At 32.1% G+C, this 114,413-nt stretch overlaps 4 protein-coding genes across 5 annotated transcripts; 2 read left to right on the plus strand and 2 right to left on the minus strand.

Annotated features, from left to right (window-relative positions):
• The first annotated feature begins 7,954 nt into the window (after nucleotides 1–7,954).
• fs(1)M3 (female sterile (1) M3) lies at nucleotides 7,955–47,644 on the plus strand. Its single transcript, XM_072546721.1, has 31 exons — nucleotides 7,955–8,088; nucleotides 8,145–8,265; nucleotides 10,808–11,016; nucleotides 11,923–12,128; nucleotides 12,188–12,320; nucleotides 14,278–14,437; nucleotides 14,881–14,984; nucleotides 16,481–16,670; nucleotides 16,785–16,921; nucleotides 17,032–17,130; nucleotides 18,451–18,661; nucleotides 18,717–18,919; nucleotides 19,120–19,288; nucleotides 22,143–22,367; nucleotides 24,375–24,637; nucleotides 27,068–27,300; nucleotides 27,380–27,504; nucleotides 27,563–27,724; nucleotides 30,796–30,977; nucleotides 31,048–31,231; nucleotides 33,857–34,170; nucleotides 34,226–34,342; nucleotides 34,395–34,589; nucleotides 34,678–34,903; nucleotides 37,873–38,078; nucleotides 40,565–40,745; nucleotides 42,836–43,145; nucleotides 43,640–43,874; nucleotides 44,538–44,705; nucleotides 46,752–46,956; nucleotides 47,018–47,644. Exons 1-31 carry the CDS (start codon nucleotides 8,059–8,061, stop codon nucleotides 47,236–47,238), a joined length of 5,724 nt encoding a protein of 1,907 aa, XP_072402822.1. The 5' UTR covers nucleotides 7,955–8,058; the 3' UTR covers nucleotides 47,239–47,644.
• A 1,830-nt stretch (nucleotides 47,645–49,474) lies between these two features.
• LOC140452263 (SRSF protein kinase 3-like) lies at nucleotides 49,475–74,218 on the minus strand. Of its 2 annotated transcripts, none has more exons than XM_072546415.1 (7): nucleotides 73,608–74,218; nucleotides 63,921–64,139; nucleotides 61,489–61,771; nucleotides 59,938–60,100; nucleotides 59,497–59,723; nucleotides 55,853–56,120; nucleotides 49,475–49,799 (listed from the first exon to the last, which is right to left on the minus strand). In XM_072546415.1, exons 1-7 carry the CDS (start codon nucleotides 73,778–73,780, stop codon nucleotides 49,603–49,605), a joined length of 1,530 nt encoding a protein of 509 aa, XP_072402516.1. In that variant the 5' UTR covers nucleotides 73,781–74,218; the 3' UTR covers nucleotides 49,475–49,602. The 2 variants fall into 2 exon arrangements, with proteins under 2 accessions (XP_072402516.1, XP_072402515.1); XM_072546414.1 differs by lacking the exon at nucleotides 73,608–74,218 and adding an exon at nucleotides 68,413–69,109.
• Nucleotides 74,219–82,965: 8,747 nt separating this feature from the next.
• LOC140452280 (DNA polymerase epsilon subunit 3-like) lies at nucleotides 82,966–84,198 on the plus strand. Its single transcript, XM_072546445.1, has 2 exons — nucleotides 82,966–83,368; nucleotides 84,065–84,198. The coding sequence occupies exons 1-2, from the start codon at nucleotides 83,098–83,100 to the stop codon at nucleotides 84,175–84,177; spliced, it is 384 nt and encodes a 127-aa protein (XP_072402546.1). The 5' UTR covers nucleotides 82,966–83,097; the 3' UTR covers nucleotides 84,178–84,198.
• Nucleotides 84,199–88,518: 4,320 nt separating this feature from the next.
• On the minus strand, nucleotides 88,519–113,740 carry LOC140451907 (uncharacterized). Its single transcript, XM_072545860.1, has 16 exons — nucleotides 113,430–113,740; nucleotides 107,082–107,244; nucleotides 104,128–104,203; nucleotides 98,404–98,614; nucleotides 97,455–97,605; nucleotides 97,296–97,405; nucleotides 96,173–96,343; nucleotides 95,965–96,111; nucleotides 95,492–95,881; nucleotides 94,582–95,436; nucleotides 92,066–92,200; nucleotides 91,847–92,001; nucleotides 91,571–91,782; nucleotides 90,459–90,598; nucleotides 89,646–89,769; nucleotides 88,519–89,590 (listed from the first exon to the last, which is right to left on the minus strand). Exons 1-16 carry the CDS (start codon nucleotides 113,488–113,490, stop codon nucleotides 89,185–89,187), a joined length of 3,507 nt encoding a protein of 1,168 aa, XP_072401961.1. The 5' UTR covers nucleotides 113,491–113,740; the 3' UTR covers nucleotides 88,519–89,184.
• Nucleotides 113,741–114,413: the final 673 nt, after the last annotated feature.

Genomic DNA, 114,413 nt, shown 5'->3' on the forward strand with positions numbered 1-114,413 from the left:
TGGTTTCCGAAAACGTTTTGTCTTCATGACATAGCCCGTTTGGGTTTTTAATTTATATATACCTTTTATAAAGGATTGTTACTTAAAATTTTTTATCTAACAAGAATATACCACTTTCACCAATATTGCACACTTTTCAATGTTTTATCTCCTATTTAGGGGTAATCAGTAATCAATATAAGTAGAACTAGTGTCAAATTTGCAATAACATTTATAAACAATAGCTTACTGACTATACTCTACATGTTGAGCCCAAATAAATAAACCTTGTCCTCCCAAAAAGCGGTTTGAATTACAAAGTCAGTTGCGTGCAGGAGATCGTATTCTGTGCAAGCTTTTTCTAGCCTATGACAACTAAGAAGGTGTGATAAATCTTGTACCACCTCACATTCTCACAGCTTATCGGTGCGGACAAGAATCCTCCAGGCAGAATAAGGAAGATAACTACCAGAAGGAAGTTCCTCTTAAGGATTCAGATGTGGCGAGGAGCAGCTTCTTTTTTTTTTGGCATGAAGTTTTTCTGGTATATCTTACAAATATGTGGATTTGGTCAGTTTTTCCACGATTTGAGTCGTCATCTAATGGGCTGGTATTTGTAGAGTGGATCTTACGAATCTAGACTTTGTTTCTTTCGTTCTCTGGCTACTTATCTTCGAATATTTGGCTTTGTCTCTAGACTTTAAATTTCTGCATGATTGGAATATAGCTGTCTATCATCCGGAGAAGCCATTGTTAGTGACACTTGGAGTTTCTCTTTGTTTCTTTGTCGGCATAGATAGCACTTCCATATTTGCCATGTTGTTTTTAGCGATCAACTTAATTCCAAAAACCCTAGGTTTGGCGTAATTCACTCCTCTATGTGTTTCCTGCATTAGAAATACGTCACATTTGTATTTAGAGAATATGTCTAATAAGATTAACTAAAGTAATGTTTCTTTATCTCTAGATATGCCCGCAATATTTATAGACATAATTAGAATACTTGGTCCTAAAAAGGACCGATTTAACAAAATCATATAATAGAACGGGTGATTGAAAAATTAGGCGATTAATTAATTATTCATTACCTAGGTTATGATTTACGGTGGTCTTATTAGCACTTCAATCTTCGTGAAGGCTACATACTGACTATTAGTTTTCGACATTTCGAATCATATGTGTATAGTAATAACTGTAGAGACTCGTTAATACTCTTTGTGAAAAGTAAATAAGTTTAGTAATAAGGATAATAAGCTAATCAATAGTTACATTAAGTGTACCAAATTTTAATTACATAAATCGGCACAGGAGATAGGTTTTAATGTTTAAATTGGAGTTTCATTTTCAAAAACTATAAAATTGTGAGAACAAATTGCTGTATAAAAGTACGAGGTAATATTCTGCTGTGAGCTTATGCTGCTCTGCTTCTTCTATAGATGTCTCCCTTATTTCTGGTCACAATTCTTTAATTTTTTTATTTTTTAATGCTTAATCCATTTTTAATATATTGTCAATATTTTTGAGGTGCGTTTTCCTTGGATGACTATGTTTAAGGATATTTAATTACATGAAATTGACTCTAATTTGATAGTTTTCATTTGATTAGTAACTGATGTTATATGACTAGATGTTGGTACTATATATCAAGTTCAACATCTGGGAGTGAGAGCACACTCCTGGTAGTAATTTCAGGGTAAATTATAACGATACCAGAAATAACACATGATATTCTCCCCTTGATCTTAAGTATTTCACAGTGATTTTTATTAATGTTCATACATATTTGAAAAATAGAGGAGAAAATTCAATCCAGGGTGTTAACCATTTGAGGCTGATCTGTCAATGTAAAAATAAAAGCAATTACCCATACACAAAAGTGATGATAAAATGTATTGTACAAACTATGGAGTTTATATTTTATATTATTTATTAACATAGGATATAAAGTATTTTTTCTAATATAATTGGAGCGATTGAGTGAATAGGCGAACTATTAAATAGGAGACTATTAGTGTAGAATTAGAAAAACTTGATAAATCCTTGATCAATTATTCACTATTGGACAGTTAATGAGAAATATTGGGAATAAAAAAAAATTAAACTAGTTATTTATAGATTTTAAACAAACACATGATATAATCATAAGAATAAAACTATGAAATACCATGGCAGAACTAGGCTTACCTAAGAAACTAATTAATTTAACGAGGAGTAATCTACAAGTAAAGTAAGACTACAGGGAAAACTGTCTACTTATTTTCAAATGCACATTGATCTCAAACAGGAAGATTCCATTCCAAACTTTATTTAAAAAGTAAAATCAATAAACAAATAATATATTCATAAAGATTATATAAATCCAAAATAAAATTAAAAATTAAAATATGCGTGATAAAGATACTAAAAACCCAAAGTGCTTTAAAAAAGGTGAACGAATTAGCGTAACAGCAGATTTGAAAACTTTATATTATGAGAATTGGGGATATTATATCACACAAACTAAACTGCTAAAAAAAAAATCAGGAAAATATGATCCGGCAGGAAAGACTAATGACCTTACAGCTAATTGCCTCATAAATATCAATGTATAGCAAATAGGATGATTTTGTATATAAGACAAATAATATTATATTATAAATTATACCTATATAGATACAAATAGTAAAATAAAACTACAACTATTATACAATATAGTAAATACTTATTTAGATAAACATAAAATGTTCCACTGAACGTTAATGATAAATTTTACAGATAAAAGTTAAAACATGTTTTTCAATTTGCGGTAAAAGATTTAATAGAGTTCAGCTCACAAGATAAATTCGTAACAAAATTCATATACCAGTAAACGGTACTCGATACAGCAGCAAAGTAATTTTGGCAACAAATATGTAGGTTGTACTTTACCCCAATGGAATCATAGCACCCGCTATGGAAAAAGGTGTCTTCTTTGACATCCAGCAACCACAATAGAATCGGCGATAGCGCAAAGGGAAGCTACCCCTTAACCAAGACACGACTCTCTTGTTTGGCACATGGAACTCGTCTCTTCGATTACTGAGCAGCCTCCACCCCTACTGGATGGAACGACTGTCTTTGATGACTGAACATCCTCCACCATTATTGGATGGAATGAATTTCTATTACTGAGTTAATTATACGGGGAGAATCAAAACTAACAAAAAGTCTATTAATATTTTAACAATGCTTATATTTAGTTGCAAAACTGCAATAGTAACAACAAAAACTTCAATATATTCAATACAAAAGAGCGAAAAAATGTAGTAATAAATATTGTGGCATATTTCTTGCATTCTATCCAAAAACTTTTAAAAAATAAATTGAGATGGATTACCGAATCTATAGAATATAGGTAGTTGGAGCTACCGGATATTGTAATACAATAAAACTTGGTGTGAACATTTTGATTAAAAGAATAAATTTGGTTTTTATACTACATATGTACTTTATGTTTCTATCTCCAAATTTTTTTTTTGGAGTTCTTTTCTAGACACGAACTAAACAAATTTTGTTTATATTGCAATTTTTTCTTTTTGTAGATTTAATAGTGATATGAGGATATCTGTTTGCTACACAGACATAAAATACAAATAGACTGGCTGTTGCAATACAGGTCCGTTCACCCAGTGTGCCAGGTTTATCGAACGGGTGACCTAAATGACCAATGAGACGGTTACGTGGTCGATAAACCCGTTCCATTAGAAAAATATGCAGGGATTGCTTCTCGTCAGTTTTCTCTGTCGCATTGCGGAAACGCGATTGTATGGCATCAGTCAGTCTATTTGTATTATATGTCTATGATTTGCTACATGAATTTTCCCTTTTATCTTTTATATGACAACGTTATCAGCGATATCTAAATTGCTCCAATCCTTCAAAATTATATGGTTCTATTGTTACATTATGCTCTATTCTACATCATACCTTTTGTCTGTTAATGAACTTTTATTTAGTTTTCTCGCTATTGACTATTACACAGTTTTTTGCTGCTAATAGCATTATTCAATATATTCTGATCGACCTGAACAGAATGCTGGCTGCTGACGAACAGAAGTTTTTATTAACTTTTAGTTAATGTAATTATATGTATTTAGATTTTTATCTTGTTCTTCTCACGGTGCTGGAGAACAAATGTAATAGTTTATTGCATTTTTTCCATAAGAGTTCCAGTTTTTAACTGTGTGGTGGCTTCTCTTATTTCAGTTCGTACCATATGCATTAATTCATTTAATTATTATTTCTGAAGTTTCAAGTTTATACTCAGTTTCTTTTGTTCTGCTTATTTATCTGAGATATGTTATTCATTCTTATCTATGAATGTGCTTAATCTATATCAATTATCTGTCAATATTTGGAGTTCTTTCTTATTTGTTTTAGTCATTGTCCATGATTCGCATCCATACATTAAAATAGGTCTAAAGCTTGTATTATGCTCTTAATTTCTTCAGTGGCATTATTACCAACTGCGATTATTGTTCCAAGATATTTAAAGTCTTCCATACTTTCAAAATTGTAGTTGTTGACTTTAGTAATCTATCTAGATTTACTGAATCGGTCTCTTCTGTTTATGCGCTTGTATTTGGTTTTCACTTCATTGATTTTATTTGAAACTTTTTTCGTGCTCTCTGAACTTTATTGAGTATGTCGTTTACATACTTATATATGTAGATCTAATCATCAGCATAGCTAGGAGCTGCTTTGTACCTTGGGACGTTAATGGATTAACATTAATGTTTTTTATTTTTTTACTATTTGAATCTAGAATCTGTATTTTATTCGACTGTTTTTTAACGCAGAGTTTCTTGGCGCCCATTTCCATCTCTGGTTTTTTGTTTCCCGTATCATTATTACAACAATTTTGCTGGATACCTACGTAGAGAACTCGTTGGTATGTATATGATGTTAACATATAACCAACATTAAAAAATTTGTCTCGTTGTAAAGTCAAGATAATTTTATTAGGAAATATCTTATGTGAAAATAAAACAATATGTGAAAATTGAAATGTCAATAAACTTACTTTAACCTTTAGTTGTGGCTTATTCCCATTTAAACAGTAATTATTTAATGATACCATCCGTGATCTTCTTCTCTTTTTTTTAATTAAATAAGCAGAGTTCATTACAACAAAAACTGCGGAAGCAACGAGATTTTCCGGACGACCGCTATCCATATTAACTGTCACACCACTGATTCAGTTGTCAAGGTTTTTAAAAATACTTTCATATACTTGCCAACTTGCGACATTGCGTCTCAGGACAGCCAGTGCGGAGTCAAGACTACAAGCGTTTATAGCCGATGCCAACCGGAGTTTTGAATAGGCGTTCGATTTAAGAGTTGTAACACTTTCAATAAACTGATACTTTTTTTACAAGAAAAGAGTTAATATCGAAAAAGATAAGGATATTTGAACTCTCCAGCAAAATACCTGTCTACCTGTGTACCACACATGGTATCTTCCCTATTTAAAATTTAGGGGTTGGGGTACTGGAAGGGAGGGAGTTGACAATTAACAGATATCGATATGATTAATTTATGACTCCTTTAGAATAAAAATCGATCTGTTTCAGCATTTTCACAAAATCCAATGAATATTGGATGCTACATATGGTGCTATGGCTACAAGTGCTACATATGGTCCATCTTGCTTTATGGCATGGAAACGTGGACTTTGAAAAAAACATCTATCAACAAACTTGAAGCATTTGAAATATGGTCATTAAGAATGATGCGCATACCTTGGGTGGATAGAGTTCGAAACGATGACGTCCTTAAGAGAGCCGGCGTGGAAAGAGAACTCTTTAAATTAATTAAAAAACGCAAGATTGGTTAACTTGGGCACATATTGAGAGGAGCAAAATATGAAATACCACAGTTAATCCTACAAGGGAAGATCGAAGGTAGGAGAGGAGCCGGCCGCAAACAATTATCCTGGTTAAGAAATATTAAAGAATGGACAGGAATACACAATACAGGCGAGCTGTGTCACGCCGCCAAGAACAGAATTCTAGTAATGAGATAGTCGCCTACGCACTTTGGTGTATGGCATGTTAAGAAGAAGAATGAATATTGCCAAATATCAGGATGACCTCTTTTGAGTGGCCAACCCTGTATACAAAGAACCATCAACCACCTTTATCTTAGTATGTCCACCTACAGCGTCTTTAATGGGAAGGCCATATGTTTAAGATGGAAGAAAACAGACTTCCAAAAAAGCTATTGGAAGACCGAGAAAGCGATGGGAGGATGATATGGATGAGCTCTCAAGAAATCTCCTTGGCCTTCGATAGTAGAGGAGAATCGCTACAGACCGTAACTAATGGAGAGGTTTTCTGAGGAAGGCCAGGGCTTGAATTGGGCTGTAGTAGCATAGGATGAATGTAGTGCCATATTGTCTATTTTAAGTAAAATAATTGTTTAGCTTTTCTGTAATAATCGCTTAGTTAGCATTGAAAGTTCAGTCTTTGTGTCGTTACTTATTCTTACGGATGCATAGAGACTAGAATACGTTTTTCCGATTAGTTGTTTATCATTTTATTGTGGTAAGGTTTGATTAGGTACAAAAGATAACATTATTCAGTGGCGGATACACGGGCGGAATAGAGAAATCACCTACCCCCAACAAGGTCCAAAATATAAGAAACAATTGTTGAACCATAAAAATATTGTTACGTTTTTCTGTGGGTTCAATGATTAAGTGAAGTAAAAGTAGTTAAACGAATTTTATCACAAAAAAAAACAACTAACTCGCTATATAATTAACAAATATCTCATATAACATTTTACAAGATAAATATTTCACCCATCGCATGTAAACTGTCTTCTCAAAGTGACGTCGCAGCTATTTTTATACACGAACATATGTTCTAGATATACCCAGCGAAGGCGTGAACGCTGAGCCAGTGCTTTCAACACTAAATTCTGCGAATAAAGCATTGATAGCACACCAGGTAGAAATTTCGAGATATTACAGGACAGTAATTACAGTCATATAACAATATACTTATTAGTTGACATGAAACTTCCACAGACAAACTCAACCCAATAAACCCGTTAGTTAGGAAAATTAAGGGAACTTAATGTCTTCTATGCAATAGAAGTCTGTCGTTGACCACACGTCTAAGAGTATTGAAGTGCTACGTCTGGTCCACTTTGTTCTATGGATGTGAAACCTGGACAACAAAAATAAAAAATCTCAACAAATTAGAAGCGTTTGAGTTATAGTGTAACCGTCGCATGCTCAGAATCCCGTGGACAGCACGCATATCTAACGAACGCGTGCACAAAGAGAGAGAATTGAGGCAAAATCGAAGGAAAACGTTGGGTCGGAAGAAAACAACTGTCCTGGCTGCGTAACATTAGACAATGGACAGGTCGAACGGTCGAGGAACTGTTTCATCTAGCTGCCGACCGAGAATCATTTCATCAGCTTGTCAATATGACGATAGCCAACGCTTGAATACAAGCACGGCACACAAAGAAGAAGAATGTCTTTTATGTAGTTTGAGTTTATCTTTTATGACTTTTGGTTGGTATCTCATTGTAAGTTCGTCAACCCCCCTCCCCCTCAAAACAAATGTCTAGATCCGCCACTGACTCTTTTGCTGCCAAAAAACATCCTAATAATAATTTTTACTAAATATATAATATTTAAAACTAAATAATACTGACATTATTACACCAATAAAACTGACATTTTTACAAATAGAACAGGAGAAAATAAAAGCAAAATACAACAAAAAAGAACTAAACCAAATTATATAAGAGCTTGATTACAAATGTGAATTGACTTTTTATTCTTGAAATTTAAATATCTGTTGTAAAACCGGTCATGTTTAAATAAATCACAAACAAGCAGTTAGGAATATAATTATTCAAATCTACTCAGTTCAGTTTTGAAATAAACTATAGTCGATATATTACTACAGAAAAAGAAAAGATACAAATATTAAGGACTTGTTTCTTATCAAATTTACTTTTTTATTTACTCAAAGACATTTGGACAATAGAAATGTGGTCAAGTTTCGTAGCTATCGTATCAGTTCAGTGAGCAGTAAAATGAAAAAATATATTGTATATTTTCTTATTGTAATTAATAATATTTTTAACATTTATGATTGATAATAACAATTTTAATATTTCAGATAATCTGGAGCTTTATTATAATCAATGGTGTGGTTACTGTGAAATTAAATGATTACCTCAGTAATAAATCCAAAGTATTTCAAGACACATTGTCCCAAGAGGAACGCCTGCAGGAAACAGGTAATGTTTGATCTTTCATAACATATTAAAACCAATTTTTTTTTAATGAAAGGTGTTTATTACTCACATTTTTATTCTAAAATCTATGGTTAGAACAATAATTGCAGAAAAAATATATTTTTATCAAATGTTTTTAGATAGAAATCGGTTGTCACAAACCAAAACAAAAATTAGTTCAAAAATTTTCATCCGATGTACCTATTTACTATGTTATTCTAAATATCTATATTTATAGATAACTTGTAACTTTATTCTGCTCTGTTAAAATTGGTCTAATACAATTTAATTTGTTCTGTTGATTTATGAACAAACCTGCTTTTATTCTTTAGTACTTCTAGCTTCTAGCTTCTAGCTCAAAAATAAGTAAATATTAACCTAATTATTTTTAACCTAATATTGCATAAATTTTAAATATGAATACTAAATTATTTCTTGTTTTGGCATGGCTGTAGTAATAAATTTAAAAATTTCTCTTGATTAATTTTTGAGTTGCCCCCTCCCCCTTTAGAAAAATGGAATGCATACTGTAGGCAACATTATGCAATAAAACTACATTATAATACATTAAAAATACAAATTGTGAAAACTTTATTCTGTATGAAAATTCTTAAAACAATTTATTAGAATGTAGTGAAACAAAGAATTATTTTACTTTCCACAAGGAAAATTGAATTCCTGTCGTTGGCTGTATACCATCAATCACAAAAGTTTTATTTAAAAATCCTTTACAAAAATCTCTTTTCCGAAATTTTCTTTTGGAGACAGTTTATTAAATTTTTGAGGAAACGAAAATACTTCGGTGTGAGTAGTCAAAGAGTTAAGTCCTCCGTAAATTTCTTGAAGTGTTTTCAGCAATTCTATATTAGAAAGTATTTTGATCTAAGCTATATTAGATTAAATCTATCTATATCGATTACTACCTTTAATTGTTGGTAATTTGATTTGCTCCATACTAATACAGTTAAGTATAGTATAGTAAGTTTAAAGTCAGTGCAATTTTAAGTGTGCAACTCTACAAGACAACTGTAAGTAATCAGTTTACCTTTATATTCTCATAAAAAGCGGAGAGATTGCTAAATCTTTGGTGATGCACGAGCTATCTTTTTCGTCTGTCTTCAAAAGTAATTAATGCTGCTTCTAAAATTTAGTAAGAACATTTATTTCATTAAAAACAATGTGAAACTTAATTTTAAAAACAAAGTGCGGTTAGTTTGTTTGCGCAATAAAGATTTTGATTTTTTTTGTAATTCTTTAAATTTTCAATAGTAGTATTTCATTTGCATTAATAAACTTAGAGTTTCCTTTATCTCGAGCTAAGCCCAGACAGTAAAGAGTGTACATTTTTTCTCTTTTATTGAATTTTTAATTAATATCATCTCTTTACTGATCGATTTACTTTCAAATAAATTTTCTCCATATTGTGTATGTTAAAGGTATTTTTTATCGATTTATTTTATACTTTTTGTGTGTAGCTAACCAGGGATTAATTGTTGGTACATTTTTTGTATTTTTGGATGCATTCAACCCTATATGTTGAAGCTAACAGTTTACCGTTTAATTTTTTTATTTTGATTGAACCATTTGTTGAATTTTTGTTCAATATATTGTTTTTTTTTAACTAACGCATTTTATTTCTGTACTACCGACACGTTCCCTGATTTAATATTGGATTTAAACATTTGCTTTGCTATATTTCGACCAGAAGGAAAGATCAGGCTATATTAGTCTTATAGGTAAGCGAGTGGACTATTTCCACCGAATATGTTTTGCATTTATTTATAGAGTGTGTTGACAACGTTTAACCAATAACTAAACTTTCATCTTTTACATATTTGGCCTTCAGAATATAGTTTGTTGTTTCTTATATTTCTTCGACACCTAAAGTTTCTTCACTTTCCCCTTTTATTTACAAACATTTAAGTGGCGCCTTTTTTTCTATCTGTATCTACTTTTCTATGGTAACTTTCCATACATTTCTCTCTATCTATTTCTCTATCGATCTATTTAGCTATTATATCTTATCTTATCTTTGATAATTTCTTCTGTTATATAAACATACCGATTCCAAAAGCTAGTTTTGAACCCACGACTCGCTCTCCACTAACCATCTGGCTGCCGTTCGCAGTATATCCATTGGTGACCTTTCTAGCAACATTCAAAAAAGGTTACGCATGGTATAATATGTTTGTCTCTTGTCTGGACAACTATAATTTGTCCATTGTATGAGACTACCATGTATAGTAATTAGTTTTGATAGAAATTATCTGCATAAACTTAAATATTTCAATCACAATACTTAGATACTTTAATGACGAATTTCAAATTCTTCATCTATAAAAATTAACAAATTAAAAACACAGACATAAATCTGAATGACCAACTTGAATAAAAACAGTTCTCCCCTCCTCAACCTATTTCGTTAAAGACTTTAAATTGTAAACACATCCAAAAATAGATCACTTGAGAAAGGCTCTCTGCCATTTCAATCACAGAATTGAGTTTACTATTTTACTAACTACCTATGTATATACTTCATTTGTAGATCCCAGGAATACTCTAACATCGATTATACAAGAAAAAATTCTTCCAGAAATCCATGAATATGTAAAAGTCTCGATTCAGAACAAAACATATTTACTTATCAAAAAAGACATTTACGAGCTTGGTATTCGAGATTCAAATATACATTTGATACCGCAAAACGCAAGTTTAGAGAAAGCTTCGGAAAGTGAGATAATAACTTTTGTAAAGGTAAGTGATTTAATTTAATATTTTTATTTTCTCTTTCTTCAATTTCTTTCATCTTATCGAATCATAGCATCCGCGGAATTCATATATTGTTCTCTGGTAACCTCCAAGAGATTTTGTTTTATTTTCCCTTGTTTGTTGTAAAATTAAAGTATGTAAAGAAATAAATGTTGTTTTGAAATTTGTCCTATTCTTAACCAATAATTCTAACCTGTTGCTGCTGTTAAAACATTGCATTATTTAGATTGTTAAAAATTATTTTTATGTTGTGGTATATTAACATTCAAATGTGCTTAAATAGTACTTATTATGACATTTTCTTATATCCTCTAACATTGACATTAGTTTATATACTCTTTAGATTTGTTTGTGCTTTAGTATCTAAAATAGTGAGCAGCTTAGAGCGTAACCTTGACTTACACAAATTTATTTGCGCAAAATAAAAGGGCAAGGTTTGTGGAGAGCAGGCGTTTTGGGGAACCTTACGTTGTAAAATTTATTAAAGTAGGATGTCTTATATAAATAGGACATGTAATCAGGCAAGAGGAAGGTGTAACAGTCAGAAAAGTTTTTGGCCGAAGAGGGCCGATGGAACAACGAGCAAGAGGAAGGCAGATATTTAGGTATCAAGACTATTTAAGAGTATGGAGAAGAGTTGCCAGATTCAGGGGCGAATGGAGGATTGTTCTGAAGAAGGCACTGATGATGACGAAAAAGGATAAGTTTCCTATTATTATTGCTTAAAATGCCTTCCTATTATTCTTGTTTGTTTCCTGATTTTAGGAGAAATATTTTCTTTGGTAAAGTATTAATTTGTACTTAAATGTTAGTTTGCTTCCATTTTTATTTGTTAAATATTGTTTTGCCAATTTGACATTACAATTATTGTTCTAATATAAATCTTTTTAGGGAACAGTATTCGAAAATACCACGTTTATAATATTAACATCGAAACTGATGGGTGAAGCATATATTTACGTATCCAGTAACGATAAGTTCACCTTAGTGGAGACTCTTTTTGTCCCAGATTCTACAGATGCTCATTTTTTTATAAACAATAAAAATTTGTACTTGATAGTCGCTAGTAATAAAGAAGATTGCCTAGCAGTTACATCGTAAGACTGCTTTTCCTGAATTTTAAACTACAAAACTGATAATTTTTGTAATATTTTAGGGTATACAAGTGGCTCGGGCTTCATTTTGATGAAATTCAAACAATCTTCACTACAGGAGCGATAAAGGTCAGCTCTTTCGCAACTCCTAATGCTGAAATTATCGTTATTCTACAAAATTCAGCCAACAAAACAGTGAGTAATCTTACTAGGTATCAATATTTACTTTGTAGCTATCATTTTCAAAGTAAACGAAAAACCCTAGGTATATGGTAACTATACAGTCGTAATAAATCTTAATTCTTCCATGTTCCATACAATTGGTTGCCAGATGGGGTAAAACAAAGCAGAAGAATACTATTATTGCGAAAAATGAAGATAACTAATCTAAATGCTTGCATTAAAACTCTATATTTTATATCATTATATTAGTTTTTTTCAATATCCCCGGTAGTTCTTGGACTTGGTTTACTTTCATTTTTGTGGTCTCCTTTGAATGGTCCCATCCGGTTATGGTGTACTATCATCGGTTTTTCGCTAGGAATATTACTTATTCGGTAGATGACATCAATAATCTTCTCCTTAATAAGGTAACAGAACTGCTACAACCTGAGAGAACAACCTTTTCGCTTCTTTAAATTATGGAGCCAGACTTTGTCATTCTTCTTAAAATATCCTTGTTCGGTGTGGGTATCGTACCGTTTCTTCATTTTATTGCCAGCGATCTGAAGATGGGAACGGACGAACTCGTGTATATCATCCATTCTTCTTCGAAATTTGTTCACAGAATCTTAACCAGCTACTTCTTCTCTAGGTCGACATCCAAACTCTAAATCACAAGGTAGTCGCATGTCGTGTCCAAACAGGACTTTTTCTGGTGTTTTGCCCCTTGATTTATTAAGAGTGGATCTGTAGGTCATTATGGAGAACAGAGCGTACTGGTTCCACGCTGGTGATTGGACACCGTTTTTGCCAAATACTTGCCAACTGTCCTATTTATTTGCTCTACCATTTCATCCGATAAGGACCTCTTGTCTTATTCATACCTAGTGTATCGCAGATTACCTGGAATAGATCGCCCTCGAAGTTCCTTCTTTAGTCACTATGGATCTCCCAAGTACCCCAAATCGGCTAATGTACTCTTTGATCAACATATCTGCAATAGTGGCGGAATTCTGGTGCAGATTTGTGTAGATCTCGACCCACTTCGTGAAGTAATGCATCACGACCAACATATACATGCAACCATTTTCACTTTCTAAAAATGGACGGTAATGCCCAAAGCTATTCTTTCAAACGGACTTCCAATATTGCATTGTCTCATAGGAGTTCCCGAATTCTCTAAAGGGTTTTCTTTACATCGAAATGCCCTCCTGATGGACTGTCGTGTAACTGACGTAGTACTTCGGCTATTCTACTCTTTGGAATCACCGACTGCCTTCTTTTCTCTGAACCATCAGTATTTTCCAGTACTGGTTTAAGCAAACTGTCTTCCATAATAAAGGAGTCAGTCCCACTGGGCCCAATACGTTTTAACTACTGAGCATAGGATTATTCTTAGCACTGCTACTTCCTTTGATTCTGTTTTATTGCAGTGGTAACACTCTGCTGGACAAGGCCTTCTAGAGAGAGAATCAGCATTACTGAGAACTCTGACCCGATGGTCAATATTCAAATTGTATTCTTGGAGTCTGAAGTCTGGCTATCTGAACCTCTTAATTCTTAAATTAAATTAACCATTAAGGGCGGCATGGTCGGTTCGGTTTAAAAACTTCATTCCGTGTAGATATTGAAAGAAGTGTTTTAATGATTTCACTACTGCTAGAAGTTCTCTTCTCGTGACGCAATAATTTCGCTCAGCTTTTCGCCCCGGTAGGTCGATCAAACAATATTAGAATTCGAAGGTACCGATGACAGACCAACAGAACAAGAAATAATTGACAAAATTCAAGACATAGATGGGTTTTTTGTTAATTTAAATTTTTTAATAAATTATTTTTATTCTTTTAGACATAATTTCCAACCAATGCAGCAGAGTTGATACTAGATTTGTTTATTACAGCCTTGAATTGGTTTCTCGATTTTTATTAATATATTTTTGTTTCTAGATCAGCCATTTTCCTAAATTTTAAATACTGTAATTATTTTTTAGGTACCATCGCTTGTATATGAATTTAGCAATGAAGAAATCAGAAAAATACAGCACCTACGGACATTTCACCCAGTTGATATGGAATTGCATATAAGCAAAAATCGAAATTACCTCATTATCTACAATGAAGATAAACACAATACAATTTATTATTGGAATGGTATGTTTCTCTACGAAGTCACTTCTTGAATAGTTTAATTATATCTACATCGATTATAATGACTATTCAGACATAAAATTTACTTTCTTAAAGTAGTCTTAAAAACGTTTTAAAAGAGAAGACTTTAAAATGTCATTTTCAGCATCTTTAAAGTGCATTTTGAGACTATGTACTTTATTAAAATATAGTTCATTTGATTATATAATTTTTTTAACCACATAAGCAGAATGGGGGAGACCCGTGTCGTCAAAATAGCATTTGCAGAATTAGTTTGGAAGATAGAAGACTAAAATATAACACGGAGAGTTTGAATGATCTTCCTAGCAATAAAAATGTTTTTTTTTAATTTGTTAAATGTTGAATTATTTTTTTCATATGCATTTTCGTATTTGATAATATTAATTAGTAATATCAAAGAATTTAATTTAAACTTATATTTTTAGGATTTGAAATTGTAGTCAAAAATTCATTTACAACTGACAGTGTAGTTTCAGTAGCAACAATTTTTAATAGAAATGATAAATCACATTTGGCAGTAGCTTATAATGTAAGTAAAAGCATTATTAAATATATATTGAATTAAATATCTCAACAAAATATTCATCTGTATATATTTTCTTTATAGAGTAGATTTCCATATATGTACTTTATGTGGCAGCCTGGTTTACTTCGTTTTGTGTAAATGTCTATAACTAAAAAAATGTTTTTTAACAGTTTTTTAATTTCTTATCATTAATAGAGAAATTCTTTAATAGAGAAATCAAAGGGGTGAGACTTCGTCATTACAAATACCTGCTTTCAACTTCGAGAAAAGCGTCTGTACACGTGGAAATTCCCTCTAGATTGACAATAAGGTAGAATAGTACGGAATGAAATAGATTACACCATAGTAAACCACCGATTTCGAAACAATATTAAAGATGTATAAACTTACCCCGTTGCTGATATAAACACCATAATTCAATCTTCTCCAAAATACAAATTAAATTAAAGAAATTAACAGCTTAGTAAGCTTATTAAGCTTAGTAACATATAAGATATCTGTTGGTACGACATACAAAACTCGATTTTAGAAGAAGTAAGAGAGTCTCTGAAAACACCTACAATATTGGCAAAAAATAGGTAAATGACTCAGAAAATTCTAGACCTGCAAACGTGGAGTACAATAGAGTTGTGTTTTGTCACCCAGTCTTTTTAATCTATACTCTGAAGAAATCTTTAGGGAGGCTTTGGATGAGAGACAAGAGAGAGTGGAGAAGTAATTAACAATATCAGATACGCTGACGATACAGCCATTCTTGCAAACAATTCACAAGATTTCCAGACATTAGTAAACATAGTAAATGAAGCAAGTTATCGAGGAGGTCTTAAAATTAACAATTCAAAGACAAAGTAAATGGCAGTTGAAAATATTAAATATAGATCAATGTCTGTTTTCTCTTAATGGAGAGGAGATAGAACGTGTAAACCATTTTAAACAACTTGGCAGCTGGTCAAATATAAATTGTGACTCTGACGAAGAGATAATAACCAGGATAGAAATATCACGTAAGGATTTTATGGCCTGCAAACCAGTTTTATGTAACAAAAACCTATCGATGCATATTCGCAAGAAAGTCCTGAAATGCTATGTGTGGTCTATCTTATTGTATGTGGGACATTGACACATTAAAAACTCAATGTTAAACAAATTTGAAGCATTCGAATTGTGGTGCTATCGACGTATCCTAAAAATATCGTAAATTTAATGATATATATATATATATATATATATATATATATATATATATATATATATATATATATATATATATATATATATTTATTTTAGTATTGTCTACTGCGGACATATGATAATTTGAAGTATTCCTGTTTCTTATTTTGTTCTTCTTCCCATCAAATTCTCCATATTGTTACACTATATTGTTGTAGTGTCCTTATATTTTTCTATTTTTCTACTTATGTCTTCCTCATTTTTACTTTTATTTTGTTACGTTTGAAAGATTTTAAAATAATGTTTATTTAATCCGTTGTATTTTTCAGGACCATGTTGATATATACAATTTAGATTTGCGAAATATTAGAAGGGAAACTCAAGTAACGTTTAAATCAAATTATTCTAGGATTTTGGATGTTAATATAGGGATAAATGACACAATATACGTGGTAGGAGAATACAATGAAACGATTATAATAAAATTGTTTGCACCAAAAATGTCTCTAATACAAAACGGTAATTGCACTATTGAATATGAACTGTTATTACAGTACCTACCTATTTATACTCAAAATAATAATACATACAGGGACAACGTTCTTTTCTCAATCTCTATCGTTGCTCTTTTAGACTTGTCTTCACTAAGAAGGGATGAAATACGAAACTGTTTTACAAACTTGGAAATAAAATTGACCCAAAAAGAAAACTTATTTAAACAAGAAGCTGAAAAGCCTAATGAAGAAATATTAATGGAAAGTTTACATATAGTAAGGATTTTCTACCTATTTTTAATAATTTTGATTTTCATGGGTAAATATATGAGGGATAATAAAAATAAAGTAAATATAATTTGGGATACAGCTAAATATAATTTTAGGAACCTGAAATTGAAACTCTAATAAAAGAATTTAAGGAAAATATCAACAATGTATCAACATCAGTATTTCATTATTTTGTACCAGCCAGCAATAGTTTGGTAAGTAATAAAAGTCAAGTTCAACAAAATATTGCAAATAACTCGAATAGGAAGCATCGTTCGAAAAATCATCATGATTTGAAAAATTGTTTTTTTCTATGAGATACGCCTAAAAAAAATTCACTCAAAGCGATTCGGGAAATTTTTTTTTTATTATAAGTTATTTGTTAACAAACACTTTCTGGCTTACTTGTAAAAAATAATAAAATTACATTTGTACTTAAAAAAACGTTGGTGCGGTAGAAATACAAAAAATATAGTCGGTTTATACTCTTCTTATTGGGATAAACCGCTCGCCTATAACGACAGTAAAGGTGTAGAGTTTCCTTAAGGGTATCAAATTCATCAGAGACTTCGATAATGGCAAAGGCCAGCAGCTTGTGTAATAAGTTATGCCAACGATATGGTTTTTTCATCCACATATGCCATGATTTCCTATGGGTCGTAGTGGTTTCTCGAGCATTTCTTTCCAAAATATATATTAAATATACTTAGAAAGAGATGCTCTTCCCAAGAACAAAATAATTCTACCCGTTAAACGACTGCACCTTTCAGCACGAGTTGATTTGAACCTGTATATATTTTCCCTATTGTCATCAATTTCGTTTTTGTAATATTCATATGAAGATTTCTACGGCAACTTTCTTTGTAAACCAGATTAACAAGGTTCTGAAGGTCTTCCAATCTTTTAGCTAAAAATATCATCTGCCTATCTTATATGATTTATTATTTCGTGTTGATTTCTTGAATCTTTCGGGTATATACAGGGGGTCCAGAAACTCTTCTTACAAACGAAGACCGGAGATTCCTCTGATAATTTTAAGACAATTTAACCCAATTTACCTAGTCCGAAAATGCTTTCCAAGGGAGCTAGAGCTTTTTGAAGATGGCGCTTTGTAATTAGTTTTTGTTAAATACCTCCAAAACGCTTCTATTTAGAAAAACGAAAACTGGTACGATTATTTATCATTTAGAATTCAAAGAGCTCTAGCTCCCTTGGAAAGCATTTTCGGACTAGGTGAATTGGGTTAAATTGTCTTAAAATTATCAGAGAAATCTCCGGTCTGCGTTTGTCAGGAGAGTTTCTGGACACCCTGTATTAAATATTGTTAGTGACAGCACACACCCCTGCTTCACTCCTCTTTTTATTGGTATCTTTATAATACACATACGGTCCACTTCGAGCAGTTAGCAGGGCGAGTACATAATATGATTCTGCAGAATGTGTAAAAAAAATTTCAGCGTTTGACATTCCTAATGACATAAAACGTTTTATGACATAAAAATACTCTTTTCTATATTTCGTTTATTACCTTTTAGATTGTTAATGGATATCTAACAGTTAAGGGAAAAGTTGCCGTTGAAAATATCAACGTTTCCAATCTATCTATTAAAACAATTAATGGAAAACGGTGGACTCCTGAACGGTGGTTAAAATATAAAGAACCCCAAACTATCACAGGAGTTAGTAAAATTACATCTTTGACAACAAATCATTTGGAAACTAAAAGAAACGATCCAATATTTACAGGTAGTTTTGTTTACTTCCGTGCTACTAAATATTATTTATAAATTTTTAATTTCAGATATGCTACTGACACGTGGAAATCAGAGTTTTATTGAACCTATTTTTATTGAAAATCTTACAGCTAATGGTATGAACGCCAAAACCATTAACAGTGTGGAAATCAGTAATTTTTATACAAAAAGTCGTCCTCAGAAAATTAAAGGTATCAAAACATTTAAAAACCTACACGTTATTGAAGCAAGAACAAAATCAATCAATACAGTAAGTGTTTAATAATTATCCGAAAATTTGTTTACGATTGATCTTTAGCAGAAATTAAAAATTTTGGTTTATTCCAAGCTTATTTATTCTTTTGGTAACGATCTTCTAGTTCTAGAATTTCAAATTTTAATAAATTTCCAGAGTCTATATCTGGAACATTTCTACATTTTTATGTATTTAAGTTAGTATTTAAATTACAGGAAATACCAGACAGTATTTTGTCCGCTGTAGCAAATGAAGTTGATTCTCCAAATCATTTCGATTTTGAAATAGAATCTGAAGATTTAGAAGTAGAAACCATCAATGGAGTACCTTGGGAGAATTTTAAAAATTCAGTGTTTAGAACATCTGTTGACAAGGAAATTACAGGTATTTAGATTTGTGCCTTTCAAAAACAAAGGCAAATATCCATGTTTATAAAAAGTATTATTAGTCATCTATTTATGTTAATAAATAACTACAATTTTACTATTTTGAAAAAAATACATAAAAGATTATTACTGCAAATATCTAAATGTTATTAAATTTGTTTGTATCACATATCAACACTATTGATTAGTGATATTTAGTTATACTTATATTTTAATTATTTTTTACTTTTGAGCAGGTTATTGTAGGTATTTTTCTTCTTTTTCTTCTGGTTTTTAAAAGTCTGTATTTTCTTTTGTCTATATTTGTCAATATCCTTTCTGATAAAACAAGACAACCTAAGATTACTTACAATAATTGGTTTTTGTTCTGACAATTTATATATATATATATATATATATATATATATATATATATATATATATATATATATATATATATATATATTATATATATTTCCTCAGGAAACACATTCTACTACCGAGGAACATTAAAAACGAAATGGAACCACTAAGAATGAAATTGACTTCATTCTAACCAACAAGATTGCTACAATATAAGATGCCAGTTCAATAAATAAATTTTAAACAGGCAGCGACCATCACTAATCAGAACAAAATCTGTGAAATTGTTCTAAATCTGAAACTAGAGAGAATAAAATTAATCACATTACCAACAGTAACCGGTATAAATATTAACAATCTAAGAAAAAACTCAGATCAACTATATCGACAGTTCTCAATTAATGGAAATCATCATCAAGTAGCAACGTACAGAGAATACAAATCAAAGAACTTTGTCAGACAATAAGGAAAAGTATTAAGGAAGACATAAGAAAATACAATGAAATGCTGATAGAAAATGCAATCGAAAATAAAAAAACTATAAGAAAACAAGAAAAGCATTAATCATTGGTAAGAAGCAAAGCGTTGCTCTAACAGATGAAAACACCAGAAAAACAGACAGAAATAAAATAATACAACTCGTGGCTAAATTCTACAGTGAACTATATAAAGCTCCTGTTACACTTCAGAACAAGCAATCAGTAACTAAGATGTACCAGAAATCCTTCCGGAAGAAGTAGAATCAACAATTACAAAAATGAAAAGCGGTATAGCAGCTGGAAAAGATGGCATCACAGCGGAACTGCTTAAATATCCTGGCAAAAAAAAAACTGGGAAATCTTAGCAGGCATATTTACGAACTGCCTAAAATCAAGATGCATACCAGACCACTGGAATACAGCAAACATAATTCTCATTCATAAGAAAGGTAGCAAAGAGGATATCAAACCCTACAGACCTATAAACCTACTACCAATCGTATAAAAGATATTCACAAAGATCATTAACAACGGATTAACAAACGCATTAGATGCTGCACAGCCCAGAGAACAAGCTGGCTTCAAAAGTGGATTCAGTACCCTGGATCATATAGCATATTTATACGCTTCGAGAACTAATGAGTAGAGCTAAAGAATATGAAATACCGCTAGCATTAGATTTCGAGAAAGCTTTCGATTCTATATATCCCAAAGCAGTAATAGAAGCTTTGATCAACCAAGGCATTGACAAACCGTACATAGAGACTTTAGTAAATATAGAGACAAACAAAAGCTAAGGTAAAAATTTGAGAACACTCCAGAATTGCCCACTACCAGAGGCGTCTGACAAGGAGACGCAATATGACCAAAGCTCTTCACTGTAACTCTAGAAAATATATTCAGCAAAATGAACTATTAGAACACAGGCCTATCCATTGATGGAGAATACCTGAGCTATCTAAGATTTGTAAACGACATAATAATCCTGCAAAAAACCATGCACAACGAGCTAGTGGATGTCCAAGATGTAATAATAAACAACACTGCACTTAAGACAGTAGACGAGTATGTATACCTAGGACAATTAATCTGGCTCCTTACTCCCAGAAATCAACAGAAGAATGAAACCAGCTTGGACATCTTTTGGTAGAAATGCAGTTTAATTCAAATCTAAGATGCCACTCCTCCTGAAAAAAAAGTATTCGATCCATGTATACTACCGCTATGAATCATGATATACGGCTGCGAAACTTGGACACTAAAGAAAGAGATAATAGCGGAACTCAAAGTCACTCAAATCCCACTAATGGAGCGATGTATGATAGGTATAACAAAGAGAGATTGAAAAAGAATAGCATGTATCAGACAGAAAATCAAGGTCACTGATGTAATCCACAGAATTAAATCTTTAAAATGGCAGTGGGCGGGATATTTAGCGAGAACTGAGAGTAGGTGGTCCACTAAAATAACACTGTGTTATCCAAGAGGCGCGTCAAGAGACCAAGAAGACGTCCAAATTTAAGATGAGACTATGACATAAGGAAACAAGCCGGTACAACATGGGATAGAAAAGCGAATATTAAACAATCGTGGGCAGAAATGAAGAACGACTATCTAAGGAGAGTGTACCATAATTGGTAGAATGCGCTGAGAATGGTCATGATATATAATTTCTAGCGATTTTTTGCAGCTAACTTGGCCTTTTCTCGCATCCTTAATGCTATTCTTTTTTTATCATTCCAAGAGTCTTCAACCAAATTTCCCTTTACCGCCTGTTTGATACATTCTTTCCATCTTTTTGCTGAAAGGCTTTTCCTTTTTTTTTGTGGGACCCAATTATAAATTTGGTTTGGTTCTATTCTGAATTTATTCATTTCTGACACGGTATAATAATGTAACTTGATGATGCATGACTGAAAACGTATAACAACTGTGAAATTTTTTTTACTGAATCGGGCACCTGAAGATGGACTTAAATTGAAGAGGATTTATATTAATTTCCTATTATTGATTTAATATTAAATATTTTAGGTCCGTTAAATTTTACACACATCAAAGTTACGGACTTGAATGTCACAAACATTAACAATATTTCTGTGGACAGTCTTTTAACAGTAACAACCGATCAAGTAATTGATGCAGATATTGCAATCGAAGAAATAATTGTTGAAGGTGATATTCTTGCAGAAACAGTTAATGGAAAAGAATTTACACCAGAGAACCTATACTTTATTAAAAATGATGAAGTGGTAACAGGTAATTATATAGAAACTAGGTTTTTTTACTAATTGTAATATGTACGATTCAAATCAAGTCTTTCTTAATATAATGTGTCTTTATTAGATATAAGTATTAAAAGCGAATCGCCAAATCCGATATACGCTTTTATAAGCTAAAAAGTCAGCCCTTTTTAAAACGGTTTTTTTAATAACCAATTGGTTAAAATGTCGAAATTTTTTTAATAGATCTTAAAGTTAAAGCCTCAAAGAATCGATTGAGATGTGCTAAATATCTTTGTGTGGGCAAGTACAGTTATTTAAATTAAAATAAACAAATTGAATAACTTACACACTATTTGGTTGATCTAGCTGATATTTAGCAAACTTTAATAACTCATTAGTTGCCATGATTTTAAATACCTGATTATGTTACATATCATGATGCAAAAAACAAAGTTATGAACATTTATAAATTACTGGAACAGTAATTTATAAATGTTTACAATGTGTACAATTATTTAATTATTTAATTAGAAACTCGCAAATTAAAGTACTTTTTAAGATCTACAACTTTTTTTTTGAACATTGAAAAATGGTTGAAAAATGTTTTATTCACTTTTTATGATTAGATATTAAAAAAAATTAAAGCAAAATTAGCGGTACCTACATTTTCAAGTATTTGTCATCAGCTATTATTCATATACCTTCTGGAACTTTCAAAAACTTGTATAAGATGTATTTACATGTTTTTTTTTTCTTTACTGGCCCATAGTGTTTTTGTATACCTATTTAGTGATTTTTCGTTATATTTAATACGCAGATTGCTGTTGTTAGAGATCGTTACATCAATTAGTGTTCTTTGTCTATCTATAACAATTTTAAATTGAAGGTTGACCAAAACACTATTTTAATTATTTATTATTTATTTAAACGCATAAGTAATTAGGTAAAAATTAAATCTAAGACCGATATAATTATTTCATTATCATGTGTGTTTTGACAGGTATCTTATAGTTGTCTAACAAAATAAAGTAAAATTTTATTGTTATTATAGAGTGCCTAATACAGTACTTCAAAAAACAGAAAACTTTGCAAAATAACTATTATATTCCATTTATATAGAACGAAAACTACAAAGCAAAGAAATAATTACCTAAGTTATGCTTATGAAGTTTCGGAATCCAGCGTCTATTACTATCTACGTAACCCTTTACTTAAGCTCAGATTAATTCTATCGTGTTTAAATCGCAATGGTAAGGAGGAAGTCTCAAAATGGTTATGCCTTTAGCACGAGCCATTTTATCTACAACATGCTGGCGATCTGTCACGACGCTGTCTAATGACACTTATAAGCTAAGCGTTAACCCTCGGAAATTGGAATTCCTTTTTGTCCTAATCAATTCTGCTTGTCTGCTTTTCTGGTGACCATAGTTGGCAGATGTTCTATTAATCGGCTGTGATAAGAAGCATTATCCGTCACTATTACCGAATTTGGTTCGACTCGTGAAAGAATGGATTCAAACCATTTTTCAAATCGTTAGGCGTAATATGTCTTCTTGATAATCCCCCGTTTTTTTGGATAAAAAATTAGTGTACTATCGTCTAAGAAGCTATCTTACTACCAATATGGGCGACAATCAGTCGTTGCCCTTTACCCGTTGGTCCTCGTAAGCCTGTTTATAAACTGTATTTTTTGTTTGGGTATGCTTTGGTGCCCAGTGTTACGTGCGTTGGGCTACACAGGGTGTAATCAATTTATATAACATTGTAACACAAATAATTGGGCAATAGTTGATAATATTATGATTACTTATATTTAGATCATTCAATATTAAATAGTTTATTTCCTGAACATGAATAAAATGACACGATTGATCATTGATATTTTTATTAATATAATATAATATAATATAATATAATATAATATAATATAATATAATATAATATAATATAATATAATATAATATAATATAATATAATATAATATAATATAATATAATATAATATAATATAATATAATATAATATAATATGTTGTTTTCCAGATCCAGTAAGTTTAGCCAATGTGATAGTTCGAAATAACTTAAATCTTTCAGAACATTCATTTGCGTCGTTGATAACAAACAATAGTGAGAGGTTATTGGGTACAAATGAATCTGATTTCATGCAAATATACAATAAAGTTACTATCAATGGAGATTTATTTTTGAATGTGCTGCAAATCTTCCCAAACACTGAGTTGGTAGTTTCGGATGAGGTGATAGATCCACGTCTTAACATAACGTATTGGACCACAAACACAGTACAGGTATGATTAAATAAGTTAGTAGAGAAAACTTTGAATGCGTAGGTATATCATATTTATAGCAGATACGTTTTCATCCAAAACACATGTTTTAAAAGTACAGGAGAGATTGTGACAAGTACAATAGAATGTACTTAATAATATTTACTTTGTAAGTAGCTGATCACCTTATACGTATATCTTCTTCTTAAAGTGCCTATCCGTTCCGGACGTTGGCGATCATCACGGCTATACGTATATAGCTTTTTAATATAATTAAATACAAAACCTTTAATTGCGAGTACCTATTATTCGGTTCCATCATCCACCCAATCTATTATTGTATCCAATATCCTTATACCTTATTGCTTTATGTAAGTAATAAAAGAAAATTAACTACTAAAAATTCTTTAAGGAAACTATAGATATATAATATTTTCTTATAATATTAGGAAAAAAGTAAGACCTAAGTATAGATAAAAATATTAAATATTTTTACCCATTTTTTAGAATTCATTATTTTATTTAATACAATGCTAAAAAATCTTTCACTCCAACGCACATTTCCTCCAACTCAAGATTTAACTTGTGCCGACTAAATTTCGTAGCCAGATAACAGAAACGCGAGGAGATCATCCGATTATCAGTCAGGCTGAGCCTTTAGTTGATTGTCCATGTACGTTGGATACGCCCACAAATGGTGGCCCGCCAACATGGCATGTATCAAAGCTTTAAAGAAAATCTAAAACTGGAAGTGTGTAATATACAAATATTAATATTTTCTATAAACTGTTATATTTTTATTTTGTAGTAAATCTATTTAGAACAGTTTATTTACATTATATTAAAATAATCAAATAAATTCTCACATTTAATACTAGCGCCACGTGTTGGCAAATAGACAAAGTTTTACTGTAAAGTCATTATCGCATGGTTGCCAGAACTACATCTTTTCGTGTTAATAGCATACCTGCATGCAATATGCCTTAATAATAACTTGATCTGTTAATTGATTGGCAACAGTTAAATATCAAAAAATTATGGTACAAGTAAATATCAACTAATATTATACTAGTATACTATATCTATAAATTCTTTATAAAAATTAATTTGTTGAAAACCCCTAATCCATCCCGAAAAAACTATAAACTAGGCAACATTGCGGCGGAGATGACACCTCAAATGTAAGTTTCAAATAATCTGCAATAATAATTGTATTGTAAAATAGATCAAAATACTATATAATAAGATTGATCTTGACTGCCTGTGCCATCTATGTGGTGGGTGATACATGAACACAATCAGAAACTGTAAGCCGACGGACTAACTCAACTGACAGAGAATTGGACGATCTTCTCGTATTCCTATTATCCTATTACAAAATCTTGCCAACGTTTTAGTTCTTTCAGTCGATCTGATTGTCGATTGTCGATTGAATTTTTTAAATTCAATTTTGATAATTAAAATTTATTTAATTTTGTTATTTACGTTAGAAGCAAGAAAGACATGTTTACTAAATAAAGTAGGTGTTAAATTTAGTTAAATAAAAATTGTGTTTTACATTGATTTCTTCCAAAAATCGATTTGCTCTGATGTAATTTTATCGTAAAATGATTAAAACAAAATTAATAAGGCTCAAAATAAAATTTGTAGTTATTTTTGTTAACTTTTTTATTTTCTATTTTGTACTAAAAAGTAATAGAAATAAAGTTGTAGACATTTTAGTTTGCTACAAATAATGTGTAGGTAATAAAATTTTCTGTGGGGTTGCTAGTTTACGAGATACAGCGTGAAAATTCATTGTACCCCTTATTCCAAGATGGCGAGTATTCAAGAACGCGTTCAATTTCGGAGAACTACAAAATCCAGAGAAATTAATGAAATTATTAAACAAACTTGTAGTAAAACTTATTCTTTAAAAATCCCTCTATAATACTGCTTTGATGTCATTTTTTTTGTAAAATTACCACAAAAAAGTTATAAGGCCTAAAATAAAATTTGTTCCAAAATTTTAAGTTATTTTTGTTTATAACTTATTTATATTCTAGTTTATGATAAAAAGTAATAGGAATAAAGTTGTAGAAAACTTAATTTGCTACAAATAATATTCAATATAATTTACTGCAGGGTTGCTAATTTACGAAATACGGCGCGAAAACCTTTTTCAAGTCTTTTTCCAAGATAGCGACCGCGGGACAAGCATGGCGACCCCTCAAACTTCAACTTAAGTTAAAAATGTGCGGCATTGTTTTTTTTCATTTGTCTACTTTTAAATAACTAATAACAGACACAGTATTTAAAATATAACAAACATGTACTACAGGGTACCTACTTTAAAAATATGTTAAATTTTCAAATTTTTCTTTTTTGTTTTTTTTTTTAATTTTTAATTTGTACCATTTATTACCAATTTGTATAACAAATTTTTCCGTTTCTCAACGTCTATGATTTTAGGAAATCCCAGTAAAACCACATCTTAAATCGTTAAATACATCACATTTGATTACGGAATTATTAAATGGAGTCAAAATTACGCAGTTTTTATTAAACGATAATACCGAAAAGCTAGAGAGCGATTTTTCCTTTTCTAATGTTACTATTCTTGGAAACGTTATACTTAGTGAAGCAGGCTCACGTATTCCTGATTTGAATAAAATCTCCAGTGAAGCTGTTAAGAGAAGTGGGAGGTAAATATATAGTTATCAACTCATACATTAACAAGAATAAATGCTTTGACCAATAAACAATAATATAAACTCTCTTTAGGCAAACCATACATGGAAAAAAGAATTACTTGGACACTCTTAGAATCGATATTCTGGAAACTAAAATGTTAGGGGATATTAATGTTTCTGATGTCATAAATACCAAAGCACTAACAAATGTTACAGGTAAAAAATATGGCCAACAACAGCAACGACAATTTTTTGAATTACTGTTGTGTTTAAGGGAGAAAAACTATCAAGAATTTGATAGTGGAAGGTGATATAAACTGCGATCTGAAAAATATTATATCTATAAATGATGTTTCATTGGACAATATACGAGAAAAGTACGTTTTTATTGATCAGCAACATAACTTTAGCAATTTGGATTTCCACATCCTTAATGGTAAGTAAAAATCTATTTACAAGTTTAATAATTATACTTAATATAATACCTATGTAATGGGAGATAATATTTATTGTTTATATAACCAAGATGCATAATTGCTAAGTGTTAAATTCGAAGACGGAATATGAGAGGAAGACAAAAAAAGTATTAATGGAAGAAGGTTAGATAAAACATATTTGTAAGGGAATTATTATTAATATGTCAGCATAAGACATATAATTCAGTTTCCTTTTCTTCTAGAGAGAAACGACAAACATCCTCTTCTATCACACCTCTTTTTCTTCTTTTTATGTAGACATGACTCTGTCTGTTTTTCAATGTGCCTCCAGTAAGTTGTCGTTCCATCGTTTTCGTGTCTTCCTACTGATCGTCTTCCTATTGGAGAACCGTCTATTGCCGTCTTTACTACTCTATTTGTTGTCATTCGGCTTATATGATCATTCCATTCTACGCTTCTATTTCTTACCCAGTCCTTGATCTTCTCCACCTTGCATCTCCGTCGTATATCTGTACTTCTAGCTTTGTCCCATAGTGTTTTATCATCAATTTTTTTATGTAATTTTATCTCTGCTGTTTCTAACATCCTTTTCGTCCTGTCTGTGTCGTCAGGTCGTGTTTCTGCCACGTATGCCATTATTGGTCGGATGACTGTTCTGCCTCTCTTTCATTTCTTTCCCGATATTTTTATTTCTCCATATTGTTTCATTCAGGCAACAACTTGCGCCTCTGTTTGCTCTATTCACTTGATCTTCCACTTCCATTTCAAGCTTTCCGTAACTAGATAATGTGATGCCTTGATATTTAAACTCCATCACTTCTATTATCTAACCTTCTAACTCCAATTTACATCTTAGTAAATTTGCTGTTATAACAATGCATTTTGTCTTTTTTGTGGAAATTAACATGCTACATTTTCTGGCGGTTATATTAAATTGGTGCAGCATACGTTGTAAATCATCTTCACTCTGAGAGAGTAGTATTGCGTTGTCTGCATAGCAGAGTATTTTAAGTTGTTTTTCTCCTATTTGGTATCTTTTTTAGTTCTTACTTTTTTTTATTATTTCATCCACAATTAGGTTGAACAATTCCCAACTTCAACTCGTCAGTTAGTTCTTCTTCTACTTTTACTTTTATTGTGTTGTTTTGTTAGATACTTTCGATCATGTAGATTATTCCTAGAAGTCCTTCTTGAGTACAATAAGTGGATAACGTTTAATTTGACCTAGTCAAGCGCCTTCTAAAGATCCACGAAACATAGATATGCCGATTTGTTATATTCTAACGATTTCTCTTGCACGTGCCTCATTATAAATATAGCGTCGGTTCATGATCTCCCCGACCTAACCTTGTTGTTCTTCTGTTAGTATTATAATCTTATCCAGTTTGTTTATTATCACTTTGGTTTTTAATTTTAATGTTGTGTTGTAATAAATTAATTCCTCTGTAATTTTCCAGGTCCAATTTGTCTCCCTTCTTGAAGAGAGGTATTAGGATGCTTGATCTCCATTCTTGAGGAATTCTGTTTGGCCTCCCTGAATCAATTCTTCCTTCTCGCTATTCCATTTCGTTGTCATCATATTTATTTATAGTTTCATGTATCCTATCTTCGTTTTGTTTCCCTTTTCTCTCTTATCTTTGGCTGTTTTTCTAATTTTAGCTTGAATTTCACCGTCCTACCTGTTGAGATCCGATTCAATGTAAATTTCATGGTCTGCAATATCTTTCAGTCTCCTTTTGTTCTTTAGTACCTGTACCTTGTCTGACATATCTTCTATTTCTGCTGCAAAGGTCTTTTCATATAAAATGAAATCGTAGGTTTCCACGGCCAGAGTCAGAATTATAGTTTATTCGTCTTCCGGGTTTGGACCGTGTCATTTGTAAGTGACCCAAAAGTGGGTTCATCTCGACGTTTCGCTACAATTGTATGTAGCTTCTTCAGGAGAACAAAAAAGAAAACAAAAGACAGGAAGATGGGTAGTTAGCAACGGTAACTCAGTTACTCAACGCAACCAGAGGCGAATACTAACTACCAAGATGGGCATTTGGTCACAGTAACTCAACTACTTAACGCAGCCAGACCCATTTGGTTTGGCACAACTACTTAACCCATTTGGTTTTCACCTCTGGCTGCGTTAAGTAGTTGAGTTACTGTGACCAAATGCCCATCTTGGTAGTTAGTATTCGCCTCTGGTTGCGTTGAGTAACTGAGTTACCGTTGCTAACTACCCATCTTCCTGTCTTTTGTTTTCTTTTTTGTTCTCCTGAAGAAGCTACATACAATTGTAGCGAAACGTCGAGATGAACCCACTTTTGGGTCACTCACAAATGACACGGTCCAAACCCGGAAGACGAATAAACTATAAGTCTTTTCATATATTTTTTCAGCTTCTGTACGTTTAATGTGTAAATCGAGATCTATTCCTAAAAATTTTTCCAATTTTTTCTTGATTAGTTTAATATTTTTGGTTTGTATGTTTATATCTTAAAAAGATATTATAAAAATTATAATATTATTTTTCTGTTCAGTTTTCTCTAATTGTTCTATTTTTTTGTTTGCTTCCTTCAGACCCTTCTTTAATTAAATATCTTTTTTCCGATTTCCTCCATCATGTCATTATTTTTTTCTCAATTTCTCGCATCATTTGCATCATATCTTCATTTTGGACTCTAACCTTGCTGGGTGACCTTTTGGTTAGGTTACTTCTCTCGAATAGCATTTCGTTTTCTTCCTATCTGTTTCTATTTTTGTACATTTCTTCCCCACTGTTGTCCCTGGTAGTAACTGCGAAGATTTCTTCTAAGGTATCCTTCTAAGATTTCAAAATAAGATCCTGCGCATATTAACAAATGCCCCGTGGTACGTGCCCAATGATCTAATCGAGAGAGATTTGATACTATTAGAATTAACACGTTACAGTGATAAAAACAAACATAAAGCCAGTGACTATAAACTCAATCATACTTCTATATAAACAAATTAGACATTTGAGCCCACTATCCTTTCCAGAAGTTATTTTGTGGAAAAAAGTTAAATTACTTAATTTTTAAAAATTATTTTTTTCTTTCAGTAACTAATCTAACAATAAAAAATATCAATGGCCACAATTTACACGTATATTACTCACTTGCGGAATTGTTAAATAACACTGATACATTAGATATTTTAACCATCAATGGAAACGTTAGTATTGACCACATCAAGAATATTTCCTCGCTGAATGACATTTCCTATCAAGATTTATTAAAACACGTAAGTACTCATAGCTTCTCTAACTAAATGTTGTGTCCAATATCAATAATTTGATTTTCTGTTGTTTTAGGCACCACACATTGGACAACATGGATTTTTGGACAAAATTAAATTTTCTAAAGAAATCAAGGTGAACAATTTAATCGCTTCCTTTATCAATGATTTAGATCTTACGAATATCACCCAAAGAGTATTGACTAGACACAGCAAACAGAAAATAACAGCACCATTTACTTTTGAAAATATCAAGACAGGTAATTATATTTATACCTACCCCTTAAGGGAGGTCACCACTCCATCTTTGCGCGGTCATCCGATACTACTTTTGCCGGTTGGTGACTTATCTCTTGCTATTTTGACGACACGGGTCTCCTCCATTCTGCTTATGTGGTTATTTCATTCTTTTTTTTTCTATTTTGTGTCCATTCATTTATACACTATACTATACATTTTCTTCTAATGTCTTCACTTCTCTTTCGATCTCTCAGCGTATTTCCTGTAATTCTTCTCAGTACTCTCATCTCTGCCGTTTCCAGTAGCCTTTACGTTGTGGCTGTGTCGGGTCTTGTTTTTGAGGCATATATCATTATTGGTCTTACACTGGCTTTATAAATTCTTGATTTCATCTCAAGTATATCTGTTTCGCCGTATAGTGTTATTAAGGCATCCTGTCAGTCCATTTGCTTTTTCTACTCGATCTCTCACTTCTTTGTCCAGGTCTCCACAGCTAGACAGTGTAACTCCCAAGTATTTTTTATTTCCATTAGTTGTTCAATACTGATGCCATCAATTTCTATTTTACATCTGTTTGGTTCTTTGCTGACTACTATTGTTTTAGTTTTCTGAGATGAGATTATCATATTAAATTCTTTTGCTCTTATGTTAAATCTGTGGACCAGTCTTTGCAGACTATCTTCATCTTGGGCTATCAATATTGCGTCGTCTGCATAACAGAGTATTTTTATTTCTTTGTTTCCCATTCTGCATCCTCTTCCTTTGTTAACGCTTTTTAAAAGTTCATCCATAATTAAATTACAGAGCATGGGCCTCAATGAATCCTCTTGTCTTATTCCGCTGCATATTTCTATAGGTCCTGTAAGTTGTCCATTTATTCAGGGAAGCTTCACTATTATGTAGAAGATGGATTACATCTTTGAGTCTTACTCTGTCAAACGCTATCTTTAGGTCAATCAGACACAGAAATGCTGGTCTATTATACTATAGTGATTTCTTAATAATTTGCTTTATAACGAATATTGCATCTGTACGCGATCTTCCACTACGAAAACCCTGTTGTTCATCTGCTAAACCCTCTCTGATTTATTAGCACTTTCAAAATTTCAGTTGTAAGTTTTAGCGTAGTATTTAACAAGTTTATACATCTGTAGTTTTCTGGCTGTTTTTTATCTCCTTTTTTAAACAGTAGAATTAGTTCGCTCGTTCTCCATTCTTCCGGTATTGTATTGTGTTGTATAATTTTATTAATTAATGTTATTAATTGTTCTGTCGTTGCTGCTCCACAATATTTCAGTAGAGGTAATGGATTTTAACAAGAGCTATGAGTCATGCCGATGCAGTACACAAGTTAACCTGTTATTTTCAAGGTCACAGCTCTTGTCAAAATCTATTACCTATAATTCGTTTGGTATCCCGTCTTTACCTGCTGCTTTTATGTTCTTTAGATTTTCAAGTATTTTCCGAACTTCCTGTACATTTTTATTAAGTTTTTAATTTCTGGTAATTTCTGGTGTTTCTGGTTCTAGTCGTTTGTTCTTCCTCTGCATAAAGCTTTTTTAGGGTGTCAATCCACTTATCCTTTTCTATGTATTTTGGTTCTATTAGTTCCTTTACCTCCGTTCTTTAACCTCTTATGAATCGCCACATTTCCTTTTGCAGACCGTAAAAATCATGTTCCATTTCTTTCGAAAAGCGTTCCCAGTAATAATCTTTTATTTTTCTTTTCTTAAATCAAACCTGAAATGAATAATTATTAAATGGCTCTAACAAGTACTACAGTATCCTCTGCCTATCTCAGTTATTGAGGATTTTGCTTACTGTAATTCCCGCAGTCTCATTATCCAGAGTCTTTTGCATGATTGCTTGAGAGTTCAAGTTAAAAAGTAATGAAAAAATAATTTACTCTTGCCTAATTTTGATGTGTCCTGCTTTTGTATTGTCTATAATATGTGCTTTTTGGTATACTATTGATTGTCTATAATTCTGATATCTCGTTAATCAAATTGTTTTTTTTTTAAGTTGCAATGAATTGATCGTGTCTAACCCAATCGAACGCTTTTTAATAATCTATAAAACATGCTTATACATATTTGTTCCCATCTAAGCAGCGCTGTGTTAGTAACTACTTTTAAACTAAATAAAGATCACTGTAATAATAATTTTTCCTTATAATTTTTTTCCTTTCTGTATTTGGCTGATTTTCAAGTACCATAAATTATGTACCATTTGATTATTCTATATTTTGTTGATAGTGGGAGGTCTGGATATTGAATTCATCTTAATACATGCTGATCTGGCCTTTGCTATCTCTTGTTTTATCTCTAAAGAGTGATCCCATCCGCTTGAGTGTTCGTCACTCAACATATTCTTTGAGTATTTTGTGCTTTATATTTTGATTGTTGGCAATCACACCTCTGTAGATGTTGGCAATCACGTTGGTCCATACAATTTTGTTGGCAGCTGCTCTAAATAGATGTATGGTAGTCATTCCTGCCTACTGTCTGATGTTCTTCAACCACGATGTCCTTCTGTGCCCTTGAGATTTTTTGCCTTCTATCTTGCCTTTAAGGATTAGTTGTAATTAACTTTTCTTATCTAGACTACAAAACCTTATTATAATTTTATAATATTTTTAATTTTAGGTAACCTGCTAACACCACAAATCAACAACATTACAGTCAAAAACATAATAAATACACGCAGTAGAATACTTCAAATCCTATATGTACCGAACGGAACAGTATTCTCTGAAGTGGTCCTTCCATCTATCAACGCTTCCACATTTACTCCTTGTAGTATTGAATTTATAAAAAAAGAATTAGCTGATCCTCCAAGTCAGAAATGGACCAAAGTTGAAATAAAGGGAAACGTCACTCTGCTCGATGAAAAATCGATTTTGTACCGAATCTTTGAGAAGGCTGTAAACCTGGATTCTCGCAATGTTATTCATGCACCAGTAAGTACCATCATTTTTCTTATTTTAATAAATACTTAAATGCATTTTTCAACAGGTTAATATTTCTGAAAGTGTGTTATTAAAAAATCTTAACACAATAAAGCCTGTTAATGGAACCGAAATCCAGGATTTATTGGAAGATGCAGTGTTGTCAGAGTCAGATGAACCACAGGTAACTCACAGTAAAGGAAGAGTAGGTACAGTTTTTAAACTTTTCGTTTTAGACTATTATCGGCCAGAAATGGTTCCTTAATTTGCGAACCAAGAATGCTATCGTATTAGATAATATGGATGCGGCCGAAATCAATGACGAGGATATTTCTGAACTTAATGATGCCATTGTAGATAAGAATGAAAAGGATGTATTGGTTAGAGGAATGAAGACATTCTTTTCAGGTCTACAAACTAACATATTTCATGTAGGTATTAATAATAAAATTAATTACTTTGGATGTCACTTTTTAAATATCTATTAACGATTTACTTGAATTTGAAATAATTTTTTAGAGCAAACGTATTTCAAATACGATTCCTGAAAATATAGTAAATTTGGATAAACCGGGAATTATCGATGAGGCAATATTTGATAGATTAGCAGTAAAAAACAATTTGAATATTAACTTTTATGATAAACATAACTTTAAAGATGTAATTCTCAATCGATTAGTTATAGATGGAGAAAATTCTCAAATAGCGAAAGGAACGTATTACTTCGATAATGTGGATAGTGACAGTAAGTATTGTAACGATTTAAAAAAAACGGGCGGTTCTAATTTATGTAAAACTGTTTATTTAAATCACGATATTATTTTCCAAATTAAAACTAAACTAAAAACAGCACTACCAATGGCGGCTCGTGACCTCAGTATGCTGGTAGGCGACACATATACCTTTAGATTTTATATATATATATATATATATATATATATATATATATATATATATATATATAATTTATTATGTTATGCTAATGTTATATACTATTTCATTCCTACGTGATTTGTTCGATATAGCAAGTGTAACAATTTTTAAATATTTGTTTAAAAAACAAGGACGCTCCTTAAGACAAAATGTAGCTTCATCTGAATATTGCATTAAGTATTTATAAACATAGTATCTATCGTTAGAACAACATCTTACAATTACAAACACGTTCTACCAACATCATCCATGGATATTATACACATGGCGCAGCCCATATGGACGAACAAGAAATCAAATAGACTATATCCTAATAAGATTAAGATGGAAGTCGTCGGCCATTAACTGTAAAACATATCCTGGCGCAGATTGTGGAAGCAATCATCAACACTTGGTATTGAACGTTCTACTTTGGTTTAAAGTTCCCAAAAGAAGGCCCCTAAGAAAAGTCATATCTCTAAATCCATCAAATGAATGACTTCCAACAAAACTTAGAAGAAGCTCTTTCTTTAGACCAAGTAGATAGTGGCCCTGAGAGCATTTAGATCTATCTCAAAGTTAAGGTAATCGAGGCTGCAAAAAACTGTGAGCCAGCGGTTCCCACGGATCGTAAGCCGTGGATATCCGATAAAACGTGGACGGTGATTCAACGCAGAAAAGAACATAAAACTAGATACGGAACAAACGATGAATACAGAGCGTTATAAAAAGAAATCAGAAAACAGTGCCGCAAAGACAACGCTGATTTCATCTCTCAAATATGCAGAGAGGTAGAGAAACATTGCTGTCGAAATAAACCGAGGGATTTATTTCATAAGATTAAACTCCTTACCAGAGAATTTAAATCTCAAACGTGGTCTGTAATAGATAAGGAAGGTAATCTAAAGACCGATACTGACGAAATATTGGAAACATGGCGAAACTACTGTGGCGAGCTATTTAAAAATAACAAGGTACCATCAGAAAATCAGTAGCCTTCTGACTACCAAAGAACCTACTGTCTTACTCGCTAAAGTCAAAGATGCAATTACATCGCTAAAGACAAATAAATCCGCAGGCATTGATTCAATACCAGGTGTTACCTACAGTTACTATGTAACAAAGGATTACATATCATCAATTCTATCTGTATCGCTATTTGGAATTCAGGTAAATGACCATCTGATTGGTGTACCTCAATTTATATCCCGCTACATAAAAAAGGAAAGTACTACCAGATTTGAAATACCGCATACTGTCACTAATAACACATGCTAGTAAAATCTTGTTGCATATCATCAAAAACAGATTAAAAACTTATCTACATTACCAAATACCTCAGAAACAAGCAGGATTTATAAATAAAGGTACAAGGTAACAAATCCTGAATCTTAGACAACTCATTGAAGAGTCTAGAGAATTTCAAGTACCTATGATTATATGCTTCGTTGACTAATAAAAGGCATTTGATTGTGTAAGCTGGATAAATCTGTTGTACATTTTAATAGAAATGGGCACACCAATGCACCTGGTGTCACTTATTAAAAATCTGTCCCAGTCCAATATAGCAACAGTACGACTAGATCAGAAGTTCTCAAACCAATTTAAGACCGAGAGAGGTGTTAGACAAGGATGCGTGTTGTCACCTGACTTATTCAACATTTATGGTGAACATGCCATGAGGATGGCTTTAGATGGATAAGCCGGTGAAGTAGCAGTAGCTGGTAGGAAAATCTACAATTTAAGATTTGCTGATGACACTACACTTATAACAGCAAATGAGCAAGAAATGTTTAATCTCCTGCGAAGAGTACGAAAGTAATAAGGTTGGTCTGAAAATCAATAAAGCTAAGACAAATAATGGTGGTCGACAGATTCCACACTATTCAACTGACTAACATGTTCAGGAATACCAGGTAGTGGACAGTTTTGTCTATCTCGGGTCTAGTATAACTAGCGATGGTAACTGTGAAGCAGAAGTTCTGAGACGTATTGGTATGGCAAAAAATGCGATGAGTCGCCTAACTAAAGTTTGAAAAGACAGATCTATCTCTCAAAATATCAAGATGAGACAGGCAGCATCCCTTGTATTCTCAATATTTCTATACGTGGCAGACTCTTGGACTCTTCGCGGACGCTAGCGGGCCGAAATTGATGCCTTTGAGATGTGGTGTGGAGAAGAATGCTGCGCATACCTTGGACAGCTCACAGGAAAAACGTTTCTATTCTAAACCATCTTGAGAATAAAAAAAGGCTGTCCACAATATGTCTGCAATTTTTCGGTACGTGGTTCGGAGAGGTGAATAGTTTGGAGAAATTAATTGTTTCTGGAAACGTTTCGGGCAGAAAATCAAGAGGACGATCACCAAATATATGGTCTGACTAAACTAAGAATGCAGCTGGAAACTCATTTTGCAAAGCTCTCAGAGCACCTGAAGATAGAGACCAATGAAGAAAAATTGTTAGGAATATTGAAAGAAATCACGATCCTCAGTAATGGGGAAACGACAATAGAGAGAGACCTATCGTTATTGTTTAAATGCATTATTATTTCGTAATACTTATTTACTATCAGGATTATCTTAATTCAGTTCTTGCACCAACATAGGTTTATATGGATGCTATTTTAATTTTTTAAGAATTATAAATAATGATTGCAAAAAAATATACAGGATATTTGCTTTATAAAAGATACCAGTGACTATTACTTAAAATTGGTTGATCCTGTATATTCTTTGGTAGCATAATGAAAAATCAAGTTAAAACTTACCTTTAAAGTACCTACTTATTTGATTTTTACAGATTTCATTACACCGTTTATTAATAGTATTCCAATCGATGACATAGTTTTTGACCTAGGTTTCCAAAACATATCAGGAAATAAACATTTTGTTCGACCCATTATATCTGGCAATGTTTCCATTGATTTTATAAATGGTGCAAATGTAACTGATCGCTTTGAGAATGCGATACCACTTGAAGGACCAGTAATTAGTCATGGAAATGTTGTAAGTAATTCATATAATGCTATCGATCATTACCTTTTTATTAGCATTACCTTTTATAATAGATTTCTATTTAGATACTCCGTATACTTCAGTGACTACCGGAGACCCTGACAAAACGTGGAAATACACAAAGAAATAGATCGCTGAAACCATCAACAATACTAATCCCAAAGACAAAACAGCTGGGAAAAAACATGGGAGGACAGAAGAGACTCCCAATCTTGTAGAAGAAAGACGAAAACTTAGAAACATCACATCAAATTCAAAACAAAAAGAAATAGAGATATGCACCATAAATACTACTATAAAACACTTGTGCAGAAGGGACAAAAATAATTATATTAAAAACATATGTGTACAACTACAGGAACATGCTGACCGCCAAGAATCTAGAGAACTTTTCTCAAAAGTCAAGTATCTAATGAGAGAATTCAAACCGCAGACACAGATCATCAAAGATAATAGTGGAAATTCCATAGCAAACCCAGACGGTATCGCAGAGGTATGGAAACAATATTGCGAAATTCTAGTCTCTAACAACTACCTAGACAATAATACAGAGAAAAGAAGTTATGAAAAAAAACCTCAAATATTGAAATCAGAAAGCAGAAGGAGAAGATGAAATAACCATCATCAATGAAAGACTAAAATCACTTCTCTTACCACAAATTCCCCAAGAACAATTATTCGTCTCAGGTAGAGGAACAAGAGAACATATTCTTAATATTCGTCAAATTATCGAAAAATCTCGAGAGTTTAACATAGAAACATATTTATGCTTTGTTGACTATTCCAAGGCCTTCGATGTCGTAAAATGGGATAAAGTGTGGCATATACTTAGAGAAATGGGTCTAAATACTTAGAAAAATAGATTAGATGCCAGAACATCTAATCTATTTATTGCAAAAACTATATGTTAATAATGCTACTAATGTAAGAGTTAATATTGTTGTTTCGAAAAACTTCAAATTAAAATCTGAAGTTCGACAGGGATGCATAATATCTCCTATTCTATTCAATATATATATATATATATATATATATATATATATATATATATATATATATATAATGAACATATTATGCGTTAAATTTTTGAGGAATGGCAAGGTGGAGCAACGATAAGAGAAAGAAAAATCAAAAACCTACGTTATCCTGATGACACAGTTATATTGGCGTCATCACCAGAAGAACTGAAACAAATTATGAATAGGCTAAGCACGGTGAGTACGGAATATGGTTTGAAAATAAATATGCAGAAAACCAAAGTGATGATCATCGATAGAATCAGAAAGAACCAGGCAGAGATAAGAATCATGGCAGGTTACGAAGTGGTCAGGCAATTTAATTACTTAAGCTCCATTATTACTAACAGTGGAGGATGCGAAGACGAGATCCGTCGACGCATCACAATGGCCAGATCGGAAACAGCCAAATTTACAAAAATTTGGAAAAACACTAACATCACAAAAAACACAAAATTACGCCTTGTTCGAGCATTGATATTTTCTATCGCAACCTACGCTTCAGAAACTTAAACAATAAAAAAGGCCGATTCAAAGCGTATAATTGCATTTGAAATGTGGATCTACCGTAGAATGCTGCGCATACCATGCACCGCCCATCGCGCAAATAACTCAATTCTAGCAGGCAGGACTTAACATAAAAGCTAGACTCATTACAACTATCAACCAAAATATACTGAGATATTTTGGACATATAACTAGAAGAAGAGAAGGCATGACTGGTTACTCATTCTCCGAAGTAAAACAACACGCACAGGAGAGAGATAATTGGACAGAAATAGTCAAACAAATTACATGATGCCAATACATCCTTACGAAGGAGAAAATATTGAGGAGGAGGACTCCGTATAATCATTTTTTAATAAATTAAGATAGACATCGTAACTCTCATCGTAATACTCATCGAATGCAGTTTGTAAGAAAGAGTTCTGGCTTATACTGTTTTGTTTCATTTGGAGTTCCTCGATTAATTACATTTTTCTTGCATCCATATCTCTTATGCCTTTCTAAATTTTGTCTTGATTGTTCTGTTGATTTCTTGTTATTTCCTCGCGTCCTAAATTAATCTGCTTATGTTCAACATCTGTAGAATGTCATCAGTCGTCCATTCTCTATTCTTGTTCTTTTTTTTAGATTTTTTCCCGCATTCAGTACTACGTTTTTGATATAACTCCATTTTTCTTCTACACTCTGTTCTCTGTTTTTCTCTCGTTGTATTGCAGTATGTTGACTTTCTTGAATTTAAAACTGTTTATTATCTGCTTTTGTCAGCTTTTTCGCTACAGTATCCATTAAGCTCTGACCAACTACGGGGCTTTTCAGAGTGTCAGAATCCAGGTTCTCTTTCACTGTACTGTCGATGAGTCTCTTTAGTTTGACTTCTACATGGCCCACTTATAGATTGTGGCCCAAATAATTTTTATAGGAGTAAATTATATCTAAAATTATTTATATTTTTAGACAATTCTTGTACCGACTAGCAATAATGGTTCAATTAAAGCAGAATTTATAAATGGACAATCTGTTTCACAAATTAAAAAAGTATTATCCTCGAGTGATAGGAGACTTGAGATGGAAGAAATTTTCAGCATGAAAACTCAGTTAACAACAATGGTCAAAAAGATGATGCCGTTAGTTAAAAGTATGTATTTATTTTATATAAATCATTTTCTAGTCGTTTTATTGATTTATTTATTTAGTATTGTACCGTTTTTTAATAAAACGAGCGGTTCTAATTTATGTAAATATATTTATTTATAAGTTTACAGTACTAAAATATCTTATCAACTAACTTTAACTCATAAAAGGTCTGCTTATATACATAAGTTATTATTTACTAGAATAATCTGGAGTAGTCCACCTCTAATTCGTTTATTTGACGGGTCGATCTCTCCCGTGGTCGAAACTTCCGGACACTTCTAGAAGGACAGGTCATCGTCGTCTCGAGATGCAACCGTTATATGTGTTACGTCGAATGCATGTTCGTAACAGTATTGAGAGAGTGTTATAAAGTTCATTTCTAAATGCAAAATGCTTACAAAGTAAACAACATGTTTTAATAAGTTTCTATAAACATTTGACATAAAACAATCTCTAATTCCTCGTGAAAAGTCTTTCAGAACACCTCGAATATATGGCCTACCCAAAATTCAAAAACCGGATATTCCTATACGTCCCATTGTCAGTGTATACAACTGCCCTACACAACCAGTGGCCAAGTACTTGGCCAAAACTCTACAACCTCTCGCCGAAAATGCTCCATCCTTTGTTAAAAATTTTATTCATTTTATCGAACTTCTTAAACAATACCCTATCTCAGCGTCAGACATTCTATTAAGTTTCGATATCGTTTCACTCTTTACAAACTTTCCTATAGATGAAACTCTAAATATTCTGAAAACTAAATACAGTATCAAGCAAAACCACTTATCTCTCATTAAACATTGTATGTCCAACACTTATTTCATCTTCCAAAATCAATTCTACAGACAAATAACTGGACTCCCCACTATCTCCAGTAATTGCCAATATCTTTATAGAAGACTTTAAGACCTTAGCACTATCCACATCAATGCTCAAACCCTCATGCTGGCTACGATATGTTGACGATACATTCATTATTTGGCCCCATGTCAGGGATGCTTTGGTGTTTTTTCAAACCCATCTAAATGGTATCCTAGTATCCAGTTCACGATGAAGGTGGAAACTGACTCATCCTTACCGTTTCTCGACGTTATCATAAAGAAAAACCAATCCCAAGGTTTTTATCACTCTGTTTATCGAAAACCCACCCATATCAATCGTTACTTGTATGCCAACTCTTATCATCCTTGTCTCCAGTTCTATACGCCTTTGCGATGATGCAAGTAGACCCGCTGAGCTCTCTACTTTAAAACAAGCAAAACAAGCCCTCATCCGAAACGGTTACCGCGAGTTATCCACAGACATTAATCTACCACTCAATCTCAACCCAAAAACTAAGACCCTCATCATACGAAAACTTTTCTTCCTTACATCAAAGGTGTCACTGAAAAAATCGACAAAATTCTTAAATCAAGAATTACTGTCAGTAATGCATTGGTTATTGCATCGGTGTAGTAGTGTCTGGAGGCTCGGGAGACTGAGACCTCGGAAGCCCTGAAAAAGGCATCAAAGAGTATGTCGAAAGCTCGGCGCAATGATAATCGACGCGGTTCAACCCGGAAGACTGTTGAGTTTAATATTAATTCTTGTAATAGTATTAATCTTTGATGTCAATATAGTACCAATATAGAAAGAATAGAGGAAGAGTCTACCCTTGATGTAGGTGTAAAAGGGGGAGAGTAATTTGGCGAATTTGGACAAGTAAAAACTGAGGACAAAACTATCCAATACTCATGGAAGGAGGTTTGTAAAACTTTGACGAAAATGATCTATTAGTTTTAAATTATATGACTCCAGGAAATCTCGAATGAGAATTTACTTTTACAGTGATTTCTCTTTTCTCGGGAAATTTCTTAGTAGGTTGTAAACGCTTCTCAGATCATCCACCAATAATCCTGGAACATAAGATGGTGACAGATCAATGGCAGGTGCAGAATGAGGTATACTCCTTTTTACCGATACTTTTTTTATTTCACTAGATTGTGAATATTATTTAATAACAGTAAGATTCACATTGCCTCTTATTTTTTATATACATGAGAATTTTACGTTGGACTATTACTTAAAAATAGGGTTTTTCTATTTCAGAACTTCCAGAAGAATTTATGTATTTAGAAAAGTCAGATGCATTGCAAGTAGAGATGCCGAATTCTCTTAGAGCTTCAATATTATCTGCTGAAGACGAGATTGTAATTAACATTAATGGATTTGAATTGGGCTCATATTGTGGACTGCCAAACAATTGTTCATGTCCCGTGCAGTCTTCCGTAGTAATATCTCCTCATTCCTCGGTCAACGTGTTTCCCAATACAGGTGTCCAAAGAATTTTCGGCTATGATGACGGAAACACCACAGTCAACTTTATTACTAATAGTGTCAGTACTAGTTCTCATTGTAGGTAAGAAATATTAAAAAGTAAATATAAATATTGGAAGCAAGTGTATATTAGTTCAATAACGGATTATGGATTTCGTTAAATATACATGTTATCATCTAATTAATTTAATATTATAATATAATATTATCTAACTTTAATCTTAATTTCCTGAATTTTTATAGTTTCACCGTGTATAATTGTGACACTGCCTAATAGGTATTGAGGAAATGATTGCAATCATGTCCATATCCGAATTATATTTGCCAGCTTTCACAAGTCATAGGTTTTTGTTCTATGCAGAGGGCAATACTCTTATTTGATAAATCGTATAATTTTAGTGAGATTATAAATATAGCCTTTGGGACTAGTTTGGGACGCAGTCTATTATAAATTCTTACCTCAACAACAACTATGGTGTAATAATTCAGTAGCTATCAATAAATTGCTCGTTTTTTCCTCAATTTTTTATGTACATATATAATTTTATCTAATATTTTGTTACGTTCATGTTTTAGAAATAGTCAAGCGAAATTAATGAATGAAATGTCAATGATGACCTGGACAACAAAGACTAGAGGAAACAAAAAAGGCTATTTCTATCAATATGATACCTTTTTTACTGGTTATATAAGTAAAGTGGACTTTTTTACATTAAATGACAAAACTTATGCGGTTATTGGAAGATACTATGATGTAGTTCTTGATAGCTACGATTTGGACTGTACGGTTATTCAGATTAATGAAAACAAGGTATGTAGAGAACCGATAATTTGATATTCCTCAAGTAACTATTATTTATATTTTTTATATTATGTTAATATCGTGAAGATAATACCAATGTGGTATTGACTATATATGAAACTATACCTATAATTATAATTTATATATAAAATATAGATACAAGACGATTTCCATATTATATTTTTCATTAAATTTGTTTCTGTCCCATTTAGAAGAAGATTTATACAAGCAAAAGGCTTATTGAAAATAATTTCAATAGCAGATTAAGATCAGATTATTTCAAAGGCAGATCTCTTTTAATTTAATATAAAAGAATGTTGTGCACTAAACATCTTTAACCAAATCCTCTACCATTATATTTTTGATCAATTAGTTAAAAGAAGTGATGGATTCGACTAATTTCAATTAAAAAAGCTTTTTTAGTTTACGCTAAAGGTTGGAAGTGAAAATACTATTAAGTTCTTAGATTTATTCCAAAGGTAAACCTTGAAACAAGTGTAGGAGAATAATGAGAGACTCAAATTAAATGGAAACGCAACCTTCTGTATTTATTTTAATGCCATATTCTTCCAATCATCCACACTTCCACTTCGGAAATCGTTCTCAAAATACAAAACATTAATGTTTTGTACCTTAACCTAACCTAACCTAACCATTTATTTTTATGTTTAGACCCACGCTTTAGAGATCCAAAAAATACGCACCAAGGGGGTTGTAGAAGTATACCTGATGCAAACTGCACAAGGCGTTGTACTGGTTCTAGGAAATCAAATACCAAATGACGCAAATCATGAAAATGAATTTACAAATATTTATAGGTTCAATCCAAATACAGAACAGGTAATATCTTCTAGTTGGCACTACACGTATAAAGCATTTAGTAGTTAGGCTATAGTTAAAACGCTACAGACTAGAAATTAAATAGAAATATAATGCACTTTCACTGAAAATAAAAGTCCATAGATTATACATATACATGTTGCCGGCAGTCTTTCAATTTCGATGGCTTCACGAATAATTCTCGATTTTAAGGAGCGGATAGGAGCGATGGTTTTTGATTTTTGACCTGTGACACGTGACCTGCCTGAATATGATATTGGGCTAGGACTGAAGTAATATCGGAATGTTTTACAGATATAGAATATTCGTAAATACGGCTGTAGATTCGTCGGTTTGTCTGTCCTATGTATGTTCGTGGTCAACTGGAATGAGGTTTCTCGTAGACACAATTGTCTTCATTGAGGATTTTTTTTTTACGAATCTGACGAGATTGGACAACTTGGAGTGGGTAGTGAAAATGGTTTTGATGTTTAAAGGGTTATGAGTTCTACTGATATTGTCAGTGACACCTTTGATAAAAGGTAGAAAGATTTTGTGTTGATCGGCCGACAAGGTTTCTTTTTTGGATGGAATGGGGTTTAGATGTTTATGAATGCTGCTATTGATTTGGGTTTTGTGGTAACCGTTTTGTAAGAGTGTTTGCCTTATTGAATTGATTTTGGATGATCTGTGATTGCCGTCGCTGTCTTATGGAACGGGAAACAAGAGTGTGGATAAGTGTGTGTGGGAACAGTTTGTGTGGGTGGCTTTCTGGTACACAGAATGGTAAAAACTGTGAGATGAATGTTCCTGAATAAGAACATCAAGAAATGGCAAAGACGCTTCAGACTTAACTTCAGTAAATTGAATACTGGGATATATTGTATTCAGGTGGGTGAGGAAGAGATCTAATGTGTCTTTACCATGGGTCCAAATGACAAAGGTGTAGGTTTGAGATTTGATAATAAAAGGGCTGTTGTTTCGAAATGTTTCATGTAGATATCAGCTATTACGGGAGAGAGGGGGATCTCATTGGGCACCTTTGATTTGACGATAATATGTCTTGGGAGATTTGATGTTTAGAGTCCAAGATGGAAATGGTTTTCATGACGAAATATCAAAACTAACTAGTATAAAGGACGAGGCGTTTTCAGCTAATGGTTGTAAGGATAAGGCGAGATGTTTTGCCAATTTCTGAGTGAGACAGTTGTATGCACTAATGATGGGTCTTAGGGGGACACTAGGCTTATAGATTTTTGACATGCCATATATTCTTGGAATTTGGCATGATTTTTCCCTGGGTATAAGAGATTTTTGATGTCTGGAGGTAGAGTGGACTGGAGAAGAAAACAAAAGGATTTTGCCATTTTATCCTTTATTAAAGACGTGTCGTATTTGAATCCATAGACATCATCAGTTCGTCTAAAAGTAAATCAATGAGCTTGATTAGAGAAAATTACAAACAATAACTTACAAGAATTTGCAGTTATAACAACATTGAAGTGAATGATAAATTTAACTCGGAACCAGGGAATTACACGTTCAGTTCTTTTAAGAAGACCAGAATTAAGTGTTTTTATAAAAGTTGCGAAGAACAAAAGCATATAAAAAATTGTATAATAATAAAGAACAGTATACTTTCTAACTTTACTTCTAGGAGGTCAAACAAAATCTCAAAAACACTGATAGTGTGTTTAATTATCGTTAATAAAAAGGTTTACATTTAACTTCAGGCAGCATGGCCATGTTGTTTCCAATTAAAGCAAAGAAACAGTTAGCAGCGTATTCACTATTACGAAATTATCACTTGACCGGCTCACAAAGAAAGAGAACTCAACAAGGACAAGTCGTTGCTATTTAATTCATTGTACCATGATTTAAAGTTAAAGGAATATTTATCCCACCACCAAACGATCAAGGAATGACATTTCGTTTGACTCCAACAAAAATAAGGCGGCAATTTCAAAATTGGTAACATACCGGGCGACTACCAGTAGTAATGCGAGTTGACGCAATTAATGAAGTATGAATCATATTATAGATAATTGACTTTTGAATTATTTTTAGTTTATATATATGCGAACGATACCGTCTCTTGGATGTTCCACTGCCACTGGTATAGTATTGGGTACGGATAGTTTGATAGCCCTAGCTCACACGGAAGCACCAGTGCAAATATTAAAATATTATCCTGAATTTGATAATTATTATTTCTATCAAAGTTTTCCATTAGACGACCATGTTATAGGATTATCATCATTTTACACAGAAGGTAAATATAACTGAATGAAATACCTAACTAAGATTTGATATATTTTTTGGTGGTTTTACAGGAATCGAAATAACTGAAGCTTTTCTATGTATAGTGACTTCAACTGAACGATACTATATTTATTCGTATAGGTATTTAGAAGGATTCAAGCTTAAATCTAGTGGTGTGATAGAAGGGCTTACAAATATTATTCCTTTGAACTATAACAAGCAGCTTTATCTCTTTGCAGGATCAGCCAAAAGCAGTTCTTTATTGACGGTTGTAAAAAGTGGATCGAATTAAACCTTACTATTTTTTCAGGTATTATCACAACTCATAAGTCGTCAAACAATTTTTAGTAACAAAATCAAACACCTGCGACATAAGTTTTGCCAGAAGAATTAAAAGAATGTGATTTAAACTTAATTATATTTTTGTATTAAAAAAGTCACATCTTAAGTGTTTGTGATAAGTGGTGGGTCCATTCGTTTTTATTTTGTTTTAGATAACTTCGCTTTAATACAAAATTTTTTGAAAAATTTAGATAATAAAAATAAAAATGTAATGTTTCAGTCAAAATTGTTAGACGACGATTAATGTTTTATTGTTTATTGTTATTTTTATCGTTAAAATTTATAAAAAGCGAATATATGTACATATATTCTTTATTGATTTAATTTATTATTTTAATTTATTAAAGTAGCTATTGTAAAATATGTAATATAAGTGTAAAGATATTTAAAAAATGTATAGTTTATTATCTTATTATTTTTAAACATACAGATTACGAAGAACATAACATTTGAAAACTGATATCAATTCTTCTTGAACATCAGGAAGAAGCAGATACAACTGCATCTGACTTGACAATGACCAGTGTGAGTCAAAAAGTCAAACCAATGGTTTTTCTAAAAAAAAACAAAACTATTCAACGCGAAGTCAAACCCGAAAAACCATCGAAATCATATAATATATATATATATATATATATATATATATATATATATATATATATATATATATATATATATATATATATATATATATTATATACACTAGGGTCCAAAATTCTGAAAACTTTCCAAAAATTTTAATTTTGTTTTCAGCATTCCTCTTTTTCACAAGACTCTTTAGAAAAACCCTCTAAAAATTTAATAATAAATAAAACAACAGCCGTTAACTATTAGTAGATATATTCTTAAAAAGTAGTGCAATGGTTATTATCAAGAAAATTAGTATTTGGTGGGATAACCTCTGTTTTTTAGGACAGACTCGATTCTGCGAGGCATAGAGTTCACGAGATGATCCAAATCTTCTGGTGTAAACTCTAAATCAGTTTTTAATAATGGCTTCTATCAGTTCTCTCTTGTTACTTGGGTTTCGGCGTGATACTAACACTTTCAGCCTTGACCATAAACTTTGTATTGGATTTAGATTGGGACTATTTCCAGGCCAAGGCCGGACAGTACCGTCATGGTTTTTTAACCATTCCATGGAAGTCTTAGCCGTATGACAAGGCGCTCTATCCTGCTGAAAGATGCATTGTTGGGTATCCCCTTCAAACAAATTTCTGATAGTCGGCAGCAGTTTGGCTTGCAGTATCTCTTCCTGATATTTTTTGCATTAATATTACCCTCTATTACTGCTAAACGTCCAACTCTGTTAGTGGTAATACAAGCCTCTATTATTACACTCACAGGATGCTTCATAGGGACCGCAGTACACTGGGGCAAAAGGTCTTCCCCCGGTCGACAACAAACTTCACTCCGTCACTCTGGTTTCATCACTCCAAATTACCTTACTCCACAGTTCTTCTGTCCACTCTCTGTGTACCAACGTTCAATCAAGTACCCAGTTTTTTGTTTAGGACCGGCTTCTTTCTAGGAGTTTGTGCTCGCAGTCCATTTTCACACATTTTTCTTCTGATAGTGCGGTCCGATATTTGTAAGTCAGTTGATTTGACAATAGCATTGATTTCTTTTGCGGATCTGCGACGATCTTCCAAAGAAAGTCGGCATATTCTACGCTCATCGTATTGACTAACTTTCGGTTTTCTGTGTGTTCTTTTTGCTGATTTTGTCGTTCCAGTGTTATGATAAGGTTTACAGTCTTTCATTACACCTGATTTTGTGGCGATATCACCCATGTCTCTTAGTATATATTTAATGGGAATCTGAGATCTGCTCGCGCCATCCAGATGATATGGTAAACTAGATACCAATAATATTAGATTGAATAGCTGTAGTTAGATCGAAGCCAGATAAAATTATTCGAAAGTTGGCTTAAAATAAAACACAGGCAGAATAAAGTGTTTCTAGGTTGATCATCTAAGAAAGGAAGGAGAACATCCGAAATAACTGAGGACCCTTAGTATATTCACAGATAAAATAAAAAGAAAAGCAAATATAGAAAAGATATATAGAAATTTACAATGGTTTACGCTTATAATATAATAATACAAAAGACAAAGCAATTGGTCAGAATTATAGGTAATCTTAAGTAATGGAAAATCAAATTAGTCAATAAAATGCATTTATTTACAAGTTTTTAAAACTTTATTATAAAATCCCTATTGAAGATATTGAACATATTAATAAATGATAATTTAATGAACATAAAAACTTCAGTCTTTAAACAGATTTATATTAGTACTGATCTGGAAAACGATTAATCATTCATTGTAATCCATTCACTGTGAAGAGCCATAGATGCAGTATAACGAAGTGCTGGATCTGGTTCAATGAGACTTTCTAAAAATCCAGCAAAAGGAATAGCATCTACTCTCTTCCATTTATATTTCTCTACTAAAACATCTTCTATTTTCCATATTCTTAACAATTTCTTATCGATACCCAGCAATTGACCTAAAAAAAAACAAATATTGCAAATATAATGCCAAAATTAGTTGTAATTAAATACAGAACTAACAAATCAAATAAAACTTAAAAAATATATTTATGTTTATTTTGTTGTATTAATTAACGGGGGAACCCTTTTTCTCCTAAATCAACTATGTCGAACAATAATCAAAACAATAAACAGCAACATCATACAAATAACCATAAAAATGAATACATTGAAAGCAATCCTATGGAATCTATAAGTCATTTAATGCTAATGCTATGCTTATAAACTGACAAAGATATTCCAGCTAAACTTATAGCCTCATCACTAAATCCATTGGTAAGTCGAGAGAGAGTGGTACTGGACTATAAAAACCGTAGTTAGTGGTGTATTTCATGTAACTCTATTAGGTGTTGAAAGGAGAATCGCTCAAGCAGGGCAGGGCAACGAATGTTGCCAGATAACAGCTTAAAGAGAAGTATTGAATCTGACATTATCCTGCGATTATGAAGCTTAAGTTGCATTAGGATATCTTTATAAGAGTAAGTATGCAAAGGTCTGTTCAATTTGTATGCTATAAACCGTACAAATTTAGGCTGAACTTTTTCAATAGAATCAACATGGATTTGGTAGAACGGAGACCATACATTAGAGGCATACTGTAAAGTTGAGCTAACCAATGCATTGTACATTATCTTTGTTGAATTAATGGATAGATCTCTTGAACTACGCAAAACAAAACCAAACACTTGAAGAGCATTACTAGTAATTTAATAATAATGTTTATTAAAAGATACCTGTGAATCAAAGAAAACTCCCGAGTCCTTCATTTACTCTCTTTAGTGATGTATTGCAAAGATGGTAATCAAAGACTATTGGAACTCTAGATCTAGAAAATGTAGTACAGTAGCATTTACCTATATTCAAACTCATTCCATTAACTATTGACCAATTCTGAAGAGAGGCTATATTCTTATTCAAATTAATGCAGTCAGTAAACATATAACTTCAAATTATCTGCAAATAATAAAAACTTGGAAAAGTGAAAATCCAAACCAATGTCGTTTATAAACAGATTGAAAATCACGGGTCCAAGCTGAGATCCTTGAGGAACACCAGAATGAGCTGAAGTGGGATTAGATAAGTAGTACTTAATTTTAACTATCTGACTTTCGTTACTTAGGTATCTAGATAATCATAAAATAAGCCACATTGGAAAGTTCATTCTATCTAATTTCCTGATAATTCTTCTTAAGGTGTCCTCTCCATTACTGATGGTTAGCTATAACTACAGCAAATTGCTCTCTATTTTGAGCCGTTCTTAATATCGAATGTGTGTCCATGCCTGTCCCCTCTTACATTTTTCAGCCAGGAGCATTTTCTTCTTCTTCCTTCCACTTTCCCTTCCATTATCAGTCGCAGGCAGTTTTATTTTTCTCCTCTGTAAATATGTCCTAGATAACTCGTTTTTCTGGTTTTTTACAATATTTAGAAGTTCTCTCTCAGTCCCCATTCTTCTGAGCACCTCGTTGCTGGTCACGTGCTCTGTCTAAGAGATCTTCAGCATCCTTCGAAAAACCCACATTTCAAAGGCTTCTACACGTCTCATACTTGTGATTCCGAGAGTCTATGTTTCCACTCCGTATAGCAATATGGAATAAATGAATATTTCTACAAATTGGTATCGGATATCCAACGATCAGGTAGAGTTTATTAGAAATTTTTTCATTCTTTGAAAAGCGGTCCTAGCATACTCTATACGAACACGTATTTCAACTTTGTAGTCAAGATTGTTTGTTATCCAGCAACCAAGATACTGGAATTTTTGTACGGGTTCTATCTGTTTATTGTAGATACGAATATTAATGTCGGCATTTGGGCATGTGTAACAGCCATTACTTTTGTTTTATTTGTGTTTATATTCAGCCCCAAGCTATTTCCCTCTCTGGTTATGGCATTCAAAAGCCGTTGCAAACCCTCAGCACTGTCCGCAGTAATGACGGTGTCGTCTGCGTATCTTAAGTTGTTTACATATTCTCCGTTGATTTTTACTAATTCTTTAATATTTTCGAGGGTATTTTGGAAGATTTTTCGGAATATATATTAAACAATAGTGGAGAAAGTACACAGTCCTGGCGAACTCCTCTTTTTATTGACATTTCTGCTGTCATACGATTGTCTATTTTAATCGACGCCATTTTATCCCAATATAGGTTTTTAATAAGGGCCACCGTGTTATGGCCTATACCATGTTGTGTTAGGGTTTCTATGAGTTCTGTGTGTTTTACTCGATCAAACGCTTTTTCGTAGTCGATAAAACAGAGAAACACGTCTTTTCGTTGATCTCGGCATTTTTGTAGTAATATCTGAAGGCCAAATAATGCCTCCCTCGTACCAAGCCCAATACAAAATCCAAATTGATTGTCGCTCAGATTTCTTTCGCATTCCCTGGATATACGTTGAAGTACAATTTTGAGTAAAATTTTTAGAAAATCGCTCATCAGGCTAATTAATCTGAACTGTGAGCATCTATTTGCCTTATTTTTCTTGGGTATAGGTATAAATGTCGATCTAAGGCAGTTTTCCGGGAAGATTTCAGTGGTATACAGTATAGGTAAAAGTTTATGGTCGGTATGGAGCTTACGTGAGATGGAGTGAGAAACAACTGTTTAAAAAGAGAAAGGTATATTAGGTCCGCCCTTTAAATATCGCCGAAAATACATGAGTGGAAATAATAAAAAATGGGAAATTCAACGTTGCCAAACTTATTGGTTTTATTTGACCTGTTGTCGTTTTAGCATTTGAACAATGTTCTAAGATAATCAAATTTGGGCGAAATGGATTTAAATGGCAGCTTACTGTTTTTTATTGGGAATATGCCCCAATTTTACTTTACAATAAGTGTAATATAACATTTTGATTTCCACTTCCGAAATCGTTTTATATAAATAAAATTTATTAATGATTCGTATTTTAAGTACGATTTCCGAATTAAAAATCTAAACATCAAAATAAGCTTATTTAAAAGTCAGATTGTGTCTTATTTCCAATAAAAATAAACTGCATATAACGCCACAAACTTCATACAAAATTATTTGGCAACATCTCGTGTCGCGTGGTCAAATCTCCGAATCAAAGTAGGGACACAGGTAACGAGAACGAGTAGAGATGGGTCAATGCTTTTTAAATGCATTCTTTTTTTTTCGAATCCTGAGAAAACTAATAAATATTTAAACGCAGAATGAAAGAATATATTATTACCGAGGGCCGAAAGTTCTTGAAAACCTCTATAATGTTTATTTTAATAAGTTACAGGGGTGAAAAATAGAGAAAATTTAGTGTGATTTTGAATTTCAGATATCTCATTCAAAAAAATTTCTTGTTTATTCTAAAGGACTTTCGGCCTTCGGTAATAATGTAATCTTTCATTCTGCGTTTAAATTTTTCAAAAATATTTGTTAGTTTTCTCGGGAAAGGTCTATTTTAGGGGTACCTATCTAAAATCTTCTACCCTATCCATAGGCTATAACAGACTGGAACCAATGCAAGACAGCTAATGAATAATACAAAGAAAACAGACAACAAAATAATGAAAATCAAATAGACAAATTGGAGATGTAGAAATATAAGATTAGATATAGATCAGAAGAAGAAGACTTTTACAGCAGATGTAGAAAATTAAAGTTTAAACAACTGAGCAGACGATTTATACTGCTAGTATAGCGTATAGTATATATAAAAATTCTATAACTACTAATGGCATAAGGAAGAAACAAACGATATACTGGTTGCCGACTTCTTTAAAAGTCGAGATTAAAAAATTTCGGTTTTAAGAACTATTAATTTTATATTTTTATTTATCTTTAAATACGTAGCAAAATATAAAAACAAAATTAATTTGTTTATTAATATAATTATTTTATTATTTGGATATATTATTATATATTTGGTATATTTGGATACCTAACAATTCTGGCGCCATCTATCTTTCTTGAAAATGTATTATGATACTACCCATTTCCTTTAATCCACCTAAATATGTAATATAAAAACAGCTATGCAAAAAACTTTAAAATACAATGCATATACATTGCATAAACAATAGAGCATCAATAGCATTCGGAATTCACTTCGGGCACCGAGTGATCTAGCGACGTTAGGTCATACAGATTTCTTTTCTCTATTCATATCGGCATATTGGTCAGAATTATAACGTCCATGATTTAGGTATTTTATTTTAAATTTGAAAATTAACCGGGTTCTTTTAAACGGTAAAATTGTGGTACATACAGCGAAAAGACAGTACTTTGAGATTGTTTCTTAATTACGCTAAATATACAATGAGTAAATTTGGTTGGTATACATGTTGATAAGTATAATAAATGTAGTGAAATGACTTCAGTAAAAGGTAAGTGATTGAAATATTTGATTTTGGCAAACATTTTAACATTAATTATATTTCTAGTAATTACTTTCATATTAATACTTGAAAACGTTGATAAATTTATTGAAATATAAGTATTGTGTATTTTTAACAAATTTCATCGCTAATATTAGTTTTAAATAACATAGTAGGTAGCTATTCTTTTTCATGACAGGTCGCCCTTTACAGGCCATTTTCATAATTATGGATTTGGTAACTTATTTTATGATATTATTTCATTATTTTGGATTTTTGTTTAAGATATTGACTTAAACATCTTTGTAAAGATCTCTTATAGTTTCTTTGTATAGAAAGAGGATTACTAGGCTTTGGTTTCTAATATTCCTAGAATTTATTCAAAATGTTACTTCTTGTATGCAGAATTAGGGGTGTATTCTGTAATATTTACGTTAAATATAAGAGACCTTTAAATTTTTTTTACTTTATATAGTTTCTAGTATTCTATGCAATATTGGGTTCAAATTCTGCATTGGGCGCCATAGATGGACCATCTGTTTTATTAAAACGCTTAAGATATATGCCTAGTGAGCAGTTATCTTGTTTTTTAATAAGTAATGATCCATCTTCTAAAGCCACCTTTTGGTTTATTCTTTGAACAATGTTTAATTTTTAATTCTTGTATATATGCCAACTTTTTTAAATTCTAAGTAATGCAAAACATCTGTATGTATTAACAAATCTTTTCTTTATTACAGCACTGTGTCGTTAATGTCGGGCGTTATTATCGGTAAAGGTAAGAGTATGTTTGTGGTGGAGATGTGAGGTATATAAAAGTTTAAATAATATAAAATGAAATAAAATATTATTGATACAATAATTTAACATCAAATATTGAAATATTTATTAAAGATAGGGACTCCACAGTGTATGAGTTAGAGTGCGATTTTGATAACTGTTAGATGGGATCATTGACAGTTTCTGGGTCAATAAGGTTGACTCATCTGTGAGTCTTTCGAGACTCCCAGGTAAGTTGTTCGAGGCTGATCCAGGTAATTCCAAAAAGTTGTCTGAAAGTGGAATTTTAATATGAAGAAGGAAGTGGAAATGAAGAAGTGGAATAAAAAAAAAGATCCGAAGAGGAGGCGAAAACTGCAATTGCTAACATACAAGAAAATTACATATAAAAACAGCAGTACTAGTATTGATTAGGAATCATCCAAATTCTCTCTTCAGACGACTTAATGGCTAACTAATAGAAACTGTTTTGTGATGGCGTGTATACATGTCAGAATGAGTTGGTCGCCGCCGGGTTCAGAAGATGTCCAGAGTGATTTACGCGAACTAAGTTTGAAAGGATGCAGAGAAGCGTCAGTTTAGGAGTAATGGATGCTGATACAGAGCAGCAGAATTGGAGATATAAGTCTACACAAATATTGTTTTAAAGGTAAGTTTTAACAGTATTTTTTAATGTCAATGTTCAATGTCAATGTTCAATTTAATTTGTTTAATGTTGCTTGATGCTTAAAGTTGAAGTCAGGAGCACTCTAGGTGTCCCTGGGGCTGAGATATTATATAAGTATCTAAATTTTGAGCAGAATTCATAAAAAAATTGGGAAGATCAGATATTGCGAACCATTGAATCAAAATGAAAATATAGTTTTATTATATCGTCTATCGTCTAACTCTTACCATTTGAAAAGTACTGACGTGCGTGTGAACCATTTTCAGTAATATATTGCGGTATACTACCTAACGTCTCCCAAATTAGACACAAATGATCCAGATTTGCAGAAGGTTCTCGGTCGCCTTTCGGACTAAATAACATTTCTCCTGTAGCCATCTCAAATCCCATGCAACCTACCGACCAAATGTCAGCCGGAAAACTGTAACCAGCTCCTAATATCACTTCTAAGGCTCTATACTGTCGAGTCTGTATCTCAGATGAAAAATGATGCTCCTAAAATGAAAACTACATTATTCTATTGAAAAACGTTATATTTAATTATGGAATAAACATTTTGTATTTTTTCACATATGTAATAATTGAATATTTAAAATCTACTCCTAGATAGAAATATTTTTATTTATTATTTTATTGTTACAGAATTATAGATACTATTTTTGCTATACTACTATTTTTGAATTGATTCCTCCTAACCAGATATACTCCGTTTTTGACCTGCTCCTTATATCTAGCCCTTCTCCTACCCTCCAACTTCTCCTCCAACATTTCTTTGCTCTCCGGAACTAACACGATATTAAAGAAGAACTTTATTTTTAGGACAATAGATCTTATTCTTCTCATATTATTATGTCTTTTCTTTCTCTTGACGAAAAATTTCGTACATAAATTCTTCTGGTTGTAAGCAAGAACACTATTGAATTTGATGTAAAAGGTAATTTTCTTCTTTTACTATTTTTAAGAATATTATATATATTTTATATAGACCTGATCTAGTGGTTTCCACACTGTATATATACAGTGTGGAAACCACTTATGGAATAAAATATTTGTGTCCTTATTATAGAAAATTTAAATTTTTAAATTTAAAAGTCTGGCATAGTCCATAATCCTTGTTTTTAATGAAACACCCTGTATATTTTCATGTTTTTAAAAGATTATTAACAACCTGATTTCAACGAAATATATCATGTATGGTCTATAATAAATAATAAAAGAATAAATTTTGAAATTAATAATTTATCACGTGTTATGGTATTATTTTAAATTAGCTAAATACAGACAATATACTTATACTCTAAGTGTCAGTATATTGGGGAAAATTTTAGTTAGAAAATGTTTAGTAACCGTGTAAACATTTTTTGTTATGCATAGGTAAAAACTGTCTAGATAGTCTGCTAAATCGGTAAATAATGCGGATTGTTATCAATCAGTTGTTGGTGTGTTGAAATTTGATATTAAAATAATAAATTTCTAATTAAAAGCTAATTTCTTGCAGAAATAAAAATGAAATATTTAACTGAGACCCAACGAATTGAGATTTTAATGATGATCGGTTACGGGGAGAATTGTAAAAGTCAAGTTGAAGTAGCAAACTTATTTAATCAGAGGTATCCTCAGTTGCCTAATATTGCACAAGGTACTGTGTCTAAAATTTATGCACAATTCAGATAACTTGGACATGTCAAACCATTAAAAAAAACCGAACTTCATTGAAGATGAGGTGAAAGTAGATATTTTGTTAAGTGTCGCAGAGAATCCACCGTCAAGTTCACGTCAAATTGCACGTCAACTCTACTCTGCTCTACTCAAATGGTTCAAACTGTGTCGCAGTTCTGATATTCCTGTGTCCGGGCCACTTTTAAAGGAGAAAGCTACATAGTTTGGAAAAATGTTTGAAGATTTTACATGCTCTAACGGCTGCCTAGATTGGATTAAAGCCCGGCACTCAATTTCCTTCGCGAAAATTGTTGGAGAGGCAAAATGTGTGGACAAGAACGTGACAGGCGGTTGGTTACAAAACACATGGCCACAACTAAGACAACCATACAAGGATGAAGATATCTTCAATGGCGATGAAACTGGTGTCTTTTACAAACTAATGCCAGACAAAACTTTAAATTTCAAAAATTCAAAATGTATCGGTGGAGAGCTTTCAAAACAAAGAGTCACGGCTTTTGTTTGTACAAACATGACAGGTACAGAGAAAAGAAAGCTTTTGGTTATTGGGAAAAGTTTACATCCTAGATGTTTCAAAAACATAAAAACACTGTCTGTCAACTATACAGCTAACAAAAAAGCATGGATGTCTTCTGCTATTTTTGAAGAAGAATTGAGAAAGTGGGACAATTAAAAAAAAGGAAAATTATTCGCTTAGTTGACAACTGTGCAGCCCATTCCAAGCTTAATTTGACCAATATCAACCTAGTTTTCTTACTAGACAACTGCATGAGTGTCTTGCAGCCTATGGACTAAGGAGTCATAAAAAGTGTAAAGTGCCATTATCGGAAACAGCTTTTGAAAAGGATGATTTTTTGTATGGACCATGGGGAACCCATGAACATTACCATCCTCGATGTAGTTCAGTTTTTAGCCAATGCGTGGAGTGCGGTTACGTCAGTGACAATTTGTAAGTGCTTTCGTCTAGCTAAATTTACTGTAGTTTCTCCCAATGTTCAGGATGTTGACGAGGATGACGAAATGGCTTTGTCAGAGTGGATACAAAAATTTAATGTGAACCAGAGAGAGTTTGGAACTGATCTTGACTCCTACATTTCAGTAGACGATCAGGTAGAAACATTTCAAGTTTTAAGTGATAAAGAAATTGTAAAACAAGTGCAAAATGTGGAAATAAATGTTGATGAAGTTAATGAAGTGAATGAAGAAGAAGAAGAAGACGGCGTTGATTGTCGTACAATCCAAGAGGCAATGAAAGCTGCTGAGACCATATCCAGGTTTTACCAGTTCAGGGAGGCATCCACAACTACCAAAGAAGCAGCTTAGATTATTAAGGACACTACAGAAAAACTTTATTTTTCAGAAAGGGTTGTGCAGAAGAAAATAACAACTTTTTCAGCATTAGAGAACTTTTTCAGAAAAAAATGTAAGTTTCATATACATGATATGTTTTATTTCTTAATTTTTTTTATCCCAAATGCAGCTGTAATAATGAATAATGCTGTAATAAAATTTTGCCTTGTAAAAATTTCATTTTTTCTACCTCTTTTATAACGTCACTCTGATATAGCGTCATTTTTTTACTGGACCATTTACTGGACCATTCAATGACGGTATAACCAAGTTCCACTGTATATGTATAATGTGTCCTATTAAGTCGACATCATATGGGAAACTTTTATTATTAATTTTACGAAAAAAGTATGCTTTATAAAAAGTTGTGCATGGTCTAAGACCTCAGATTCAACCGTCAGATATCAAATTTTCTCGTGATACGAGGTATGTCAAAAAATATAAATTTCGCTTAAGAGCGAAAAGTACCTTTATGTTTCATAATATCGAAAATTTCTATAATGAAAAGTTGTTTGGAATAAACAACTATGTTTTAATATCGAATTACATTCTTCTAATTGAAAATTTTTTTAAGACGTTTTTACACGATATTAATAATAAGTGTAAATAAAAGTAATACAGTGCTGTTAATACATATTTTGTTCACACCCAAAGAAGTTTTCAGTACAACCTTAACCGTTGATTTTTGTGATTTCTCTTTTTTATGTTTGTACCAAAACAAGTCGAGGCACTTTAATTGAAATAAATGAATAAATAACTTCTTTGATTTTTTGTTGGTTATGTAAAAGTTCAAAGTTATGGTTAAATTTATGATTTTCTGCAATTAGATGGTTGACATTACCTCCCAACAAGCATTTCCTAAATCAGCAATTTTAATTTCGATGTTGGGACTAACCCACATCGGTGCATTTAAGCGTGGTTCTCCATGCCGTCTTCTAAAATCAGGTAATTCTCCTAAAAATTTATCATAAGGGTACGATTGTCCTCTCTGTTCCTCAAATTTAGACAGGATATTTTCGTCGGAGTCCCGTAAACTTCTTTCCCTATCTATCCAGCAATCTGCTGCAACTAAAAAACTTCGAATTAATCAAACATTTTAAACCATTTAAATGAACTAAAAGAAAATATTTTAATTATGTTAATCGGGAAATTTAGCTGGTCAGATTCTAAAAAAACCTATTCCAAGTAAACAGTTGTTGTGCAATTGGTTACAATTTGAACAAATAATGAAAGCTTTATAAAAAATACAGACAAATTTGAGATAAAATATTAGTTTTCTTACCATAAGATCGTGGCATATCAATTCCTAGTTCAGTAAACTTTTCTGTTTTTCCTATTATGCTTTTTATGTAGTTTTCATCAACTTTTATCAATATATTTTCTGGTTTAATATCAGTATGAATTATGCGACATGCTTCATGGAGGTAAGTTAATCCTTTTAAAACCTAAAAAGTAAGTACTGTCATATCATTGTTTTTTACCTTTTTTTCAGTGAACCTATTTAAAGGGCATGACATAAAAAATATCAAAGTTATTATAAATGTTTATAAGCTAAAAATTAAGTTTTCCAAATGGTTTTTTTAATAACAATTTTAATAAAATGTTAATTTTTTTTTAATAATTTTAAAATTGAAGCCTCAAAGAATGGATTGCGATCTACTAAATACCTCACTGTTTGGGCAAGTACATTTGTTTAAATAATCGCTCTCCAGGATAAACAAATTGAATGACTTACAACTATTTGGTCGACCTAACTAAGATTTAGCACACTTCAATAACTCATTAATTGCCTTAATTTCAAGTAGTTATATTACATTTTTTATTCAAAAAGAAAAGGTGCATTTATAAAGTACTGCAAAAATAAGGGTTTTTGCAATTATCTCGGTTAAATTAAAGAACTTTTCAAGATCTACACAGTTTATTCTAATCATTGTTCTTTAAAATGTATAAGAAACGTTTTATAGGCAAAAAGTGATTTTTTTACTTTTTATGATTGTTAAAAAAAAACAAAGCAAAATCAGTTGTAGGTCTTCAAGGATTTGTCATCAGCTATCCCTCATATACCTTTTAGAACTTTTAAAAACTTTTATAAGATACATGAAATCGATGATTTTTTCACAGATAGACTGGTAGACTACAAGCCTTGTGACGTTTTAATAGGTCATTTGACCCAGCATGAATCACATATAAATCAATACTACAATATTTGTATACTACAAAAGTATGGATTTGTGTACCGATTTGTGTGCCTTAGATTTCTCACCCTTCTCCCACCCAAATGGACGGCGGTGCAAAAAATTAATCTATAGACCGATTAGAAACTTAATAGATGAATGCCGTACTGTGTCAAGTTACCGAAAATGAGGAAAAAAATTTCCGAACATAAAAAATTTTTCCTGCTCCTGGTACCAATATTTTTGCACGGCGTTAGGTCGCAGGTCATTATTTTTTTATTACCTACCTAAGTTATAAATGCCGTTTTAAAATGAATGGCCAAAAAAACTTACCCCCTTGAGTGGTAAGTTTACCTTACCTGTAACTCACCTATGTACCAATAAGAATCGACGGCATGCTTTCTAAAGTTTTTATTACATATTGTAGTATACTTTTACATAAGATTCACGCTGGGTCAAATGATCCATTAAAAATCTCCCTTGGGCTTGTAGACTATACGGTCTTCAAGGCTTAAACATATCACTTAAGTATCGTATAGATATCGACATAACATTTACGCGTTTTGAGTTATCAGTGCTTTTGGTCTGAGAAACTGGGGTTAGCTTTTGTGTTACTCTTTTTTTAATTTTTGTTTTACTTTCAATAAAAAAATCAATACCTGAGTAATAATTCGTTTGACTCCACATAAATGAATTCCTCTAAAATCAGACTGTACGAGTAAGTGTAATAGTGAGGGCCCCATTATTTCCATGGAAATGGCAGTGTGTACTCCATTGATGCTCAATAACTTAAAAGTATCTACCATTTGAACAATATGCTTATAGCCAAGGTGACTGGGGTCTATCAGTTTCGTGTCTCTAAGTAACTTTATTTCATCTTGAGCCACTACGGTGAACATTTGCGCGCTCTTACAAATCTTCAGGGCGACATAAGTAGGCCCACTAAAATTTAAAAAAATTGAAAATAAACATTTTTAACAAAAAACTCTTAATAGAATATACATAAAAAGAGTTGAATGTGATAAATACTATATACACACAACGCAAAAGTCTAAGGATATTTTAATAATTTGACAATACCAATGACAGAAATTTCATGGCCATATAAATTTGCTTGTACTATAATTGTTGATACAGACAGTCACTTCTTATCAAAAAAAAAATTGTAAAACTGATAGCAATACGTATTTTAGAATGTTTTTTATAAGGGACAAAAAATCGACATTTTTATGTTTTGTTTATTTTTAATTTTAGTCACTTTATACCATTCTTGCTTAATAGGTGAGTTAAAGATATTGTCTTTTTGCCATGCAACGACAACATTTAACGTTGAATGAGATGAATAGAGCCGTGGGCCTCCTTTAAGCTGGTATGCGACAAACTCAAGTTGCTGACCAGCTGGGTGTCTCCCAAAGCGTCGCAAGTCGTTTGTGGCGTCAGTTTAGAGACATTGGGAGTCCAGCCGAGCAACATCCAGGACGTGATCGCTCTACAACCGTCGCTCAAGACTGATATTTAATTTTAAATGCCAAAAGGCAGCCAACAATCACAGCACCCGAGCTGGTTAATGAATTACAGCTTGCACATAATGTAACAATTAGCAGCAGTACTGTAAGGAATCGTCTCTATGAAGCCAATCTTCGTAGTCGGCGACCACTGAGATGTCCACCTCTACCTAAAGGCAATCGCGCTGCAAGAGTAAGCTGGTGTTAAGAGTTTCAGAATTGGACTGACAATGACTGGGCCACAGTTTTGTTTAGAGACTAGTCTAGATATTGATTTCATTCAGATTCTCGTCGGACAAGAGTTTGGAGACGACCCGGAAATGGAAAACGACTACGACATCTTCAAGAAGTGTATACATACAGAGGTGGTACATTAATGTTATGGGGCGGAATCATGATTGACGGAAGAACTGACCTCATTTTCCCACGTGGCTTTCTCACGTGACATCTCAAGTCAGCAATATTTGGACACTATTCTTGAACCTGTTGTGCGTCCGTTTGCTGCTGCTGTTGGAGAAAATTTTTACTTTATGTATGATAACGCTCGACCACATGTTGCGCATATTGTAACAAACTGGTTGGATAACGAGGGTATTGATGTATTGCCGTGGCCAGCACAATCACCGGACTTGAATCCCATTGAGCATGTATGAGACATGCTCCAACAAAAAATTACTCCACATATGGGCAATATCTACAATGAGTTTCAATGAAAAGAGCTTCTGAGAGAAAAATGGACACAACTACCTCAAGCAGACATTAACAATGATTCGGAGCATGAACAGTAGATGTAGAACTGTGATAAACGAACGTGGTGGCCATACTTTATTTTAAGTTTAATTATTTCGTATTTTTGACATTTTATGGTGGTATGTGAAACATGGGTGATTTGCAATATATTTTTTTTGCTCCAATTTTCTGTTTTTTTTTTGCAATTTATGGTTTTTGACATATTAAACAACAATTTAAACTACAAATTTTGTATTAGTTTTTTTAAATTGATTAGAGATAAACAAAATACGTCTATTTATAAAAATATCCCTAGACTTTTGCGTTGTGTGTATATTAGACCCATAGACATATAATACATAGACAGCGCGCTGCAATCTAAATCTGTTCCCCTATTGCGACAGAGAAAAAAGATACGAGCAGTCTTTACATCTCCTTTTAATGATCGAGGTTTATCGACCACGTGACCTTCCCATTAGCAAAAAACCTTCAATGGGAAGGTCACATGATCGACAGACCCCGGCTATTAGAAAGAGATGCAAGGACTTTTCTTATATTTTTTTTTTACAATATATGTATTTTGTGAAAAAAAACTTATACAATTTTTTACAAAGTTTTTATAACTTTGACCAGCTTTCTTTACGGCGATAATCTCAAATCGTAAGTAACTTAGTTAAATAGACTGTCAAATGTTTCATGTATAACTATTTGTAGCTCATCCCTGATGATGTCTTAGCCTATTCTTTCATTTGTGTTTACCCAAAGAGTCTCAAAGTTTATTTTATATATATATATATATATATATATATATATATACTGCGATATAGTATAGTAAAATACCAAGTAATATTACTTACTCATTTAATAAATTCTGACACAACCAAACTGTAGAAAAATGTCCCCATCCAAGTTTTCTACAAACTTTGTATTGTCCTTTAAGAATATCTCCAATATTGATAGGCATGTACCCACCAGTATTATAGTCTTTTTCATCTTCTTGACTTTCCCGATTTTCTATATATCGAATTTTTTGTATATCATCTAAATCTAAAAGACTTGTGTCTTTCGAAGGCGAGCTGAAAGGAAAAATATAAATCGGTTTTATAAAAAAATAACAATATAATTTTTAAAAGTATATTATTTAAAAAGTAAAAACTCAAAAGAGTAAAAAATAAAGATTATACCGATAGGTAAATTCTTACATGAGAGAACTAGGTTTATGGATATTGGAAAGGAAATTTATAAACTTGTAAAGGATCTTTAACCAATATTAACAATTAAACCAGTTTTTTACAATGTTGGTAAAACTCAGAAAACGTCAATTTGGTATCATATTCAAAAGAAAGTATCTATATCGCGCTATCACCAAAACTCGTGAGTAATCAAATTTTTTTTAACTTCATTTATTTATTGCAATCCGTTGAAAAAGAATAGAAAAAATAGAAAAAAATGACACAGTGGGAGTTACATCCCATCGTGAGCCGTTTTTACCTCTATTTAGTTAAATTACCAAATAATTCCTGACATTTATACAAAAAGGAGTATCTTCTATCAAGCTCACAACGGTGTATCCCAACTTTTTAGTTTTCGAACCACCGTAGCTTGGGGGGGTCGGAGGTAAGACGGCTCAGGAGGTCGTTGGCGAGTGGATTTGGATGAGATGATAGTCTCATCTCAAAAAACAAAAAGCTGCATCTATTGTTGGACTACATTCCAACCATTTGAAGTTGGAATACCAATTAGGTAAAAACGACTGACTTCTAATGTTTTCCCTTTGCCTGTTATTTTGGCTGAAAACTGTTCTAGTTGTGGTTGGTGAGGACCTCTTACTATTCTTGAAGATCTTTTTAATATTTCTTTTGGTAATTCTAAGCAAAGGTCATCGGGTACAGTATTATGGTTTCCTATCTGTTTAGTAATAAACAAATTCACAAAGCTCACAGCAAAATACCTAAGCGCCGGTTTGTAAGGTGAAACGATTTCACCTGTGTGTACCTATATTTTCTATTTCTCTTTCCCCCTACTTTCTATCCAGACAAGTTACATTACAGATATATCTATCTTATTTATAATTTTCATTATTTATTATAAAAGTTTTACTTTTTAGTTTATTATCTCGTTTATTTAATATTACTTAAAATGTTCACAGATTCGTTGTTCCTAGAAGTGAACGATCCTAATTTTTGCGCCCCTCGAAAGTTAGTCTGGGTGCCACCACACCCGCGGAACCCGCTGTGGCTACGCCTATGTAAACTTTTAACGTTTTTAAGTGTGAGTGTAATCCTGGCGACAAGTGGGTTGTGATCTCATGAGATGGACCCGTCAAATAAGTCAATATTTATATCCTACAGATGAAGAATTGATAATTCTTGCTCTGACCATGAAAGATTCCTATTTCATTTAACATTTCTTAATTCTAGTAGGACAGCTCGACATTAGGTATATTGCAATACTTCTAAAACGCTATCACTAATAAAGTGTATTATGAGTGTTTGATTTCTCTTTATCTGAAAATATGACACCGAACGTTGTCCTCTTGCACCACTTTATGATTACATTTATCTATGACACACTACCGTATTATTGGTAATACTAAATTCAGTTATACCACATAATGATATTCAACCCAGCAACCTTACTGTCCTAGAAAACTTTAAATTCTCCATCGCGAATTATCTCTATGTAGTAGTTGGAAACAAGTTTATTCTGTAATGATGAAATTTCCGAAAGTGAGTCTCACGATCTACGCAAAATCTAAATCTTTTCTGGATACTCCTCAGTCATACCATGTATCTTTTAAAGTTTTATTACTCCATAATCAATATAAAAAAACAACAAATGTTGTTTTCACATAACACAAAACATAAAAAAAAATTCCCGGAGAAAGAAATCTAGTGTGTCAACTTTTGGAAACGCAACAATCATTTTTTGCGGCTCAACTACAGAGAATCCATAATTCTCTTTTACATTCCAAGTAAAAATGTCCATTTTTGCATGCGTATAAAATTGTGTTTATGTGCGTGTTATTGATTTTCTAGATAATCATCCAATATCTTTTTCGGTCTACAACACTACACTCACGACTAACGGATATAAAAACTAGAACGTAAATGTTTACTGAAATAATTTAGTAGCTTTGAAAATTTTTAATATTCTATATAACCTACCAGTAGAAAAAATCAAGACAACATTAAACATTAATTAATAAAATTATTGAAGCATGTGCAAATAATACCGAGATGACAATAATTATAGGAAAATAGATGAAACAGATATTATACAGTGTGGAAATCCCTTATGGAATCAAATTATTTCTGTCCTTGTTTGTTCTGTCGACTTTTATTATAAATATGCGCTTTTAACATACATCTAAATGTACAGGGTGATTCACGCAAGTGTAGCATGTTCCATAATCTTTATTTTTATTAAAACACCCTGTATATTTCTATGTTCACCGGGGTGAATTTATGTTTGCTGGGATTCACGAGTGAATCCCGGCGAACCTGAGCAGCCTTACCGGAGATTGGGTAATCAACCCCAGTGGAAGGTAGGGTCAGGGCCGACGAGGAAGCAAGAAATGGTCCATTAAAAAAGTGAAGCCTAAAGAAAATGCCAAAGACATCCATAGGGAAGTAAAGTTCAAAATATATAAAACCATCATACGACCAATAGCAACATATGGCGCGACAACATAGACTATGACACAAAAAAACAATAAACCATAATACTTTTGAAAGAAAGTTATTGAGAAGAATATTGGGACCCATCTACAACAATGGTATGTGAAGAATTACGGTCAACCATGAGTCATATCAAGATTACAAAGTATCCTCTATAGCAAATTATGTATAAACACAAAAATTGCACTAGGCATGCCACCTTATATGACTAGGTAGTAGTAGACCACCTAGTAGAAGCTTAGATCACTTAGTGGAACTTTGGTGGGACGTCGGTCAGTAGGAAAACCAAGGAAGGCAGTGGATTGACGAATTTGAAACCGATGTTAAAGAGATAATGAGGGTGGATAACTAGAGGAGAGTAGTCAAGGAAATGGATGCTAAAAGGCGGATACTGAAAGAGGACATGGCCTGACGTGGGCTGTAGTGCCATAGGAGAGAGATTATATTATATAGAGAGTTGTAGTATAGTACAGTAAACCGAATGATTACTTTATTTAAAATGCCATTAAATTTTATTGTGTGTAATAAATTATAAATTAATATAATATCCATTTCATTTGCTTTTAACAGAACAAAATCAAACATTCTTACTGGACATAAAATATATGAAATTAAATAATTTACTTTTCAAGTGATTGGAATTAAATTTTAAGTTTTAAAAATTGTTTGATGCCCACTGATCATCGCCTAATTACTAACCGGTCTTCTTATATAGCTTTTACAAAAATATATAGGGTTTTTCATTCAAAATGAAGATTATGGACTATGCTAGACTTACGCCACCCTGTACATTTAAATTTATGTTTAAACCCACGAAGAGGAACGATGAACCAGAGGAAGACGAAAATGAAGGTCCCCGTACAACTTAAAGAATGACATAAAATCTATTGCAGTTAAAGGGCCATGAAGAGTTGTCCGAGACAGGAAAAAATGGAGGACTGTCCTGAAAAAGGCTTTGGCTCATAATAAGTTGTAGCGATATTATTGACGATGATTTCTTTGTCGTGAGTTGGCTTGGATCTACGAACATTTATAAGAAAAATAAAGAATTTTTTTCCATATTTATTGCCAATCTTGTTATTACTCCAGAAGGTACAGAATCATGTCTGCATCTAATTAGAGGCTCAAAAATTAACCGGATTAATAATACTAGTGATGATATAACATTTTTACAGTAACAATAAACCAGACAGAAAATTAAAGTTAAACTTAAACACAAAAACAGTACGACATTATACAATATAGAAAAATTAAATATTCGATCTGTTGAGTTATGTTATATATTTAGTAACAACAATAAGAGGAAAATATAAACGATCCCTTAAATTTTTTAGGAAGGGCCACAATACATTATTATTATATAAAATATGTTAAAGACGATTTTAATTTGATAAAGAAGAGTTTAAAAAATAAGGCAGACAATTCGTAAAAATGCTGAAATCCACTATTTTAACACTTTATCTTTTAAATTTAACTTTTTACCATTTACACTTTTATTAATATATATTAGGATATTTTCGATATCGATCAGCTGACGAATATTATGTGATTTTTTTTTGTTAGGTATCTATAGATCTAATTTCTAAAATATTAGAACTAATTTAAAAACTATATATATACATCAGAACCACTCATTTCGTAAATATAAAAAACATTTACTTTTACTCACAGTTTCATTGTATACAACGATTGACATCTTCCTGTAGGTTTCCATAGCACCTGTTTCGGTAAACATTCTTCCTTAATTTGAACAGGTTGAATCTCAACTTTATCAATTTTTCTCTTTTGGACCTTTCCTTTATAATTAATAAAATACCACAGTACCACTAAGGGAATAGCGACATTTAAAAATGAAAAGAACTTTACCATTTCTAGATTAATGTCGTATTTTGACACATAAACATCAATTTCATTATATTTTATTTGGGATTCATTTGGATAGCATACTTGAACCTCAAGATTTGCGTCTGAATGTGCCATTTTCTAGACGCACAACGGGTATTTCGTGGATTAATTCAATTTTTACAAACGTAATAAATCCACATTTTATTTTTAGGAGATATACTTGGCAAAGTTTTATCTTTAGATATTAAAATTCTGTTGTTCACGTTTTCACACATATTTTAAGGATTTAGCAATTTTTTTATTAAATAGTTTAATAAAACTTTCACCAAAATAAGACACTACAATTCCGCCACACACCTTTAAAAAAATTGTAATTATTGCACTTGAAACACTGTTAGAACATCATTAGTGTTGCACAACTCGTCAAAATATAAGTCTAGTTAAAAATAGACCAGGCTATAAGCAGATTTAGCACTGAAGCGCGAAAATTTTGTTTAAAATAAAGGTATTTTTCTAGTGACATATTTCGTGTCAGTTCAAAAGCTGATTGAAATATTTTTTCATGATCTATTTGGCAAACGCAGGTGACTATTTTTACAGTCACATCTCATAATCTTAGAAATTTAGCCGAAATTAATAAAAGAAAATGTTTTTAACAACGTACAAAAAAGTTCTATTAGCAATTTTAGTATTGAGGCCTAAAAATGTTGTTTAAAATAAAGGTATTTTTCTAGTGACATTTTTCGGGTCAGTTTAAAAGCCGATTTAAATATTGGTTCATGGTCAATTAGAAAATTTTACATTCAATTCTATTCTCATTCTCAGGTGTTTATTTTTACACTCAATTTGTATACTACCTGTTAGAAATTTTGTCAAAATTAACAAAAAACAATTTTCGGCAAAATACAAAAAATGTACAAGATATATGTACCATTGACTAACAACTAGTGACGGGATAGAAGGAATATTGTAACGGAAGTATAGTAAACGGTAATATATATATATATTGTAGGACGCTTTAAATGCGGCCGCGTTTGATCCATTCTTTTTTACAACAGACCTGATGCCTGTGCTGAAGCACACCAGAAGCAGTGGGAAGCAGTTCGTTAGCAGAGTGTAGAGTGTTGTCTTCCGAAATTTAATTATTTTGAATAGTGATTAAGCAGTTTGTTCGTAGAGTGTAGAGTGTTGATTGCTTTAATTTAATTCTTTTAAATAGTGATGTAGTAGTACGTTAGTTGAGTGTAGTGTTCTGAATTGAGCTGTAGCACAGATAAAAACATAATCAAATAATCACAAAAACAATTGCATACATATTTATTTCAGTCATCTTACTCCTACAGAAGCTACCGAGTATTCTCTCTAGAAAGCAGTCAAGCAAATAGAACATCCTTAATTCCCTAATCCCCTATCCGCACCAAAGATGGCGGATGGGCAAAAAGTAATAAAGAGAAAGCTGAAACTATTGCTAAACATTTTACAGTCTGTCCCAAACCCTTCTTTCAGTGCGTCACTAATTTTGACGTCATATAGAGTTTTAAGAATGTCGAGAATGATTGCATGACATTTTAGTTAAATTTGACAGTTGCAGGATCGTAATCTCTCTTTTTCTAATTGAAAATAATTTAATAATTTTAATATTAGTCTTTGTTCTTTCTCAATATATCTCGACATATTTAAGATATTTTTATGACAATAAAATACAAAATTAAATTTTCACTGTAAAATATCTGATAATACTAACCTGGAATGACAATTATCATTTTATCAGTTGACATTGTGGAAGTACTGTCACGATCGAGACAACCAATTATACATCCGTAACTAGAATTAGCTTTACGATAAAAATGTTTCTAAGTTCTAGGTATAATAATCACAGACTCACGTTTTTTTCTGTCACCTCTAGCTTAATATGTTAGAGAGAATTCGATCAACTATGACGCACTGAAAGAAGGGTTTGGGACGAACTGTAAAAGAGTTTTCCAACCATATCCTATAGATTTACATCTTAACATAGATAACAAAATCCAAGTTGTTTAAAATAACATCCTAAATCCTAAAATCCTAATAAAATCCTAAAATCTCACTACTAACTTGGAATTTCTCTGAAAAATTCTGTATTGAACGATGTAAATTAATGATATCATCCATGCTAGTTTAAAACCCAAAAAGTCTTCCCTTGCGTATGATATAAATACCGTAAGAATCCTGAAGGAATTACCAAAAAAACCCTACTTTACCTTAACAACTCAAAACTATCAATCGACAACAAAGTTTTGATATATCTAATAAAAAACACTGAAAACTTTTGTTTTCAACACTTTTTCAACTTCGTCTGCCTTGACCTGGCCTACACCAATAGGCCAGGTCAAGGTAGACGAAGGATCACAACTCAAATTGAAGATCACTTTTTTTAAAATTGCAAGAGCTACGTAATCACACATTATCAGGACCAGTACTTATTCAACGATTAAATGATGTCCATTGTGAATATATTAGGAAGTTAATAAAGAAAATCTGAAAATGCTCCTTCCGATTGGTTTCGTCTTTTATAGATGACAATTTTTCCATATTATATGTTAAAAATCCATATGTTTAATCTACATTTTCCATAGAAATTGACAAATAAACATATTTATGAAACAAACTGAAAAAAAAAACTCAAAGAAGAAAATAAACCCATACCGAAAAGACCTCTAAGAAATTTCATCTTATTTCTCACTCCAATATCAGTTCGCAAGTATCATATTTTAGAATAAGCGATTCTCTTTCAAGAATTTTTGAATCTAAGAGAATCTAACGATGGCAATCCAAATAAACTTTATAATTTCATTGATGATACTTCAATGATATAATTCAAAAATTTTCAAAATAACATGATTACTCAAGAAATCATGAGTAAAATCAAAGGAAGAACCAGAGAAATTATTTCTGTATACGGCTGGAAATATTGGCAGTGAATAAAATAAATCCTCGTCCAAACTAAAACTCATTAACTAAAGATTTAGTTAATCGTCCAAGCTTCAACGAAAATCCTCACCAATTCCTTGAAAAAGTTATGTGTCTACTACATACGATTTCAAATCATTACGATCGAGATTCAATAAGTAAGAAAGAATTTTTCAACAACAAGATTTAACCACGTTTTTTACAGAACTAAGAGAACCCCTGGGGTAAACATTCCGATTTGTAAGACCAACGAATTTTGCTCTTGCTATCCAATACATTCAGGAAGAAAATAATAGATATCTCCGAATAAAAATCCCAGAATTATCCTTTATCATTTTCTAACAAATTAGCTACAACTTCACAAACTCAGAGACAGTTTAACATACTCCTGCTCCTACATGATGGCAACCTAAGTTGCACAAGCTACAACAACAACAATTATTATTCTCTAGTCAAAATCCAATGCTTTTGTAACTACAACCATCAACAAATATTCCAAGAAGGACAATCCAACCCTTTAGATTTTAACAAAATCAACAAATCTTTGCATATGTACAACATTCTAGAGATAATCAACTCAATTGATACAAATCAGCTCCATCTCAATCATATAAGTCAACACCTATGAGCGTATCCATACGCCAAACAGGTTTAAATCGACTTCAATCGTAAAGAAAATTCCGCTTTCAACAGACACACCAGATTTACCGTAAAAGAACTATTTAACATTGAAGAACAAGAGAAAAACAATTACGATGACGTTTAAACAATTCACAAATGAATTGTTATGTATGTTATAAATAAGTTATGAACTTATTTATTGAAATAGTAAAATCGAAAGGGTGAAAATCGCTTCGCTTTTAAATCATTCATCCTTGTCGTTTTAAATCGTTTTAAATTTTCTTTTTGTCCAAACTTTAACATCTATTTATTCTTTCAAATGGTGCTTTTTCAATTTCTTAATCTTTCTAAACAAAGTCTCGGTGAATTTTTGAACAAAAAGGACTAACTCGGGTTTTTGGGATAGTAGGACATAACATTTTTTTTTAAATTCGTGTACAATTTTATTCCAACATTTTTGGAATAAAAAAAAATAAATTACTACGTGTTTTATAAATAACTATTAAGTGAAACTTCTTGAAACTTTTACAGCTGAATATTTGGTATATTGTCCCCATTTTCACGCGAAAATAACTTTTTTTGTGCATTTTTAGAAAAGTTATTGATGGTTATCAAACAATCGACTTTGCGAAGTTATTTTTGAAATATTTAAGCGATAAATTAATAAAAAAACTTCATAAACTCACATTTTAAAGGACTTTCTATGATTTTTCAGTACAATTCTGTCAGTTTTCCATATGATTTACCGGATTTCACCTTTGGTATTTTAAGTCAAATAGCGATCTTAGATTGTTTATAAATTGTTTACAAATAAAAAATGGCGTTTAATCTTTTGCAGTTTTGTTTATTACATATTGTTAGTACCAAATTTTTCAAAAGCAATTGGCATATGGTAGAACCTATTAAACAATATAAACCATTAAAGAGACACAAGAAAAATGAAAAAATAAAATTGATAAAATATACAAGAAAGAAGTTTGTAGGTAGAGAAACTATTTAATGTACCTATTAAAAACTATTTTATTTTGCAAAAAAGAAATTACTGATATCAACCACAGGTGAAGTAATAAAATCGACAATTTTTCCGATTTTCGTATTCGAAAACAAATCTGGTAATAATTCAAGAAATTAAAGTCAAATAGGACAGACAATAATTCCGTTTAAAAATTTGTGGAAAATGAAAATAAGAGATACTGTAGAATCATTTCAAACAAAATTAAAAAACAGAATATATACATAGACAGCAGACAAAACAAAACTATCTAATACAAAGATTTAATAAATAAAGCGGAAAACGTGTGACATATAAAAAGTTTAAGAATTTAGCAAAGAGAACATTAACTCCTTGTTGGAAACAAAAACAATACAATTAATCATCATTAAATAAAGACAAAATAATTTTAAGGCGAACTTTACACATATAAGCAAGTATTAACAAAATTTACTTACAGAGAAGGAAATTCCCGAAATGTAAAATTATTTCGAGATCCAGGTGGTGATAAAGACAATGAGAGGAAATCGGTACGTTCTTTATAGTTCAATCGGTACTTGAAGCGTCCTTTTAGTTCAGACTCGTTGTGGCAGGAGGCTAAGTTTTCTATCGGAGACTTAAATGTATACATCCAAGGCCTCTCTTGACTTTCCTCTTCATAGTCTCTTTTAGGGTGGAAAGTCTCGAGCGACCTATATTTTTCATGTTCGAAATAACTTTTTTGCAAAGATGACCTTCGACAATAACTGTCGAAAGACACCGACTGATGGTCCAAAAAGGGTGTTTTAGACTTGAAGTTATGAATGGTGTCGAAATCTGATTTTCCACTATTTGATCTATTGAAGTTAATGGTAGTCTTGGGAGGCTGTTGCAAATTCGGTACGTCTGGAGCCAGAATGGTGATGATTTGGACCACAAATTTTCAGGAATGCGTTCAGAAAACACGACACTAAGTTCAGTTTCTTCGGCAGGGGCCGTTGACGTTTTAATCATGGTATTTGCGAGTTTTATTGTGATATGTATTGTTGCGCGACATCAGGAATTGTTTGCGCCTGGACTTTTATCAGACTACTTCGCATAAGAACTACGCGCATGTGCCCCTGTGAAATTCGTCAATATCGTTCGCCGGAGCAGGGACGCCCAACAGCAAATTTTCCGAAGGGAAGATCGAGCAATCAACAATTTGCCAATTAGGTCATTCCACTTTTATCTGAAAAGCATCAAATATATTTACGATATAAGTTAAATCATCTATTTAACACGTTTTAATTATATATATATATATATATATATATATATATATATATATATATATATATATATATATATATATATATATATATTCTTTTAATATAGGACGATTAAAATAAAAGAATAATTTATTTGGTCTCCTAAACATGTCTTTTGTCTAATCTAAAAATATAGAGAAAAAGGTTAAATTAAAATATATCTATAAAATTAGAATTAATTTGTGCGGTCTTTCTGTGAAAAAATCATCGATTTCACGTAAAACTCTTATACAGGTTTTTAAAGGTTCTAAAAGATATATGAGGGCTAGCTGATGACAAATCCACGTACAGCTGATTTTGGTTTGTTTTAAACAATTATAAAAAGCAGAAAAGATTATTTCTTGTCTATTAAACGTTTCTTATACATTTTAGAGAAAAATGGTTCAAATAAAATAAAAAGTTTTTTTAAGTTGCTAGAGTCTAAATTAAAGAGCATAGGTAAACAATTGACGGAGACACTTTCAAAAAACTCTTTTTTTCAGTAATTTATAAATGTTAATAACTTGTTTAAATAATGATATGTAATATAACTACTTAAAATTATCGCAATTAATGAGTTTATGAATTGTGCTTATCTCAGCTAGATCAACCAAATAGTTGGTAAGTCATTTAATTTGTTTATCCCGGAGAGCGATTATTCAAACAACTGCACTTGCTCAAACAGGGATTAAAAAAAAATTCAACATTTTATCAAAATTGTTATTAAAAAACCGTTTAAAAAGGGCTGTAGAGCAATAAAAATTTGTAATAACTTTGGTAATTTTGATGGGTGTTTTACAATAAACTTCGGTAAATTAAGGTTTTCGATAAAAATGAAACGAGGAAATACTACAAATTCCTAAATAATAGCCGCCGAGAATTTAAACCACGATTACCAATTTGTAAAGACACTAACGGAGAAAATCTACATGATAAAAACTCAGTTCTTAACACATGGGCACAACATTTCAGCGAGCATCTAAATATAAACAATATTGAAAGAGGTTACAACATAGACAATCAACAAAATCTATAACGTTAACTACATAGTGAAGAACCAACCAGAGAAGAAGTATCAAATGCCATTATAAAACTCAACGACAATAAAGCCCCAGGAATCGATGAAATCTGTTCGGAAATGTATAAAAAAGGTGGTGATCAACTTTTTCAACAATCCATAAACTAATAGTACTTATATGGCAGAATGAATTGGTAGCAGGAGTGGCTAAAGGGAGTAATATGTCCGTTTGATAAAAAGGGTGATCAACTGGACTGTAAAAATTATAGAGGCATTACTCTGTTAGCATCTGCGTGTAAAATCTTCGGCAATGTATTGTTTGAAAGACAATATCAATGCGGATTTACTGCTGGAAAGTCAACTACATATCAAATTCAAGCACATAGACAGATTCTAGAAAGTCACTAGAATAGATACACACCATCTCTTCATCGACTTCAAAGCAGCCTATGACAGTGTTAAAAGAACTGCATTATATAATGCAATGATAGACTTTGGGATCCCACCTAAGTTAGTTAAGTTGACCCAATTAAACTCTACGTTCTTTGACATTAATAATAGTCTAAGACAGGGGGACGCGCTGGCGTGTCTCCTCTTTAATATACCTTAGAAAAGCCAATTAGACAATTAAATATTAGAATGAATGGAACTATTTTCAATAGATCGACGCAAATTCTCGCACTCGCTGACGATATAGTTATAGTGAGCAGAAGTGTGAGAGACATGGTGCAGTGTTTACAAGGCTTACGGACTCGGAAAGTGAATTAGGACTTGTGGAAAACGAGAAAAAAAAACAAATATATGTTGGTTTCTAAAAACCCCCGAAATATCCAACAGAGAATTCAAATTAACAACCTTTGAGCAAGTCAAAGAATTCACATATCTTGGATCACTACTAAACCCAACAAACACGACAAGCGACGGAATGAAAAGACGCATATCAATAGCAAACAGAAATGTTCACGTTCTCCAGAAACATTTAAAAAATAAAAATATAAAACTTGCAGTAAAGTTCAATATATACAAGACCTTAGGGGAGAAAAATTCTTAGAAAGATTTTTGGGGCCGTAAATGAAAATGGGCTATGGCGTCGAAGATACAACTTTGAACTATATCAGTTATGCACCAATCCAGATATTATGAAATTCGATAAAGTGCAGAGGCTTAGATGGGCTAGACACATTGTTAGGATATGAGATCACGAATACACGAAGAGATTGTTGATAGCAACTCAGTTGCTATTAACAAGTCCTCGTAGACACTTTGTCTCAGGACCAGCAACCTCCAGTGGGGTCTTACGTTGCCATGTTATCAATTCCTGTTGTAACTTAAACATCCTAGTATATAAGATCAAATTCTTCTTCTTCAAGTGCCATCTTCGTTCCGAAGGTTGGCGATCATCAGGGCTATACGTATTTTCGAAACTGCTGACCGAAACAATTCGTTGCTGCTACAGCTATACCATTCCCATAGATTCTTTAGCCAGGAGTTTCGTCTTCTTCCTATGGACCTTTTTCCTGCTATTTTCCCTTGCATAATTATTCGAAGCAGTTCATATCTTTCGCCTATTGTAATGTGTCCCAAGTATTGCAGTTTTCGTTTTTTGATCGTAAATATGACTTCCTTTTCTTTATTCATTCTTCTCAAGACCTCGACATTTGTGACTCTCTCGGTCCATGATATTCTCAGGATTCTGCGATACATCCACAGTTCAAATGCCTATAATTTTTTGGTATCAATCTTTTTCAACGTCCATGACTCCATTCCGTAGAACAGCACAGAAAGTACGTAACATCTCATCAGGCGAAGTTTCATTTCAAGGCTCAAATCTCTTCCGCAGAACACGCTCTTCATTTTAGTGAATATGGATCTGGCTTTTTCTATTCTTATTTTGATTTCTGCTGAGCTATCGTTGTCTTCATTTATAAAAGTGCCTAAATATTTGTATTTGCTAACTCGATCGATAATTTCATTGTGTAAATATAAATTTTGGACATTTTGTGTTGATTTCGATATTACCATAAATTTAGTTTTCTTTATGTTCAAAGATAGTCCATATTCTTCGCTGCAGTCTGCTATCTTATTCACCAATGTCTGTAGCTCTTCAAGTGCTTCTGCGATCAGAACGGTGTCGTCGGCAAATCTCAGATTGTTTAATCTAACACCATTTATTTTAATACCTACGGATTGCTCAGTGAGTGTTCTATTCATTACGTCTTCGGAATAGAGATTAAACAGGGTTGGTGACAGTATACACCCTTGTCTCACACCTCGCTTTATTTCAATTTCTTCAGTGGTATTATTCTCTACTCTCACTACTGCTTTCTGATTGTAGTACATATTTGCTATTAGTCGGATGTCTCGTTTATCTAAATTCTTTTCTGTCAGGAGTCTGATTAGGTGATCATGCCGCACTTTATCAAAGGCCTTGTTGTAATCTATGAAACACATGAATACATCTTGATTTATGTCAAGACATCTTTGAGACATAACGTTCAGTGCAAACAACGCCTCTCTTGTTCCAAGTCCATTTCGGAATCCAAACTGGGTATTATTGATGTCCATTTCCAGTTTTCTGTGTACTCTAGAGTGTATAATTTTCAGAAATATTTTCAGTACATGGCTCATCAGACTGATTGTACGGTAATCACTGCATTGTTTGGCATTTATCTTTTTTGGTATAGTAACAAAGGTGGATAAAAGCCATTCTTGTGGTATTTTTCCTGATGTATAAATGCTATTGAAAAGTTTAACTAAAATGTGAATCGAGCCTTTTTCTATTAGTTTAAGGATTTCCGTTGGTATTTCATCTGGACCTGGGGCTTTACCATTTTTCATTCTTTTTAGTGCGATCTTAAAGATCAAATTATGTAACTTAAATTCAATTTAAATTCAATAAAACATGTACATCCAGATAACACTGATGCTGGAATATTAATTCCGAAAACGTTCTGTGATGTAGCCCGATAGGGTGTTTTAATTATATACCTTTTATTAAGGATTTTTAAATAAATTTTTTGTGATACATGGTATATAGCCAGCTACAGGAACTTAGTTTCCTTGTAGATTCTAATTATGACGTTAAAAAATAAATTGTAATACAGCCCTGTCACTAGATTATGATTGATAAGGTTAGAGTTTGCAGAGCTGTATAAAATATAAAAAATATGAATCCTAATTTTATATTTTTTCAATAAAATTCTGTTTGTTCAAAATAGATATGTTAATCGCCACAATTGCAAACTTATTCAAGGTATTTGTTTACGGCGATGAGAGGTGATTAATAAAGCCATATATTATCAGGTTGAAATAAATACCAAGGGGAAGCAGTAGAAAACTATCGATTTTTGTGGTTTCTAACTTAAACACTACCTGATCGCTCAAAAATAACAAGCACAACAAAATATTAACACTATTAAAATAAAGGTATATATATATATATATATATATATATATATATATATATATATATATATATATATATATATATATATATATATATATATATATATATATATATATATATATATATTATATATCATCATCATCAGTTTAAGCCTATTCTACCGATTATGGTAGTTATTGTGTTTTTATTTTTGATTAAAATCAACTAGGAATAGGTAGAACTACTTAGATGTTTTGTTTATCAGCAACCGGTAATTATATTTAGATAAACAAGTTCTTGTTTTTATTGCCTCAAAATAGACTTTGTTGTTTTTGTCTAGGCACCTGTTGCACTGAATGTTGATCTAGGAATTCAGAAATGTTTATTATCGGTGAATATAAAACAAGTTGGTTCACAATAAAATTTAGATGGAGAACTTGTTTGTTATTTACTTCAACATTCTGGACTGCTGTAATGCAAGTTATTGTGTTTTTATTTTTGATTAAAATCAACTAGGAATAGGTAGAACTAGATGTTTGTTTAATATATATACAAACAACACAGTTTATTAGGTCCAGTATTATCCAGTAATTCTTGTATATATATATATATATATATATATATATATATATATATATATATATATATATATATATAGCAAACAAAAGTAAAATGTAATATGGTATGACTCGCAAAACAGAAAACCAAAAAAGGTATATCCATGGAAGGCAACCATAAATACGTATTTCTGACTATTGATCGTCTTCAGTACGGTGCAACCAAGTTAGAAAAGGAGCATGTTAACTTGGAAAAGGATCACTACAGGAGCAATGCGACCAATTTGTAACATTAGAGTTAGAAGACCCTGATGGTTTCCAGGAGAACAACTAACAATAACTACGGAGGAAGCTACAGCTTCTGCCCACGATTTTCTAATATTCGCTTTTATGTGCCATGTTGTATCGGTTTGTTTCCTTCCTCCTAGTGGGAAATTCTGGAGTGTTTTCATAATTTTTTACCGTAGCTTTTGCTTGTCTGTATATATTTGCTAAAGTCTATATATGGTTTCTCAATGCGTTGGTTGGTCAAAGCTTCTATTACTGCTTCGGGATATGTATACGGAGGAAGCTACAGCTTCTGCCCACGATTTTCTAATATTCGCTTTTATGTGCCATGTTGTATCGGTTTGATTCCTTCCTCCTAGTGGGAAATTCTGGAGTGTTTTCATAATTTTTTACCGTAGCTTTTGCTTGTCTGTATATATTTGCTAAAGTCTATATATGGTTTGTCAATGCGTTGGTTGATCAAAGCTTCTATTACTGCTTCGGGATATGTAGAATTGAAAGCCTTCTCGAAAACTCTGAAGCTTAATGCTAGCGGCATTTAATATTCTTTAACTCTACTCATTAGTTCTCGAAGCGTATGGATATGATCCATGATACTGAATCCACTTCTGAAGCAGCTTGCTCTCTTGGCTGTGCAGCTTCTAATGCATTTATTAATCTGTTGTTGATGATCTTTGTAAATGTAATCTGACTGTCATGTCATGTGGGACATAAGCATTATTTGTAAAAGCATGTATGTCGATCTTTGGGAAATAGAAATAAATTATCTAAACATTGATAAGTCTTTAATATATTACAGTGAATATATCTTGTATATGATTGGTAGTAGACATAGGTTTGTATCCTCTTCGTGTGTATCTTAACTTCTTGGTTATTAATTTCATCTTCAATTCACATACTTAGGCTCCCTGATCACCAAGGAGAACGTCATGACGGAAGAAATCAAGCGAAGAATAATCCTAGCAAACAAATGCTATTTTGGACTGAGTAGACATATGAGAAGCAGAAACTTAAGCCAAAAAACAAAAATAACCATATACAAAACCCTTATACAACCAGTGTTGACATATGGGTCAGAGGCATGGACCATTTTCAAGGCAGATGAAAATCTCCTGCTTATATTTGAACGAAGGATCCTGAGAAGAATATTTGGTGGCATCTGTAAAAATGGTGTTTGGAGAAGGAGGTACAACTACGAGATATATCACAGATATAAACATATATTTGGTGGTAAAGACGTAGTATCCTTTATAAAAATAGGAAGACTAAGATGGGCAGGACATCTGGCAAGATCACAGCACAAAAACCCTCCTAGAAGAATCCTTATGCCACAACCTGTGGGAAGTAGAAAAAGGGGTAGACCAAAACTCAGATGGAGGGATGGTGTAGATGAGGATGGTAGACAAATAGGCGCAGCAAACTGGCAACAGTTGGCAATGGATAGAACTGACTGGCGTAATAGACTTGGGAAGGTCGAGGCTCTTTTATAGGGCTGTAGCACCAATGATGATGATGATTAATTTCATCTTCAAGTGTTTCAGAGGCTTTGTATAGTTCGCTGTAAAATTTAGTCACGAGTTGTATTATTTCATTTCTGACTCTAATTCTGGTGTTCTCGTTTGCTAGAGCAGAGATTTGCTTCTACCCAATGATTAATGCTTTTCTTGTTTTTTTTATAGTTTTTTTTTCTGTTTTTGATTCCATTTTCTACCAGATTTTCATTGTATTTTCTTAAGTCTTCCTTGTCTTTCTTATGTCTTAGTATTGAATTCTCTATATATTGCTATTTACTTAAATTTCCCTTCTTTGTTTTAGGCTTATTTTGGTTTTATTAGACAGTTTACTATGTTTATTTTGTTGTTGCGGGCCTCCGATTGCTTTGGCACTATCAAGGATGATTTCCATTAATTGAGAGCCATCGATTTGGTCATGTAATTTTTCATCAATTGTCCTTTGGTAGGTACCTGAGTTTTCTTTTAGATTGTTAATATTTATACCGGTTACTGTTGGTTTTGTGATTAATTTTATTTTTTCTAGTTTCAGATCACAACAATTTTTGCTCTGATTAGTATATCGTCGCTGCTTGTATGAAATTTATTTATTACACTGACGTCTTTTATTGTAGCAATCTTGTTGGTTAGAATGAAGTCAATATCATTCTTAGTGGGTCCATTTGGTGCTACCCAAGTTCATGTTCTGTTCGAATTTTTTTTTAAGAATGTATTTGCAATATGTTGGTAGTATGCAAACTGGACCAGTCTTTCTCCCCTTTCATTTCTCTCACCATCTCCATACTTTCCCATGACTTGTTCTTTGCCGTTTCTCTTTCCCATTTTTGCATTAAAGTCACCAATTAAAAACTTGAAGTGACTTTTATTTTTATTTTATGCTTCAGTTATGTTAGTGTAGAATTTCTCTATTTCTTCTTCAGTGCGTGAGTAATCGTTGGGGCGTATATTTGTATAATTTGTATAGTGTATATCTTTGACAGTTGTCAGGTTAAGCTAGCTACTTTATCTAAGATACTAGTTATTTCTACTATTTTTCGATTCTATTTCTTTTTGATTAGGAATCCAATACTGCTTGTTCTGCCTTTTGATATTCCTCGGTAGTAGAATGTGTTTCCTGACGCTAATTCTAAAAGCTCTTCATCTTTCCAGCTTACTTAGCTGATTCCTATGACGTCCCATTTTACATTTTCGGTTTTTTCCAGTTCTCTAAGTCTGGATTGATTTGATAGCAAGCGGCAGTTATATGTCGCTATAATATAAAGCGTTGTTGTTTTATTTGGTTAGCTGTTTAGACTCCGCAGATTTTTAGCACTCTCTGTTCTCCTGGCTTGGTCTCAAAAGCTACCCAGCTCAAGTCCATTTGGTGCTATTACCTATCAGCTATCGGCACATCCATGACCAGATTCCGTAAAAGAGGAGATAAGATAATGGGATCAGTGGACATTGCTCAGAGTTTTGTTGCAGAATGAGTATGAAAAACTTTAAATTAGTTAGAATATTTGTTATAATAATGTATATGTCCCCAAAGTCGTTACAGGAGTAGATAAAAAATATGCAGGTACCTACTTAATTGAGTCAATTAAAGTTATACCTACTAACAAAATGTTGGTGAAAATACTGCAGTTGATGAATATCCGTTCCAAGAATTTGACAAGTTGGGACGTAGGTATGAGCTAAGAGCTCAGGAAGTATTCCAGGTATAAATCCTCAACAATCAAAAAATAATATTATATAGATACAATTCTTGACTGGTTAAGACCACGGTTAAGACTTTCTAATCGAAAAGAAGAAGAAGTAAATAATTAGGTTAGTTTTTGGTGGGAAACATCCAAACCATTCCAAACATCAAATTTATTGTTTTGTTTATAATCTGAAACCAAGTTAAATTAGCACAAAATACTTCATCGGAAAATTCTTAATTATGGCAGAGAGATTGGAAGATTTAAATTTACCTAATAATACAGTACAGAAAATTATTAAGGAGGCGCTTCCTGAATCTGTGAATATAGGAAAAGATGCCAGATCTGCTTTGTCCAGAGCTGCTTCAGTGTTTGTTTTATATGTCACTTCTCAAGCATCTAATGAAGCTCAAAAAAATAATAGAAAGACGTTAATTGCAAGCGATGTTTTAAAAGCATTACAAGAATTGGAGTTTGAAAATTTTGTAGAACCTTTAGAAGAAATTTTAAAAGGTAGGTATCCATATATATTATAAATTACATTAAGTAATGGAATGTGACCCAATCATTGCAAATTTGATAATTCCTGGTAGTCAGTTTTTCAGAATTCCATGAAGTAATCCTCTGTATTGTCTATCTGCTCAGTGGTTAGTTTCATGAGCCTTAATATTTTAGTATTTTTGACAGTAGGTTAGTCAAATCCTGCAACTTTAAATTTTTTTGTTAAATTATAACCTCTTCCTTTGAACAGATTTTATTACATTTGTGTACTTGCCATTTTCGTGAATATTATTTGTTGTTTCAAAAGTTTTTTATTTTGCTGCAATCCCTTTTGTTTTGACAAACTCTATGTCTTAGCCATTGACAAATATCTGGGCACTCAAATAGTTTTATATAATAATAAAGTGTCAGTTTATAGATTACTGTTCTACATGACTATTATCTTCTGATCTGTAGCTTTGAAATAATTTGGTTTGTGAGATTATTAACCAATTTATATTTAATATCTTGTAGAGGATCTTTACCCAATTGACTGATATGATGTGTTAATAATTGGTAGTCAAAATGAATCTCCTAGTAAATCTCAAGGTATCCATTCACACACACATAATATATAAACCTAACATGTAGATTAGAAGTCTTCCTCTTTCATATATTAGAAAACTTTGTTTTCGCCAAAATACAGAAATGTATATTTTTTATTTTTAGAATATAAAAATTCCAAATCGAAAAAGCAAGTTAAAATTAAAAAACCTAGTGGTGAAGAACAAACTGAGATGGAAGAGGGTGACGAAGTTCAAGAGGTTGTAGATGATGAATAAATTTTCTGTTTAGTATAAGAAGTCATTTTTATTTTCTTATGTTAATTTTACCTCTAATATAAATGAGTAAGTATTATTAATCTGAAAATATACTTTAGAATGTTCATGTTTAAGAACTCTCCTAAAAATAACAGGATAGTATTTTTGGTCTCATATTTTTTATCAAAATACTCTATTATCAGTGAGTTAAACAAAAACATATTTTTTAACCTGTTAAATTATTTAAACAACTTAATATATGGGCACATGTAATGAAAACGCTGTTATATGATATACATTTTATTTATATGAAATTAAACAAATTGGAAATAACAATTTACTTAGGTACCTTGAACAATATTGGGACCAGATAGATAGATTAGAGGATATCATTATGCTTTATTGTGACCATCAAACCTTATTAAAGGCTTGACTTACATTTAAAAAAGCAGTTGCACAGTGACTTTTTTTCAAATGTCCCATTCATTTGTCTACTACTCTTTGTATTTGTTCAATTGTACTATGCTTTTTTGTGGCAAATTGGTGTTGAAGGATCAGATTGTTTTCTTTTATTGTATGATTCAGCAGAGTTAAAAACAGTTTTTCTAGAGTTTACCAAAGACAGGTACAATAATAATGGGTCTATATGAAGTTAATTAATTTCGAAGTTGTCCAGTGGTCCACTTTCAATGGGTCAGGAAGTATCTTAGTCAGAGTGCTGCATTTCGGTTCTATTTTAAACATTTTAAGATAAAGTTAATTATTATTAGTTTATTAGTTTTTTTTTCACCAATGTTTGACCAAGCTTGATTAATCATCATCATGAGGGATCAGCTTATAACTTCTAGGACAGACTAAAACGGATCTTAAATCCCAAAATAAAATTGTAAAATTCATCGGAGCATTGACAACAACACAATAAAGACGAATTTATTACAAAATGAATAAAGTAGCCGATGAAATTAATTTAGAAGGTTTTCACAAGTATTTTCATGCTCATCTGGCCAAACCCCTGTTAATGGCAATAGTAATAAAATGTGAATATGAATGTTTTGACTTCATATGAACCACCTAAGGTTTTTGAAATAAAATTCATGAAAGTTGAACTACTGTTCCAAAATAATTGTAAATTATGTTTGTGCACCATGTTTGGAAATTATTCTGTTTTGATACTCACTTTTTATACTTATGTTCTTTGCACAGTTTTTGCTTATATATAAAAAACTGACAGTTCTGTTTTCTCTATAAAGAAACTGAATGTTTTAAATTTTATATGGTTTATAAGTTAAACTTTTACTTCAATCTTTTTCAATTTTTTCTCTATGAATGTTTGCTCATTTAACTAATTTGTAGATGAACTGATGATGTATATGGTATGGACTAATACACGAAACTTCTTCAAAAGGATGAAGTAGCAGTATACTTTCTTTTTATTTTCCACCTTTTGACAGATAACTCTCCACTATCGCAGTGAACTACATTTTGTATTGAAATTTGACAGTTGTACTCTCTTTCTACATTTATATATATGTATATATATATATATATATATATATATATATATATATATATATATATATATATATATATATAGCCTAATCAATATATTACAATTATTAGTAAGTGTTCTCAGCTGTATCGATCCACTCCTAATACCAAAAAATAAAAACAAATATGGTGTCTTCATGTATACTGTTGTTTTGATATTAGCAGTTTAGATTATGTAAACATTTTATTATGATTGTAAATTTTGAATGATATTCTTTATATTTTAGTTTAACACAGAATCATAGATTCCTAATAGTTAAATATTAATTTAATTCCACTTGTAAATAATGTATTTATTAAATATTGTCACAAATCATGGTGTTTTAATCTGTATTGATATCATCAGCCTGAATTTCTGAAGAGTTATTTTATATTTTAACTTTTGTTGCATTTACAATGTTCTATCTGCAAAAATTATTACTACCTTTGGAATGGCTCGTATATAATGTACAATTTTAGGAATTTATTAGTGATAAAAAATTGGGTAAAAAAGTTTGATATGTTATCATTGTAGTGGATAATAAAAAGTTATTAGCTATACTTTCTATCTGTATTTCTCAATTTGATAATATACAATAAAGATTATTTTTTTATCAGATTTAAGCACTCTTGCTAAGAGGAAACTTCACTCTTCGTAGGTAACTAGAGTATTAAAAAGATTTAGCTCTATCAACTGTCAACTTCATAGAAACCAACTAAAATTTCTGAAATCAAGTACATGAAAATTCATCTTACCTCTTTAGAGTGAGAACAGAAAGCAGCAAGATTCACAGATCATCTAGAAAACACAGTTGAGCCACAAAATGAAAAAGAACTTCAATAAAACATAACTTCAACTCAAAAAAGCACCTGGCTTTGACCCCATTAGAATGGTTTTTATTTCATCAGAGCAATAGCTCTAAAAGCTAAAAGCGACTAATATTTGAAAATGTTTGACAGGCTAGAGGATAGAGAACAATTATTTATTTAATTGTTTAGTTCTTTGCCACCAGAGCAGGTGGCACCTCTGTGATCGAACCACTGAAAGTGGGAAGATTTTGGATACATTAGTTGGAATTTTTGGTTTGAATCGGAATCTGCTCGAACGGCTGACGAAGTAGAAATACTGAAATAACTGTGATATCGTTCTGTTGATTTCAATTCAAACCTGAAAAGTTTGACTAATTTATGCTCCAATGCAATAATATATGATATATATTTAAAACTAGAGCTAAGATTAATATTACAGGAATTAATATTAAACTCAACAGTCTTCCGGGTTGAACGGCGTCGGTTATCATTGCGCCGAGCTTTCGACATCCTCTTCGATGTTTTCTTCAGGGCTTACGAGGTCTCAGTCTCCTGAGCCCCCAGACACTAATACACTGATCACTAATCAATGCGTTACTGGTGCTGGGAATGGAGGAAGGGTAATTTATACCGTCGATGGTGACGTGGCTGGGGTGGAGGTTGACGTATGGATTGGCGCGCACATTTCTCACAGTAGGATTTTGATTGAATGGTGGAGCGGACAGTATTTTCTTTATGAGAGGTCTCCAAGTCGAAGGTAACTGTATGCCGTCATTTCTTTTATTGAGACAATTTGGCCTTTTTTCAATCTCTGATAACCGACGCGGTTCAACCCGGAAGACTGTGTTGAGTTTAACATTAATTCCTGTAATAGTATTAATCTTAGCTCTATGTTTAATTATACTTAAACCTTTCGGAACATAATATATACAATAGGTAGGTGCAATATAGCATAACCCGTTACTTTTAATCAAATATGATGCCAGAATGATTTATAGATGAAAATGTATGTATATATATATATATATATATATATATATATATATATATATATATATATATATATATATATATATTCTCCAATTGATTATTCCGTTGTGATATATATATACATACACAAGAAATACTGGATATTAGTGACTGTTAATATAAACAAACAACTCTGTTTATTAGGGTTGCAGTCAGAAAATTGGCCGGGATGTTAATGAAACACTTTTTTGACTTTTTGTCTAGCTTTCGGAATGGTTTTATTCCTTTTTCAAGACACTGTAATAAGAAAAATATGTAAATATTTATAAAATATCACAATTCTTCAGTGCAACTTACCAGTCGTTGAGATTATTTGTAAAAACATTAATAACACACATATAAAATAAGGGACAAAATAGATTCTAAAATTTTTAAAATTTAGGTACAGATAGTAAAACTTAGTTTATGGCATCTTTTACTGGTGTGTTTTAACTCTGACACATAGAGAACAGAAAGTAAAAACCCTATGATTAAAAAGTAATTAGGTGTACTTAATATTATATTTCTTTTTAAGAAATACTAGGGGCCCATCTGGGGTGATTTACTTTTTAATTTTAAAATTTTTAAACCTGTCTTAATGGTATGCAACATATTATGCATGCAAGTGTAATTTATGTACAGGTAAATATTTATTTTATTTTGGATGTTTTTCCAGTAAGTATCCATAAATATTGCTCAGTTTATCTATGTCAGACTTTTTATTGATGCACGATTTACTAGATTTTATGGAACACATTTCCAAGAAAACACGTTTTGAATGGTTCTTTTCCTTTGCCAAAATACCAATTTTCTGACTGCAACCCTAATAAACTGTGTTGTTTATATATATATATATATATATATATATATATATATATATATATATATATATATATATATATATATATATATATATATATATATATATATATATATATATATATATATATATATATATATATATAATCTTTCAACCCTGTGATTACTAAATGTTAAGAGAAATATAAAATTGTAAAAAATTAGTAAATCCTTTATTACAAAAATTCGTGTACATACATATTTATTGTTAGAAATACCCAAAAGTAGCCTAAAAATCCCAACAATTCCAATTTGATATTATAGTAGTACTATTTGACTTATTAAGTAGACAAAACAAATTATCAAATTTTTGTAGAAAATAGAATGTTTTAAGTAAAACATATTTCTCCAAAAACATACATTAAGAATGCTAGTTTGGATGATATTTTATAAGTTTATGAGTTTATAAATAAACTCTTCTTTAAAACTTAAGCGTTCTTCTTAGTCGAGAGTTCTAATAATGGACAAATCCGCAATTCACTTTTAAATATAAAAGAGGGGTAGGTTAAAAAAACATAAAACACAGTTTTTTAATGTCAATGGATTAAAGTAAATGCTAGACTGATGTTAACAGGTACCATGAAAGCTGTACACCAATCTCAACATAAAAATAAGTAAAACTTTAGAAGACAATATAATAGTCAACCAGATGAATCAATATAATAACTAAATCTTACTGGGATAATGGATCAACATTTAATGATCATTGATGATATAATTAATGAATTAAAACACATTCAAAACATTTGAATCTAAGGAAACACAAGCGCAGAATCATTATACAATATTTTACACACCAGTGAAAACAAGTAACAAGAAACGAACTTAAAATGGAAATTCAGATACTACTATAATAATGTATACAACAACATTTCCAATAATAATATTCCCCTGGAAAAGACGCATCTCTATTTGCAACTTGATTTCTTGAGGGCCTGCTATAGGTTTCACTAGATATAAAACCATACTATTAAACTGGTCATTGACTTTCTTAAAATACATGTCATTGACTTGTTCGATGTTGTTTGGACAGATAACATCTAATAGCTTAAGAGTAAACTCCGCTCGGGATGCGTACCATTCTGGACCCTTAATCCGGAAGAGGTTGATGTGTCCATGAGTAAGAGGTAGATTTGATACCAGTGTTATGTATTGGTATGTATACTGCTCCGGCATCAAGAGACACTCGTAGTCCCTTGGGTCGCAAAAAGATTGGATGCGCTTACACCTCCTGAGAAAAGTTATAAATTTAAACAATAATTTAAATATACAATAGTATTACTTACGATTTGTGCTCAGTGTCTTTAATGTAGTTAGCAGGACATTTGATACTGTAACACTTAAATGCTCCTCTGGTATTTAAGCACACTTCCTCTGAAAGGCATACGTTTTGCTGACATTCATCGATATCTGTAAATAATTAAAAAAATATGATATACACCTTCCATCAACAAGCAACGACATATATGCTGCTCCAACAATGTTAAAATATTGATATCAACTAAACAAAATTTAGATATTAGCGCCATATGTCATTTACAGGAAGTTAATATTGGTTCAATGTAAACTGTGAATTCTATTCACTTTTGGAACAAAATAAAGTCAGTCTTAACTGTATACTGAACTGGTGCGTTTCATTTATAAATTTTAACAAACAACTGCTGGAACAGAACGTAATCGATACCACGTTCATGAAACAGCGAGAGTATGAGTAAATGAGCTGATTTAAATTCTTAAAGTTCTTGAAAACCAAACTGTGATTTAAGCTCAAACACACGCCATAGGCATTAATGCCCAGAAGTATCCAAGTAGTGATATGTAAAGTTGATAGAGTGTTGTTGATTGAGTATAGATATATGAGAAAATTGTTTCTCTTCCTTAGACATTTTTGATGTGTTTAGAACAAACTTTGCCAGAAGCTGGCTCCGCACTCTGGAATTTACCTAATTAGGTAATACACAAAATACATTGTTAAAGCGAGATACAGAGAATGTAAATAGTTAGTTCTACCTTACATAATCCACAATCTACAATACTTTCATTTAAATTATTAAAGTCCAACAAAGATAAAAAGTGTGTTCTTTTTGGTAAATACTAACCTATACAAACGCGTCCATCACTCCCTAATTTATAGCCTGGGGGACATTCGCATCGGTAGCTACCAGGTACATTTTTGCAACTGCCTATACATAGTCTTCTATCTTTAAATCTTTCACATTCATCAATGTCGGTACAGGTCCTAAAACAGGTCATTTTGATTTTATTAATTTTAAAAAACTTCACCTCTGAAATTGAATAGTCAATAAAGTATTAAATGAAAGATATACATATAACAAAAAAGTTATCAAACATGTATTAGGTTGTCCCATAATTAAGAAAACTCCATAACGACTCAAATAAATAATATAACTCATGACCATGGTTTATAGGCCATGGTCTGAAATTATTCCTTCATGAAGCTTTGTCTGCGGTTGTTTCAGACACTATCAAGGACCTAAGTTTTTTTCCAGACCGCGACAGATCACTAACTGAGTGTTGGTATACATATAGACAGTATTTTTCTTTCACAATTCCAGGATTATTACTAAGGTCTATAGTTATATCTATTTTATTCATGATTTTGTATATTACATTTTAGTTTCTATTCACCAAATTGTCTCAAATTGACAAATAGTAAGTATATATCTATCCTTTGCAAATACATAACCCAAGTTTAAAACTCACAAGTGCATTTTCTCTAGAGATTCTTGTATAAATTTAGCATTTACTGGCCGATTCATTATTACATCACGATATAACGTTTTTAAATAACTTCTCAAACATTCCATTAAATGTTCTGGTTCATATTTTACATTCTAGAGTGAAATTCACACTGAGAGTGCAGTACGACTAAGATAGCGATGCTTTTATTATGGAGAATAAACGCACAAGGTTGTCGGCTTTCGCCAGCTGCAATTAATCAATTAATTAATTAATTCTATTAATATTATTAATAGAATTAATAATTAACTCAACGGTCTTCCGCGTTGAACCGCGTCGATTATCATTGTGCCGAGTTTTCGACATTTTCTTTGATGTCTTCTTCAGGGCTTTCAAGGTCTCAGTTTCCCGAGCCCCCAGACACTACCACACTGATCACTAATCAATGCATTATAGTAATGAAAATTCAATAAAATAATTTAAATTATTTTTTTTTTTAATTCTAATTTACCTGTTATCTGTATTCAGAGTGAACCCTTGGTTGCAGCTGCATCTATAGGATCCCCAAATATTTACACAGTTATGTTCACACAATCTAGGATCCCGGACACATTCATTTATATCTTCACATTCGCTGGGAGATTTGCGTTGGAAGCCCTCCTTGCAGTCACACCTGAATGATCCCTTTAAGTTTATGCATGTAGAAGATGAAACTCGACAAGGCTAAAGTTTAAAAAAATAATATTTATTTCTCTTCAGTTTTTAAACTAAATCAAATTCAACTTACTCTAAACATTTTACATTCGTCAAGATCTTCACATTGATTTGTAATTTTGTCCAGATGGTGACCTGGTGGACATTCACAGGTATAATAGCCGACGTAGTTTTTACAGATTTGTGTTGATAAACATTTGTGAATACCTCTGGCACATTCGTTAACATCTGCAATTTATCACATTAATAAAATATGCTGAATATATGCAGTTGGTCCTATTAAAATAATTACCTATGCATTGGTCTCCAGATTCATTCAGCTCGTAACCCAGCTTGCATTGAATTGGAGGAATACAATCATATCGACCTTTGTAATTTATACATTTTTCAAACCGTCCACATGGGTTACTTTCACATTCGTCAATATCTGAAAATATTTTACAGACTTTAAAGTAATTTCAATATCGTATAGTCACAAGCCAATGGGAGATTTTTAATGGGTCATTTGACCCATCATGAATCACGTATAAAACAACTTAAGAAACTATGCCGTCAATTCTTATCGGTTCAGATGGTTACACAAGTAAGATAAATTTACCACTCAAGGCGGTAAGTTTTTTTTGGCCAAACATTTTTGTACAGCATTTATAACTTAGGTATGTAATACAAAAATAATGACCTGTTATCTAATGCCGTACAAAAATATTGGTACCAGGAGCTGGGAAAATTGTTTATCCCAGAAAGCTTTTATCTACAACATTATTATGCGTAAACTATTGGGTCTACATGAATTCTGAAAGCACCAAATTAAAGAGAAAGGCGTATATTATCAAATCAAATTAGTTAAGGATTAAAAGTTTATGTTAAATATTGCAAAATATATTTTTGCAAAAGTACTGTGATTTTAACCTTATGAACATTTAAACTAATTCAGACGCATCAACATGTAAAACTAATTTTTTTATTCGAAATGTCATTTTTACACGTATTAAAAAAAATACAATGCCTCAAGCCTCTTAAAACCCGAGTTAATTTTTTTTCAAAAATTGTTCGGAGCTTTGTTTATAAACATTATCGACAACAGTATTCCCATACCACCTCAATCTGTAATTATGGATCTAAAATGCTACTTCATAAAGCACCTGTTCGAGAACTGGAACAATAAATGGAAATCCACACCATGAAAGCTTCAGGAGATAAAAAATAAGATTGAACCATGGTAACCACCCGAGGTATCCAAACGAAAGCAAATAATTATTTCTCGCTTACGACTTAGACATACCCAGTTTTCTCATGTACATTTGCTTAAGAAAGAAGAACGCCCAATGTGTCTCGAGTGTGGTTCACCCCCTACTGTAAAACGTGCTAGTGGAAAAATGTGAAAAATTCAATCGTCACAGAATTAAATACCATTTATCAAACAATCTTAAAGACATTTTAAACTCAAAAAACACTACATCTAAACCTACTTTTGTTTCTTTTTCCTCTTTTTCTTCTTCCTCTTTATAAGCAATTCTGCTTGTTCATTGACGGATTAATACCGCTATGGAAGGTTGTCACTCCATCTATTGCGGGAACGTCCGATACTTCTTCTGTCGATTGGTGACTTATCTCTTGCTATTTTGACGACACGGGTCTCCTCCATTCTGCTTATTTGGTTATTCCATTCTTTTTTTCTATTTTGTGTCCAATCATTTATACACTGTACGTTACATCTTCTTCTAATGTCTTCACTTCTCTTTCGATTTCTCATCTCTACAGTTTTCAGTAGCCTTTGCGTTGTGGCTGTGTCGGGTCTTGTTTCTAAGACATGAATATGTCATTATTAGTCTTACACTGAGCTTTATAAATTCTTGACTTCATCTCAGTGTTAATGTGTCTGTTTTGCCATATAGTGTTATTAAGGCATCCTGCCAGTCTATTTACTTTTTGTACTTGATGTCCCACTTCTTGTCCAGGTCTCCATAGCTAGACAGTGTAATTCCCAGGTATTTTATTTCCATTACTTGCTGACTACTATTGTTTTAGTTTTATGAGATGAGATTATCATTTATCTCTTATGTTAAATCTGTGGACCAGTCTTTGCTATCCTCATCTTGGGCTATCAATATTGCGTCGTCTGCGTAACAGAGTATTTTTATTTTTATAAAAAATCATGTTTGTTTTAAAATACTTTAATTTACTAAGCAAAGTGTAATCAACGGTTACCCTTCCTCTTATAACCTTATGATATACAAGCTTTTTTCTTCAATTTGCTTTCAGAATTCATGTAGACCCAATAGTTTATGAATATTAACGTTGTAGATAAAAGCTTTCTGGTATAAACAATTTCAATTTTGCAATACCTATAATTTTTTTTGTGAATTTTTAGAAAACTTATTATTACTTTTCAAAAAATCGACTTTTGAATCTATTTTTGCAATAATTAATCAAAAAATTAAAAAAAAAACACTTTACAAAGTCTGGTTTTAGTGGATATTTTATATTGTTTCAGTAAAATTGTATCATTTTTCCTTATAAATTACCAGTCTTCACTTATTAGCAGTATTTAAAATCAAATAGCGATCTTACATTGTGTATAAGTAAAAAACGATGTTTAATCTTTTGCATATTTTGTTTATTACATATTTTTATCAAAAGCAGTTATTAGATACCTGCATCAAAGAGTGTCACGAAAAAAATTTTTTTTTTTGGTAATTTCTCTGGTCTATAGGAATATTTTTGCTATCACAATTAACGTGAGACGTAAGTGCCATTGTATCATCTACTAACAGCCTCTAAATAAATCAGTTGTAATATCAGACTTACCTTCACATTGACCTCTATAATTCATTCTATACCCTGGCAAGCATTTCTTTTGTTGTCCACTTATTATAGGATAGTAAGGATTTTCACGAGTAGGCCAGTTGGGGTATCCATAAGTGACAGTCGTAGTGGTTGTACTAGGAGTGGTTTTAGGACTAGTGAGTCTGGGAGAATAATAAGGCAAAGTACCATCATCTTCGGTATTCGCGGTGAATATTTTTGGGGAAGGATATGTAGATCTAGGAGTGTTAACTGTAGATGTACTAAGGGTAGTAAACCTACCAATAGGAAATATAGTTCCAGAATTTTGAGTAATATTAGATCGGGGTCTATCCAAAGGAGTTATGCTTCCGGGTACGACTCGTGGATCTTGAGCATACGAAGGTTTCGACTGTTCAGTAGCTTTTGTACTAGGCGTCGTTTGTACTGTATAGTATTTTGATGAGATGAAGGGTAGTTCGTAAATAGGATTCTTGTCGTCAGGAGTATGTGCAGCGGCATTTAAAGTAGATTTTGAATATTGCGCCGTTGTTGGATTTGTACTAGGTGGAATATTGGGTTGATAAGGAGCCAATGGCCGCATTTTATCTAAAGGAGAAGGGTTCTGGTAGTATGGCCTCGTAGGTTCACACCTGTAAGATCCAAAAGTGTTTCGACACTTGAAATTTGGTCCCAATTCCCGGCAATTGTGCGTACCTAGTATACACTCATCATCATCTTCGCAAAGACCATTGGCAGAATTTAAGGTGTATCCTGTTCCACATCCAAATATACGGGAACAGTGAAAAGATCCAATCGTATTATCACATCTTTCTGCTACTTTACAATTGTGTAGTCCCACCTGACACTCATTAATGTCTGCAACATATTTTTTTAATCAACCTCGAAGATAAAAAAATTAATTAAAACCTACCTGCACATAGGTGTGTTTCTTGAACATAACTATATCCTGTAGGGCATATAACTTTTTGCGTTGTGGTAGTAGGCTGGGTAGTGGAAGTTGTGGTTGTTGAACGTGTTGTTGGTATAACTTTAGAAGTAGGAATTGAACCCGAGTTATCTTGCGGAACGCATGTATGACCCCCAGGTTCGTTGACACATTTCTCATTCTGAGCACATAAATTTTCTTCCTCTTCGCACTCATTTATATCTTCACATTGTTGAACTACAGTATTCATTTTAAAACCAGGAGGGCAAGTATTTCTAGAAGCTTTATCTACACAAGTGTAATTTCCTTTTGTATTTAGACAAAACTGAGATTCTTTGTTACAATCGTTTTCGCCCGTTAGACATTCATCAATATCTATGGAACAAAATAAATATTTGGAAATTAATAACACATACTTAAATGGTATCATGACATTGATGATTATTTATTTATATTACCTGCACAAGCTTCTGTAGCAGCCTTATAGTGAAAACCTGGTGGACAAAGTGGTGTGTCTTCTTCCACTTCACATGTATAGGATCCTATGGTGTTTTTACAGACTTTTGGAGGTAGACATATTAATTTAATTTGACATTCGTCTATATCTATAAAGAAAATATATGTTAATACATAATATATTTATAAAAATAATTAAAAATCAGTTACCATCACAAAGTTGTTTTTCAAAATTGTATTGATATCCATTTGGACATTTATTTTCATATTCTATAGTTTCGTTATCCAAGATGGGGTCGTAGCAAGAGTAAGATCCTATTTCATTTATGCAGTCATCAATTGATGTACAATCGTGGATATTTAGTGCACATTCATCTATATCTACAAATAGTATTTACAATTATGTATTTAATAAACACATTAAAGAAATAAGAAAGAGTTATGACAAATGCTGAGAAGCCTGAAATTTTCTAGCTAAAAGCTTCTAATTTTTAATAAATGTTAATAACTATTCTATCTAGATATCAATCAACATTTATCCGAAGATAACATTTATCCGAAAGAACCAACTAGAGAAATAAATTCCCACAAGAGAATTCAAAGGACACAGCTTTTTTAAAATAAAGGACAGCCGCAGGAGAACACTAGTGGAAGCACTGTTTCCGCAAAGAGCGGAGGAAACCTTCCAAATAATACCTACACAGGCACCAACAAACGGCTTCACAATGAAAGAGATAATGACAGAATTGCGCCGGAAATAACGAAAACCGTCATTGACGAAAAGGCTGAATGGGTGAAAAACATAATGGACAACCTCCTCCGAAGACAGAAATTCCCCACGATATGGAAAGTGACAAACCTTATCCTCGTCCCTAAATCTGGGAAAGAAATGGAAGAACCGGGTGCATTTAGGCCAATATGCATGCTAAATACACTAGACAAGCTATTCCAAATCTCCATAAAGTCAAGGCTCGAAAAAAGAAATAGAAAAAAAGAGGCCTGTCGGACTGCCAGTATGGGTTCAGAAAAGGCAGATCTGCCATAGATGTCATAAATAGGTTAGTCTCTCGAAAATACTTCATTTTTGGTATAGGATATTGTGCAGTCTACTTCCGGTACAAGTTACATTTTTATCAGTCTTTCCATTAGTCTTTCTTTTCGTATTATGAGCATCATGTGATATAAAGGGGGTTATGAATGATAAAATATTATATAAATAATTAGTATGATTAAAGGACGTGTTTTATTTTATTCTTTGTTTTTTTGTTAAGGTTGATCCATTTCTAATATCTTTGTTGTTATTCGTCAAAAATAAATTTACAGAATATCTTACCTTTACAAGTCCTATTATCTTCTGATAACTGATATCCTTCCCTACATGAGCATTTAATTGCCGTACCTGTATCTGTACAATCATGGTCGCAGGGATTGAATAGTTCACATCTACGAAAGACTAGTTAAAAACCAAAAAGTGTATTAAATTAAGACGTACCTTCCTCCTTTTTTAAGAACCCGCTTCTCAGGTTTACAGGATACACCGTCTTCCATTAAAATAAAGCCTTTAAAGCAATCACATTTAAACGAATCTCCAACTGGTTCACATTTCTGAGCACACACATCGGAATCACAGATATTTTCAATCGCTACAAGTAAATTTAAATAGATTTCGGTATAAATGCAATTTTGTTCATAAAAAACGTCGATGACACTAAGTTTGAATATGCCATTCCTTTTAGTGCAAATGTTTGGTTCCTGAGGTATTAATTATTACTATTGAAAAAATAGTAAAAATGGTTAAGGTGAAATACCTTTAAAATCAATTTTTTTTTAAATGTATTGAAAATTTGATGAGATTTATTATGATTCTGCAGGTATGAAAGAAAAGGAAGTAAGTGATAAGTCTGAACTCGACGGGAATATGGCTTCATGTCAAGAAGACGATTGCGAAGGTGTTGAAGTTGATTAATGTCAACATTAACATCAAAGTTGAGACCAAGGCAAAGATGAGAGTGTTAGACAGGCGCTTTTAGAGGCTAAAACGGTCGCTTATATCTACAGGAAGACGAGTGCTACCGTTGTATCCTTTGAGGGTACCAGAGTGAAAGATAGTAAGCCTTGTAAATGTACCAGTACAGTGGGAACGCAGAAGTATGCTTCGATTGCTGTAAAGAATGCAAGGTGTATGACCGTCCAGGTCCAGGACAATATAAGTCCTGAAAGTAATAATCAAACATCACATATATAAGCAGGGATACAAAAAGCAGGAATTGGGTTCATAAAACTTGAAAAATTCATATTTAATATAAGTTTAAATTAAATATGGATTTCTTAAATCAATTTATTCACAAATAAATAAAATAAGCCTTTTATGAATATGTGTTAATGAATACCTCACTTATTGTTTCTATTTCGTTGTAAATATTTCAAAAAGAAAATCTTACATTCAGAATCAGTATCAAAATTATCTATAAACGATTTCGTTGTGGTGGTGGTACTTGTAGACAAAGTACTTGCAGTACTAGATGTAACCTTTGAATAATCTTCACAACATTGATTAAATGCATCATCGTAAGGTGCACCAAGACCTAAGCCGGTACAAGGGTCTTTAGCTCTTGAAGCGTCTATACCGGCTTGGCAAGCTTCACAACAATCCTAAAAATTATAGTTTTATAATTACTGTTATTTATTATTACTAAAGAGCGGAAAAACGCAAAGACAATCTTAATAATCTTAATAATTAAAAATTTTAATTCGCATATTAAAAAAAAAATGCAAGATTATACTTAAAATATGCAGATGGTGCAACTTTTTTATTTTAATATTTGAACCATATTTAAAATATTCAAACAGTAAAACTACTTTTTGGGAATTTAAAATTCTATTTTTTCATTATAAAGAATCAATTACTACAACAAAAAAAAGGAGATTTAAACTTAAAATCTAAATTAAAATATGCTTATATAATTTTATGATATAATAAAATAGATACTATATTAGAAAAAACTTGTATAATAAAAATGTTCACTCTTTAATTAATTACTTTTAATAATATGAAATGAGTTCACTATAATACGTTTTTCAAAGTTTTCTACAAGAAATGATTGTCTCTTCTCTGTTAATATATGTTTAGGTATATAAGGAAAAGTTTCCACGTCAACTGAAGTAAAGGGCGCAAATTTTAAATGAGGCAATAAATTTTATTTAATTTCATGCAATCATGCTCAAATCCTACATTATTTTTAATATCATTTTAAAATTTTTGTAAAATTTTTGCTCCTAATAGACCTTTTACATTTTTACAATTTGTGTAAAACTTTTCCACCAAATCAACGGAGTCGATCACAGGTACAGAATTAGTCTCCAATTGTAAAATATTAGTGGATATAAAATTATAATTTACTTTAATAAAAATAAGTTGTTCCTGCAATTATTTATCTTTAAATAGTTCCTGTGCTTTTAAAACTTCCTGAGAAAAATCAATTATGTCGACAATTAATTCTTAACTATCGTAATGTTTGGCATAAAAAACTGCCGCATCAAGCCAAGTTCTCCATCACATTAGAACAGATTGAGGTGGCAATTGGAGATCTGGAAGTTTTTCCTTGTATAATTGAATTTTCACAGGAGCTTTGAGGAAAAACTTTCTTGACATTACTAATTAATTTATTTGCTAATGGAAACTTGCACCTTATTTGCTCTACAAACTATTTGAAATATGCCTAAAAAACGCTGAATTTAAACTTTCACATCACAAATTAATCGAAATTCCATTCAAGACCGTCTTCGTGGAGACCTTACCCGTAACGTGCGATCCTTTGTAATGTGAATTTTTAAAATCTGCGTTTTTAGGCGTATTTCAAATTCCTCATATTTGTTGCCAAAACTAAAAACCTAAATTTCATGTTATAGATTTTAAAGACTAGGTTAATAACATAAATTCTACCACGACCAGTCAATGGAAGTGGTAAATTTTATTGATCTCATAAAAATCGTGAAAAATGGCAAAAATTGTGCGACGTTTATTTATTAAACAGATTTATAGAAATTATCTTTATTTGCGACAAAATACAAATATTGTATACAAAAGCTGCGCTCTTCACATTTAAAACGCATTTTGATTTTTGTAGACAGAACACTCTGATCAAAAGATATTGGATTTTTACCGTCGAGTTAATACAATTGATTTCGCGCGCTTAACTGGCTTTCGACATGGCTGGTCGCTTCAACCGTGTTTTTGAGAGAACGGTTTATTCTACGAAAAAAGTGCTCATACACATTTTTGTTTAAAATTATCTTAGCTACATTTTTTATTTAAAATTTTTTTTTCTACGGCGTACAGATCGGCGTACATTTTTTCCGCCTTAGGACCTTGTTTTTCCTAAAAATTAATAGATTTAAAAATTTGCTTGTTTTTTTATTGGCTATTCAAAAACTTACACAAATAAATTTTTTTACAATATTTACAATAAAATAAGTAGTGCAGTCCACAAGGGCCCAAATCTTTAATCCGTACTTGTCAGGTTTGCTCTTCATATAAACTCGGAATGGTGCTTTACCTCTAAAAGGCACGAGCTGCTCATCTACACACAGTGGTCGCCTGGATTAAGTGATTTCTTACAATTAGAAATACAAATATCACATACATCTTTTATTGGGGCCAGTTTATCTACTGATTTTCGTTCTTGTCTAGTTTCAAAATTGTCAAAACGTATAAATGAAGTTATTTGTTTCAACCTATCTCTAGACATAGCAGCTGATATTGTGGGACGGCAGTAAGCAATATTGTCACACTAAAGCATATCGATCGCCCATTCGATCCATGAAAAGCTCGCAAGTATAAGCAATACTCCAATATAGCCTTGAATCTCTACAGAATCAACGCAAACATACACTTTAGTTTTATTTGGGTTTTCACTATTCCATTTATCGTAATGAGCTTGAGCCTTCCGATTAGTTTCCATGACAATTATGTTTAGAATTTCGTTTAAAAAAAAACAGAAGGAAAGCGTTTTTGATACTTGATATATCATCACTGCGAATATTGGCTTTTGCGCGTTTCACTTTTGTGTTTTGTGGCAATCTTGACCACTCAGTTCCATCTTTAGATACATAAATTCATCTTCTAAATCACTTGTTGTATACTCGTTGATATCAAGCTCTGGATCATCACTTTCAAGTAAACGTAAAAGTTCATCTTCACTCAGTTACTTTCGGCTAGATATAAATGGAACGTATTCAGAATTTTATGCACTATTCATAAATACGACAAGAAACCAACTGACACTGGAACTCAATATATTTATATTATTTCGTTCAATTTTATCGCAGCTCCGAGAATTCCCCATTTAAACATGTAAAACGATACATATACGATAAACGAGAAACGATAAACCTTACATACAACGAGAGTACACTCATAGTCGGTACTAATCCGTAAAATCTATGGGATTCCCACATTATTAAAACTTTATTACAATTCATTTTATATGACATAAAAGGCTGGCCGCGGTATTAGGAGACACCAGCCTATAAAATTGAAGTTTAAATTTAATCTAACACTTAGATGTTCTTGTAGGCATAATTTTTTATCAATACAATATTAGAAACTACAGATAGATGGAAGACCTTCGTAACAGCCAGAAATTGTGATCTGGGGTCAAAATAGACTCCGGCCAGTCCGATGAAGGTTAAAAGCATAGGGGTTAGAATCGTGGTTGAACTTCGTCAAAAATCCGACGGTCCATGTGACGCTAATGAAACGTCGATTAATAACCAATCTAAATGTATAAAATATGCATCGATATTTAAAACTAACAATAAATAAATTGTTTTCCTAATACCACTACTATCCAAAACTAGGACTAATATCACACTCTGCTTGATATTATTTGAAAATGACGCATTTAACCAGCTTTTGTTTAGAATTTTCATACAAAAAAATAACGAATAACATTTCCGACAATTAAACAACCACGATGTATTTTACTTTCTGGAAAATTCTCAAACAAACAATGGGTGGAACAAAGTCATTGCAGAAATTTGCATATTTTTTATTTAAATGACTTGTTGATAATGTAAACACCATATCTGATTTTCAATACAAAAACAGTGTGTTCGGAGGTTAATAATGTATACTATTAATAGATATAATTTGAACTACAAAAGAGCAGAATATTCTAGAAAATCTTTGGTAGATTAACTCAAGATTTTTTGACCCATCTTTGTTCTGGAATTGTAAATACATTACCCATCCACGGATCTTTTGTATAATTTTGGGTCTTCAATAAAAGTTCATTATTTCAGAATTAGTTCTTCTCCGCCATACTCCTCACTTTAATACCCCCAAAAATGTTTCGCAGTACTTTTGGTTCCTATACCTCTAATTTCGCTTAGCCTTGTTTGGTCATAGTCAAAGCTTTGCTTAATACAGAATTATACGTCCTATTGTTACTACTATTGTTTATTATTCATGAAATTAAATACAAGAAATACTATATTATGTATATAACACTACAGTACAGTAACTGTAACAATTGCTACCTAAAGTCCGTTTAGAGACGACGGCTCCGGACCAGTATGGCCATGAAGTAAATCTACTTAAAATTTTAACATCCTACATAATTATTAGCTACAATGTAATCTAATACCAATTAAATAAATTTAAATATGATAAAATAAATTCTTTTAAATAAATATACCTTTTATAAAAAAAATTTATATCATACTACACTCATGGAAAAAAATATTGAATATTATAGAATTTTCTAATTTTGGTTTTTTCAAAATAAATTATGGTCAATCAAGTCGTTTATTGTGAAATAAAGTTAATTTTAACAATGTTTAATGAACAATTTTAAGTTTTTCTGCCGAAAAAATAAATGCTTAATATTAAATAAGCTTATTTTATTCTAAACTTAAATGCAAATTTATATTGCATTCTTTTTAAATAAAAGAAGTTCATGATCAGTAACGAGTATCCCCCCCCTAGCTCCTATTACTGCTTTCATCCTTCTCGGCATGCTTGCAAGTAAATTTTGGACATATCCTTGGGAAATTGCATTCAATTCATTCTGTGCAGCAAGCCGAAGCTGCTTTATCGTATTTGGAACGGAATTTCTTTGTCTTATGCGGCGTTTTAGCTGATCCCACATGTACTCTATTGGATTTAAATCCGGGCTAAACGGTGGCCAATCCAATCTTCGACTTTCAATCTCATCAAGGCAGGACCTCATGGGACTCACTATGGCAGCGGCATGTGGTCGAGCATTATCGTGCATTAACATGAATCTTTCATATCCAATATAACCAAAATATGGCAAAACATGATCTTGCAGGATGTTTTAAACGTAAGAATCACCAGTCTTCCGTCCAGTCACTTCCACAACTGCGGTGCGTACCTCCCAACTAATACCTTCCCAAAGAATTATGTCATCACCTCCAAAACTAACGGTCTGGGCAGGATTGCAGCTGGCGAATCGTTCTCTAACTCTTCTGTAGTCGTGGTTTTGACCATCTGGCTTCCATAATAGGATTCTGGTCTCCTCAGTGAAAAGAACATTTTTCCAGTCGTTGATATTCCACTGAATATGTGTTGTTGCAAATTCTAAACGGCGAGCTTTATGATTTTGGGGAAGATGTGGAACTTTGGCGGGGCGTCTGGGCTTTAAGTTTACTTTTTTTAATCTTCGTCTAACTGTTTCTGAACTCACATTAACTTGTCTAACATTTAATAGCTCGTTTCTGAGGTGCAACGATGTCAATGAACGATTTCGTGTAGAATTAAGAATCAAAAACGGCCATCAATTGCGGTTGTAAAACGTCCTTGACCAGGCCTTCGAACAAAATTTCCGGTTTCGCGGTACCTTTTTAAAGTATTTGAAATAATAGATTGATTTCTCCTGAGACGTCGTGCGATATCTTTTTGTATATATCCTACCTTGTTTAAAATTTCAATCTGTGCTGCTTGGACTTCAACGCAGTGTCGAATTAGTGGCATATTTGTTTTAAACTTAGTCAGTTGAGTACATCAGCCAACTATATGAGTATAATCTAAAGTAATCTAAAATTATTTTGAAATAATAGTGACTACAAAAAAAATTGGAAAATTTGAAAATATTCTATATTTTTGGCCATGAGTGTAGTTATTGATATTATAAACGACCTACCTTTCTGACACCATCAGCGACTGCACAAGAGACTCCATTAACTGCATCAATTGTTCCCAGTTGGCAGTCTTTTTGTCTAAATTAAATTAATAAAAAATAAATATAAACAACATAAAATATATTAGTTTTATCTAAATTTAAATAAGTTTTTTAAATAAGCTTTCTAATATTATAATTTTTATTGATTTGGAAAAATTGTGATACAATATATTAAATATATTAAAAAAAAGCAGTTGGAATCTTTGTGTATACTCCAGTGGTCAGGGACGAAAATGTCACTGAACCTCTAGAAATCATATGTACAAGTTGAATTTTGCTGAGGATGTCAATTTTGGGACTCCATGGGAAAGATTTTTCTTTTGGGAAAGATTCCAAAAAGTTTACCACTTTTATCCCCTGAGTTCATCCCCTAAAATCTCCCTCCGTAGGGGAGGAAAAACGGAAAAAATTGTGTTACCAAGAATTTGTTCGCCGAAAAAAAATGTTTCAAATGAAAAATGTACCTGAGATAATTTTGAACATAAATGTTCATTAGAACTTTTCCTAATGAACCGTTCTCTTATAAAAAACGCTTGAAGTGACCGGTGATTTTCAATGTCCGGTAAGCGCGTGAAATCAATTTTAAATAAAATTTATATCAACTCGACTATACAAATGTGATATCTTTTGATCAGAGTGTCCTATCGACAAAAATCAAAATTCGTTTTAAAGGCGAAGAGAGCTGCTTTCGTATGCAACTTTTGGATTTTACCGCAAATTAAGGCAGTTTCTATAAAGGTAAATACATAAACGTTTAGCGATTTTTACTATGAGATCAATAATATTTATCACTTCCATTGACCGGTCACTATTAAATTTTAATTATTAAATACCAATCTTCAAAACATATAGCCTTAAACTTTCGGTTTTGAGTTTTAACAACAAACTTTCACATTAAACATGATCTAAAACGTTAAAACTGCTTCTTTTTGATTACACAAGTACGTGTTTCGAAACGACACAACTTCAGCTACGAATTCCACCAATACCCTTTTCGTAGAAGCATGTTCCGTGACGTGCGATCGTTTGTGATGTGAATGTTTAAATTCAGCGTTTTTTGGGCATATTTCAAATGCCTCAAATTTGTTGCCAAGACTTAAAACCAAAATTTTAGGCTATATGGTTTGATGACTGGGCTCTAATAATGAATATTTTATAGTGAACGGTCAATGGACGTGATAAACATGGTTAAAATCGCTAAGCGTATATTTATTTAATACCTTTATAGAAACTGATTTTATTTGCAGCAATATACAAAAATTTTATAAGAAAGCTTCACTTCTCACCTTTAAAACGCATTTTGATTTTTGTCGATAGGACAATCTAATCAAAAGATATCGCATTTTTACCGTCGAGTTAATACAAATTTTATTTAAAATTGACATTGAAAATCACCGGTCGCTTCAAGCGTTGTTTCTGAGAGAACGATTCATTCTATGCAAAAGGGCTAATAAACATTTTTATTCAAAATGATCTCAGATACATTTTTATTTGAAACTTTTTGTTCTACGATCTTGAGAAATCGATTTTTTGTTTTTTATGAGGGGGTTTCCAGAAATTAAAAGAAATAGGCGGCAGCTGAATAAATATATTCATATCTTGTCGATAAACAGGAAAACATGGAAACCTGTTTATTTTACTAGTATTGTTGTTAAAAGTAAATTAATTATTTATGAAATTCGTCTGCAGGTGTATGATTTCCTAAGTTGTCTCGTTCTAAAACGTGTTTAAAATAGCTTAATTCTTCAATACTCTTTCAGTTTAAATTATAATGTACTTCTATCAATTTTTTAACATCAACTGCTCTTTCTTGTTTTACTGGTAAAGTAAATCTTTGCCTTTTAAAGCACGTGGTCTAAGAGACTCATTTATTAAAAGTGGTTTCAACATCTTATCTCCTGATGTATTGCTACAAGTATGTAATAATGTTACTCGATCTTTACTTGCTTTATGTCCACTTGCAGTTTTTTCATCCTTTGTGATGTAAATACGGTTAGGCATTTTTTTTCTAATACAGTCCCGTTTCATCAGCGTTAAATACTAGATCGGCACAATAGTCCCCATCTTCAATCATTTTCGCTAGCTCCTTTGGAAATATTTTTGCTGCCGCTTTATCTGCTGTAGCGCTCTCTCCTGTGATCTTGATATTATAAAATGCATTTCTTTTTATAAACACGATTAGCCATCCTTTGCTAGCTGAAAATTTTTTACCAGCTTGGGAAGTGGAAGTTGGTGGCTCTGACTGTTTCATTAACTCATAAAACTGAAGAGCTTTTTTCTGCATTAAATAACCATTTACAGGAATTCTTCTTTAAATTAGTTCCTCAATCCAAATTGCGATGGATTTTTCTGTTCTTTCTAATAATACATCCCTTGAGCAAGATGAAAATTTGGCGCTTAATTTTGTACCAGAAATTATAGATTTTCTTATAGCAACTTCATTCTTCTTAATTGCTCTTATAGTTGATTCGTTTAAATTAAAATGTTTTCCAATTGCTGTAGATCCTTCTCCTTCTCCTAAGCGATCTAAAATTGCAATTTTCGTTTCCACCGAAATTTATTGTCTTGATGCTTTTTTCCATTGGGCCAAATAAAATCATAAAAAGAAATAAAATAAACTAGACTTACGATATTAAGATAACAAGGGAATCCCCCAATTGCAAAGGCTCACCTTACTGACATCTGGATCTTAATATTTATTTATAATAGTTAATATTAGAAATTTTTGGATGAAATACAAACCGCACAACTTTAAAATCGCAAAAAATAATCCGCATGAAAAAGACCTTACTGTACTCACTATAATATTCTTCCATATAACAGGAAGAAACATGCTAAAAAATTCTATGATCAAATAAATAATATGCGCATATTTTATATTCTTTCCAGTTGCCGATATTCTGTTTATTACTCACCTAATTTGTTTTTTACAACACATATCTACAGTATTTAAACAAGCCTTCTCATTCCTTAATCGAGGACCTGCCCACTCCGGTTTGAAGTTGCCGCAGTCATTTCCAGATTTAGCAAAATTTGTACCAAGATCACAACACTGCTTTCTGTCCTTTATGGTAATACCTAAAAAGAATTTTGATTTGACCAATGTAACCTTGATCATTTAGAGACTTAGATATTTTTAGAATATATTAACATTTTGTTTCAGAAAGAAAATAGGTTATCACAATAATTTTGTGAATAAATAGATAATAATATAACATAAAGTTAATAAGAATGGTAATGGGAACTGAAGAGAGGAATTGGTTTTGAGTGAGTAGTATATGGAAAACTGAGAGAAACTTTTAAAAGTGAGCTGTTCACATGCCTGAAGAGAAAAGTATTTGATCAATGCGTCCTCCCAGTGTTGGCAAACGGAGCAGAAACACTTACTTTAACAAAAGCCTCGGCTACCAAACTAAGAGAAGAATGGAGCGATTCATGTTAGGAATAACTCTGCGAGACAAAATAAAAAAAGAAGAGGTCAGGAGAAGAACCAAGGTGAATGACGTCATCAAGAGGATAGCCAGACTAAATTGAAGATCGGTGGGACACATAGCTACAATGACGGATGGGCGATGGATAAAGAGGTTATAAGAATGGAGACAATGAAAGACAAGAGAGGTGTCGGTCAGCTGCACGATGGGCTGACGATTTGAGAAGATAAAATAAAAACTAGATGAGAGTGGCGCAAGATAGACGGGGTTGAAAACACGAGGAAGAAGCCTATGTTCAGCAGTGAACTTTTAAGTATGGATGATGAAGATATATCCAATATATTTTTCAGATCGTAGTGTAGTAAGATCCACGATGCTAATCGACCTCTTAGACATATATAATCACCTATCTACAGGCAATCTACAGACCCTATTTTAGGGTTTCTAAATAGTCACTTATTTTTGTTTCTTTTTCTCTAAATGACTAAGACAAGAATAGTGTGAATACATTTTTTAATGAAATTTTTTTGGTCTACGTAATGCGGTTTTTTAATTGATAGATTACTTGTGATGTTTTCTGAACTGCTTTCTATAGGGAATAATCTATGACCTGTATTGGTGAAAAATTTTTAGGTACTCTTAGATAAGCTGTTTAAATATTCTATCGAGTTATTACTATTCTATAATTATTTTTGGAGTGAATTTTATATACATAAATACATCTTTTTCGAACATTTAATTAAGAACAATTTTGTTTAATTCGAAAATTTCCTGCGAAATCCTTGAATTTTTTTATTCTATGTAAATAAAAAGCTCGCAAAGGTGAAATTTTAAATTTTAAATTAAGGATTTTCAAATCTAGATCATGGTCACGAGCGAAACGTAATTATTTTCGAAATGGTAATCAGTTTGAATTTAAAACGGTACGTACCTTAGTTATTTCGTTAAGCAAAAAATGACGTTTAGGTAAGTATGAATATGTCAAATATACTTGTAAAATTATACTGAGAAGATAATACGAAGAAGAAATAGGAGGTGCTGAAGTCAATAAAATATTTGAGCATAATAAGTGGTGTCTCTTTACCTATTTCACAAACTAAAAACAAATTAAAGGCTTCACAAATAGAAGATTGTACCTTAGATAACTATATTGTGCAGTTAATAATTTACAAGTAAGAGATATTAGACTAAGAATGAATTACGAACTCAAAGATCATTTTAACGGTTTCCAATTAGACTTATTACATATTCATCATTTAACAATTAACTTACGAGACACCTACGCGAAACTAATCTTGTATAAATGCATTTTTCCTCTTTAAGTGGCATCTTCCAATCGGAGTTTGTAAGTATATCATTATCACTATCTTTACTCTATTTACCTCTGCTCTAAAGAGCTTTATTGAACTACATTAACACCAGTCCCTTAAATTTTTCAACCATGACAGTCTCTTTTTTCCTACACTCCTTCCATCTCTTATCTTTCCCTGCATTATCAATCTTAGCAACGCATATCGCTGTTCCCTCTTTACGTGTACCAGATTCTCCAACTTTCTTATTTTTATTATATTTAGTATTGCGTATTCTTTTTCATTTCTCGCAGTACTTCCGTGTTCGTGTTCTTCAGTGTCCATGCTATTCTAAGCATCCTTCTGTAACACCACATATGATTGTAGCTTATTTATGTGTTTTTGCGTCAGCGTCCAGCTTTGAATTTCACATTGTAGTATCGAAAACAGGTAACATCCTCAGAGCTCTTACTCTCAGTTCTAATCTAAGGTCTTTATTACTCAGATTTATGTTTATAAACGCATTTCTTGCTATTTCTATCCTGAAATTTCTATCCTTGTTTGATCATCATTTTCTGAAATACAAGTTCCCAGGTATTTATTTTTACAACCCTTTCTATAGGTACATGTTTTCTTTGTTATTATCATAAATTTAGTCTTTTTTATATTCCTTTTTAGTCCATATTTTTCACAAAAACTGTTCGTCTTTCTTAGTAGTAATTGTAGTTGTTCAGCAGAGCTTGCTATAATCATGGTGTCATCTGCATATCTTATCTTGTTAATAGTTCTTTTTTTAATTATTATTATTTTACTTTCAGGTCATAATGCATTTTTAAAAATGGATTCACTATATTAATTCTCTTAGGTAGTGTAAGGTCAGGCAGGACCAAGTACGGTATCGAAATATACACAGCAAAATTCGTAAATAAATTATAGCGGCTAAGGAGATCTGGATAACTACACTTTGCTCCGAAGCAGAAAACCTATATAAACTCGTCGACAGCTTCAATCTCCACAAGAAAATAAAGCAAATTGTTGCGATCTTCAACAAAAAACAAGTCACTGGTATACATAATGACCAAGATGAATTAATAATGGACCCTCGCGGTATACTTAATACCTGAGAAATGTCTACAGCTAATTTGTTTAACGATCGAAGAACACAAAATCCACCACAGTTGGGACACCATTCGAATAGCCCAAGTATTTTGAAAGCTAAGGTTGTCCAGCTATCACAGAACAGGAAAGCTATCAAACTATTAAAAAGAAACGAAGCACCAGGACCAGATGATATGTATGCAGAAACAATGAAGTTCTTAATGAAGAAACTCTAGACAATATATTCTGAAGCTCTGTAACAATATCTACGGTACGGACCAGATTCCAAAAGATTGGTTTCGCTCTATATTTATCGCCGTACCCAAGACAGCACGTGTAAAATTAAGGACCACTGGTAATAAGCCCAATGATCCACTTTTTAAAATTTTTTTTGAGAACAACACACAGGATTATTTAAGCAATGTGAAGAGGTCAGTGGCTGGATCTGGTTTGGTTTGGTTTGGTCAGAATTGTTTAGATCAAAGAAATGATTTTTTTTTCTTTCACTAAGAAAGCATTCGATTACGTAACACACGAACTAATGATAACATTTCTTCAAGAGTTAGATTGCTTGCCAAGGATATATAAGTTATCGCCAATCTATATTGGAACCAAACAGCAACCGTACCCCTTCAAAATTTAACCGAAAAGGTGGATTTCTCAATAAAAAAGGAATAAGGCCAGGTTGTTTACTTTCTCCAATATTGTTTAACTTATACGTAGAAAAGGCATTCGCAGAAAAAGTGGCAGCGATAATGGCAGATAACATCAAAGACCTTCAATGTATTTTAAATGATCCAACTTTTGCAGGTGAAGAAACTGAACTTTGGGTTTAAAAATAAATATCAGGAAGACAAAAACAATGATTATGTGTAGAAATAATCACCCAAATGCAAAGATATATGTAGCTGGAGAATAAATCCAGCAAGTCAGGCAGTTTAAATACTTCGGTTGTTTGCTAAACGATAGGTAAGACCCTGAGACGGAAATAAAGAGCAGAGTAGAACAAGCCAGAAATGCTTTTTTAAAACTTCGTAAATTTCTGACGGATTGCAAGTTGGATTTCAGCCTGAGATACAAGATGCGTATTACGAAATGGAAACAAGGGCATTAAAAGCCAGATCCATTAACAGACTTAAGGTTTTTGAAATGTGGTGCCAGCGCCGCATGTTTAGAATATCACGCAAGGACAGAGTCAGAAATGAGGAAGTATTAAGAAGAGCAGGCCTTCAGGATAGGGAACTTTTTCATTATGTAAAAAGTAAGAAGACTGCATATTTAGGGCACATATTACGAGGATTACGAGGAGAACGATACACATTTCAGCAACTAGTACTAGAAGGAAATATAGGGGGTAAGGGAGGTCTAGGACGTAAAAAGTTGCTATAATTTGAATAATTTAATCCTGTCTATTTAACATCTCACCTGACAAGACAATATAAGGTAGACCCTATGTGAAAATACAAGCATAGGCGCCCTTTAAGAAGAAGAAGATTTGTTAGTAAATTTAAACAAGGCAAAAATATGCGACTGCGAAAAGCCGATATTTTTTTTAATCCGGTCGTCAGAGATTTGACCTTTAAAAATCATGCGAACAAGCTGAATTTTGCTGGAAATCTCAATTTTGGGACCCCAAAAAAAGTTTACCACTTTTACCCCACGGCCTCTCTAAAACGCTTCGTCGCAGGGGGAAAACGGAAAAATCAATTTATCAAAAATCTGTACGTCGTAGAACAAAAGGTTTCAAATAAAAAATGTAGCTGAGGTAATTTTGAAGAAAAATGTTTATTAGCAGTTTTTATGTACAATGAACCGTTCTTTCAGAAACAACGCTTAAAGCGACCGGTGATTTTGAATGTCAGTTACGCGCGCGAATAAATTTTAAATAAAATTTGTATCAACTCAACAGTAAAGGGTGCAGCTTTCATACGAAATTTTTGTATTGATGTTAAATAAATAAACGTTGCGCGATTTTGGTCATGTTTTACGATTATCATGAGATCAATCAAATGTATCACTTTTATTGACCGGTCTTCATGGAATTTCCATTGTTTGAACCAAATCTTTAAAGCTAAACTAAATGTCTAAAAATACGTCATGAAAAAGGTCTCCACGAAGGCAATATTGAGCGGAATTTGTAGCTGAAGTTGTATAGTTTCGAAAAAGTACTTATGACATCAAAAAGCTGCAGTTTTAAACGTCTTAGATCGTTTGAAACATGAAAGTTTAAATTCAACGTTTTTAGGCATATTTAAAATGCCTCACATTTATTGCCAAAACTAAAACCGAAAATTCATTGTACAGGATTTAAATATTAGAATCTAACAATGGCAATTACATAGTGACAGGTCAATGAAAGTAATAAATTTTATTGATCTCAGAAATATCATAAAAAATGGCAAAAATTGCGCAATGTTTATTAATTTAACACCTTACCATGCCATGGATCAAAATACATGAGGTTTGAGATTGTCCAATAAGATCAGGAATGGAATCAAATTGTGTTCAGTAATTGGTCTCGATTTTTTTAGAGTTCATCATGAACAAAGAAAAGTTTTCCGAAAATTTCGTAAAATTCGGAAATTAAATTTTGCCTATGAGCGAATGCTTCGGAGGAGTTATCGTATAGGATCTAATTTCATAGGATAGCAGGTATTCATTAAGATTACAGCACACTGTTGTCGAACTAGTTCCTGTACCATATTTTCATCAACCAAAACATAAAATTTTCAACAGGATAGTGCCAGATCTCATAGACTAACAGCCATAAGTAATGGAGACATAACTGCAGACTTTCGGACAAAAGACAAAAATATATATGGCCAACCAAGAGGAGACCCTGGTTTATTTAGAACCAAAAGATTCAGAAATTGTTCTGAATCTGTGATAATTTGATAATAATTTAAGTAATTAATTTACCAAAAAGATATGAAAATAGTTTGAATAGTTTAATAGGTATTGCATTCTAAATATCACAAAGTATATGGAAATGATAATTTAAGTACCATTATATTAAATTTATAAACCTCATAAAAACATTACCAAACTAAGAAAAATAAATAATTGAAGTAATCATACAGAAAAGAAAATCAAGAATAAAAAAGCAGAACCTAGGTATGTATATTATTGTTTGAATATATAGAAATATAATAGTTACATCATACGAAAAGTAAATTATCAATTTGTAACAGTGAGAAGCTGACGCTCTCGAGATGCACGTGCTAATTTATTTCTTTAAAGATAGAGTAACTCTACATATTTTAAGTCTACCAATCTTAAATGGGATATACGTACTAAAAACTGATGTTTTAATGATTTTATAAAATGTAGCTCCTTAAATTTTACTATTTATACCTATTAATGAAATTTAACAAAATTACTACGGGTAGGTACATACTTTTCTTTCAAAAACAGAAAATAAATTTAGAAAAATCTTTTAACTTACCAGTAACTCCATAATTAGCACAAATTACACAGAAAATTAATATTAGAATCTCTTTAGTCATGGTCGCGATGAATCGGGCATCAATTATCACTATGTTCGTGGTGCAGATAGTACCAGAATCAAACGTCTTAATGTTTACTCTAAACTTTGTATCTTAGGGCATTTAGTAATGCGTTATCGTTTTTAACAAATATTATTGTCTGATTTTCTCAACCCTAAGTAAACATTGATGCACTCGTTGTTATAGGCGGCAACTAAAATATACTGATATATATGTTAGCACCATGCGAACCATGTAGAAGCATACATTAATCATAATTACTAAAGGTGAGTATTTAATTTTGCTTGGATCATTGTGTTATTTTCATAGAAGCAGGCCATTATCATTTTATACAGGGTTGCTTATTAAGTATATTACACATAAACTTTATTGGAAATTTACCAAAATCGGAAATCTATTTTTAATTTCTCTTCGTTAATAATTTCAGATCAAGATATTATATATATATTTATATATATATATATATATATATACATATATATATATATATATATATATATATATATATCTTGTATATATATATATATATATATATATATATATATATATATATATATATATATATATATATATATATATATATATATATATATAGCACTACAGGCCTTACAAGCCTTTAGCTTCGGTAATCTTGACTTTCTCTTATTCTCACTACTTGTTCTCTCCAGTTCCTTGTTCCCATTTCTTTTATGTCAGTCCGAACCGCATCAAGCTACTTCCTTCGTGGTCTTCATCGTCTTTTCTTCCATTGTTCTCCCGATTGCAGAACTCTTAGGACGTTTCTTTCTTTTGGTATTCGTAAAACATATCCCAACCATCTAACTTTCTGTGCAATTTCCTGTGTAATTTTCTGTGTTATTTTGGGTAACTTATACATATCCATTAGCTCCTGGTTTGTTCGTCTGCGTCATACTCAGTTAGTC

The sequence above is a fragment of the Diabrotica undecimpunctata genome, chromosome 10 (genome assembly GCF_040954645.1).
Source record: "Diabrotica undecimpunctata isolate CICGRU chromosome 10, icDiaUnde3, whole genome shotgun sequence".
In the NCBI taxonomy this organism is placed as follows: domain Eukaryota; kingdom Metazoa; phylum Arthropoda; class Insecta; order Coleoptera; family Chrysomelidae; genus Diabrotica; species Diabrotica undecimpunctata.

Bases quoted from the DNA above. Each gene is read 5' to 3' on its own strand.
- LOC140451907 (XM_072545860.1), bottom strand. From the start codon at position 113,490: ATGACTAAAGAGATTCTAATATTAATTTTCTGTGTAATTTGTGCTAAT. The intron at 96,112-96,172 runs GTAACTGATTTT...TTTTCTTTATAG, and splicing joins TGAAAAACAACTTTGTGATG to ATATAGACGAATGTCAAATT. The intron at 91,783-91,846 runs GTAAGTTGAATT...TTTAAACTTTAG, and splicing joins ACGAATGTAAAATGTTTAGA to CCTTGTCGAGTTTCATCTTC.
- LOC140452263 (XM_072546414.1), bottom strand. From the start codon at position 68,723: ATGGCACATTCAGACGCAAATCTTGAGGTTCAAGTATGCTATCCAAAT. The intron at 64,140-68,412 runs GTGAGTAAAAGT...TTTTCCTTTCAG, and splicing joins TCGTTGTATACAATGAAACT to CTCGCCTTCGAAAGACACAA. The intron at 59,724-59,937 runs GTAAGAAAACTA...GAAGTTTTTTAG, and splicing joins TGATATGCCACGATCTTATG to TTGCAGCAGATTGCTGGATA.
- LOC140452280 (XM_072546445.1), top strand. From the start codon at position 83,098: ATGGCAGAGAGATTGGAAGATTTAAATTTACCTAATAATACAGTACAG. The intron at 83,369-84,064 runs GTAGGTATCCAT...TTTTATTTTTAG, and splicing joins TTTAGAAGAAATTTTAAAAG to AATATAAAAATTCCAAATCG.